General features: G+C 39.3%; 1 protein-coding gene across 1 annotated transcript; it reads right to left on the bottom strand.

The window, feature by feature from the left end:
• Positions 1 to 91,734: 91,734 nt before the first annotated feature.
• FGF9 (fibroblast growth factor 9) lies at positions 91,735 to 133,941 on the bottom strand. Its single transcript, XM_032220117.1, has 3 exons — positions 133,637 to 133,941; positions 116,090 to 116,193; positions 91,735 to 93,118 (listed from the first exon to the last, which is right to left on the bottom strand). Exons 1-3 carry the CDS (start codon positions 133,911 to 133,913, stop codon positions 92,873 to 92,875), a joined length of 627 nt encoding a protein of 208 aa, XP_032076008.1. The 5' UTR covers positions 133,914 to 133,941; the 3' UTR covers positions 91,735 to 92,872.
• Positions 133,942 to 144,179: the final 10,238 nt, after the last annotated feature.

Here is a 144,179-nt window from a genome sequence, read left to right as displayed (position 1 = left end):
TGCCAGAGAGGAGTGGATTTGTCTTAGGATATGCAAGCTTGCCAATTCATTTTTATGCCAACGTTCCTGGCACCGCTGACCAAAGAAGCAAATTACCCCATCCACCAAGGGGAAGTTGTCCATCTAGAAGATTCTTTGCCAAGTTCTTCTCCAGTAATGTTGTACTGCAAACTAGAGCATACAAAACTTTTGCCAGACCAATTCTCGAATATAGTTTGTCTGCCTGGAATCCACATGGTATATCGGACATTAATACAATCGAGCGAGTCCAGAGGTATTTCACGAGAAGAGTACTCCACTCCTCTGCTCACAATAGAATCCCTTATGCCACTAGGCTGGGAAATTTTGGGCTTGAAGAACCTAGATCTACGTCAATTAAGGTCTGACCTAAGCATAGTACACAAAATTGTCTGCTACAATGTCCTACCTGTCAATGACTACTTCAGCTTCAACCGCAATAATACACAGACAAACAAGAGATACAAACTCAAGATAAACTGTTCCAAACTTGATTGCAGAAAATATGACTGGTGGCAACAGAGTGGTCAATGCCTGGAATGCACTACCTAACTCCATTGTTACATCCTCAAGCCCCCATAACTTCAACTTTAAACTGTCTACTGTGAACCTCACCCCATTCCTAAGAGGTCTGTAAGGGGGTGTACTTAAGCACACCAGTGTGCCTACCATCTCTGTCCTATTGTCCCTATTTATTTGTACCCATTTCTTGTGTTCATGTCCATGTTTATACGTATACCTGTTACCTCGTACATGTTTGACAAACTAAATAACTAAATAGAAATAAATAAATAAGCTTTCCCAAAATCTTCTTGACTAGCCTACTTTTCCTTTACACACATAGACACACATGAGCCTCAGACCAGTGGTGGGTTTCAGGCGGTATGCCCCAGTACTGGAATGGTACCTGGGAGCAGCAGGCACCATTCCAGTACAGTGCTTCGGAGGGAATGTTCCTTAGCTATATTTGACCCAACCGGGCCATTTGCGCATGAGCATGCAGCATACAGCGCCTGTGCAACGCTCCACCGAGCAGTTGCGACGGGATCCGGAACCCACCACTGCTTCAGACCTTTGTTGTTGCCTGTTATTCTGCATTATTGGTCTGAGACCCTCAGTCCTGCTTGTTACTGAACTGCATTGCTGCAACACCTTTCTTACCCGAATTCTGTTTCAGTTAAGTACCTAGAATCAGTCTCTGTCTGTGCAATAATATGCGTTCATCCCATTCTCTATGCTTTTTATGACAATAAGATGCAAGTTCAAGATCTTGTAGGGTCTCATCCTGCAGAGATGTTTACCCCCTTGGGGAAGGGAGGCTCCTTATTTTCCAAACAGATCCCCCTGCCATGCATGAAGCAGTTGTGGTATAAGCACTGCACTAAAACTGTTTCCCTTGCGGCACAAATCCCAGGGTTTGCCTATTGGGAAACTGCTGTATCCAGCAGGATGAAAGTTTATTTTTAGCACTGATTGTCTAGAATTATGGGCTGCACTGCAGCTTTTCACTCAGAAGCACTGGTGGGGAGGAAAACTGACGATGCCCTTGTAATCGAGTCTTCGTTAATGGGATTCTCTTTCAGCGATGTGAATGGCAATCATTGCTTTCAAATCTCTGTTTCTTGCCACCCTATGTGTGGCTTGTGTAACAAGTTTAACAGTAATTTCAACACTTTTCCTCTTGGAAGAAAATGCTGAAATAGATCAACAATGCCCCCTCTTAATGAAAAGCTGTGCAAAAATAAAAGCAACATTAATCAGCAACATTGATTAATGTTAAAAGCAACATTCTAAAATCAATTGATTCAGACCGCAATGCAAAGGATTTTCTATTATATTTTGTAAGAGACTCCCCCCAAAAATACACTCTCTCCATTAGAAGAAACATAATCTCAACTATGTTATTACCTTAACAACTGTAGTGATTCACTTAACAACTGTGGAAAGGTTGTAAAATGGGGCAAAACTCACTTAACAACTGTCTTGTTTAGCAACAGAAAATTTGGGGTCAATTGTTTTCATCAATCAAGGACCACCTGTACCTGTAAAGATGTCATCAGCACTGGCTCAGTATTCTAGGGTAAATTTGTCCTTGTAAGGTTTAGCTTCATTGCTGATATTTCTATTCTAAGCAGCCCAAGGTGATTGGGCTAATAAAATGGCAACAGTCCAATTTCAAATACTGGATCAGTGTGCACAACCATATCCCACATGCCTTGAGATCTCTTTGTGAGATGTTCAGAAATTGATGGAATTGCTTCCTGCTATTTTGAAGACAGTAAGTGCAACACTTGGGAGAAACAACTCCCCAAACACAAAGACACCAACCAGTTTTCTCCAAAACTTCCCTCACTTGATGTGATCCCACCCTTTAGCAAGCTTGTTGTTGTTGTTAGTTGCAAAGTCATGTCCAACCCATCACGACCCCCCATGGACAACGTTCCTCCAGGCTTTCGTGTCCTCTACCATACTCTGGAGTCCATTAAGCTCACACCTATTGCCTTGATGACTCCATCATTCTCTGCTGCCCCTTTCTTCTTTTGCCCTCAGTCTTTCCCAGCATTAGGGCTTCTCCAATGAGTCCTTCCTTCTCATTAGGTGGCCAAAGTATTTGAGTTTCATCTTCAGGATCTGACTTTCTCAAGAGCAGTCAGGGCTGTTCTCCTCTAGGACTGACAGGTTGGATCACCTTGCAGTCCAAGGAACTCTACGTCCCATCAAAGATTGGTCTGTTCTTCCATCTGCAGTACCAATGGTAAGCAGAGTGGAGAACATTGTAAGAATATTTTAATTATTATTCTTTGCACTTGTTTTAAATCCCCTGGACCAGCTCAAGAGAAAGAAAGCCAGCATCTGGATGGCCAAGGTATCTCAGGACTTCTTTCCTGTTGTTCCATAGCAATGAAAAGCAGATTTCACAAGAGACAAATGCCACTTCCTTGTAAATTGTCAACCTTTTCCCTTCAAAAAAGAGGTGGGGGGAAAGTGAGAAGTCACCTGGGGCATATAATCATGAAAATGCATACAGTTTCTCCTCACAAAGGAGTTTTTCCAGCTTTGCCTCCTGAAGCAAGCAACCAGCTATCCTAGCAGAAGAGATTCAAGGAGATTTTCTTATTCAAGTGACATGTTGTATTTCACATGTAATCATTGGTTTCCCCATGAAAACAGATTAACACCAACTCAGATACTGGGGGAATGTATCTAACTCTGATTAGTCATTTGAACAAATTCAAAATAATGCATGGCTGAATTTGCACATCATGCTACAGCACAAATTTTAGCCAATGCTTGTTAAATAAACCATGGAATTTACAAATTGCAATCGTTGGCTTCATAACACACATTAAATTGAGACCAAACACACCATGTCATGATTTAGCACAATGTGCAGACTTAACAGTTGGGTGATAATTACTGACATAGCCTAAATTGTGGTATTTCTAGACAACAAATCAGATGGCGACCCATTTAATGAATACAATGACTTATGACTCCAATTCTGGGGTCAATTACAGCTGTAAGTTAACGACTACCTGTACTGCTTTGGTTGCTCCAAAGTTTTTGGGCTTAACCCTGAGCAAAGTGAGAGTTTTCTTTTTGCATAGGACTTGTCTTCCTTTCATTAAATACTTCAGTAGTAGAAAGTAGTGGCTCAGTGGCTAAGACGCTGAGCTTGTTGATCAGAAAGGTTGGCAGTTTGGTGGATCGAATCCCTAGCACTGCATAATGGAGTGAGCTCTCGTTACTTGTCCCAGCTTCTGCCAACCTAGCAGTTCGAAAGCATGTAAAAATGCAAATAGAAAAAATAGGAACCACCTTTGGTGGGAAGGTAACAGCGTTCCGTGCACCTTTGGCATTTAGTCATACTGGCCACATGACCACAGAGAGATCTTTGGGCATCGTTGGTTCTTCGGCTTTGAAATGGAGATGAGCACCGCACAACGACTAGCATGCATGTGTGAGGGGAACCTTTACCTTAGTGGAAAGTAGAATGGAGTGGAGCATTTTCTAGAATTGTTCTTGGAATGTAAGCTTACAAGTAGAATGTAATTTCTTTGTTAATTCTAAATCTATCAATAATGCAGGCTGGAACCACTGAACTCTGCATGAACAAAGCATTTTTAATTTTACTGCTATATTCTTCAGTATTATCGGTCCTTAAGTGGCTTCAGTGCTCCAGAAATTCAAACAAGGGTCCTTTCCATGAAAATCTGGAGTTGTCAAGGAATAAGCTTGGCACCTTTGTATTTTGAACTTGGGGTGGCAGGTCATTATATTTAAAAGGACAAGTTACAAGTTTTAAAAGTGCACTGGGTATATTTTATGCTTATGTCTTCTATTGACTGGCAGCCATGTATCACTAGGAGACTAGAAATTTTACTATGGATGTTTTTGCATTTCACAGTAAGAAATTGTTTAATTGTGGCATGCTTCATAATTAGCCAAATTCTCACGCATTAAACATAAACCGTGGTTTACAAGCCACGGTGCCTGAATCACACTAAATTTGAAACAAAATATAATTGAGTGTGATATGTGAATTCTAGCATAGTTGTTTCTTTTAAAGAAATCTTTGATGCTTATGATCCACTAGGCAGCTTAGCTAGAAGGCTCTGTCAGAAGCTATTATTCTACAAGAGTTTGCAGTGTCTGCTGGGGAGATATGTGTCAAAAAGCAAAATGGTGCTTGTGGCTGTGTGATCAAAACCCCACTCCTTTTGTATGTGTTTTGCATGTGGATTTTGTGCCTAACTCACCTCTGGAAAGCTCAGCAAATGACAGCGCAAAAGCTAAATATACCTTTCATCCACTTCCAGCCCTAAACATCTTCATAAGGAATGGATACCAAAAATATGATGGGACTTCTGCCTTCAGGGATCTAAGGCTTAGTGTCACAAGTCATGGGGTGACATTTGTTTGCCTGCACATTTTATTTAGCACTATTTATATAACAGTACCAAGGGATCTTTTAAAGTTCTCTTTAAAAGCTAGGCAGCATTAGCAGTCTCTCAAGTTGTTATCAAACAACTGGGACAAACCTTGTATCTTGGACAAAAAAAAATGGAATCAAACCTTCCCCCCTCTGACCACAGAGAATAAGAGCCAGTTGTACTGGATATTATCATTTTATTCAGGAGAAGATAACAAAAGGTTTGGAAGAGGAAGGTACAGGAAGGCATAAACAAGAACAGGGGTGAAATCTATTTTTTTGCCACCAGTTCTGTGGGCGTTGGCTTGGTGGTTGTGGTCATGTGACTGAGTGGGCATGGCCAATGCATTTTTAAAGCATTTTTTCCTGCCGGTTCAGCTGAATAGGCAGGCGGAAAAATGCTTAAAGTGGGGAGGGAAGCTTTCGACGATTGTGCAAATCAGCTGTGATCTGTGCGATCATTGGAAGCTTACCCCACTTTTTTAAAGCATTTTTTCCCTCATCTTTGCCTGAACTGGAAGGAAAAAAAATGCTTTTAAAAGCTTCTGATGATCGCGCAGCTGAGCTGTGAGGAAGCTTTTTTTTTACTACCAGTTCGCAGAAACAATGACAATTGTCCTTACCAGAAGTCCAGTTCCCCCCACATCAGAGTCTCCTCCTAGTGCGGTGTCCTTTTTCCTCTACCTGTCCTAACGAAACTGTATCAGTTGTGGCGCCGAACCGCAACAGGGAGCCGCAGCAGAGAGATGAAAGAGCCACATGCAGCTCCAGATCCCAGGTACTGATCCTTGGTCTAGCTGTCCCTTTGGCCTAGAAGTCCCATCGATGGAGCTCCCATAAAGACAAGGAATCTCTTTCTTGGCTCAAAATACAAAAACACGGTGAGAAGATAACGCCTGCTTGGCTGTTGAATCTAGTTATCAAACTTTTCTTGCATGAATTAAAGTGAAAATTTACTTAGGTATCTGGGTTCGATTGGCATATGGTGGCTTCTCCCAATTCTTATGACCTCCAGAAATTTGGGTTTCAACTGCCTGTTGGTAAGGGATTGTGAATGTAAGAGTCCTATTCCTTTGGAGAACATGACCTTGCAGAAGCTAGTAATTTACTACAATTCTACGTTTTCTTGACTGGAAGCTGCTGTTGCATATAATTTATTAATTCCCTGGTAGTCCCTTGTTGCCAGCTATATGTGGCTGAGATCTCTTCTACTTATTACAATGAATTATTGGCTAAATTGTTATATTTGAGACTCTTATTCATGTTATTGGTCCTGGGTATTTTCATTGTATAGTAGTTTTCCATCCATTTATTTTTTGATACGTACTCTAGCTGCAAAGAGGTTTTAGTTGTTGAAATATTCATAAGGGTTCTTTTTTAACACTATTATACTTAAATTATCTCTTCTGTGACCTTTTTCAAGTTGAAGGCATTGGTGGGAATTTCACTAGATAATACTGACTATATTATGAACATAAATAGCAAAGCAGATTAGATTCATCTCACTCAATTAAAATTCCCACACCCTTTCCCTCAGGACCAGTCCCAAACAAGTCTTACAATGCTTTTGAAAGAAGCTCAGATTGTGTGCAAGCCTGCAGTTGAAAAGTGTTCTATCACATCCTAGCAATTGGGATGCATGTACTAAAATAGCTCTCATTCTCGCCATGTTGACTGAACCTGACCAACAAAGCATTCAGAAGAGGCTCATACCTGGATTATAGCCTTTGTAGATCCTGGGCGCTCTTAATAATCATATTAATCATAGCCCATATTCAATATAATATACTTAAAATTATACATTGGGAAGAGACTAAATACTTTTATACAGCCTTCAGAGTTTTGGTGACTGTGTATAATGTGCGTCTTGGGCCTACAACGACTCTCTGCAAGGAGAGACAAGTGATGGAAACCATCAACAAGACATTGTGATGTTAAAACATAGGTCCTTGCGTCAGACATTAGACCCAAGTAAAGGTACGATCACAATTGTGCCCAAATTTCTTTTGTTACGTGAAACATTTGTTAAATGAGTTTTGCTCCATTTTACGACCTTTCTTGCCACAGCTGGTATGTGAATCCTTGTAATTGATAAGTTAGTAACCCGGTTGTTAAATGAAGCTGGCTTCCCCACTGACTTTGCTAGTCAGAAGGTCCCCAAAGGGAATCACATGACCCTTGGGAGATAGTGACGGTCATAAATAGGAACCAGTGGCCAAGCTTCTGATTTTGATCACATGATCTTGGGATGTTTGTAAAGGTCCTAACAGTGAAAAAGGGTCATGTCACATTTTTCATTGCTGTGTAACTTTGAACAGTCACTTAGCAAACTGTTGTAAGTCGAGGGCCACCTATACACAAGGAGAGGATTTCCATCATGGCATCTCAGCACAAATGTCATTATTTTGCTGTAATCACAGTTTGCTGTTTTGCCTATGGTCCCCATTGGATAATCCATCTTAGCCAGGAACTTATGCCAATTCCCAACCTCTTTTTGTGGCCCCTAGAATTTTCTCAACTAAAAGTCAGGGAACCCACATTTTAACATTTAACAGATTAAACAGAGTTGGAAGGGACCTTGTAAGGTCATCTAGTCCAATCCCCCCCACCAAGCAGGAGACCCTACACTATTTCTGACAAATGACAGCCCAGTCTCTTCTTGAAAGCTTCCAGTGATGAAGTTCCACAACTTCTGAAGGTAAACTGTTCCATTGGTTGATTAATATCACTGTCACAAAATTTCTCCTTATTTCTAGGTTGAACCTCTCCTTGATCAGTTTCCATCCATTATTCCTTGCCTAGCCTTTGGGTGCTTTGGAAAATAGCTTGATCCCTTCCTCTCTGTGGCAGCCCTTCAAATATTGAAACACTGCTATCAGTCTCCCCTGGTCCTTCTCGTCTACTAGACTAGCCATGCCCAGTTCCTGTAACCATTCTTCATATGTTTTAGCCTTCAGTCCCCTAATCATCCTGGTTGCTCTTCTCTGCATTTTTTCTAAAGTCTCAACATCTTTTTTATAGTGTGGTGTCCAAAACTGGATCCATTATTCTAGTGTGGTCTTAACTAAGGCTTTAAGAGTGGTATTAGATCAAGGCCTCCCTTGGTCTTGATTGTATCCCTCTGTTAATGCAACTTAGGATCACAACTTTGTTTCTTGCCATTTTTTGAAAAAAAATGGAGAAAATTGTTAGAAAAGATTTAACATAAAGTTAATTTTAAAAAAAACTGTCTCTCCCCAAAGCAAGAAAAACATTGAAAATTCTCCTTATCTCAGCCCCCAGGATGCCCACCTACCCCCATCTCTGAAAAGCCATTTTGCAATTCCTTGCATTTTGTATTACTGTTTCTCACTGACTGTAGAACAAGCTCCACTGAGAAGTTAAATCAATTTCCATTTGTGATTTAGAATGTGGTTTGCAGAGATCCTATTGGAACACTTGGACCCACCTCTGTAAAGTTGCAGGATTTATCACCAGCTTCTTATACTATGTCCAGAATAGAGAATACGTTCAGAAGTAAGAACAGCTTGGCAGCCTGTAGATGTTGTTGAACTAAACACCCAAAATCCCCTGCCAGCATGGCAGCAGTGAGAGCATCAACGTGTTTCTGATTGCGTGTCCCCTTTTCAAATAAACACAATTCAGTTTTGCAATTGTTTGTTTCAATATTATGAATGCCTGGGTATAAGCTTTTAGCAAAATTGTGTTTTCACCTTGGGATGACTTTTTTGTTGTTGTTTTAAGAAAGTTCAAAGGAAAAGTAGAGACACTGGTCTTGTTCTGTAGGGATTGCTGTGTAAGCTACTCATGTGAATTTGCATTTATTGAAAATATCAGCGTTATCTGCAACACATTCGTTTTCCTTTTCTTACCAGCAAAACTGTGAACAACTGAAAAATAGAAATTACAAGGTATGCTACCTTATTTTGACAGTAATTATAGTTAGAACAGCTGCAAAAACCACTGAAAGAAAATGAGTCAGGTTCATAATTTGCCAACACGACTTGAAAAAACTGTATTATGCCTGTGACAATTTTCAGATCTCTTGAAAAGTGTGAGAGAGAAAGTTTGAGCTTAACAGAAAGCAGAAAAAGAAGTAAAAGGAGATACCCATTTTGGTGTTTAGAACCTCTGGGCTTTTGGTGCTGTTTGCACTACAAATTCTAGATTTCCCTAATCTCCCATGGAATTCTCCAGATCCTTTTTAGAGGTATTTGAAGAATTGTTCTCCTGATAGCCAACCTATTTTAAATACATAGGCAGCAGCAATCATGTTCAAAGCCACAGTCACTATTTTCTAGCATGGGTCTTTGATAACAAAGGAATTTTTTTTTAAAAAAAGCTCCACTATAAAGCTACCAGATTGCAAGTCATCAGAAAGGTTGATGCAATGTATGTGGTCTTAATGGAGGCAATAGAACTGTCTTACAATCACTGGTGGGTGTCAGGTGGTACACCTTGGTATGGGCATACCGTAGCCTGCCCAGAGCACCAAATACCGTTCCTGTACGGTGCTCCGGAGGACCCACCCACCTGCCCGAGCTCCTTACCGGTGTTTTAAGTCTTCAGCGCTTCCGCGAATGCGCACATGCATACAGCGCCTGCGTGACGCTCTGCTGAGCAGCTGTAGCATTGCGGAGGTGCTAAGATGCATGCACACTGTGTGCGCATGTGCACGCATGCTGCGTGCATCCATGTGGACGCCACTGGGCCCGTTCCAACCATACCGGGTTGAAACGGGATCCGGAACCCACCACTGCTTACAATCGATATGAATTCAATCCAGAATTGAATTCACACCAGAATTGACAAATTAACAGTTGTGAAATGTCTGTTGAATCTTACATTCTAATCTAACAGTGTGCATTGTTTCCTTCTCACCTTCTAATTTCCATATGCACAACCTTATACATAAAACTAAAGACAACACGATTCTGTTCACATCATATTATTGATGGTCCTTAAAGTACTTGAAAACTCTTTTATCATTAAAAAAATTAAAATTTTATTCCTATTTTTGTTCTTTAAATTAGTATTTGTATACTTAATATATTACATTAATAGTAAGTAATAAAAACTCTTTAATTTCTAAATGTCTTGTCAAGTCGAGTAGAAGACATATCTACTCCAACCTTGTAATTTCTGGATGTACTGTACTATTACAAATTCTACTGATATTTCCATCAAGAAATGAAACTTTTAACTCTAGAGAGCATCCCATGGGTACCTTTGAATGGCCAATGGATTTCACAACTATCGTATTTTCAGAGTATAAGATGCACCTTTTTCCTCAGAAAAGAGGCTGAAATTCTAGGTGTGTCTTATACATTGAATACAGCATTTTTGGCCTCCCAAACCCTGCCCTCTTCACCAAAATGGCTGGGCATAGCTTTTAGGAGGTTTTTAGAGAGCTCCTGGGGGCTGGGGAGGGCAGAATGAGCAAAAACAAGCCATTTTTTGCTCAATTGGGGGGGGGGGCAGGGGCACTCTACAAGCCTTCCTAAAGGCTATTCTGCCCTTTTTTAAAATGGTCCCATTTTCCACGAAAAAACAGACCGTTTGGGGAGGTTTGCAGAGTGCAAAAACTTTTTTTTTCCATTTGCCTCTTCAAAACCTTGGTGCGTCTTATACTCCGAAAATAAGGTAGTTGACTTGTATTTGATACTTATTACCTTCCATGAAATATTATAATCCTATCACTTTGCTAGCATAAATAGCAAGGCTAATAAATCTATTCATGGTCCCCCCAAAACCTAGCCATATTTTCTTCCAGGAAACTCCATTTCATTGCTTTTCCATTTTCCCTATAGTTTCCTGAATTTGCTCATTCCTCATAGAAAATTTGGGGAGGAGATTTGTTCCTTCAATTTCTATCCCTTGAAAATTGTTCTGTTTCTGTTACTTAGGGTTTCCTGGAGTGTTCCAGAAACAATTGATCAGTGGAACCGCTTGCCTCCAGAAGTGTGAATGCCCCAACACTGGAAGTCTTTAAGAAGATGTTGGTTAGCCATTTGTCTGAAATGGTGTAGGGTTTCCTGCCTAGGCAAGGGGTTGGACTAGAAGACCTGCTTCCAACTCTGCTATTGTATTGTTCCAATGTTTCCCTTTTGTTTCTCAGCAGCCATACTCTGACCACAATCCCTGTCTGCATTCAGAGGGAGCTAGGTGAGCAATGCTATTTTTTTTAACCCATATGTGCGAGAAAACGTGATCAAATAAGGCTAGCAACTCTACTAAAACCCAACGGCACTGTTTCTAGCTGGCTTGTGAAATAAGTATAATCTCATATGAGTCATGTGGACATATGGGGCATTCAAGAACAAAAAAATCCAGAACAATATGCACAGTTCCCTTAATTACTGTATAACTCAGCCTTCGTACTTTCTCTCTGTCGTGTATTTAGTCTGACAAAGGGGCACAACACTGAGGGAAAAAAACCATGTTTATTGCAGCATTTATTGGGCGTCTGTTCTACAAGAAGAAAGACCCTCAACTATGGAAAAGTAGTTGTTTTATAGAAGTTGAAGGCTACAAGGTGAAAATCAGTTGGGCCAATTTGGGGAAGCTAAACAGGTCCTTGTGTATCTGGGATAAGGCCTGTTTTTTAAGGAAGATGGCCCTTCAGGAGCACAACAAAGTCCATTGTTAAAGGATATGGAATGTGAGGTCATCCGCTGATGGAGGATGGAAAGTTAGGGTTTCTCTGGGTTGCAATATTTGTATTTGTATGTATTAGTTTGTCAAAGATGTACCAGGTAGCAGGTATAAATATAAACATGGATATAAACAAAAGAAATGAATACAAATAGATGGGGACAGTAGGACAGAGATGTTAGGCATGTTAGTGTGCTTATGCATGCCACCTATAGGAATAGGGTGAAGTCCATGGTAGTGAAATTTAAGGTTGAAGCTGTGATGGTTTGAGGATGAAACACCGGAGTCAGGTACAGCATTCTAGGCGTTGATCTGTTGCTGAAGTCATATTTTCTGCAATCGAGTTTGGAGGGGTTTACCTTGAATTTGTGTGGCAGACAATTTTGTGTACTGTGCTTAGATCATACTGCAGGCAGCTCAGTTCCAGATTGTCCAAGCCCAAAATTTCACATCTGGTGGCATAGGGAATTCTATTGTGAGTAGAGAATTGAGTGTATTACTGTGGTTGAAGCTGAAGTAGTCATTGACAGGTAGGATTTTGTAGCAGACAATATTGTGTACCATGCTTAGGTCAGACCTTAATCGGTGTAGTTCTAGGTTCTTCAAGCCCAAAATTCCAAGCCTAGTGGCATAAGGGATTCTATTGTGAGTAGTGAGTACTCTTCTCGTGAAGTACCTCTGGACCCGCTCAATTGTATTAATGTCCAATGTAGGGTGTGCATTCCAGGCAGACAAGCTGTATTGGAGAATTGGTCTGGCAAAGGTTTTGTATGCCCTAGTTAGCAATACAATGTTACCGGAGAAGAAGCTTCGCAAAATTAGGTTAACAACTCTTAATGCCTTTTTTGGCAATGCTGTTACAGTGAGCTCAGGGGCTTAGATCATTTGAGATGAATACTCCTTTGTCCTTGACAGAGTGAGGGTCATCTACGAAGTCGGTATGCAATATGCAAGGAGCCTTTATCTGGGGGCAGGGAGGGTCAATTTGGGGCTGATACGATTAAGCAAAGACATGAACTGAGTTTGACTCTGATCATATCTAAAAACAAAGAGGAAATGGGTGCAGTCTCCATTTTGTTCTCCATTTTGTTTTCTAGATTTGTTTTCTCTGTATTCTTTCCAACGGGCTCAAAATCCCACAGCTTGCCTGTATTTATAACCCCGCTAAGGAGCCACATACAAAACCTATTCATGTCTATTTTTTTCAAATGTCTAAGGCTGCCTTTTTGTACAATGAGTTTGGGTGGTGTACACAGTGAGAATAAAAAATGTTTTGCTTTGTATTTAATCTTAGTCCAATTTTTCATTGTGCTGCAAATTGTATTTAATAGTTGAAGGAAAAGGGATTTGCAGATATCTTAGTGAATGTATCCATTCTGCTCTCTTTTATTAACAAGTGATGCAGCATTAATACTAAAATAAAAGGAGCTAGAAATTAAACACTTTTTAAAAAAAGATGAGACAATCTGATTGAATTGTTCAAAAACCCTCTTCCTTTGCCACTTAATTAATAAAACTTTAATTCAAATGTGGATAAATATCAGCAATTCTTGTTTAAATGAATTTATTCTTCTACCAATGTATAAACTTTGTCAGACTCCAAATTTAAGCAGAATACACACATCTTTGATGCTCAATTAACACTCTAAAATGCCATTAACTAACCTATGGATTTTACACACACACCTATATATATGAATTTTTACATACCACAACCAGCTTTGAATATTGTATATAAGCTTGATTCCTCAGTGGGCACATCTTTTGTGTATATGGGATATATTTCTTATCTCTATAAAGCCATGATGGTGAACTTATGGCATGCGGTGGCATGCAAAGCCCTCTCTGTGGGCACGAGCAGTCGCCAGGTGCTCTTCTGGTTTCCGGTGCATGCATGCAGCTGGTCCTCGCAGGTGCCGGATCGCCACAAACCTGAAGACCAACTGGCCAGCGCTATGCAGTGCCTGAAACCCAAAGACCAGGGCGTGCATGTGCATCAGGGCGTGCATGTGCATCAGCCCAATGGTCTTCAGGTTTCCAGTTTCAGTTTGGGCACTCAATGCCAAAAAGGTTTGTCATCACTGCTATAAAGCAATGTCTATTTCAAGTCAATAAAACTTCTATCTACTGAATATCCATTGAATGGAATATTCCATACAATGGGGGGGAGGGGGGAATGGTAGTATTCTCAAAATTGGACCCAGTTGGTATGAACATACATTGCCGAGAACCACACTAAGTAAACTGACTTTGAAAGTGATTGATTGAATATATTATGTTGTGGAGAAAGAGATGCAGTATTCCCATCGTATCAAATACAATGAATCTTATGCTTCCATAGACTCTGTTCAGTACAACAAAGAGTCGGTATAGTCTTAGGTTTCTTATTCATTTTAAAGTAAAAGTATCAATTCCCATGCATACAGATTGGCCTTCTCAGTGTTTGAATGGGAAATCTGAATACTAAATTTCTGGAGAGTCATGTCCCTAACCCTAAACATGCTCACTCAAAAGAAAGACTTTTCAGTTTCAGTTTCAGTTTCCAGTGGGTTCAGTTTCTCATTGGATGCTAAGCACTGCAACTTAAATGATCTTTAGTACAGAAATTGATTAAGCAATAGTAAGTAAAATCCCTGTTCTTCTCACCCTTAGAAAGAAATCCAGTATATAAAAACACTTGCTTAAGTAAATTGTCTACAATTGTTTCCATCTCAGCCAATCTCCAGTAGCATTGAGAAACCAGATTTAATTGACACTGAACTAGGGGTGAAATCAAGCAGGTTCTGACAGGTTCTGGAGAACCGTAGCAGAAATTTAGAGTAGTTCCGAGAACCGGTAGCGGAAATTTTGAGTAGTTCAGAGAACCGGCAAATGCCACCTCTGGCTGGCCCCAGAGGGGGGCGGGGGTGGGAATGGAGATTTTGCAATATCCTTCCCCTGCCACGTCCATCAAGCTACACCCACCAAGCCACGCCACGCCCATCAAGCCATGCCCACAGAACCAGTAGTAAGAAAAATTTGAATTTCACCACTGCACTGAACTTGTGACCATGTATGAAATATAACCGAGGGGAAAATAGGCTGTGTGCAATAAGCTCCTTCTCTCTTTTATTAATTTGTCTTCCTTTGAACGAATTAAATTTATTTGCTAGGATCAGGTGAGGAAAAACGGAGAGCAACATGATCAAGTTGCAGCAGTTGCAGCAGAAGATGGAGAGAAGAAGCCATTAAATTAATCTTTTCGTGGTACAACATTGATTTGAAGCCTGCGGTTGATAGAAAGAACATGAGCAAAAGGGGACAGCAGACTAATCTGTTCTTTCCTTAAAACTCTATTCCCCCAGCAAAGTATTGGCCCAAATTCCCCATACACTTGAAGTGCTTTAATGTTCATGTGTCTGGGATGGAGACAATTTTCACTTAAGAATGTCAGTAGCCAGAAATCAATATTTATATACTAGTCTTTAATGTGAGGTTTTTCTGGTGATGTGATAGAATGTTATCTGGATTCCCAGAAGAAAGGGAGTGCATTCCGGAGGAAAGTGACAACCCAGTGTAGATAATTTGTGTGAGAGAATGAGGATAAAGACAGCTCCTCCCTAACAGAGTCCAGAATGATGTTATGGCCCAAGTAATTGGGCAAGATTTCTACCAATAGATCAGAAAAAAATATAGAATTCTGCTTAGAAGAATTGCAACATCTCTTTTTAGTTTTTGAAATCTAATGATTAATAAACTATGATGTTTATTAGTTGTTACATTATGCTAATAAATACAGCATTTTTTTTTAAGTAATCTTATTTATAGGCATATGAAATTAAGCTACATGGGAGCAGAAGTGCCTGTTTGGGAGGGAGGGAGGGAAGGAGGAGGAAGAGAGAAGAAATGGGAATGCGAAAAGTCAGAATGGTCCATAAATTCTTAGATCATTGTTTGTCAAGCTCCAGCATGCTGGCTGGAGGATTCTGGGAGTTGAAGTCCCCACATCTTAAAGTTGCAAGTTTGAAAAACTCTGGTCTGATTCAGACCGTCTAAATAATCTATGAAGTCTATAATTAAAATAGAATCACAAATAGATCCAGATTGCCAACAGTGGACAATTGGTAACTCATTTATTACAGTGCTTTTATCCTGGGAAATGGATTACACTTCCTTTAATAAGCTTGGCGACGTAGGCATATATTGCCAGGGTAGAGATGAAAGATGGATAGATGGATGGCCCCAAGTCTGTTGTCCTTTAGAAGAACCATGAAGACCTTACTCTTACACAGGCCTTTTATGCAATAGAGTTACAGTTTCATGTTTTACTGTAATTACTTTGCTGGTTTGGGGCCACTCAAAGTCACTGAGAGTCAGGTGACACACAAATTTACTTAATTATTTATTAAAATTATTCCTTGGCATGTTCTCTTTTCCCAGAGAAAAATGAAGCTGTACTGATTTTATTTTCACAGATCTGGGCTGGAGAAAAGTCCAACTTGGGGGAGAAAAGGGGAGAGAGGCATTAAGAGGAGAGCATTTTACCAGCTTGGTCCTAAAAACTGCAATCCCTGCCCCCTCTCCCTAGCACTTAGTCAGCAAACAGAGTTTCAGAAATACGCATTGGCAGAGTTGAAATGTCATTCCATCCTAAGAAAATGATAAATTGCAAGGTGTAACAGAGAGGGCAGGGCAAAAGCTCTGCATAGAGATCTGAACTAAATTTCACCCAATTTCATTGTATTTATTTTGTACAATGACAATAAAGGCTACACTATAGCCAGTCAAGATGATTTATTGTATATTCGAAAGCTCAGTTTTTCTTCTGACAGCATCGGGAACAAAGGCACACGACCGAAAAAGGAAGGAAAGAAAAGCATTAGCATTGTAAAATATTTCTAGGGAAAGTGGGGGTGGGGTGGGGAAAACAGTGTTGCTCCCTAAGGGAAAACTTGTTTTATTTTTAGCTCTGTGTTAAGAAAGTGCTACCGCAGTCACCTAACGCATTGATAACTTCCCTGGCTGCTAACATGAGTGCTGTGAGAGAATATATCAATTATATGCAAAAGTACTCATGCTTTGTTTAAGAGGGGGAGAAAAGTATATTCTAGTCCTATGCAGGTTTTTTTTTAAGTGGTTTCGAAGACTCAACTCATAAGAATCCCCAAACAATTAAGCAACTGGACAGTGAACCACAGAGTTACTGGTCTAAATCTTTTAACTGCACTTGGTCTCCATTTAGTGTTGTTGTTTTTTAAATGTGCATAAAAATGCACAAACTCTGGAAAACAAAAGCAGAATGCCAAGGATGAAATTAGTGAGAAGGAAAATGTAGTTGACAGTATAGCCTAAGAAACAGAAAAAACAAACCAACAGGGGAAAAGTTTAACCTGTTTCTGCCAATCCAGTAATTTCTTCATTGCTAACAAAATGATGCCTATATGCATGAATGTCAACAGAAGAAGCTTACAGAAATCAAATTGACTATCTTGTTGGCATAAGAAAGAAGAAGAGCTCAGGTATAATATCAAAGACATGCCCAGGAGTTGATTATGGAAAAGATCACATACGCTTCATGCACAAAATTCAAGGCAAGCTAAAATAGAAGAAAAGTCAATCAGTTTCCATGATAATGTCTTCATCAAGAAGCCAAAATAATGGCTTCATCAAGAAGCCAAATCCAAGTAAAGCAAAAATCTCAAGATTTCGATTTCGATTTTATTGTATTTCTATGCTGCCCTATTCCCAGAGGGACTCAGGGCAGCTCACAAACCAAGTGAGGGGAGGGGAGAATAAAGAAAGACAACGGACAACACAACACCACAATTTTAAAAACAATCAACAGCCACACCATTCGAGCGGGGACAGGAACTCATCAGCCCCAGGCCAGTCGGAACAGCCAGGTTTTTAAGGCTTTGCGGAAAGCTTGGAGGGTGGTGAGGGTCCGAATCTCCACGAGGAGCTCATTCCAGAGGGCCAGAGTAGCCACAGAGAAAGCCCTCCTCCGGGTGGTGGCCAATCGGCATTGGCCAGTAGATGGAATTCGGAGGAGGCCTGATCTGTGGGATCTAATCGGTCTGTTGGAGGTAATTGGCAGCAGGCAGTCTCTCAGAAAGAATCTCATTATTTTCACCTTAGGAGTTATTCTCTATTTACAAGAACCTTAATACTAAAGGGTGAAGTTAGATCAGCACTTCAGTAATTACCAAATTGAAAAGCCACAGGAATTGATCTATCTGCAGAAACTTGGCAAGCAACAGAAAGACGATCAGTTACAATTCTAATCATCTATACCAGCAAAATTATAGGGAATGTCCAAGTGGTCAAGACATTGGGAGAGATCAATTGACATACCAATATCAAAGAAAAGAGTTTAATAGGGTATGCAGACTATTGTGTGATATCTTTGATTCACATGATAGCAAAATCATGCTTAAGGTCATCCAATGCAGATTAAAGCCCAAATTTCAGTCTGGTTTATTAAAAGGCTGAGGAATAATAGATATTGTTGCTAATGGACTGTGAATAATTAAGAAATCCGAAGACCTTCAGGAAAGTATATACTTCATTAACTATGAAAAGGTTTTTGACTGTATCAAGAGTTTAAGTTTGGAATGTTCATAGAAAACTGGAAATCCCAGAGTATCTCCCACTCATCATATGTGAAATCTATACACAGATCAGGAACCACAACTTAGACAAATGGAGAAACAGGCTAGAATCAGCATAGAACCATGTCAACAAAGGAATGAGACAAGGTGGTATACTTGGTCATTATTTATTCAACCTATATGCTAAATATACTGTATACTGAAGGAGGCTGGATTGGAAAAGATGGGTATGCTTTCTCCAACGAACCTGATGGCAAGAAAAAAAAAGTGGATGGAAGCTTAAAAAAAACAGATCCAACCTACTAAGAAGAACTTTTCCAATTTATCAGTGGAACAGCTTGCCTGTTGTGGGTGCTCCATCATTGGAGGTTTTAAAGAAGAGATTGGCCAGACTTTTGTCTGGAATGTTGTAGGATCTCCTGCTTAAGTAAGGGTTGAACTAGAACAGAGGTCTCCAACCTTGGCAACTTTAAGACTTGTGGACTTCAACTCCCAGAGTTCCTCAGCCAAAGCTGAGCTGAGGAACTCTGGGAGTTGAAGTCCACAAGTCTTAAAGTTGCTAAGGTTGGGGACCCCTCAACTAGAAGAGCTCTAAGGTCCCTCCCAACTCTGGTATTCTGTATATCAATAATCTATGCTATGCTGATCATACTACTTTAATAACTGATTTGCAAGATTTAATAATAAAAAAATAAAGAGATGCAATAAAATAAAAGGGATTGCAATGAAATATAAAAACCAAACTAATGGCATCCAATTCAGCAAACAGCCCTAGAATTGATAATGAAGGTACTGAAATGTCTTTATCAGAGGTGGGTTCCTACCAGTTCACACCTATTCGGTAGAACCGGTTCGTCAAATGTACCGAACCGGTTAGAAGAGGTTCCACCAGTGGACCCGGAAAGCAGGCCACACCTACAGAAGAGGTTCCAAAAATTTTTGAAACCCACCACTGGTCTTTATGCATCCCTTGGCTACAAATACAGGTAGTCCTCGACTTACCAGAGTTCCTTTATTGTTTAAAGAAACAACGACGCTGAAAAAAAATGACTTATATCCATTTTTCACAGTTGCAACCTTTGTAGCATTCCCATGATCACATGATCAAAATTCAGATGCTTGGCAACTGGTTCATATTTATAACATTTTCTGTGTTCCCAGGTCATGTGATCACCTTTTGACCTTCTGATGAGCAAAGTCAATGGGGAAGGACAGATTCACTTAACAACTAACTTACCAACTGCAATGAGTCACTTAACAACTGAGTCAAGAAAGCTCTTCAAATGGGGCGAAACTCAACAAATGTCTCACTTAACAACAGAACTGTTGGTCTCCATTGTGGTCGTGCGTTGAGGACTACCCAATAGAAAATCTGGCTATGTATGTGTGATCTATCCTAATAAGGATTAAATTGCACGTGTTGTGCATTTCTTAGAAAAGACTCTGCTGTAGAGAAAGATTGAAGGCAAAAAGAAAGGGACAGCAGAGGATGAGGTGATTGGTGTCATTAATGCAGTGAGCATAGGTTTGGGCAAGCTCTGGGACATGGGTCTCCAACCTTGGCAACGTTAAGCCCAGCGGACTTCAGCTCCTAGAATTCCCTAGCCAGCTGGCTGGGGAATTCTGGGAGCTGAAGTCCACCGGGCTTAATGTTGCCAAGGTTAGACACCCCTGCTCTGGGAGACAGCAGAGGACAAGGGGGGCTGGCATACCGTGGTCCATGGGGCCACAGGGCATGGGGCATAACTTGACAACTGAACAACAAAATATTGCATTTCAGATGAAAGCGTTAGCCTGACATGCATAATGAAAACCTCATATTTAATTTGACTACGACATACAAAAGTGCTTTCTAGGCTATGATAATGACTAAACTAAAAATAGCTTGTCAAAAAAAGGGAGGGAGAACTATTTCTTTTTATAATAAGCATAATGCATAAATGAATAGTCTTTTTTTTCCAGTCAAGGGCCATCTTTAATATGCGTGATGTCATGATCTGAAGGTCCAAAGTAGGTGGAGCCCTCTGTGAAAAGTAGGTGGAGCTAATGTGGACATAACTGCATTAATCTCTATCCCATTTTTCATTTCTTTTTTTCTTTGTATGGCTCTGAAGCACAGGAAAGAGTTACGTATTACGGAATACTTTGTTTTTCACTCTTATCCTTCCCTTTCCCTTATCTCCACCAGAAGATGAACTTTGCAAACAATTTCTTTGCCCACGCCTGCCTTTTAGTCATAAAAAGCATGCTACACTTTTTGATCACTGTACTAATTTCCTTTCCGGTCTTCTCCGGTAAAATCACACTTTGCTAATAATTAAAACTTCAAATCACCTTTGCTAGCAAAAAGGTTTGTTTGTTCCATTTTTTTTTCTCCTTATATTTGACTTTCTGCTTCCCATTTTCTTGCTTTCCACTTTTTCTTGACAAACAATTTCTGCGACTTGGATTAGGATCCATGAATTCCAGGTGAAAATTGGAAATGAAATTGGACTTTAAAGAAACAGGATAGTATAGATGCCCTTCAATTTTTTTTAAGTTTTTTTTTTTTTCGCTTACATACAATTCTAGGTATACATTTCACATAGTTATTATTATTCTTTACATTTGTCTTCTTGTACATTTATTATTCCATTTAAAAAGTTATAATATACATATTGGGTTGCTTTGTTTACCATCCCATCCGCCTATTTTAATACCACCTTATTTTTCCTTTCTTTTCTCCCTCCCTCTCTCCCTTCTCTACTTTCTTCCTTCCCCTCTCCTCTCCTTTCCCTTCCTTCATGCCTTAACTCTTCCCCTACTCTTCTCTTCCCCTATGCTACCATCTCTCCTTCTCTTTCTCTCCCTTCCACAGTCCTTCCTTGACCTCTTTCTTCCTTCCTCTTCCCTCCATCTCCTCTCCTCCTCTATCTTCCTTTTTTATCGTTGTGGTGGATGTCTCTTTCAGTTCTCAGTTTATGTGTGATGGTATTTCTGCCAAACCAAATATAATAATATCATTTCTTATTCCCTTTCCTTACTGATCTATCCTATGTTTTATCTTCATATCTCACTCTTGAATATATACTTGTATATTAATACTTTCTTTTCTGTTTCCCCCCAGATGCCCTTCAATTTTGATATTCATACAGTGGTATGCAATGATTGGAGGAGGTGTTTTGCAGAGCATGCTTATGTTGACATGCTCTGCAAAACACCTCCTCTAATAGCAATAGCACTTAGTCTTATATACCGCTTCACAGTGCTTTTTGCATCCCTCTCTAAGCAGTTGACAATAAGCATATTGCCCCCAACAATCTGGGTCCTCATGATACCCACCTTGGAAGGATGGAAGGTTGAGTCAACCTCGAGCATGGTGAGATTTGATCTGTCAAATTGCAAGCAGCTAGCAGTCAGCAGTCAGCAGAAGTAGCCTGCAGTACTGCACTCTAACCACTGCACCACTGCAGCTTGCTAATGCATTGCACAGCACTAACCCTCACAGCAATGCAGTTTTTCCACCGGCAGGAGCTACTTCCCTGGTGCTCTCCACAACCTCTGCAGGATTAATGTAATTTAGACAATGCAAAGCAGGTAACACATTCTCTCCATATTACATTTACGTAACAATATGTCTATGGAGATTCTCAGCCATTCAGATCATGGTGGTCCTAAACGTGCTTTTTCAAAAGGCAAAGGGACTTTGTTTTTCCTTGAAGACGTTTCACTCCTCATCCCAGAAGCTTCTTTAGTTCTGATTGAATGGTGGAGGATGGAAGGATTTATATTCCTTGCAATTATCTGGTTGTTAGCAGTCTTTTGTTAGCACCATTTCTGAAAGAGGGCTAACCATCAGATGGCTGCAAGGAATCTAAATTCTTCCATCCTCCACCATTCAGTCAGAACTGAAGAAGTTTCTTGGATTAGAAGGGAAATGTCTTCAAGGTGGAAAAAAAAATCCAGTTGCAAAAGCACCTTTGTATAATACCATTATAAAATAGCTCAATATTGCCTCTACTAGAGCAATCTGATGCTAATCACGGTGACACCCAGATAACAAAATATATTTGTGATGGAAGCCAGTGTTCTTTTATACTTGTGATACCACAACACTTACCAGTATGCAAGAGTGCTGTTGGTCATTTCTCCACTCTCTTGCCTTCTTCCTATGGAGGCCTATGGACAGGACATCCGCTGAAAGCAGAGATTTTAAAAAAAAGACAACGTGGAAGATTGCAACTGCATATCAACTCCTCTCCCCACATCTTTACAAACACACACAAACACACACAAACACACATGTTGTTTTAGTTTGCAGATTGGCTTAGGGAGCAAAGACTTTGAACATTGGATTTAAAAGCAAGCTAGACAAATCTCTTCCTCGTTTTTTTAGTTGCTGGAGAAGCCGCCTCATAATCCAGGGTAAAGCAAAGCAATACAGATATGACGCAGAGCACTTATTTTCCACTCCTGATGGTCAATAAAGTGGGTTTATGTCACATACATTCTCTCAAAGATCTGGACATAAGGCTTGGCTGCAATTCCCTCAGGGGCTTCACATTGCAGGGGACAGGGTGGGGGGGGTGGCATTATCAGTGCATTTTGGGTAGTGTGCAGACTTTCTCCAGAGCTCAGTCTGAGAGAGATCAACAATCTTATGAGCCTTTCCCATTTTCAAAGTCCTCAAAATCCTTCTTACCTTTAAAAAAATGTTCAGTGGAAAGTCAGGATAGCAAGTTCAGAAATATTTTTTCTTTTTTTATTCCCCTCGCTTAGGACTAGGTTATCTAAACAAGCAGATGCAATATATAAGTACGCCCAGCAGTAAATTCTTAAAAGAAAGCAACTTTCTGCCCTCAGCCAAGGCTTATACAAATAAACATTTATGTTTGCTATATATATATGTTTTCTGAGGTTTTCTGCGGGTGTTAGTATGTAGGTCCTTTGGTTATTCGGGTTTTCTCCCGTGTAAAATAAAGTAAAGCCACTTTAAACCCCTCCAATCCTTACATGAAGCACAAACCCCCAACCAATCAGAACACACCTCCACCCATTCAGAACACAGCCAAGCTCCCACTGGCGTTAAAAGGAAAAAACAGCTGAGATCTCACATTGCTCCTGGAAGCACGAAGCCGAGCAAACAAGCCTGAAGATGACGAATGAGACTTTGTCGAAACGTCGCCAAGACACTTCCAATTGTACACGGGAGAAAACCCGAATAACCATATATATACATATACATATACATATACATATACATATACATATACATATACATATACATATACATATACATATACATATACATATACATATACATATACATATACATATACATATACATATACATATACATATACATCATATACATATACATCATATACATATACATATACATATACATATACATATACATATATATATACATATACATGAGATTCAGTGTGATAGGGAAAAACTCCAAAGAGGTCTTTAAAAAGCCAAGCATTTTTGCATTAGGTTTGGGCCCCAGGAGAAGTTTACAAAACAGCTAAAGCCATGTCTTCATTTTCACTATTACCATGTGCAGAGGCTGTGAGTTTTAAAAACATCTGAGTGAATCCAGGAAGAGGGAAGAGGCAGAGGGGCTGGAAGAGTGTGTGCATGGCAGAAGCTGTGAGTTTTAAAAACGTCTGATTGAATCCAGGAAGAGGAAGAGGCAGAGGGGCTGGAAGTGTGTGTGGTGTAAGGTGGTCAGTAATGTTGAAGACCAGCAAGGACAGCCATATTTCCTCTGTAAGTAGCTATTTTATTGTTTTGTGTACTTATTTTATTCTTATTTAAGTAGTAAGTGTACAAAATAATAATTTCCTTTTTTTACATCTTCTTTTTGTAGGTCATTCTTTGGGGCAAAGAATTCAGTGACATCGACTTGGCCACTCCCACCCAGTCACATGACTGCCAAGCTACTCCCACCCAGTGACATAACTGCCAAGCCACTCCCACCCAGTCATATGACCACCAAGCCACTCCCACAAAACAGGCCAGACCTACAAATTCTAAAAAAAATTGAAACCCACCACTGGAACCCACCTCTGCTGCACTTACCTTGCATCCAAAAAGCCAGCCAGGGGTGGATTTGGAGGTTCTCCAAACCAGCCATAACGTAGCTACAGCTTCTCTGGAACCTGGGCGAACCCATAGCAGCCCCCTGGGTATATCTATTTTGAATTATAAATCAATGTCAAGTTGCCATTCTTCGTTTTCTTATTTCTGATTCTGGGAAGTCGTTCCTTCCAGAATTGTACATTCTTTTCAGATATTCTCTTCTTGCTCAACTTGATTTGTAATAGCAGATATTATTTCTTTCTTTTCAGTTTTTGGTATATTTGTGAAGAGTAAACAACTTTTCTTTCCAGTAGCTGTTCAGCTGGTGCCCTGATTACTCAGCCAACAGTTCTGAATCCCTGTAGCCCATTTGTCACCAGTTGTCCAGGAATTCCAACACAAATACAATACAGTTAGAGTAGTCCTTGTTGACTTGAGCAACAACTCTGGGTTTCTGAAAATTATGTCTCACCATATTGTTTATAGAAGAGACGCTCTTTTTCTGGCTCATCTAATGTGACCTGTCCCGTATGGTTGAGCCTCTGCCATAGCTCTCATCCTCCTCAGAGGTTATTGCAAGTCCCACAACCACATCAAGGTACTGCCTCACTGGGGCACTATTATTATTAATTATATGCATCCAACTCCCTCTGACTCTGGCAGTTGGCCCAATCTATAAAAAGCTTGGATTGGATAAGTATCAGGTTTTGCAAGTAAAATTAATACTAATATTTTCTTTGAAATAAGTTGATTATATTTGTATCATTATTATATGAAATATACTATGTATACAGTTAATATTATATATGTACTTGCTCTACTATATACTTTTTTCCATTACTAAAATGTTTATTCCTTGCAAATTTTGCACATTTTCTTGCACCAAAGCCACCATAGAATTCACATAGGCAGGATAGAAATTCACTATGACAGTTACTGTATATACTCAAGTATAAGCCTAGTTTTTCAGCCCACTTTTTGGGCTGAAAAAAGCCGACTCGGCTTATACTCGAGTCAGTGAAAAATTTGCCCGAAATGGAGGAGAAAAAGGGGCGGGGCCATGCCGCTGGGTGAGGCTCGTGAATGGCCCGGCGCCCCTGTGAGTTTCCCCTCCCTCTGTGTCAGTTTGCCATGCAGCGCGCACCCGCACCATCCCCCCTCCTCACGTTCTAATGTAATGCAGGGCTGTCTTATGATTCCCCTTCCTCCCCCTCCTGCCGCTCTGCAACGATGTCCCACCTCCTCCTTGTTATGGCAAGCAGCCACATAGCTATGTCCCACCTCCTCTGGTACAGTGATCCAATGATAGGAATCACTGTGCCGTGTGTCATAGGAGGCGGGACATCGCTCCCGCGGCTGCACGGACATCATCATCACAGCGGGACATCAGCATCATGAGGTGAGTGAAGTATTTCATTGAATACACCGCTAGTTTACTGTTTTTCTTTGAAATAAATATTCAAAACATTATTGGTATCTATTTTTATTTTGAAATTTACCGGTAGCTGCTGCATTTCCCACCCTAGGCTTATACTCGAGTCAATAACTTTTCCAGTTTTTTTTGTGGTAAAATTAGGTGCCTCGGCTTATATTCGGGTCGGCCTATACTCGAGTATATACGGTACGTGGAGACGCAGATCAAAAGCCAATGAGTAGCATGAACTATTATGGGATTATCCACTACCTCTATTTATCCCATTGAAAACATCCATTAACAGGTCCCTTTTTCAAAAACAAAAGTCACATTCTATTTCATAACACAAACACAGATCCACTTTGAAAGAATAGGTAAGAATGAAATATTTTTAATCTGAATTTATTGTACTAATAATTATAAATTGCAAGCAGATATACATTAGAGAGTCTAATGCTATTTTTTTTAGACGGGCTTGAAAAGATGATACCCAGAAGGAGCACTTTTGTTGCTAGAAGATGCAAAAAGTGATGTACCTCTTAATTAATTATTAATTTGCATATTACAATTCTACCCCAAGGCCCCTTTCCTCCTCCAACATGCAGATAACCTGTAAATTAAGACCGCATATGACATATTGTATTGTAGAATAGCATAAAAAACAGATATGTTATTAATTATTGCTATAATTAAGATTTATAAATGCTATAAATGGAATCATTCTAATCTTAAAGGACTAATCTGTAACTAATTTACCTGTTAGTCTTGTAGTGTCATATATATGATACTAGCTGATAACCCAGCATTGCCCGAGTATTTATTTTATAGAGGGGAAATGTCCAGATCAAATGTAATTTTAATGTTGGATTTTCCCCCTTACCAGAGGGAGCCCTCTTGTGGAGTACTGTGAAGCCGTTACCATGGCAACTCCACTGAGCTGTACAGTAGAAGCCATTTTACAGCAGTGTAGTAGAAGCCATTTTTAAGGCACAACAGGCTGTATCTTAACAGAACACACAACCCCAAGGGGTTTAGGAGTGTCTTACGCCCCACATATTTGTTTCCACGAGTAAGTCATCTGTGTACCAAGTTTGGTTGAATTGCTCGAGGCGTTCCAGCATTTTGCTGGAACATACATACCTATATATATATATATATATATATATATATATATATTATATATATATATATATATATATATATATATATATATATGTGTGTGTGTCTGTGTGGTGTGTGTGTGTGTGTGTGTGTGTGTGTGTGTCTGTGTGTGTGTCTGTGTGTCTGTGTGTCTGTGTGTCTGTGTGTCTGTGTGTGTGTGTCTGTGTGTGTGTCTGTGTGTGTGTCTGTGTGTGTGTGTGTGTGGTGTGTGGACAGACAGACAGACAGACAGACAGATAGATGTAGAGAGAAAGACTTACTTTCTTCCCCACCACTTGAATTAAGAGAGGGCACTTCAGTTCATATTTGAACTGTGGAAGGTCATCGAAGGAAAAGAGGTCAGAATCAAGATTACTTAAGAGGTCATTCAAGACATATATGTGACTGCAGTTTTTGAATAAACCACAGTTGTTTGTTTTCCCAGCTAAAATTAGTTAGAGCTATCAGTAAAATGGCCTTGTATACCTGCAAGAGAATGTGTTGGGCTGCCCACGCTACCCACATGGAGCCAGATCATAAGTTCAACTAGCAATTTGGAATAATTTCAACATTTGCCCTCATTCTCTTCTCAAGAGATCACTCGAGTAATTGAAGCTACTTGGGGGGGGGTCATAGCAGCCCATCATAACTTCAGCTTCTGTCATATATCACATTAACGTTGGTTAACTAGTGTAATCCACAGATATTTACAATATGCATTTTCTCAGTTGGGGCAGAAAAGCAGGAAGAAACATCTCTTCTTATCCATATGATATATGTAAACAATGACAATCAATAATATGCACTATATCTGGTAAATTAATGAATTCATTTGACACATTCGATTCAATGTGGCTAGAAGTAGTGATCCAGTACAGACTTTTCAAACACTATATCCTCAGATGAATTAGACTTCTCATAACCAATATCAGGGGTGAAACACCCAAAATTCACAATTACCATTATACATATCTATGGACTAAAATTAAGCCTGTGATACATGGAGAAGCAGTTGGGAGGAGGGATTCTGACTCAGAATAAGAGATTGCGTAACCCTGAGCTGAAAGGAGTGAGGAGGGAAAAGGTTCGAGATTAGTTACACCCTAGAATCTCTCAGGATGTATCTATTAGGGTTGAGAGTTATAGTTTTAGTCTGGCAAGATTCTGTCCATTAGGCAGAGGCACATAAAAGACTAGACTTGATTGGATTTCACTTGTTGTCTTTGGATGGGGCCGACAAAGCCCTTTCAAATGCTATTTCAGTGGAATGAAGCCTGTTATGTCACTTCCTCAGTTGAAATCATTTTATAATATTTTAATCAAGAATTTTGAAAAAACCCTTAAAATACTAGCAAAGATACTAGCATTTTTTAGAAACATTCAGAAACTATTAATTCTTTGCATTTTTTTTTTAAAAAAGTAGCAGATTTTTGTCAGCAACTTGCCTAAGCCTTTTTTACACATACTTTACAAATCAATTTTGGCATATAATTCACTTACATGTACTCTAATGTGTGCTTATTGAAGACAGAGTGAACATTTTAATATATAACAACATAAGGATGCCTTCCCAGATCATAAACATGGATGTAACAAAATCTTAAGTATCTATCAGAATGCATTTGTAAGTACAAAAATAAACTTTTTTCATATACTGCAGAGGAATTATGAATCAGAACACTGTCATAATATGTTCACATTGCTATGAAATCATTCATTAGATTGTTCTAATTTCACGGGTGTCAACTCAATTTCATTGAGGGGCCGCATCAGAGTTGTGTTTGACCTTAGGCATGGCCAGGGTGGTGTGGCCAGGAGTGAGCGTGGCAGCTTGTGTCACACGTGCCCCTCCCCCTAGCTCCATTTTGACTGGCAGAGGGCTGCAGGAGGCCATCGCAGCTGAAAGCCTCCTGAGCTCCATTTTGACTGGCAGAGGCACCACGGGCCAGTCCCTTGCTGTCTGTGGCCCCAAGGACCAGATCTAAGCATCCTGTGGGCCAGATTCGGCCTACAAGCCTTGAGTTTGACACCCCTGTTCTATTTGATCTATTACAGTGATGGCTAACCTTTTAATAAAGTTGTGCCAAAAATATGTGCCCACTTATCTGTACATGCGCACACAACACCCCCACCTGCACATGTGTGTGTGATCCCCCCAGAGGTAGGTTCCTGCCAGTTCTAACCTCTTCTATAAAAGAGGTTCCACAAATCTATAGTGCCATTTAGAACCGTTCCAGCTCCATCCCCCCCGCCCGTCCACACATCATCAAGATGAAGAACGAGAGGAGGAATGCACGTGCAACCCCCCTCCCCATGGGGTGGAGTTTTCACCCTTCCCAGGCTCCAGAGGCTTTCTGCAAAAACAGCCTCCCCCAGTCCTTCAGAGGGAGGTTAGCATGTTGGGCCTGTTTTTTGCTGTCCCAGGCTCCAGAGGTTTTCCTGAAGCCTGGGAGACTTAATACGGTCTCTCCTGGCCCTCCGGGAGACCAAAATTCAGCTAGCCGGTGTGTGCATGCGCACCAGAATTGAGGGCTGCCCATGCCAGCAAATATGGCTCCACGTACCACCTGTGGCACGCATGCCATATGTTTGCCATCACTGATCTATTACTTAGAAAGATTAAAACAGTTCAGTATTACTATTAATAGGGACAGTCATTTACTGTACACTGCATAATGAAGCAACGTTTGTTAATATAATTTATTTGGTATCACTTTCCTAACAAAGAATCACCTCAAATATAAGCAGATCAGTCTCCTGGGGGGAAAAAATCATTCTCCTCATTTGCACCAGATCTTGACAAGTAAGTTGAGAATATCACCCCAAGCAATAAAGCAACACATGCCCTTTTTGTACATGTATATGTACTTTTCATGTGTAAAAATAAAAAAAATGAGATTAAATTAAATTTAACAAGAGTACTGAATGAGGTAGTGTAGCATCTTGGTTAAAATGTTGAACTTGGGACGATGAGCTGAACTCAAATTATTGTGTGGCCAGAGATCTTCTTTGGGCCAATTGATTTATTTAAGCATACTGTCCTACACATCTCAAACAGTTATTATGGGATTAAAATGATGAAAGACCACCTTGCTCGCTTGAGTTCTTAGAGACAATGTGAGAAATAACTGCAATAAATAGAAAGAAAAAATAAACGTTCATCTTGTCTTTTGGAATTGAAATGTAGTGTGTAAAATCCATTCTCTCCCACATAGCAATAGCACTTAGATTTATATACCACTCCATATACTACACTTTCTGAGCAGTTTACAGAATCAGCATATTGCCCTCAACAATCTGGGTCCTCATTTTACCAACCTCAGAAAGATGGAAGGCTGAGTCAGCCTGGAGTCCATCAGGGTCAAATCCCAGACTGTGGGCAGACTTAGCCTACAATACTACATTCTAACCACTTTGCCACCAGAGCTCTGAATAATATATTATGTATATAATACACATTATTTTTTTTAAAAAAACATACATATTTTTCCTATCTGTCAAAGGTAGAACATGTTACCTTGTAAACTTAATAGCCAAATATACTATAATAGCCAAATGTTTGTACAAATAACAAGCATTTTAAATATACCCTTATGCAAATAACCTACATCATTTCAGAAGGAAAAGGACTGAGGCTGTGGAGTTCAAATAAAATACTCAGAAATTGTATTCTGCTTTGTTTTAATTGCACTGCATTTTTTCTCCATTTCACTTTGTCAGTTCAATTCGCCCCAACCAGAGGTGGGTTCCTACCAGTTTGGATTGGTTTCGGTCGAGTAGGGAGCAACTTGGCCTGCCATGCCCCCGAACTGGTTCTCTTGGCGACACCATCTTGTTTTTTGCTTCTGCGCATGTGCAAAGCAATTTTAGAATTGAGCATGCGTGCCAGTGGTGGGATTAACCCAGTTCGCACCTATTCGGGAGATCCAGTTGGTAACTTTTTAAGCAGTTCGGAGAACCGGTTGTTGGAAGAAATATTTTGTTTTTTCCCACTTTACAGGGCTAATCCTGTAAGGAAGGCAGGAAGGAAACATTCTGGTGTTGATTATAGCCTAATCTTTATTGCCCTGCTTACAGAAACTGCCTCTTTGGTTAACCCTTATTACCATTGTAACAACTAAGGCGAAGTACCATCGACCTGAGTGACATTGACTTGGCCACGCCCACATGATCACATGACCACCGAGCCCCACCTACCCAGCTGGACATTAGGGCAGAGAACTGGTTGGTAAATTATTTGAACCCCACCACTGATACATGCATAGCATGCATCAAGCATGCACACATCCCTGAGCAAACCGGCAGTAGTAGCAAGTCTCTGTTAAATTTATTATGTTGTCAAAAGCTAGATTACTCCCCTTGCTATTTTTTTAATGACAAGTTGTATAACCTTTTTTAATAGAGCAACCTTTTTTTTCCAATGCTATCAATGTTCCAAAATGGACCTGTGGTTTATTCACTTCAAACCACTTCAAAAAAGTTCCATTTCACCTGAAAAACCCAAATCATGCTAAATTAGCTAGCTCTATTTTTGGTAAACATTACTTGCTTGAATATCCATTGCCAATTGAACAAGGCCATGTCGGATTAAATAGACAAGAGAGTGAAATGTAGTTTTGTATGCATTTCCTTTTTTATTCATGAGGGGTAAAAAAGGGACTACCAAACCTGTTGTGAAGATTACATTTCTTGACTTTTTAAATGTGAGAACCCAGACCTTTCCAAATGCCTGTTTCATAACCATATTCCCCTATCTTACTCCCTATTTGGGGAGTAAGAAATAAACAGGGTGGGGGTCGTCTTTGTAAGAGCACCCTAGCCTTACCTAAAACTTTTTTTTTGTTAAAAGCCATCTTACATTGATCTTTGACACTGAAGCTTTCTGTTGTATTTTAGTTTCTGTCTCCTTTAGACTAAAAATAGAATATTAAGAAATGAATTTGACAGAAGGACTGATGTTGAACTCCATGCCTGCTAGAAAAGTTGACAGAAGGTCAACTCAAAATAGACAGCAGCAGTGGTGGGATTCAAATTTTTTACCACTGGTTCTGTAGCCGTGGCTTGGTGGGCATAGCTTCCCCTGACAGGGGAAGGATATCTCTATTCCCTCCCCACTCCAGGGGAAGGATACTATAAAATCCCCATTTCCTCCCAATCAGCTGGGACTCAGGAGGCAGAAAATACATGGGGGCGGGGCCAATCAGAGGTGGTATTTAGAGGTTCTCCGAACTACTCAAAATTTCGGCTAATCTGAGCCTAAACTGATCAGAACCTGCTGAATACCACCACTGGACAGCAGCCATGTCAAGTGGAATTTGTATATTTGTATACACAGAGACGGGGGGAGGGAGGCAGACCATATAAGGATATGAGATATTTTTTGCTTCAAGTCAACGGTTGTATTACAGGCTCTTACCAAAACCTGAAGCTTTAATCTTTGAGGTGGTCTCTTGAGTCTAGAAGTTTCAGGTCCTTAAACAAGTCCTTCTATGTTAACCTGTATATTTGTTTCTTTAAGTGGCCACTTGATCTCAAAAATCCCCCTACATGTAAAGTAGGTGTGGAACTATTTATAAATCAAGGCTGGTTCTGAAGTTTTCATAAGGTGGTTTATATTGCATATTTGAAATCTGGAGGTGTTTCAGGAATGCATCGTAATAACCACCTTCCATAAACTATCGCTCAGGAAACAGCCACGATAACAGGGGCTGTCAAATCTCACTTTAAACAAGTTACCTCTTACTCCTGATCTCCTAAATTTCTGGAATAGTTTTCTATCTGAGAGCAAAACCCATGCAATGTTTTGAAGTCTTATCAGCTGCATGTTCAGAAGCATTAACCTTATGTTCACATCCCCAGTCCTCTGCTTGCAAAGATGCTTTTTTGCTGTATCAAATGATAGAGTACCTGGTACATTGCAAGAGTGCTGTCGGTGGGTGCTTCCTCCTCCTCCTTTTATCATTTGAGCCTTAAAAACAGCTTATAAAAAGTTCTTCAGCACGATTTGCTTAAAACAAAACCAGTTGCAATTTTACTCTTGCATTATTGCTTCTTGCTATTTACTTCAGTTAGGAAAACTGCATTTTCTTGAATGAATGGCTTGTTTCTCAGATAATCCACTTTAAAAATGGAAAGTCTGCCATAGATTTCTTGAAAATGAGAATACAGGCAGGTACATCTTGTCAATCTTTTAACTCTTTAAGTTCCAATTTGCATATTTACTAAATACAGAAAAATGTAAATTCTGCATACCCCAGAAGCTGAACTATGTATTCTGCCTACAGTGGTCTAAGATGGAAAACATATTCTTTTTTTTTTTTGCGACCTTCTTTTTTTTTTTCAAATCATGATTTTTATTTTCCATTTTCATAACATATAATCACATGTATACTATTACATAGACAATATCATGTTGTAAGAGAAGACAGTATACATGTGCAATCATATTACTTTAAAATCTAACACCCCTCATCAATATACTTCCCCCCCTCCCGCCCTCCCCCCCGAGCCCCCACAACTACCCCCCCGACTTACCTGAACCCGTACACGGTATAGATATTTAACAAACACAGTCTAAGATATATTGAGAAAAAAAGAATAAGAAATTAATAACATCTTTGCATTGAACTTAGCTCCTCCTTGCTAAACTAACTTTAAACAATTTAAATCATTCCTGATCTTAAGCATAGGCTATCTGGAATTTCTTAGTCCCATATTTATTTTGTATATAATCGATCCATTTTTTCCAGTCTCGTTTATATCTCTCATTTGAGTGGTCTTTAAGATATGCAGATATTTTAGCCATCTTGGCAAAATTTGTGACTTTCAATGTCCATTCTTGGATTGTAGGCAAGTCTTCCTTCTTCCAGTATTGCGCCACCAACAGTCTTGCTGCCGTTATTAAATGCAAAATCAAGTTAACTTCTACCGCTGTGCAGTCAGTAATTATACCTAACAAAAATAACTGAGGAGTAAACTTTATCCTTTTTTTAAGAATATTTTGTATAATCCACCATATTTTTATCCAAAATGCCTTAACCGTTTGGCAAGTCCACCATATATGGAAGTATGCAGCATCAAGAGAACCACATCTCCAACATTTGGGTTGTAAATTCGGATACATAGAGGCCAACTTTTTAGGGTCTAAATGCCATCTATAGAACATCTTGTAAAAAATTTCTCTCAGGTTTTGGGCTTGTGTAAATTTCACATTTCTTACCCAAATTCTTTCGGAAAAAACATATTCTTACATGATCTGACTCCCTATATAAGTGCTCTGACTTAGAATTATACAACACCAAAGATATGACAAGCTGGGGACACTTGCCCAAAGGCAATGAAGGTAATTCCTTGCTAGCTCTTTCCTTCCTGCACTTTTGGCTTCATGGTTACTGCAACCAGGCCATCCAGTCAAGAAATTCAAAATGGATAGCAACTAAGCTATTGACTGTTGCATTAACAGAGTTTGTATATCTACACTGAAAAATCTATGATGGTTGTGCTGTGGTCCGCCAGAGGCCAGCAGAGCTGGCAGCAGATTCAGACAGTGAGGAGTTTGGGAGGAACATGGGCCAGTCCTGGAGTCTGGGGAAGGCTCTGATGACGGCTCTGCATTGGAAGCAGAGATGGGGCCAGGACCATCTGACAGTTATCGATTGCCTTTGAAATCAGACATCAGTGAGGCAGACAAACAGCTGGAGCCTGTTCCCAGTGTGCGCATGAGCAGAGTTGCCAGACGAAGGGAACAGCTAAAGGACAGGAGTCGACTGGGAGTAAGGACACAGGTGGACAGTGAATGGGCCCCTCCCACAGAGAATAAAAGAGGAGCGAAGGAGGAGTGGAATTTGCAGGAGACAATTAGTTCAGTTAATTGGTTTGTGACTCTCTGAGACTCCTTGTCAAGTTTTGAAGATATCTGCCTGGCAGCTCTCCAAGCCAAATAAGGTCTGTGACTGTAAATTCACCCTTGAAAGACTTTGCTCCTAGAAAAATGAAATATCCTAGGAAATATTGAAATGGCAGAATATTATATTTCCCTGGATATGAAAAGGAAGAAACATGTTTTAAAGAGAGAATAGCTCCCTGCAGCTCCCTGCCCGCAACCACTTTCTCAATGGGCCATTAAGAAGGCCAAGAAGGCTTTACATAATAAAGAGTTCTCCCCTTCAGCTCCAGGGAGATGAGATTAAGGCATGATAATATTGGCCTTTTACCCAACTCGCCACATGGCATCTGAGAACTCAACCAAACCTAGATTAAAAACACAGCCTAGAGAGTTGCCCCTGCATGGCCCCATGGGAGTCTGGCAACCAATCAGAATACAAGCTCAAGATCAAAGGTGAGAGAGGGCATAAAACCAGGGACTCAGCATCTCAGCCGGCCCTTCTCTTCTTCTCCCCAACACTGAAGCATGTGATCACCTTTTCTGTTCAGGACTCAAGCCATGCGGTCCTGTCCACCATTAAAACCATCTTTCCAAGCAGCCTCCATGTCTCCAGTGTCTTCTTCCCCACTTGGAGCCAAACCAAGAAGGACATTTCTTTCAACAAGTGGGGTGGAGAGGGAATGGGGATTTTGCAGTATCCTTCCCCTGCCACATCCACAAAGCCACGCCCACAAAGCTGAACCCACAAAGCCATGCCTTGCCCACAAAGCCACGCTCACAAAACCAGTAGTAAAAAATTTGAATCCCACCACTGATTCCAATGCAAGCAAACAACTGAGATACATAAAAGCATATAGATATTGCATCATTGAAAGAAAACTGGAAAATAGGTTCTGAGGACTCTATAAAGAAATGTTCAGAAGAGGAAATAAAATATCTTATAAAATTATGCAGTATTTCAAAATTGATAGAGTAGTTTTCTTTTGATGGCTTAAGCTGAAATTCTTGAAGGTATCCCAAGAACCATAGGAAGCATCATACCCAGATGTGGGTTGATCCCGGTTCGGCCCAGATCGGGCGAATCAATAGTAGTGGCAGCGGGAGGCTTTTCCCACCCGCCCAGACCTTCTGCGCGTGCTCAGAGAACTGGTAGTAAAAAAAATTGGAAACCCAGCACTGATCAGACCTCTTCCTTTTTGATCAGGGAGAAGATCTTACTTTGGAAATCCAGAATTAGAAAACTCCACCTGGTGCAATGACAATTTCCAAGACCAATTCTATCCATCAGGAAAAATAAAAGACCAGAAAGAGAGATTAAATACAGGCCAGGGAATTAAATACAGTGGTGCCCTAGGCTACTAAGAGCATGAAATGTATTTATAGACTCATTGTGAAATAGGCATACATCTCACATAATGACTGCGGGTGGTTTCAGTGGATAAATCTGTACCAGCCGTCAAAGGCATGGGATGAATCACTTTTTAGTACTTGCAGGGGAAGGGAAATTCTGCTTGTAAAAACAAAAGATAATAATAATAATAATAATAATAATAATAATAATAATAATAATAATGAGATTGTAAAACAGCAGATAACAGCAACAGCTAGAAAAATTGAAAGATATGAGGCACGAATCATCCAATATAAACAAAATCAACAATTTCGATCAGACCAACGGCATTTTTATCAAAGTCTTAATGTGAATGGTGACACCAAAAGTGAAAAACCAGAAAAGCAGGCCACAGTTGAATTCTGGAAAGAATTGTGGGAAAATGCAAAGGATTACAACAAGAAAGCAAAGTGGATACATGACTTTGAGAAAAGCATTGGCAACAAACAAATGCAAGCATTAGAAATAACAACTGAGATGGTCAAAAATCGAGTTAAAAAGGTAAAGAATTGGACATCACCTGGAAAGGACCAATTACATGGTTTCTGGCTCAAATATCTGACCAGTTTACATGCAATATTGGCCAGGCAACTGAATGAAATTTTACAAAAGGGCCAAATTGATGAATGGTTGACAACTGGAAAAATATACTTGATTCAGAAAGATGCAACTAAAGGAACAACAACTGAAAACTACAGACCAATAACATGCTTGCCAACAACCTTCAAATTACTCACAGGCATTATTGCAGATAACACGATGGATTATTTGGAAACAAACAACATCTTGCCAGTAGAGCAAAAAGGCAACAAAAGAAGGAGCAGGGGCACAAAAGATCAGCTCCTAATTGATAAAATGATATTAGAAAATTGTAAGAACAGAAAAACGAACTTGAATATGGTCTAGATTGATTACAGAAAGGCATTTGACTCACTGCCACATAGTTGGATCATAAAATGCTTAGAAACAACTGGCATCAGCAAAAATATTACATCCTTTACTGAAAAGGCGATGAAACAATGGAGAACTGAGTTGGCAGTAGGGAATGAGATCTACGGAATGGTTAATATCAAGCGAGGAATTTTCCAGGGTCATTCACTTTCATCTCTTCTCTTCATCATCGCAATGATCCCACTATCAGTAATCTTTAAAAAAATGAAATTAGGCTACCAAACAGCCAAAGAAGCTGAAAAAATTTCGCATTTACTGTATATGGATGATTTGAAACTCTATGGAAAGTCAGAAATAGAAATCCAATCATTGACAAACACAGTCCGAGTATTCAGCACCGATATTTCAATGCAGTTTGGCATGGAAAAGTGCGCCACTGTATCCATAAAAAGAGGCAAAATCACTGCATGTGAGGGAATTGAAATGCCCAATGGCCAATTAATTAAATGCAAAGAAAATGAAGCCTACAAATACTTAGGCATTCTGCAGTTGGATAACATCAAGCATGGAGAAGTAAAAACTATTGTCAGGCGAGAGTACACCAACAGAGTTATGAAAATTTTGAAATCTAAATTGAATGGTGGAAATACAATCAAGGCCATAAATACCTGGGCAATACCAGTTATAAGATACACAGCTGGTATAGTTAACTGGACACAAGCTGATTTGGACCTTTTGGACTGAAAAACCAGGAAACTAATGACAATGCACTACAGTTTACATCCACGTGGTGATACTGATAGACTGTACCTGCCCCGAAAATCAGGTGGCAGAGGATTATTACAAGTGAAGCAACCAGTTGAAGAAGAAAAACATGCACTGGCTGATTATTTAAAAGAAAGTCAAGAACATCTATTAATCGAAGTAAAGAACAAAAATCTACTGAAGGCCCAACAGACGAAACAAGAATACAGAAAAGATGTGATAAAATCAAGAATGGAGAGTTGGCAGAACAAAGCACTGCATGGCCAATTTCTGGAAAAAATAAAAGATAAAGTGGACAGTGAACAAACTTGGTTATGGTTAACAACAGGTACATTAAAGAAAGAAACAGAGTCACTAATCCTGGCTGCGCAAGAACAAGCTATCCGCACAAATGCCATTAAGGCCAAAATCGAAAAATCCTCTGATGATGCCAAATGCAGACTTTGCAAAGAAGCTGATGAAACTGTTGATCACATACTCAGCTGCTGTAAAAAAATCACGCAGACTGATTATAAATTGCGGCACAATTCAGTAGCACAAATGATCCATTGGAATTTGTGCAAAAATTATAATATTAAAACAGCAACAAACTGGTGGGAACATCAGCCTGAAAAAGTTACCGAAAATCAGATGGTCAAGATCTTGTGGGATTTCCGTATACAAACTGACAAAATACTGGCGCATAATACACCAGACATCACACTGGTTGAGAAAAATAAGATCACAATCATAGACATCGCAATACCAGGTGATAGCAGGGTTGTCGAGAAGGAACATGAAAAAATCGCAAGATACCAGGACTTAAAAGTCGAAATTCAACGACTATGGCACAAACCAGCAGTGGTAATTCCAGTGGTAATTGGCACACTGGGTGCTATTCCAAAAACACTGGAATTACATTTGAAACAGTTAAAAATTGACAAAATCACCCTCAGTCAAATGCAAAAAGCCGCACTGCTTGGATCTGCACGCATATTACGAAAATACGTTACGACGTCCTAGGCCCCTGGGTGGGGCCCGACTAGTATCCAATGCCAAATCCGGCGAAACAACTGGCCGCTGTGATACAATTGTATAATAATAATAATAATAATAATAATAATAATAATAATAATAATCAGATGCTAGTAACTTAAAGAACATGCATGAGCAACGGCTTAAAAACAACAAAATCATAGATCGGCTAATCAGAAGATATAGATTGGATACAAGAAACATCAATGAAGCTGTAGAGATTGTAAAACAGCAGATAACAGCAACAGCTAGAAAAATTGAAAGATATGAGGCACGAATCATCCAATATAAACAAAATCAGCAATTTCGATCAGACCAACGGCGTTTTTATCAAAGTCTTAATGTGAATGGTGACACCAAAAGTGAAAAACCAGAAAAGCAGGCCACAGTTGAATTCTGGAAAGAATTGTGGGAAAATGCAAAGGACTACAACAAGGAAGCAAAGTGGATACATGACTTTGAGAAAAGCATTGGCAACAAACAAATGCAAGTATTAGAAATAACAACTGAGATGATCAAAAATCGAGTTAAAAAGGTAAAGAATTGGACATCACCTGGAAAGGACCAATTACATGGTTTCTGGCTCAAATATCTGACCAGTTTACATGCAATATTGGCCAGGCAACTGAATGAAATTTTACAAAAGGGCCAAATTGATGAATGGTTGACAACTGGAAAAACATACTTGATTCAGAAAGATCCAACTAAAGGAACAACACCTGAAAACTATAGACCAATAACATGCTTACCAACAACCTTCAAATTACTCACAGGCATTATTGCAGATAACATGATGGATTATTTGGAAACAAACAACATCTTGCCAGTAGAGCAAAAAGGCAACAAAAGAAGGAGCAGGGGCACAAAAGATCAGCTTCTAATTGATAAAATGATATTAGAAAATTGTAAGAACAGAAAAACGAACTTGAATATGGTCTGGATTGATTACAAAAAGGCATTTGACTCACTGCCACATAGTTGGATCATAAAATGCTTAGAAACAACTGGCATTAGCAAAAATATTACATCCTTTACTGAAAAGGCAATGAAACAATGGAGAACTGAGTTGGCAGTAGGGAATGAGAGCTACGGAATGGTTAATATCAAGCGAGGAATTTTCCAGGGTGATTCACTTTCACCTCTTCTCTTCATCATCGCAATGATCCCACTATCAGTAATCTTAAAAAAAATGAAATTAGGCTACCAAACAGCCAAAAAAGCTGAAAAAATTTCGCATTTACTATATATGGATGATTTGAAACTCTATGGAAAGTCAGAAATAGAAATCCAATCATTGACAAATACAGTCCGAGTATTCAGCACCGATATTTCAATGCAGTTTGGCATGGAAAAATGCGCCACTGTATCCATAAAAAGGGGCAAAATCACTGCATGTGAGGGAATTGAAATGCCCAATGGCCAACTAATTAAATGCAAAGAAAATGAAGCCTACAAATACTTAGGCATTCTGCAGTTGGATAACATCAAGCATGGAGAAGTAAAAACTATTGTCAGGCGAGAGTACACCAACAGAGTTAGGAAAATTTTGAAATCTAAATTGAATGGTGGAAATACAATCAAGGCCATAAATACCTGGGCAATACCAGTTATAAGATACACAGCTGGCATAGTTAACTGGACACAAGCTGATTTGGACCTTTTGGACCGAAAAACCAGGAAACTAATGACAATGCACTACAGTTTACATCCACGTGGTGATACTGATAGACTGTACCTGCCCCGAAAATCAGGTGGCAGAGGATTATTACAAGTGAAGCAACCAGTTGAAGAAGAAAAACATGCACTGGCTGATTATTTAAAAGAAAGTCAAGAACATCTATTAATCGAAGTAAAGAACAAAAATCTACTGAAGGCCCAACAGACGAAACAAGAATACAGAAAAGATGTGATAAAATCAAGAATGGAGAGTTGGCAGAACAAAGCACTGCATGGCCAATTTCTGGAAAAAATAAAAGATAAAGTGGACAGTGAACAAACTTGGTTATGGTTAACAACAGGTACATTAAACAAAGAAACAGAGTCACTAATCCTGGCTGCGCAAGAACAAGCTATCCGCACAAATGCCATTAAGGCCAAAATCGAAAAATCCTCTGATGATGCCAAATGCAGACTTTGCAAAGAAGCTGATGAAACTGTTGATCACATACTCAGCTGCTGTAAAAAAATCACGCAGACTGATTATAAATTGCGGCACAATTCAGTAGCACAAATGATCCATTGGAATTTGTGCAAAAATTATAATATTAAAACAGCAACAAACTGGTGGGAACATCAGCCTGAAAAAGTCACCGAAAATCAGATGGTCAAGATCTTGTGGGATTTCCGTATACAAACTGACAAAATACTGGCGCATAATACACCAGACATCACACTGGTTGAGAAAAATAAGATCACAATCATAGACATCGCAATACCAGGTGATAGCAGGGTTGCCGAGAAGGAACATGAAAAAATCGCAAGATACCAGGACTTAAAAGTCGAAATTCAACGACTATGGCACAAACCAGCAGTGGTAATTCCAGTGGTAATTGGCACACTGGGTGCTATTCCAAAAACACTGGAATTACATTTGAAACAGTTAAAAATTGACAAAATCACCCTCAGTCAAATGCAAAAAGCCGCACTGCTTGGATCTGCACGCATATTACGAAAATACGTTACGACGTCCTAGGCCCCTGGGTGGGGCCCGACTAGTATCCAATGCCAAATCCGGCGAAACAACTGGCCGCTGTGATACAATTGTATAATAATAATAATAATAATAATAATAATAATAATAATAATAATAATAATAATAATCAGATGCTAGTAACTTAAAGAACATGCATGAGCAACGGCTTAAAAACAACAAAATCATAGATCGGCTAATCAGAAGATATAGATTGGATACAAGAAACATCAATGAAGCTGTAGAGATTGTAAAACAGCAGATAACAGCAACAGCTAGAAAAATTGAAAGATATGAGGCACGAATCATCCAATATAAACAAAATCAGCAATTTCGATCAGACCAACGGCGTTTTTATCAAAGTCTTAATGTGAATGGTGACACCAAAAGTGAAAAACCAGAAAAGCAGGCCACAGTTGAATTCTGGAAAGAATTGTGGGAAAATGCAAAGGACTACAACAAGGAAGCAAAGTGGATACATGACTTTGAGAAAAGCATTGGCAACAAACAAATGCAAGTATTAGAAATAACAACTGAGATGATCAAAAATCGAGTTAAAAAGGTAAAGAATTGGACATCACCTGGAAAGGACCAATTACATGGTTTCTGGCTCAAATATCTGACCAGTTTACATGCAATATTGGCCAGGCAACTGAATGAAATTTTACAAAAGGGCCAAATTGATGAATGGTTGACAACTGGAAAAACATACTTGATTCAGAAAGATCCAACTAAAGGAACAACACCTGAAAACTATAGACCAATAACATGCTTACCAACAACCTTCAAATTACTCACAGGCATTATTGCAGATAACATGATGGATTATTTGGAAACAAACAACATCTTGCCAGTAGAGCAAAAAGGCAACAAAAGAAGGAGCAGGGGCACAAAAGATCAGCTTCTAATTGATAAAATGATATTAGAAAATTGTAAGAACAGAAAAACGAACTTGAATATGGTCTGGATTGATTACAAAAAGGCATTTGACTCACTGCCACATAGTTGGATCATAAAATGCTTAGAAACAACTGGCATTAGCAAAAATATTACATCCTTTACTGAAAAGGCAATGAAACAATGGAGAACTGAGTTGGCAGTAGGGAATGAGAGCTACGGAATGGTTAATATCAAGCGAGGAATTTTCCAGGGTGATTCACTTTCACCTCTTCTCTTCATCATCGCAATGATCCCACTATCAGTAATCTTAAAAAAAATGAAATTAGGCTACCAAACAGCCAAAAAAGCTGAAAAAATTTCGCATTTACTATATATGGATGATTTGAAACTCTATGGAAAGTCAGAAATAGAAATCCAATCATTGACAAATACAGTCCGAGTATTCAGCACCGATATTTCAATGCAGTTTGGCATGGAAAAATGCGCCACTGTATCCATAAAAAGGGGCAAAATCACTGCATGTGAGGGAATTGAAATGCCCAATGGCCAACTAATTAAATGCAAAGAAAATGAAGCCTACAAATACTTAGGCATTCTGCAGTTGGATAACATCAAGCATGGAGAAGTAAAAACTATTGTCAGGCGAGAGTACACCAACAGAGTTAGGAAAATTTTGAAATCTAAATTGAATGGTGGAAATACAATCAAGGCCATAAATACCTGGGCAATACCAGTTATAAGATACACAGCTGGCATAGTTAACTGGACACAAGCTGATTTGGACCTTTTGGACCGAAAAACCAGGAAACTAATGACAATGCACTACAGTTTACATCCACGTGGTGATACTGATAGACTGTACCTGCCCCGAAAATCAGGTGGCAGAGGATTATTACAAGTGAAGCAAACAGTTGAAGAAGAAAAACATGCACTGGCTGATTATTTAAAAGAAAGTCAAGAATATCTATTAATCAAAGTAAAGAACAAAAATCTACTGAAGGCCCAACAGACAAAACAAGAATACAGAAAAGATGTGATAAAATCAAGAATGGAGAGTTGGCAGAACAAAGCACTGCATGGTCAATTTCTGGAAAAAATAAAAGATAAAGTGGACAGTGAACAAACTTGGTTATGGTTAACAACAGGTACATTAAAGAAAGAAACAGAGTCACTACTCCTGGCTGCGCAAGAACAAGCTATCCGCACAAATGCCATTAAGGCCAAAATCGAAAAATCCTCTGATGATGCCAAATGCAGACTTTGCAAAGAAGCTGATGAAACTGTTGATCACATACTCAGCTGCTGTAAAAAAATCGCGCAGACTGATTATAAATTGCGGCACAATTCAGTAGCACAAATGATCCATTGGAATTTGTGCAAAAATTATAATATTAAAACAGCAACAAACTGGTGGGAACATCAGCCTGAAAAAGTCACCGAAAATCAGATGGTCAAGATCTTGTGGGATTTCCGTATACAAACTGACAAAATACTGGCGCATAATACACCAGACATCACACTGGTTGAGAAAAATAAGGTCACAATCATAGACATCGCAATACCAGGTGATAGCAGGGTCGCCGAGAAGGAACATGAAAAAATCACAAGATACCAGGACTTAAAAATCGAAATTCAACGACTATGGCACAAACCAGCAGTGGTAATTCCAGTGGTAATTGGCACACTGGGTGCTATTCCAAAAGCACTGGAATTACATTTGAAACAGTTAAAAATTGACAAAATCACCCTCAGTCAAATGCAAAAAGCCGCACTGCTTGGATCTGCACGCATATTACGAAAATACGTTACGACGTCCTAGGCCCCTGGGTGGAGCCCGACTAGTAACCAATGCCAAATCCGGCGAAACAACTGGCCGCTGTGATACAATTGTACAACAACAATAATAATAATAATAATCAGGTTGGCATCTGGTCCCATAAAAAAAAACCCGCCAACCCATACAATATGGTGAAAAAAACGAATAAGAATTCCATACCGCATCGGTCGTCGCGCGGGTTAACAAGGGCCGCGGCGGATGTTGGGGTCCCTGGACATCCGTCGACAAGTGGGCTACAAGTGGACCAGCCAACAAAACGACAAAAATATAGTGCAGATGAAAACCGTGCCATAATGGCCTGTTACTACAACTCAGACCATGAAAAAAGAGGATATTTAAAGCGAATGTATGAATTATGGAAACAACAATATCCAGATTCAAATGTTAGTGAACAACGACTAGCAGATCAAAGGCGATTTATTATACGGAATAAAGTGTTTAGTGAAGTTGAACATAAGGAAATTCAGGCAAATTGCAAAACCCAAAAAACAATATCACAAGCGGAAATAACTGATATTCAAGACACAACTAAAGACACTATAGTAGAACTCCCAGAAGAAGCTCTCAGGGAGGAAATAACATCACCACCACTAGAACCAGTTATCACTGAACCAACTGATGAACTAACTCAAAAACAAAAAGAATTGAAGGATAAGATCATGGAGCATTTTCTGCTTAATGAGGAAAGGCAACGTTTACCATCACTAAAAACTGTGCCTAAGAAAATTTTGGCCCCTATCATGAAAATGGTTAATGCAGTGTTTTCAACAATTGAACCGGGATCCATCTTGGAAACAAACCAGTTAATGTACAGCGCAGCTGTAATAGTCACTAACGAACTAGGCATTAAAATTAAAGTACCTAGTCACACAACAGAAAAAGCATCAAAGCCAAAGTGGAAAATCCGTCTAGAACAAAAAATCAAAAAATTAAGGGCAGATGCTAGTAACTTAAAGAACATGCATGAGCAACGGCTTAAAAACAACAAAATCATAGATCGGCTAATCAGAAGATATAGATTGGATACAAGAAACATCAATGAAGCTGTAGAGATTGTAAAACAGCAGATAACAGCAACAGTTAGAAAAATTGAAAGATATGAGGCACGAATCATCCAATATAAACAAAATCAGCAATTTCGATCAGACCAACGGCGTTTTTATCAAAGTCTTAATGTGAATGGTGACACCAAAAGTGAAAAACCAGAAAAGCAGGCCACAGTTGAATTCTGGAAAGAATTGTGGGAAAATGCAAAGGACTACAACAAGGAAGCAAAGTGGATACATGACTTTGAGAAAAGCATTGGCAACAAACAAATGCAAGTATTAGAAATAACAACTGAGATGATCAAAAATCGAGTTAAAAAGGTAAAGAATTGGACATCACCTGGAAAGGACCAATTACATGGTTTCTGGCTCAAATATCTGACCAGTTTACATGCAATATTGGCCAGGCAACTGAATGAAATTTTACAAAAGGGCCAAATTGATGAATGGTTGACAACTGGAAAAACATACTTGATTCAGAAAGATCCAACTAAAGGAACAACACCTGAAAACTATAGACCAATAACATGCTTACCAACAACCTTCAAATTACTCACAGGCATTATTGCAGATAACATGATGGATTATTTGGAAACAAACAACATCTTGCCAGTAGAGCAAAAAGGCAACAAAAGAAGGAGCAGGGGCACAAAAGATCAGCTTCTAATTGATAAAATGATATTAGAAAATTGTAAGAACAGAAAAACGAACTTGAATATGGTCTGGATTGATTACAAAAAGGCATTTGACTCACTGCCACATAGTTGGATCATAAAATGCTTAGAAACAACTGGCATTAGCAAAAATATTACATCCTTTACTGAAAAGGCAATGAAACAATGGAGAACTGAGTTGGCAGTAGGGAATGAGAGCTACGGAATGGTTAATATCAAGCGAGGAATTTTCCAGGGTGATTCACTTTCACCTCTTCTCTTCATCATCGCAATGATCCCACTATCAGTAATCTTAAAAAAAATGAAATTAGGCTACCAAACAGCCAAAAAAGCTGAAAAAATTTCGCATTTACTATATATGGATGATTTGAAACTCTATGGAAAGTCAGAAATAGAAATCCAATCATTGACAAATACAGTCCGAGTATTCAGCACCGATATTTCAATGCAGTTTGGCATGGAAAAATGCGCCACTGTATCCATAAAAAGGGGCAAAATCACTGCATGTGAGGGAATTGAAATGCCCAATGGCCAACTAATTAAATGCAAAGAAAATGAAGCCTACAAATACTTAGGCATTCTGCAGTTGGATAACATCAAGCATGGAGAAGTAAAAACTATTGTCAGGCGAGAGTACACCAACAGAGTTAGGAAAATTTTGAAATCTAAATTGAATGGTGGAAATACAATCAAGGCCATAAATACCTGGGCAATACCAGTTATAAGATACACAGCTGGCATAGTTAACTGGACACAAGCTGATTTGGACCTTTTGGACCGAAAAACCAGGAAACTAATGACAATACACTACAGTTTACATCCACGTGGTGATACTGATAGACTGTACCTGCCCCGAAAATCAGGTGGCAGAGGATTATTACAAGTGAAGCAAACAGTTGAAGAAGAAAAACATGCACTGGCTGATTATTTAAAAGACACTCAAGAACATCTATTAATCGAGGTAAAGAACAAAAATCTACTGAAGGCCCAACAGACAAAACAAGAATACAGAAAAGATGTGATAAAATCAAGAATGGAGAGTTGGCAGAACAAAGCACTGCATGGTCAATTTCTGGAAAAAATAAAAGATAAAGTGGACAGTGAACAAACTTGGTTATGGTTAAAAACAGGTACATTAAAGAAAGAAACAGAGTCACTAATCCTGGCTGCGCAAGAACAAGCTATCCGCACAAATGCCATTAAGGCCAAAATCGAAAAATCCTCTGATGATGCCAAATGCAGACTTTGCAAAGAAGCTGATGAAACTGTTGATCACATACTCAGCTGCTGTAAAAAAATCACGCAGACTGATTATAAATTGCGGCACAATTCAGTAGCACAAATGATCCATTGGAATTTGTGCAAAAATTATAATATTAAAACAGCAACAAACTGGTGGGAACATCAGCCTGAAAAAGTCACCGAAAATCAGATGGTCAAGATCTTGTGGGATTTCCGTATACAAACTGACAAAATACTGGCGCATAATACACCAGACATCACACTGGTTGAGAAAAATAAGGTCACAATCATAGACATCGCAATACCAGGTGATAGCAGGGTCGCCGAGAAGGAACATGAAAAAATCACAAGATACCAGGACTTAAAAATCGAAATTCAACGACTATGGCACAAACCAGCAGTGGTAATTCCAGTGGTAATTGGCACACTGGGTGCTATTCCAAAAGCACTGGAATTACATTTAAAACAGTTAAAAATTGACAAAATCACCATCAGTCAAATGCAAAAAGCCGCACTGCTTGGAACTGCACGCATATTACGAAAATACGTTATGACGTCCTAGGCCCCTGGGTGGGGCCCGACTAGTAACCAATGCCAAATCCGGCGAAACAACTGGCCGCTGTGATACAATTGTACAATAATAATGAGATTATTTTCTATGTTTCGTGAAACAGAATTTCCTGATCCAGAAGAGAATAACAGAGGAAAGTCATGACTTTCCTCTGAAAGTCAGACATTTAAATAATTGGAAAGATAATATGGCTTCATCAATTTTATCATTAGCAATTTCCTCTGTCTAAGGAAAACTACAGAAGGCAAACAGAGATGTCTCATGAATTTGTGAGAGCAACTGACTAAACACTGTAACTGTACATTTGTGACACACCATATGGTATTTGTTTTGCAACATTCATACTGAGCAGTAACCTCAGCTCTCTGAACAGCTTACGATAAAAAATCAAGATGATAAAAATCTCTATATTAACAACAGCGTAAACCAAGGTGAAAAGAATATAAATAAATTAGGATTTGCACAGGAGGAAAAAAAACTAGTCAATTATTTCTAAGGCTAACAGCCTGCGGGGAAGTCTTCTTTTGGTACCAAAAGCATCATTATATGGTGCACAAGTAAATCCCACTGGAGAGAACATTTCATAACTAGGAACTACCTCTGGGAAGATTATTTTGCAGTGCTAGCCAGCCAAGACCTGATTTAAAAATCCAGGCATACCTATAGGGGAAGACAATGTCTTTGCTTGTTTCAGCTGATTCCTTATTATATAGAATAGAATAGAATAGAATAGCAGAGTTGGAAGGGACCTTGGGGATCTTCTAGTCCAACCCCCTGCATAGGCAGGAAACCTACACCACTTCAGACAAATGGTTATCCAACATCTTCTTTAAAACTTCCAGTGTTGGAGCATTCACAACTGTCAGGAAATTTCTCCTTAGTTCTAAGTTGCTTCTCTCCTTGATTAGTTTCTACCCATTGCTTTTTTTCCCTACCCTCAGTGCTTTGGAGAATAGCTTGACGCTTTCTTCTTGGTGGCAGCCCCTGAGATATTGGAATGCTGCTATCATGTCTCCCCTAGTCCTTCTTTTCATTAAACTAGACATTTAGGATTTATAGACCAAATAAGTGCACTTCAGGTGGATCTGGAAGCAAGTTTATTTAAGAGCAGTGGTGGAGCAATGATTAGAATGCAGTATTGCAGCCTAACTCTGCTCACTGCCAGGAGTTCGATCCTGACCAGCTCAAAGTTGACTCAGCCTTCCATCCTTCTAAACTTGGTAAAATGAGGATCCAGATTGTTGGAGACAATATACACTATGAAGCAATATATATCTTTAATTGCTACTGTATTATTTGTTTGCTTGTTTGTTTAATTTTTATGCCATCATCTCCCCTACAAGGTGATTTAAGTTTAACATAAAATAAACCAAAGCTATTCAAGAAAAAAATGGATCAGTACAGACTCCAGAGAGCTGATTGCAATAATCATAATATATAATAGTTAGCCATATGAAAATATTTCACTACATATTCCATTGTTGTGTGGTCAATTAAATATCCCGCTGCATTCAGTTGTGCTTACTCCTGATCTATTTCCAATTAATCCTAAATTTAATCCCACCCATTTTTAGTTCATATGGAAATTAAAGGAAATGGTATGAAAATTTACTTTTATATTTTCATATTCGTCTTCAAAACATACACACAGTAGAACTTCTGGTCACAACTATAATTCATTCCATAACATTGCTCACAAACCGATTTGGTCGTGACCAAATTTTGGAAGTTTAGTGCTTACAAAAAAAATGGTGTGGAAAAGGAAATCGGCTGAGGTGGGGGGGGGGGAATGGTGAATTTTTTGGTCAGAATCCAATTTGGTTGTGGTCAGAAGCATTTGTGACCAGAGGTTCTACTGCATTTTGTAATTATTGGGGCGGGGGGGTAGAGAACTCTTTCAAAAACAATTTAGAGACATATACAATCTGCAAGAAAATTGTTTTGGTCTGCATGTTAATTTAGAAAGTTCTATTTCATCAATTCATTTAAAAGATGCAGGCCAAATGAAATTCTGCCAATTTTTATTCTAGAAAAATGGATCCCTGTCTCTACTGGAGAGGTGGTATTCAGCAGATTCTGACCAGTTTTGGAGAATCAGTAGAAGAAATTTTGAGTAGTTTGGAGAACCACTAAATACCACCTCTGACTGGCCCTGCCCCCATCTATTCTCTGCCTCCCAAGTCCTAGCTGATCGGGAGGGAATGAGGATTTTGCAGTATCCTTCCCCTGCCACACCCACCAAACCATGCCCACTAAGTCACGCCCACAGAACCACTAATAAAAGTTTGAATCCCACCACTACTCTACCGGTATTAATATTTCCCACTGTTCAGAAAGTCACACCAAGAATGAGCAATTTGTGACTTCATTCATTTAGTCATCTTTGTTATGATTATTATTCATATTCATTTATGCAGCTTTCGGTATGGACTTACAACCTCGAAACAATTCGCCAGTCCTGCTTTACAGAACAACCTGATAAGGAAAGATAGGAATTCCTTTCCCCAAGGAATTTACAATCAATATTTCAGCAGTGGAGGAGATAAAGGAACAAGGGAGGGAGTGGTAAGGGTCATAAACCACAGAGTTAGAGACGGAATGAGAGAAAATATAGCTTCAAGTCCTTCGCTGATGTTTCGGTTGGAAAGAAAGAGGACTAAGGAGCTAATCCAAATGGATACAGAAGCTGTAAGGCAAGGTGCTAAGTGGTAGAACAATGGCTTAAGTGAGACTTAATGTAGAAGGATATCCATGACTAGACCCACGTCATGCAACTTATTTATAATATGTCATCCAAAGCAAACTTCATGTCCTACTGACTCACCCTTGTGGGATCCAGGATTTAGAGGTGAAACTAAAGCTGGTTGTTGTCTTTCACTTAGAATTGCATCATATCTGGTAAGCAGCAACTGAAGTGTTCCAAATTATAGTAGTCCAAATAGTTGCCCACTGATATCCGCTCCTTCAGTATTGTAAGACATAGGGGCAAAGCAGCCTACTTCATTCTTTGGGAATCCCCAACTTTGGAGAGTCCAATTAATCAAGTAACATCCTCCTAGCCTTACTTTGTTTTCCTTTTGATTTGATTTTTTTTTGGGGGGGGGGGATAATTTTTCTGATGCTAAAGCTAAAGGAATGGACAAAAGAAATTTACACTAGCTGGGGTGGTTAGCATATATTAGAAGGTAATGTGGTGGGAACGTCTAATGTCCGGGAAAATATTGGACCTTATGGTCCAGAGGTGGGTTCCTACCAGTTCGCACCTATTCGGTAGAACCGGTTCGTCAAATCTACCGAACTGGTTAGAAGAGGTTCCACCAGTGGACCCGGAAAGCAGGCCACACCTACAGAAGAGGTTCCAAAAATTTTTGAAACCCACCACTGGTCCTTGGATATGATTAATCTAGACTATCATGATCATATTTATAAAACTCAGTGCCTCTGTGAAAGGTAAGGATGACTACTGCATTTGTGGTGCAATCAGAACATTGCGTGTGTTGAAGTTGTTTTAATGCAAACCAAAGATGCCTTTTAAAAAACAAGTTTACATCATATTCTTACGCATGCCAGTGCTGTGTGTGAGGTAATTTAAGGTGGTTCTGACAAGTGTCGTCGGCATCTTCATATCCGGTCACATGGGCAGCAAGCCACTCCCATCTGGTAGTGGCTTGCCGCCCATGTGGCATCTGGTAACGGTCACATGGGTGGCAAGCCACTCCCACAAAGGAGGCCACACCCACAGAGTAGGTTCGAACAATTTTTGAAACCCACCACTGTTATGGTCCCAAGGATTTATGTGGGAGCTAAGAGATGCATGCAGGATTGAATTTGTCTCTAATCAGATAAACAAGGGACACAGTGGCTCAGTGGCTAAGACGCTGCGGTTGTTGATCAGAAGGTTGGCATTTCAGTGATTTGGATCCCAAGCACCACGTAACGAGATGAGCTCCCGTTACTTGTCCCAGCTTCTGCCAACCTAGCAGTTCAAAAGCACGTAAAAGATGCAAGTAGAAAAATAGGGACCACTTTGATGGGAAGGTAGCAGCGCTCCGTGCGCCTTCAGCATTGAGTCATGCTGGCCACATGACCATGGAAAATGTCTTCGGACAGCGCTGGCTCTTCGGCTTAGAAACAGAGATGAGCACCGCCCCTAGAGCCCGAAACGACTAGCACACATGTGCGGGGAAACCTTTACCTTTAATCAGACAAACACACCCTTTTGTCTTTGTAGAAAGGAATTCAATCAATCATATGGTCCCTGGTGGAATGATACCAGCATGGCTTCTATCATGCTAACCGATAATGTGGTTTCAATTTTATCTTAGCAAGATGCATGAATGCACGGTGGGAGTGTGGTTTGTAAACCGTAGTTTATAGCTTAGTTTGAAATGTGAATGAGGCCACTATGGCTTGTTCAACAAGCTATATTTAAACAAACCAGTTTTATGTGATAAACTCAGCCAGTGTGCATTTTTGGAGACAAAGAAAGGAATGTCTGTATATGCTCTGAAAGAATCTATCTTAATTCAATAAAATATATTGCTTATATTAATTTGGAAGTGCTGTATTAATTACCAAATCAGAATATATGAAACACGTGGATCTCCCTCATAGATCATAGATTTCAACTTAATAAGAGGGGATATATTTATTCTTGAGTAATTCTGCCCTGCCATCTTGCCTTAAAAGTTCTCAGATCTTTGATAATATATCACTGAAGCTGCAAGAATAAATTGGAGAAAGATTTCTGAACTGTAAACAAAGAGATTAAAATCTCTAATCTGAAGGAAAACATAAGCATTTTTTATCCAAGACACAAATCCATTTCTTTTGTCTGCCTTATTTTTCCTTTTCATTTTCTGACATATCTAACCAACTATTCTCTGTTTAGAAGAAAGAGGTGGGGTGAGGGAAATATGTTTTCTTTAGTTCCTGCATCCTGCATTTAAATTACAGTGATGAATTTTGTTGTAACATCCACAAACATCTGCATGCATAGTAGTTTGACACTAAAAAAAGATGGGAAACTACATTTGAAGCTAACACAAGTTACTATCATTAGAAGGAATGCAATTATTTCTAATATCATTTTCAGCAAATTCCTCAAGAATCAGATCCAGTACATCTTACAATATAAACATAATAGAAGCATATTCTTGTAAAAAATTAGGCAGTCTGCAACACTTGTTCACTCTATATGCCCTAGTTTTGAATGTCATAATAGGGCAAGTTAGTGATACCCTTTTTGACCAGAAGGTGATGCCAGGGAGCAAGTTGAAAGAGCTACTGCTAATGGTGGATTTGGTCTCCTAAATACTACAGGTAGTCTTTAATGGAGCCTGCCCATAACGGTTGCAACTTGTGATGGCCATAAAACAACTTTTTGTGCTGGTTGTTAAGTGAAAATCAAGGACATTAAGAAAACCAATGGTTTGTTATGGGCCAGTATTGCCAAAAATGCTGGTCTTTCACAAAACTGTTGTAAAATGCAGTCATGGGACTGCAGGATACTGCAATGGCCATAAACGTTGGCTAGCTGCTGAGAGCCTGAAATGTGGTCATGTGACCGGGGAGGGGGGGACATGAGAACTTTGAAACCAGGTTGTAAGTATTCTGCTACAGGTCGACCATAACTTCAAACCAGAGGTGGGTTCCAGCAGTCACTACTGCCAGTTTGCTCATGGCGGCACACACACATGCTTGATAGGCACTGCGCGGGCATGTTCAGTGCAATAAAAATTGCTCTGTGCATGTGCAAAAGCAAAAAATAAAATTATGGTGCCATAGGCACTGCCCGGAGAACCAGTTCAGGGGCATGGCAGGCCTCAGTCGTTTCTGGTTCCAGTGACCCACGCCGCCAAACCAATACCCGTTCGGCCAAAATGGTCCAAACCGTTAGGAACCCACCACTGCTTCAGTCTCTAAACGACTGATCATAAGTCGAGAACTACCTGTCCTGTATTTACATACCTACCCAACCACAGACCTACATAACTACAATAAATTGATTTCCTAATGAGGAAAGTAAAAAAGAGTTCTGAGTTTTGCTACCTTTCCTGATGAGAAAAATGTTGGTATATGGAGCCTATCATGAGAGAATAGAGTAGAGTAGAGTAGAGTAGAGTAGAGTAGAGTAGAGTAGAGTAGAGTAGAGTAGAGTAGAGTAGAGTAGAGTAGAAGAGAAGAGAAGAGAAGAGAAGAGAAGAGAAGAGAAGAACAGAATTGGAAGGGACTTTGGAAGTCTTCTAGTCCAATCCTCTGCTTAGGCAGGAAACCCTACACCACTTCAGACAAATGGTTATCCAACATCTTCTTCAAAACTGTCAGAGTTGGAGAATTCACAACTTATGGAGGCAAGTTGTTCCACTGATTAATTGTTAAAAAGAAATATCATGTGATCATTAGGTAAAGATCTAACTTACTGGAGGAGCTCTAAAGTTAGGAAAGGTAGAAGGAAAGGAATGAGGATTATCTTTTCCATCCATCACAAATTGATGGATTCAGTTCCAGTGGCGACAAGTGCATGAAACCTTAAAGACTGACTTAGGGACAGGTTATGATATAGATCATCTATCTGTGATTGTTAAGAGTTAGCATTGACTTGATGGCACAATTGCCACATAATCAAGCAATAGCAATAGCACTTAGACTTATATACGCTTCACAGTGTTTTACAGCCCTCTCTAAGTGGTTTACAGAGTCAACATGTTGCCCCCAACAATCTGGGTCCTCATTTTACCAACCTTGGAATGATGGAAGGTTGAGTCAACTTTGAGCCAGTCAGAATCGAACTCATGTTTGTTTGTTTGGAATGTTTATTATAATTTATAGGCCGCCCTTTTCCCTGAGGGGACTCAGGGCGGCTTACAAAACACGGGAAAGGGGGTACAAAGACAAAAGACATAAGACAATACATAATATTAAAAATAGAGCACAACATTCATTCATCATTCGGGAGGGGACAAACTAAGATTTTTCATCCCCAGGCCTGACGGGCTAGCCAGTTCTTGAGGGCTGTGCGGAAGGCCTGGGCGGTGGTGAGGGTGCGAATCTCCACGGGGAGATTGTTCCATAGCGTCGGAGCTGCAACTGAGAAGGCTCTCCTCCGAGTAGTCGCCAGTCGGCACTGACTGGCGGATGGGATTCGGAGGAGGCCTACCCTGTGCGATCTGATGGGACGCAGGGAGGTAATTGGCAGAAGGCGGTCTCTCAAATAGCCAGATCCACTACCATGGAGCGCTTTGTGAGTGGTAAGTAGGACCTTGAAGTGACAGTGAGTAGTGAATTAGCCTGCAATACTGCATTCTAACCACTGTCCAGACTAATTCAGCTCACTCCAGGAGTTCAATTAAATCAAATATAGGCAGAAACCTTCAAGGCCTGGCCTGGGCAAGGTAACCACACAGCCATTGATTTGGAAAAGTGGGGTATAAAAACCTGGGATTCAAACTGTGCAGTTCACATATATAGAGGGCAAGATTCTTGACAGAGAAATTCTGCTTCTCCCACATTCTTGATTATAATTGGATAATATCAAACAGGTTTAATTTCAATACCATATCTGAGTAAGAAACTTTAATTCCTTGTCTGTTTTAATGGAAGGAGCCTAGTCATTTATAGTCGAGTGAGAATTTAGTCAATGATCCATTTGTTTATTTTATTGGATATTTGTGATATTTTCAAGAGTCTTCTCAAAGTTTGTGGTCTACACAGAACAATGTATGATGCTTCTTTAAGATGCTTGAGGGGGGGTATCTAAAGTGACATCAAATCTCTCAGTGCCCCCTCATTCTCAGTTTCAGAGCTATCCAGAATCAACCTTAAGGCAGAATAATTCATGCAAACCCAGAATAACCATGTTGGACAATGAACTTTCATTTATTTGTTATCTTTGTTCACCTCTCAGAGTTCTTTCTCAGAGATGGGAAGCCATATCAATTTATTAAATAAATAAATAGTCAGGATTGGGGTTTATGTGTCATTAGAATCAAGGGAGAGGAGAAAGAGAATCACCACACAATAGCACTAACAGCAAGAATAATTTTATTTTCTCAGCCAATGGTAGCTTTTTACACACATTTTAAAAACTCTTTTAACTATATTTTGTTATAATTTATCTGTATAACATAAATATAACATTGCTGCTATTATTTCTACACCCTTTTATTCACTCTATAGTTTGGGTCAAAATGGCCACACTCAAAATGGGTGGTTTGGAGGCATTCTGCTTTATGCTGGACCTCGAACGAATCCAGTAAGAATTTCAACATAATCTAGTATGTAGTTTGAATAGAGGGGGGGAAATAAATGGACCAGGAGGGGTTGGTTTAGTCCCATCCCCAGGGGGGAGCCAGTGGTGGGATTCAAATTTTTTACTACTGGTTCTGTGGGCGTGGCTTGGTGGTCATGGTGTGGCTTGGAGGGCGTGGCAGGGGAAGGATACTGTAAAATCTCCATTCCTTCCCCACTCCAGGGGACTGCAAAATTCCAATTTCCTTCCGAGTACTCAGGAGGCAGAGAATAGATGGGGTATTTACCAATTCTCCAAACTACTCAAAATTTCCACTACCTGTTCTCCAGAACTGGTCAGAACCTGCTGAATACCACCTCTGAGGAGGAACCCTTCAGTGTTAATTCAGTGGCAATCAATTGGGTTTTATAATACACAACAAAGCCTTTCCTCTATGACCCACCTAATTGTGTAGTGTAAGTAAATCAGGCTGTTCTTAATATTTTTCCTCTCTCTCTGAGGAATTTGTAGCATGCATTAGGGAAACAGCAGTTATTTTGTACCCAAGTTAGAAATTACATCCAATGTTTTTTTTTTTTGTTTTAAAACGTGTCAAATAAATATTCCTAAACATCTAAAAATATTTTTCTGAGGAGCAGGAAAAAAAGAATCCCCCTTTTCTCCATTCTCTGTTAAATTCTGACAGTGATCTAACAATAAATAATAAAAAAGCCCACTCAAATATGATTTACAAGAGTAAGCTCACACTGCTGGGCTTTGGACTTCTTTAAGAAAGGTGTGAGCCCAAATGAAAGCGACTTTAAATACAGGAGTTGCCATGGTGATTATCTATGTTTAGAGAGCAGTGGAGAGTAAAGTTATGTGTAAGTAATCGCACCAAGAACCCATTAAACAAGCTTTTTTTCTTCTTTTGTAGATCTGAACAAGAGTGTGTCATGGTTTCCTTTCCTCTTTACAGCATTCTCCTGAGAGCTGATAATCACTCTTCTCAAAGAACCCATATTCCAAATGGGCAACAGACATTCAGAATTTGGCAGGGAGCTGAGGACTGATGGAGGCCAAGCACTGTCCTAGGCTAGTGATGGCTAACCTTTTTCTAAAGGTGTGCCAAAATTGTACGCGCACTAACGTGTACACACACATGCCCACCCACCTTCGCATGTGAGCGCGACACCACCACCACCACCACCACCTCCGCTCATTCCCAAACTTCTGGTTGACCTGTTAGTAAGGTGACCAACTTTTTTACGATGAAAAGGAGGACAAATAAATTGGGGGGAAAATATCATAAATAAAAGAAATATTTTATTCATTGCAACAATAATACACTATAATATGATATATGCATAATAAAAACATTTGTAACATTTTATATTGTAATTATGCTTACATGCCTGTTAATTATTATTCAAATGAGTACTTTTCCATTGAATTAATATTTTTTGTCAATGTATCATCTTCTAACAATATATTGGATATATCTGATCAAGAAATATCCTTCATATTGAATTTTACGGCAAGTGCTGCAGCTAGAGTATCAACATTCAATCTCAATTTCTCACTTGTCCAAAAATCATTGGCAATTGAAAAAACTCTTTCAACTGCTGCATTAGTTCCAGGGCAGCACAACATAAATTGATTTTCACATGGAATATGTTCATTTTTGAAATGGCTGAAAATATCCACCCATCTTTTATCAGTTTCAACGTGTTGATTTTCCCATTGTATTAATTTTTCAGAATTTAAATATACATTCAGTCTTCTAATTTCTTCAAATAGACAATTGTCATCTATTTTAATGTCTGGCATTTCTTTAGATAAAAACTCAACACAAGATTCAATATCTGTCCAATATACTTGCGATAAAGTCAAGAAACACCATTGAAAACTGTTATTTCTTGTGATGTTTGTTTCAGATCATTCTTCGATATATTGAAAACATATTTGGTAAAAATTCTGCACTTCTTTGATAAACTTTTCTGTTATGCCCGGATTTGATTCCTCTAAGTCTGACAATTTTCTTTTTATAATTAAAGGAAGAAATTTATCTTCAAATCGAGATTTATATTGAAGGATAAAGTCATTCAAAATAAGACTAACTTCTGTAGCTGAAATGTGTTCACCTTCAATCTTTTGAATCGTTTTGTGAAAAATAGATGCTTGATTATGTACAAAATAGATTAATATCTCAGATATTTCATTATTGAAAAACGATTCCAGGATTTTAGGACATTTGTCTAAACTTAAAAAATATGAATGGAGAGGTTCAAATAATTGTAGAACACGCTCTACGGCAGGTGTTAGAGCAAGCCATCTAACTTTTGAATATCCTAAAAGTTTTTTGTATTCAACATTCGCTTCTTCACAAAATTGTTTTAAAGTAGCCACACAAACGTTAAAACGACTAAAATACAAATAGATTGTAGTTATTATTACTTCTACATCAATTGACATGGCACATGACGCCGTGTTGATTGCATTTGACAAAATATGTGCATTACAACCTATTCCTAGTATTTTCTTTTGGAGTAAATTTTGTAATTTTACATACACATTATTCACCTCTTTGCATCTTCGCCCACCAAAATTTGTGTTTGTATTATCAGCTGTTAGTGCAACAACTTTGGATTTCAAATTGTTTTCATTTATTACTCTGTATAGATGGTTTGACAAAATTTCAGCAGTTTCACCCTCAATGGATTCTAAATTTAAAATTTTTACTTGAATCCCCTTGGTAACATTAAAATATCTTACTAGTATTGGATACAATTTGGTTTCATTATGATTTGATGCATCAGATAAAACCGTTAGAAATGCTGCAATTTTCAAGTCTGCTGTAAGTATTATATCACAGTAATTTTTAAATACTGATTTAATAATAGCCTCGCATTTTGTCCTGGCGCATGAAAATGTAGCATTGTGAAACTTTTTCAATAATTTAGTTGTACAATCCATACTATGAAAACTTTGTGAATTATGGTATGAAATTCAAATGTTCCCTCCATTGCAGCTAACTATTTTTCATCTTCAGAATAATTTCAAGTTTTAAAAAAACCTGTTACTTTACGACTGGAAGCTGATGCATCTAATGATTGCTTATGTTTGTTGGTGGACAAGTGTTTCATTATAGCTGCTCTGCCCCCAACTGCAATACAAAATTCTCCTCTGCAAATATTGCAGAAAACAATGGCATCTTTCTTTGATATGAGGAATGGAAATTCCTTTTTCAATTGATCGTTGAAATGGCATTTCCTCTTTTTTGATTTTTCCATCCCTTAAATGAAATTTAAAATTAAAAATAAAATATAAAGCTACACGAACAATGCAAGCACATTAGGAATAAATAAAATTAATTATTACAACTGAAACTTTAATAACATAAGTGAATAAACTTCACTAAAATTTAAATTTAAATTATTTTACACTTCTGTTGACAATAGGGTTGCATAAACTTGTAAATAAAATTATACATATTTGGAAATTATTAAATAGATAATGAATTAATAAAATGTGAATTGTACTTACCTCTGTATAATTGAATATTCACTGAGAAAGAAATAATTACCGTGAGTCATTCAATTGCTGACATGCTGTAAGTCTACTGCATGCGTATGTGCCATGTCGTGTTTCGGTAAGAAGTAAACAAAGCCATTTGCATGGAGCGGGCTCTCTCAAGGTCTCCCATGCAGAGCGCATGCGTCTCATAATCGCGTCTTATGCCGCACTATACCGAGCCTTGACAAATCGTCATGTCAAATACAAATACGTCACATAACGTGCAACAGATTAGTCTTCAAATATTGAAAAGGAGGACATGTAGGAGGACACTTTTTGAGGGAGGACAGAACTTACAAAAGAAGGACTGTCCTCCCTAAAGGAGGACGATTGGTCACCTTACTGTTAGGCCTGTTTTTCACCTTCCTCAGCTCACCAAGGCTCCGGAGGCTTTCCTGAAGCCTAGGGAGGGCGAAAAACGGCCCAACGGCCCAACCGGAAGTTCAGGAACATACTTCCAGTTGGCCCATTGGGCCTGTTTTTCACCTTCCCCAGGCTCCGGAGGCTTTCCTGAAGCATGAGGAGGGTGAAAACAGCCTCCCCCTGCCCTCCAGAAGGCTGAAAATCAGCTGGCCGGTGTGCGCATGCACGCCAGGGCTGAGGGCTGCCATTCCGGCAAATATGGTTATGTGTGGCATGAGTGACATAGGTTCGCCATCATGGTTCTAGGCATAGCATGTATTACCAAGTTATTCAAGGATCACTGCCAATGCTACCATATTCCTACAGGATAAGCATGTGAGAGGATTATTTTTAGCAATTGATTGATTATGTGCCATCAAATTGTTTTTTACACTTAATGACCTCACAGTTAGATTTTTTTTTTTTACTTTTAGCAATACTGGGGGAGAAAGAGAGGAGGTGCTGAAAGCAGAGGAAGATGCCAGTGAAACAGGAGTGACAAAAATGTCACCTTTTTACAAATATTTTAACAACTAGCTCAGCCTCCATATTTCTCTGCAACAGCTACATTTGGAACAAGACTGAATGATGATGTTGTGAGTCCCCAGAATTTATATGGAATAAGCTGGGAGACATTGTTCCGCATAAGAAAGCAATCTGTACCTCAGGAATAGGGTAATCCTCTAAAACAGTGTTTCTCAAACTTCGGAAACTTTAAGATGTGGAGACATCAAGTTGCTGGGGCTTTCCCAGCCAACTTGGTGGCTGGAGAATGCTGGGAGTCCACACATATGTTAAAGTTGTTAACAGTGAGAAACACCGCTGTCAAAGTTTCCAAACTACAATGTCCAATATATTTTGCTATCATCAAGTGATCGTTCATTATTTGGGGGCCCATTTTCCCAACCATGTTAGAATTCCTCACCTCAGTTTCTGTAAAAGGAAGATATGTCCCTAACTTGTCTTTATTAATAAATACCCTGAGGGTTTTTTCTTCAAATTTTATTAAAATTCCCAAAAAAGTATAAAATACAAAAAAGGGGGGAAGGGTTAGAGAAATGGAGGGTTGTTTTTTTCTATCCCTTTCTCTTTTTCCTCTAACTGCTTTTCTTTGTATTTTATAAATTCCCCGTATTTTAAAATAAATTGAAAGTTCACTATTTGCCCCCAGTCTTTGAAGAGTTTCCACATTAAATGGCTTGGTTTCTGGCATCATACAAATTTAATATTGGTTTCTTTCTGTAATATAAATTATTTTCTACATTTGTTTTATGTTAACTGTTTTAACAATTTTATATTGATATAACCTAGGGTAACCTAATAAATCATATTTCTATTCCCACTGAAGTAATACAGAAGCACACATTGAAAGTGGGCCATTTTTCATATTTATTGCATCTATTTAGGAGCACATGTTAGATTTGTATTAGATGAATTAGGGTGAGCCTTCACTAATGTTTTAGCAGAGATAGATTTTGCATTGAAATCTTGAAGGTTAGATTTGGTTTAATGTCTTAATGTCATGGTGGGCGATGGTGTTAAAAGGAATGAAGGAATTCATAAAAGATTGGTATCATGGCTTCAACATAAACAACAATGAGTTAATTGGTACAAAAAGGAGCTACAGTGTTTCCCCAAAATAAGACAAGGACTTATTTTCTTTTGACCCCTGAAATAAGGGCTTGGCCTTATTTTGGGGGAGTTATTATTTTTGGTGTGTAGGAGGTGGGGAGCATGGTCACCTCATGGCTGCTTCTGTGTTGCAATTTTTTCAAGGAGAGCTTATTTTCAGGGGAGAGCTTATTTTAGCCCATGCGCTCAAAAGCCCGATTGGGCTTATTATCCAGGAAGGTCTTATTTTGGGGGGAAACAGGGTAGTTTATGGCACAAATAGATGAAGAGGAGAATCAAGTTCCAGATGTCAAGATCAAGACTCAGTGAAATTACTGTAGCCTGAACATCTAAAACCAAGAACCGGAGAATACATGCTGAGCAATTCATCTGACAAATAATTCAATTATCAGGCAGAGAAGCTTCTGAGAATCACCACAGTGCTCCTTCATGACAGGTTGTCTCTTAAAGAATTTATACACCTTTGACAGCATATGGAGCCTAAAATAAATGTGATTGCCTGAATCTCTGGGTTTTGAAGGAGAGAGAGAGAGAGAGAGACAGAGACAGAGACAGAGATTGTACAGATAGAAATAGAGATATATGACAGTTTTGGTGGAAATGTAGTTTCTTCACTGACAGTTTCTTTATTATTTATTATTTTAAATTCATTTTAAATCATCCACTCAAATTTGATTATAAGATGGTCTTATATATTAACAGTTATAGCTATGTTTTAAATAAATTCATTTAACTTCTCCCAGGCTCCACAATTCCTGCTACTCTAACTTCTTAACACTATAAGGACTAAGGATTTTAATTTTTCAATGCAGTCTAAAGATCTGAATTTAAGATATGGAACTGCTCAATATGGAAGAGAAAGGAATTCAGGAAGGTTAAGATAATGAGCTGTCAATTTAGATTTTGATCACAGTGGCATATTTTCAATAATAATAACTTTGAATTGAATGAAACCTTTTGCTCAATCTACAATAATCATCACACGCAACCTTGCGCATAGGAACATTTAAACATCTAGTTAACATTTTTATCATACTAGATAGCAGCACCAATCTTGGCTGATCTTAAAAAGGTCCAGTCTGTTTAGTATTTGGAGGAAAGAAGGGAATCCCAGTATGGTAGGTTAGAAGTTGGGGGGGGGGGGGAATCCCAGAAGCTATTTTTTTATTGATTACATTTAGAAATTACCAATATCCCTCACAGAGTGAGTCTAGGCAGCAACAGACAAACCACTTATATATGGTTGCCAAAAAAAAGTAACATGGTCAAATATACAGTAAACAGCTTGGTGCTCACTAAACTTGTTTGCGTGCAGACATTTCATTAGGTAGCCTCTGCTGATGTTACCTAGTTGGATAATGAAACATCTCCAAGCAAACAACCACGCTCAGAGGGCACCAAGCACTCCGCAGTTTAACTATGACCTAAATATTGTCTTCTAATGTACTGGTATATTCTGGCAACTGGATGCCAAACTTGACTGAAGAGGAACTTTATCTTAAATTCAATTTTCTGAAATACTTATTTATTATGTTTTTCTGTTTAGCTTATTGACCAGGACTTATACATAAAAGAAAGCTATCTTTAACCCTAGAGATGAAGGATGGACTCAAACTAGAAGTAGAGCTAGAACTTCTTTTCAGGACAAAACGGTTGGAAAAATAAACTTATTACTACCTACTACCTATTCTAAAAGAAATAGATATATAATATAATATAAACTTTGATTTATTTTCAATATCTGGAGAACTGTAACACATGAAAAAGTTGGTACCATTACCACTGAGCATTGTTTTGAAATGTTAGAAGTAGGTAGTCACAAAGTCATGACTTATCCTAGTCTTTCTAAGAATGACTGGTTGAATTTTGCTTTGTTCAGCCTTCACTGCCACTTAGGTTGCCAAGAGAAAATATGTAAGATGCAATGTATGCATGGGTAATTTATGGGAGTAGTATAGATTAACAATTCTGAGTGAAAGATAGGCTAAGAGGCAAGGGGCTCAGAATAGGTTCCAGATGCCACAATTGCTCTTCACTTCTGGCAAAATGTAATGGTTCCAAAACTTTGAAATTATTTTTCACATTCTCTTCTAAGGATCTGGACACTTTTACTACATCTGGAATATGTATGCAAAAATAAGTAAATTTTTAATACCTTATATGAAAAGAAAATCATAATCTGTGATGAAGAACATCTAAGCATTTTTTAAGCCTGCCAAAGTACTAAATAATGTCAATTTGATATGGAAAAGCAATATTTTTAATGCATTTGTTGCAAGACTACCCCAGTAACTGCAACCTAACAGGTTATTGTATGCTGAAATCATGTATATATTTGACCTTAAAATGTTTTATCACTTCCTGCAAATCATGGAAGCAATAAGTTATATTGTAATGACGGGTGACTTCTTGGTCTGATGTCAGGCGGCTACAAATGTATGATAATGAATCCGGAGCACTTAAAATGTTCTGAAACTTCATTAAGCTTTCCAGTTTTACTCCAGCAATAACCCAACCATAATACAATACATTAAGTGGAAACATGTTTTATTGATTTCCAACAGAATCCACTTGCTAGTCATCCAAAGGGACCAATAGATACAATCCTAAACTCTTGTATATAATTGCATGTTACCTTACACAATTTTTGTTGGGGACTATTCTAGGGAAATGCATCTTTTTTAATAGTGCATCAGAACACTTTTGTTCCAGTTCAAAACCTCCTTCAGTTTATGTTTAATTGGACTTACTTGTTGGATCCCGCCCAAAAAAAGCTGGGATGGAAAGCTGGATCATGTATTCACAAGTTCAACCTTCTTCCTTGTTTTCCATGCTTACAACTTTTTCACAGTAATGGAGAAGTAGTGTCTGAGACTCCATAACCACTGGAGTTTTTAAAACCAGCTTTTTCCCAATATTGTATATTGCATGAAATAGGAATTAAAAATGGGATTATATATGTATTCTATATTTTCCCAATCTTCTGAAAACAGTATTGAAACAAATAATCCATTCCACTTTTTCTAATTAACACCTTCCTGAAGTATTGATTTAACCAAACACAAAATGAATATTTCCCTAAGATGTGCCTATTTTGCCTGCACATTTTGGCTTATGAAGCAGTTCTTAAGCATGTGAGTTATTTGCAAATTCAAAATTTCTGCCATTGATAACTTGCTAATTATGGACACACACGTACACTCTGCATGTTCCAATAGATGATAGAACAAACTCTCCATCATACTGCAGCAATAAAGCAAAACTAAAACAAAAATATATCTTCAAGATACCATTTGCAGTTATTTACTATTGACACTCCCTACATGTACTCTTATAGAGAACAATTCCTAATGTGATTTTTTTAAAGAATTCTGGGCAATATGCTAGACAAAACATTTTAATTTTTGCCTCAGCATTAACAGGCAAGCACTTACATAATCATTTAAATTTAATATAAAATACTAGGTCAAACTCAAAGAAATAATCAGCTATCCATGTCCCCAGAGTAATAAACCCCAACTAGATTGCTAAGAGTTTTCATTTGGAGTTAATGCAATAAAAATGATTAAAAGTATATTCACTTTAAGGATGGTTGTTGCTGTTTTTATTTCCATCACACCTTATCTATTCCTTCCTTAGCCCGTGCCAGTTTTTCCTGCCTCGATCTTTTAATCTTTTTTTCAAAGTGCTACGATTACTTTAACAGACTGTGGCTGAGAAGGTGATATGCTAAAATGTTTTTCTACAGTGTATGATTTTACTTTTTTATAATACTCACATATATGTATATATGGTTCAGTGGTGGATTCCTGGGCCCTGGCATCCTCCACATGAATGCGCGTAGCGCGCACATGCATCCTACTCGCCAGCAACGCCTCCACAAGCCTCCGTGATGTTCCAGCTGCTCGGCAGAGCATTGCACAGGCGCTGTACATGCCATGCGCGGAAGCGCTGAAGAGTTTAAAGACAGGTAAGGACAATGGGCAGGTGGGCCCTCTGGAGCACCAGATCGGAATGGTACCCGGTGCTTCTGCAGGCACCAGTATGCCCGTACCAGGGCGTACCACCTGCAACCCACCCCTGATATGGTTCATGAACACTTCTGAAAAGTAATCGCATAACAGAGTATGGCATCCAATGGTAAGAGACAAAGGCCTTATGTTTCTCATCTTTACATTTATGGTGCGATTCACCCTTACCAAACAGGTGTTAGGGATCAACCTGAGTCTTCAGATTCAGAAACTGAACTGAGGAACTTGACCAATAAAATCTCACTTCAGTCTTTGCCAGGAGAATGATCTGAAGAACATTCAGCTATGGTTCTTCACAGCTGAACAACCACAGCTATGAGCTAAATTTTCTAACCCAGAAACTGAGCTACTCAAATTAAGAATCGCAGAGCAAATAAAGTCAAACCATCTATTCAAAAGAAAGAAATGTGATTTAGCAAGCAGTTAAATTAGCAGAAAGAGTTATAGTTAGAAACCTGCACGATGACTGGCTTTTTTTTGGCTATCAATGTCCTACTGCCTGCTAACCCCCTTCCAACTCTGTTATTCTGTTATTCCAACCATCCATCTGCTTGGGATTCCCTGGAGGACTTTTGGATTGAATCCTGACTACTTATGGATTATTTTTGAACTAGTGTTCCGTCTCCCTGGATTATCTGAAAAATAAGCTTTTGTGTTTTCATTCCCTAAAAAATTTGTACCGCAATATGTTTCTGGTACTAGAGTTAAGAATTTAGGACTGTAATAAATACCTTGAGTTGTAACAGAAGCTGATTCTGCGTGTATAATTGGCATTCATGTATGAACTTCAACTCCCAGAACTTCAGCAACAGCAAGAATGGTGATATTGAAGGTTAAAATTGCTGCATTTGGAGTGCACCCAGATTGGGGTAACTGGGTAAACAATAAGTTAACCTACTACATTACCAACGATTTCCTATTTTTCTCTCCATTCTAGAGCCATCTGACACTTTTGACTCCATAGATCTGCCCTTAATAGACATTATCTTACTGTTGACTTTATCTTCAGGGAGGTAATTACAAAGCTGCTAAAATTATAGCAGCAGCCATGACTGCATAATTCCTCAAGATGGCAGATCACCCTTAACTGTGGGAAGGAGTATAATATTGAACCTGTGGAAGCAACATGGCCAAGGAGTAACCTTTGAGGCTGTTTTGTCAGGACACATGACAAGAAAGTACTGTTCCTTATACATCTGGTGCCGGGCTTTGTGAAGTTCAGGGGCACCTTCTCACAGGTCCCAAAGACAAAGCCATGTTTTCCACCCAAAAAAATATTTTGTAGATAGTCACACTTCATGGATGGCTGATACTAAAGTTCATAGAAGTCTTGTTTCATTATTTTAAGGGCATATAATGAACCATGTTGGATCAGATCAGCCTAGCATTTTGTATCCACAATTGCTTACTGGATGCCTATTGGAAATCTATAAGTAAGGCATGTGGATGTATTTTTTCCATGTATGACTACATGCTTCATATATTTTCAGACCAGCTACAGCAGGGGTGTCAAACTCGCAGTGTCACGGAGGTGTCACGTGATGTATTGGGACTTTTTTCCCCTTCACTAAACTGGGTGGGGGCGGGGCCAGCATGTGGCGTGTCCAGGCTGTGGGCCGCGAGTTTGACACCTCTGAGCTACATGAACCAACAAGCCAAACCATGTACCGAACCAACCTATGTTATTCACCTTGCCTTCAGCAGCCTGTATTCTCTTGAAGAACCTCTATGTGTCAATATTTTTATCTACTAATCAGGCAATTTTCTTCAGCACATATGCTAATTCTTTTCAACTGAACAATTAAAAAAAATTATATAGATAAAGTAGTTATGTATATAGTGTTTCTGGAAATTTCACAATTCAATATTAGGTTTATGGTTTAGGTTTATTATATTTATATGCCGCCCTTCTCCCAAGGACTCAGGGCGGCGTACAACATTAAAAGACAGGTAAGGACAATGGGCGGGCAGGTGGGCCCTCTGGAGCACCAGATCGGAACGGTACCCGGTGCTCCAGGCAGGCACCAGTATGCCTGTACCAGGGCGTACCGCCTGCAACCCACCCCTGATATGGTTCATGAACACTTCTGAAAAGTAATGTACTATAACAGAGTATGGCATCCAATGGTAAGAGACAAAGGCCTTATGTTTCTCGTCTTTACATTTATGGTGCGATTCACCCTTACCAAACAGGTGTTAGGGATCAACCTGAGTCTTCAGATTCAGAAACTGAACTGTATGCTAACTGTATGCTAACATTAAATGAGCTGCGGTGGCGCAGTGGTTAAATGCAGCACTGCAGGTTACTTCAGCTGACTGCAGTTCTGCAGTTCGGCTGTTCAAATCTCACCGGCTCAGGGTTGACTCAGCCTTCCATCCTTCCGAGGTGGGTAAAATGAGGACCCGGATTGTTGTTGGGGGCAATATGCTGACTCTGTAAACCGCTTAGAGAGGGCTGAAAGCCCTATGAAGTGGTATATAAGTCTAACTGCTATTGCTATTGCTATTGCTATTGCTATTGCTATTGCTATTGCTAACACATATGCTAATTCTTTTCAACTGAACAATTTTTTAAAAATTATATAGATAAAGTAGTTATGTATATAGTGTTTCTGGAAATTTCACAATTCAATATTAGGTTTATGGTTTAGGTTTATTAGATTTATATGCCGCCCTTCTCCCAAGGACTCAGGGCGGCGTACAACATTAAAAGAAACACATAATACAAAAGTTTAAAAAAAATTAATAGAATATCCCAAACAAACCCAATTAGAATTAACAATAACATTTTTTTAAAAAAAATCGAATTAAAGTTAGATTGCCAAAGGCACTGTACTAATATTTTGCCTTTCTCGTTGCTTCTTTTTTTTCGACTCTGGCATATAATAGTGGAAAAGAGCCAATTACCTAAGCATTAATTTTTTCAGTAATGCTTACATTAAGTGTCTGTCTACTCACACTGTAATTACATCTATTATGCCAACAAATACCTACATACAGGTCTTTGCGAACCAGGTGTACCTAATGTGTAGTTGCTTTATCTCCCAGGAAAGATACACAGATGTACAGAGGAATTTGACAGGCTTTGAAGTGATTACTTAAAACATTTCAGTAAAACCAAACGTACCCTTCAGTTCCTCAGTTCACATCATTCCATTTAGCAATAAACATCTGCTGCTATCATTTTAAATATCAAATAGCTATGGGAAAGTCACTTTTACTGTTTTTGATAATTCCCATCATTACAGTAACTTCAGAAACCAGTTTTTAAGCTCTGTGGTGTTCTTCACTCAAGATTTGCCCAGTTCAATTCTTAACATCAAAATAGTTATAAATATTAAAATGGCTTCTTGATATTATCTTCATGTCAGATATTTCCCTCTTAAAAACTGAGTTTGAATCTAAGTAGGGGAGTTTGCCTAGTTGTGTGACATGCAATATATAGGGAAGAAATTCTTGTTTAAATTTTCAATTCAGTTCCTAACTACCGGTACTTACAGATTGTAAATCACTACAAAAGATAAATTTGTAGCATTTTCAAGAATTAAGAGATTTTTACGTTATTACTAATCTGATGGATAGAAGACAAGTGCTCAGAATCATCTTTGATAACTGGATCATTGTCCCTTTATTTGCATATAATTCTGTTTTAAATAATAGCTGAATATGCTTTGCTATGCAATAGTGCATTGTGGTAAGTTGGGCAGCAAATAAATTTAATTAATTAATTAAATCTTTTCCTCAGAAATCCACAGTCAGATAGTTTTTTTTCCACAATACTCCTTTCTAGCCCCTTCTATTCCCCAGAAATATGTACATTATCTGCTTTTTAATCACACACAATCTCTATTGGCTTTTGGGTGGATAGAAGGCAGTGTTGTATTTTCGAACATATTTTGTATTTCCATCCCATTTTGATGGAACCAGAATAAAATGATGTGGTGGTTTTTTTAAGATCAAAGTCATGAAAGCAATGGAACACAAACCACTTTTACTTATCTGTGCTTCCTTTCTTTTCTTTACATGGGCAAGAAATGTCAAATTCCTCCCTCCTTTCTTAGATGCCCACTTTGTCCCACTATTTTACTATTTCTGTCTTGCACTAAACCAGTAACCAGAAATGAAGCCATAACAATTATGATAGCCCAGTCCTTCAGGGAGATGTCTACAATGTGAGAGAGAACGTGACTGTCCAGAGATTGAAAGGGAAGATGTTAGACCATATCACATATCCTAAAATGGCCAGTGAGCTCTATTCTGATCCCACCCATTACTAGTCATCTGATTCTGCTTCCAATGTAATGATGGCAAAGAACAACATATTTTACATACCTTGCAGCTGCCACCAGCTCTATTACCTTAAGATGAAAAATGTTAATTTATTATTTCATTGGTTGATTTAATCTACGTGGCTCCCCATCTCACATAGTGATTCTGGTCACTTACCACCATGTGAAACCCAATACAAGATAAATGAGAGTATTAAAAAAACATATATTGGCAACTAAGGACAAAACCCAATTAACAATAAATTAACCCCTTACGGGGTCCCATTTATCTTCCTGATCCTAATGCCCCAAAACACATCCAAGTTTTGATTTTGTTTTTAAAAAGAATCATTGGGAGTTGGGCAGCATACATATTTAATGAATAAATAAGAGGGCACAAAAGAAAACAGATGTTGTCCATTAAATACATGTGAAGAAAAAGTCTTGGATTAGTTATGAGTTACTGTAAATTAAATGACACTTATTTGACTATTGTCACAAAAAATAGCAGGAGGTTGGACTTCTCAAGATATTTTGAGGCAAGGTAAATTTTCTGTGCCCGCTTATTATCTATAGCTATGATAAATGTTTTTGATTTCTCATTCAAATAAAAATTAGTTCTGCACCCAGTCCACTATTAATTTAAATTCATATAAAGCGATCGCTTGCCATGTATAGTGCTTCATTGATATTTTATTTCTAAACACCAGAGTTGCTTTTTTAAAAATGTTAAACTATATCTAATGAGGAATGCCATGAGGTGGAATTACCATTGGCTGACTCCAGCTAAATTCCTAAAACTGCACAATTAATCCAATATGCATGAAGCCAGAGTATTTATTCCAACTTGTAAAATTCCTTTAAGTGGTATAAAAGTTATGTTTGAGCAAATTGGGGATTTTGCATCTCTTTGATGTCAAAGTTTACATCTTAATTAAAAACAGGAAAACTCTGTGTTGAGAGTCTTTCATATGTTGTGGAACTGGATATGTTATGCATGTCATGTGGTCCTTATTAAATGAATTTAGTTGCTTCCTATCCTAGGCTTGACTTTACTCTGAGAACTTCATAACACATGTCATTCCAAATTTTGCACCGATGTGGCTGCCTTCCCACTTGGATATATAATAGATGGCAGACCGCTGCTGAATCTTCCAGATGAAAGTTAATCCAAATGAACTCTCCTGTAGTAAGAGATTCATATCTATGGTTGTCAAGTCTACAGCAGTGCTTCTTAAAATGTAGCTGCAGGTGAGGTCACATATTTATATGGCAAGGGACACAAACTGGCTCCCTCACAGTAATATTTCATATTAAATCCAGACTAATGCTTTACAGTTGCTCTATCGCAATCTCAATCAGCTTTGGAAGAGATAACTAAAAACAAAACACATGTATGCACGTGCGAACAAAAAGATAACTACTCACTTAAATGTAGTAGTAAAGGGTAGTAGAATGTTGGGTTACAATCAGCAAAATTCAAATTCAGAATTGCAATTAGCTGTAAGGCTTGCAGGTGGACTTTGGCCAATCAGTATCATTATTGCTATGTGTGCATTCATAACTACACATGTTAAAGTAATTTGATGAGATGCTGTTCAAGAGCCTTGGTGGCACAGTGGTTAGAATGCAGTACTGCAGGCTATTTCTGCTGACTGCTGGCTGCCAGAAATTTGGCAGTTTGAATCTCATCTGCTCAAGGTTGACTCAGCCTTCCATCCTTCCGAGATGGGTGAAATGAGGACCCAGATTGTTGGGGGAAATAGGCTGACTCTGTAAACTGCTTAGAAAGGGCTGTAAAGCACTGTGAAGTGGTATATAAGTCTAAGTGCTATTGCTATTTGATTAAATAAATGTCAACTCTTAATCTATATTACTATATGAAGTTGTTATAAGATTGTGATGATAAAATAGGGAGTGGCAAACCATGTAATTTTGATAGGAAAGCATGTTATAAAGTCAGTAATTACCCAACAAAATAAATACTGAGAACCATTAGTCAAAAGGTAGCCAGCAACTGATAGTGGCTTGCTGAGCCAATTGCGTGGAATATAAATAGGAAGTTTAAATTATAAATTATAGCTTTTATTAGTTAGGCTGGTGCCTGACAGGCTAAGATAGTGGGGGGTCCTTAGTGCTCTCTGAGCTTAGTTGTTTAGATAGATAGATAGATAGATAGATAGATAGATAGATAGATAGATAGATAGATAGATAGATAGATAGATAGATAGATAATTTTTTGAATAAAGACAAATTGTAGAAAGTGTGTCAATTGGTTCGTGCATCCCCTCCACAGTCATCACCTCTGATTCATATCAAATTATATATTTTACATCACACACACACACACACACACATTATATATATATATATATATATATATATATCATATCCTTCATATGACTATAGTTGTTTTAACATCCCTTTATAACAAACATTCCAAAATTTAAAACAAAACCACACATTGGCATTCCCTTATCTATTTTCAATATCATCCAAGGTTGGTTGTTTTCTTGTAGACATTTTATTACCAAACTAAGTAACTTCATCAGTGGTCTCATAGAGTGACGTTTGCTCTCGTTTTATATACTGGTGGCTTGCCCTGTCAGTATTGGTGAGCATGGTGTTGGTGGTTCTTTGGGCTGTTGCTTACTGCAAGCTTGTTTGTCGAAATAGGTAATTCCTTTATTGGAGTATTGTTTTCTTGGTCTAATGCTAATCTTGCTGTTAATCTCTGCTCACCTAGGTGTTGATTGCTGGTGAATAAGTGTTTTGGTCTTTTTGTTCCCTTTTTGATTACCTCTTTTGAATAGTATGTAATGATATTGTTCATCACTTTGTGCCTGTTTATGGCTGATTTGTCTGAATGTTAGGTTTCCAGAAATTCTCTAGTGTTTTTTTAGATTTAATTTGGTCTAGGATGCTCACAGTTTCCCAGTTGAAACTAAGCTAAAGTCTGCCCATGTGTTGTGAAATTAAGGAGTTTTCACCATGTCTTCTTACTGCTAACTGGTGTTCATGAATGCGCTTTGCTAATCGTCTATCTGTTTGTCTATATACAGTGGCTGTTACAATCCTTAGACTGTAGGTTGAAGATGGGGCTGCTGGGTCATTTACTTAGGCTATTTTGAAGGAATTTAGTGGGTTTATGTGCTACAGTGATAGTTGGTAGTTTCTGGGATGTTTTTGAAGTATGGCAGACTAGGATGAATTTCAGCTATATTGTAATGTTATATTCATTTAACCCATAGGTGCTGTAGGAAGTTAGCACCCACCCCTCTCCTAGGAGAATAAAATATTCTAGGAATTATTAAAAAGGCAGAATATTATATTTCCCTAATTGAGAAATGGAGAAACATGTCTTTTTTGGGCAGGAAGCAGACTCATTCTTAATAGCTCCCACCCTCCTCAATAGCCCAAAGCAGATGTCAGCACTTAAGAGATAAAGAGATAGCTAGGTCTATTCATAAGCACATGTCCTGACCCAAGATCCAACAAACGTGAGACTAGCCTTAGATCAGTGGTGGGATACAACGGGTATGCCCTGGTACAGGCGTACCGGTGCCTGCTGGGAGCACCAGGTACCGTTCCGGTACGGTGCTCCCCATGGCCCACCCGCCCGCCTGCACTCCTTACCTGTATTTGAGCTGTTCGGGGTTTCCAAGCATGGAGCATATGGCGCCGTGTGATGCTCCACTGAGCAGTTGGAACATCGCGGAGGCATCACAGAGTGTCGCGGGTGGTAAGTACACATGCGCATGCTCATGTACTGGACACCCAGCCTCGTTGCACCGTACCAGTTGCACCGGGATCCGGAACTCACTACTGCCTTAAATGGACATTTCTTCCAACACTGTCAAAAATTGAGGTGGAGTAGGAAAATGAAAGAAGGACTTAAAAGAGAATTTGATAACTAGACAGATTATTTGGGTATTAAAGTTTCTTGACCATGTGGAATGGGAAAAAGGAATAATTACCCTTAAGATTAGTTGTTCTGTTTGCTTCACCTAACTAAAACAAATGAACAGGATATTGGTACCAATACCCCCTGTGGGGAGGTAAATGAGTAATGAATGTCATGTCTCTGTTTTGGGAGATTGTGTGTGAGGTCTACGTGACACAGGAAGGCCAGGTACTTTGGGATGATCAATAAGTTGTCTAAGAGTATAAAAGACTGTAAACAACTGCCCTTCGGGGTTCAGATTTTGCTTGACCAATCGCTACTGAAACTTTACGCAAATAAACCTCTCCCTCTGACAAAGAGCTGGTCTTGTCTCATTTTCTGCTACAGACTCACTGGAGAAGAGCCTCATGCTGGGAAAGATTGAGAGCAAAAGAAGAACGGGACAACAGAGCAGTAGGTGTGAGCTTAAATGAACTCCAGAGGATGGTAGAGGACAGGAGGGCCTGGATGAATGTTGTCCATGGGGTCGCAATGAGTCAGTAATGACTTCACACCTGACAACAGGAAAATGAAAGGCAACTTGTACATCTTGGGAGCTGCATGGGGATAGGACAAAGCAAATGTGGGCAAGTCCAAAATGAAAACCATATATTTTTGTCTTAAACCCAATCCATTTTCTTCATAAACAGACTTCTCTTACATATCTCTATCACCTAATCCTTTCACTAAAGTTAAGTTTAACTCACCAATGAGAGCTAAGGCCAGAGATTAGTCTTTTAGAAAATTCTGTAATTCTGCTTTAAATCTTGAAGGCAGTTGTTTTTAAGGGTCGAAAAGAGCACCTCTCTGGTCACATTGCTCTTCTTTTCAGAGCACTTGCATGTGGCTTTTTTTTAAATAGGCCTCCCTTGTTAATTGCAGTAGCAGCTGAACTTTATTCTGTGCATCAGCCGAAACAGAAGCTACTGGTCTCAACCTGCTTGGTTTGAATAATGATATTTTTGCATTGCATTGTCACTAAGTGCCATGCAAAGAACAGGAATAAACCAAGTCATCTGAACTTCTTCTACATCTCATCTGTTACAAAGGTATTGTATTTGTATTTATTAGTTTGTCAAACATGTACAAGATAGCAGGTATAAATATAAACATGGATTTGAATAAAAGAAATGAATACAAATAGATGGGGACAGTAGGACAGGTTGTGCAAAATCTTTTAGGACAGAATAGAAGATAAACTCATTTCCAGGGGGCGACAATTAAGTTCATAATCTCTGGTCTCATCGTTATTGTATGAGGAGAGGCCACATTAACATTGACAATGTGTAATTGGCTTATGTCCCACACTGAAGGAAGTATACCTCTTGTTCTCGCCTCCTAATTTTTCCTGCAATAAGAAATCCGTGAGATAATGTGGGCTGAAAGAAAGTGGTCACCCAATAAGCTGGCCTGGTTGAGGGCAGTGGTGGGTTTCAAAAATTATTCGAACCCACTCTGTGGGTGTGGCCTCCTTTGTGGGAGTGGCTTGCCACCCATGTGACCGGATATGAAGATGCCGATGACACTTGTCAGAACCACCTTAAATTACCTCACACACAGCACTGGCATGCAGAAGAATATGATGTAAACTTGTTTTCTAAAAGGCATCTTTGGTTTGCGTTAAAACAACTTCAACACACGCAATGTTCTGATTGCACCACAAACGCAGTAGTCATCTTTACCTTTCACAGAGGCACTGAGTTTTATAAATATAACCATGATAGTGTAGAATAATCATATCCAAGGACCAGTGGTGGGTTTCAAAAAATTTTGGAACCTCTTCTGTAGGTGTAGCCTGCTTTCCGGGTCCACTGGTGGAACCTCTTCTAACCGGTTCGGTAGATTTGACGAACCGGTTCTACCAAATCAGGGGTGGGTTTCAACCGGTTCGCGGCAGTCCCTGCGATCCGGTTGGTCGCCGAACCCGGAAGTAAGTAACTTCCGGGAATGGCGAAGGCCCCCCCCGCGCCCGCGCGCGCCCGCTCCTTACCCGGTTTTGCCGAATTCTGCGCTTCCACGCATGCGCAGGACGCATACAGCGCCTGCGCGATCCTCCAGGAGCAGCTGGAGCATCGCACAGGCGCTAGTACCGGTTGGAACGGGGCGAGAAACCCACCCCTGTACCAAATAGGTGCAAACTGGTAGGAACCCACTCTGGTTGAGGGTGAAATAAAGTCAGGCTCTTTCTTCACCAAGACCTTAACCACTACATCACACAGTTCTTACTAGAAGGTAACATATTTTTTTCAAGGAAAACCCATTGTTGTGAGCTTCTGAAACTCAAGAGAAATTGCAGGATGAAGTTGTAATGTCTTCTGCCACAAATTAATTAAATTAGACACAGCCTGGATACACAAATTGGTAACCAGTGATTAGTGCATCACCAATTAGATATGGCATTTTAGAAGTACATTGGGCTACAACTGTAGAGTTGGCTATATTTCAAAAGGGCTATGCCTTTTTTTTTGCTCCTGCTATCAAAAAACGGCTGCTTTCATTAAAGAAAGGATATGACATTCAGTTCAGCAATCTCTTCTTGACATCAGTTGGAAATTACTTGACAGATTGACAGTTCTCTCATTTTCTCCTAATCCCTTCAGCCAACCATAAGGCATACAAGCTGTGAGGGGAAACTCCTCCTTCTCCTTCACCACATTTTGAAATCTTTATTTTTACAATGCCTAGCTGCACCAAGAAGCTATTCTTGGTCTTTTAATATATTATACATTGACACATCAATTTCAACACATTAATTTTGACCCATCAAGATTCAATCCATGACTTTATTGCAAAGAAACAACGTGATGCCTAAGGATGCTTGTTCTTTCCACAGCAATGCCTTTTAGAAAAGTGATTTAAAAATTTTAAAAAGTGATTATTTACAGCAGTTCTCTTTATAGTGTTCTTCTCTTGAGCATACTCATGGTTTTATCTGAAGGTTATTTTTGGTGAAACAATCTTACTTCCTCAACTACCATATAATAAATGCTTATTTTTGTACATTCTCTTGCAATTATATCCCTGGTCATTCTGGTTCAAAATAATTATTAGAGAATGTTATTCTGATTCTGTTTTAGGGATGGTTTCCGGCAGGCACTACTGCCAGTTTGCTCGTGTGCGTGCTTTGCGCGTGCATGCGCAGTGCAATTAAAATCATTCTGCGCATGTGCAGAACTTAAAAACAAGATGGCGGCACCCGGGGAACCGGTTTGGGGACATGGCAATCCTGGGTTGCTGCCAGTTCCAGCAACCCAGGCTGCCAAACCACTACCGGTTCAACCGAACCCATCCGAACTGGTAGGAACCCACCACTGTTCTTTTTCATTTATGAATTGGAATTGGACACTTTTTATAAGGCACCTGATTTGTTTCTAACCTTGCAGCTTACCATTATGAAAGTAGCAGCATTTGAGTCCCTTGACAGATACCCCAAATGTTCCCCAACTTCAGTGCCCATTTTCTTTGCCCCCAAGTTCAATTTACAATGCTTCCAAAAGTGATCAGAAGAAAAAAAGCAGCAGCTGTTTCTTCTTGCTCCATTTATTCATTCATGCTTTTTTCCTTTAGGCCAATGACCTAGAAAAAGGAGAGTGGAAATACAAGGGAAATGCTCCCTAATAATACCAGTCCTTGACTTCTAACTTTGATGCAAGCGTATCTCCAAATAAATTGCTATGATCTTCTTCCTTTTCTGTGGGAGGTTCCCATCCTCCTGATTTGTATACATAGAAGCTCCTGGGCTATTCTTCTCTCTCTCCCTCCCTCCCTCTCTCTCTCTCTCCACCTTTGCTCAAGTGATCTACTTGCTTTGTGTTCAAGCCCTTGCATGTTTACCCAATCACATTTCTGACACTTTATTTTTTTAAAAAAGAGAAAAAGAGAGAAAACAGGTTTGTGCACTTGAAAAAAAAATTCCAAGGGGCAAAGGAAGTAACTATTTGATTTAGCACTTTGTGGATTTATCCCTGACTTGTCTGAATTTTTCCTAAAAGGGATGACTTTGAATAGGGGTAGAGGTTTTTTTTCCCTTTCTAGATGAGCAACACCTCCCTGCCTCATGAGTTTTCATCTATGACTGTCTAAAGTTGTTCAGCTGCAAACTTTACTGATTCATAAGCCTGCAAATAATACATAGCACTGGTCCTATCAATAGTATTGGAACACTGGACGCTGAGAAAGAATAAGTGGGAGAAAAATAAACATTTTTGAATAGTGTATTTCAAAATAGTTGATAATTTGGCTGTCATGGACTTCAAGAAGTGCCTGTCAATCAATGTAGAGATATAGTGATATAAAGAAATAGATACAGGCAATGAAGAAGATATACAATATCCCCAGAAGTGGGCTGCCCTGAAAGAACTTCAACCTAAGACTAAACACATGTCAAAATATTAAGCATTTAGCTATGCAGTCACCAGGAGCCAAACATAACTTCACAACATCTAGGATAAGTAACTTACTTTTGAAGGACAAAACACTGCCACTTAAATCTAGTTATAAATATATCTAGATGACCTATTCTCCATAGAGGAAAGCTCTTCATTATCAGCAGCACTGCAATTGAATTGTAACTTGCAGTGATTGCAACAACTAACTGTGTCCTGAAAGTAATATTTCTCCCTTACTTTGAAATAAAAAAACAATGGGTTGAGTTTTTCAGTTAACCACAATAACTTGCCTAGCTGCCAATAGAAACTAGTTTCTATAACATACAGACTTTACCCTTTGTGTGTAATTATCACAGCCATCATGCTTAAAGAGAATGAACATAATGGATGTTATGATCTTTTTGGTGATAGTACCTCAGTCTCAGAGTTCTGGCCTCTTGATTTATCAAGAGTTTGAGTTTATCAAGATATCATCACCTAGCCATTATGTTTTTAAAAACCATTTATTAACAGTAGATGTTGTTAAGATCAATCTTGGGTGCAGTCTCATGATATTTAGAACAATTGTGTATTTAGTTACTCTAAGGTTCGGTAGTTACTATAAGTTCATGAATAGGAGCTCCAATTCCCTTTTAGATTCTATTTGGCTTTAGTGTAGCCACCAGTTGTTATTTTTCTCCTTTAAAATAAAAAGAGCAAATCACATGACATTCAGTTCAAACGTTTTGTACAGCAGCGCTAAAGTTAGCACAAAAATATGTTGGCTTCCCTTTGGCTACGAAGCTGAACAGGGATTCTGCCCACTTAAAGAAGACGGTGGAATGTGGGATGCCATCTTTGGTACCAAGCAGAAGAATAGGTCATTTTAGAATCATTTGCTGCAGAAGGACTTCCTTGGCCTGGCAGTAGCTGAAAAGTACCACCTTTGAAGTAGACCAAGAATAGATGACAGAAATTCCCTTTGCTTGAGCAGGTCAAGGACAATATGTGTTCATTTCCCCAACAAAGGAATTATATGGTGTGCCTATATTTGCATTAGGTCAAAGGATATGCAAATGAGCTGTAACTCTTCCATAATTGATATACTTTTCCTTGCATTTTAAGCACATCTAAACAAGGCTTTTTCATATCATATTTGCCAACTTCAGCTCATGCGGAGAGTTGCTTTTTCTTGCTTTACAGAGCATCCCATCCATTCACTCCACCTAACTTTTCATCTCTTATATCTATCCATTTTTCAGGTCTTGATTAAGCTTTTTGTGGAGTCACAATGGCTGATGCTTCTTCCATCCATCGTTTTTCTCTCACTGGAATGGTTTGTCATTGTGCTTTTAATGTCTCAGTTTTTTAAAGGTATTTTCATCTATCTTGGACTCACTTTCCCACTAGATGCTACTCCATAGAATTTTGTTTAGCATGGTACAGAGTTTATTAAAACTTGTCTTTTTTAAAAGTAAAAAAATATATAACTGCATCAGTTTTAGTTTCCCTGAAAAGATACCATTTAACTAAAACATTTATTTTAACTGAAGATTTTCACATTAACTCACATGTATCAATTTGCTTTTTTCTGTGCAAAACATTAATGGTAATGCAGGCAATTATGAACAAGGCTTCTTTTTGTCAAGATTTTCAATTTTGCCTCTCTTTTTTTTTTGCAATTGGATCTGTGCTTACGGTCATCTCCAACCTGTCACTGCAAACCTTCCATTTTGTATTCTTGATCTTGAGATGAGCGTGACATGTCTTAGTTTGCCTTTCTTATGCAATGAATTGATGGTGTAGCAGATAAGTCTAGGACAAGATTGCTTTTGTGTTGTCAGGTCTGTTTTTGTGTATTGGGGTGGAACAAGCAGAAGTCATGCTCCTTTTTGCCCAGTAGACAGATGTGCACAATCCTTCTGAACCAATCTAAAATACCATTCTCAATCTTCTATGTATTAAAATGGCTGTGTGTGTTTGTGTGTGTTCCAGCATAACTCTGGAACACCTTGAGCAATTTCAACCAAACTTGGTACACAGGTGACTAACTCTCTGGAAACAAATACTATGGGAGTAAGACACCCCTAACACCTCTCGAGGTGGGTGTTCTGTTAAGATACAGCCTGTTGTGCCTAAAATGGCTTCTACCATACTGCCATAAAAGTGCTTCTACTGTACAGCGCAGTGGAATTGCCATGGTAATGGTTTCACAGTACTCCACAGGGGGGCTCCTTCTGGTAAGGGGAGAAATCCAATATTAGAAATTACGTTTGTTCCGGGATTATTTTTTAGGGCAAATGTATGGATTAGGATAAATAAATACCCAGGCGATGCTGGGTTATCAGCTAGTGCTAAATAAATGTATGGAGTTACTTAAGCAACTAGTTGCAATAATTAGGATGGGCGACAGGCACGTTTTCTATTACTTAGTGACTTTGGTCTTTGAATCTGCCTGTGAGCTCTAGTTACAATCTGGCTTACCCCACATTAACTCTAGTAGATACTCCTGCAGTTACCTAAATTGCATATCCAGTAAAATAGAAAAAATATCCACAGAGCTGCCCAAAATAGGAGACAGGAGAAGGTCTGAACCAAGGAGAATAACAAAGTAAAAGTTGTGCAATATCCAGGGTTTTATTTGCATCACTTAGGATGTAAAGTCAAATAATGTTTGTCCTATGTATTCAAAGCCCAGTGCTTCCCTGCCCCTCCCAAGGGCCTTCTATCAGCATTAAAAAAAATGCACTGGAAATGGTCCACTTATCTGGACCCAGGATGTCTCCATTGCAAGAAAACATGTGCACATCCACTAGCAACTAACAATTATTTTGCTCTTCAAAAATAACAGTGGTTCCTACTATTAGGTCAAATTCAACAACATCAGAAATAAACCAAATATATTATGACATAATAACGCTTCCAGCTTAGCAATTTACTTAGAGTAACTCAGTCTACATTAAAAAGAGAGAGAATGTTTTGAAGTAGATCTGAAAATGGCTCTTTTTTATTTTCAACTCTGTGTACAACATTATGCTTCACTGAATCTGTTTTGGAGTCAGCAGACAGGCACAGTTGTTAGCATAAAAATGTGAAATCCTCTCCACTGCAAACTGACAGATGTTACTGCAAGATTTTCTTGCACTTTTGCTGACTCATTGCAGCACTGGTTTTTTTTAAAAAAAAAGAATGTGCATAAAAAAGCAATTAGCACGTTAGATAAAATTCAAGATCTGCCAAAATGACTTGTGAATCAGCTTTTTTAATGCATACATTTACATATTTATAATACAGAGAATCAGATCTCCATTAATTCTATACTGTCATCTCTATAGCCCCACATCATCCTTGCTAAGGAAAAGAAAGAAGCTAAGGGTTAGCTGAAATAATAGCAAGAAGACCCATTTAATGTGGTCACAGTGACTAATGCTGACATATAGCCTTCATGTCCACAAGAGCGTGGACATTTAATGGGCCAGGAATTAAACGTGCCAAGAATTAAAGGGCAAAAAAGCAAAGTGCCAGGTTGACTCAAATAATGGCCTTCCTGGAGTAATTTGAGTAGCCTATTTTCTGTAATCACTGTTGATCAGTATCTTTGGGTAGAGGCTAAGAGCTTCCAGTATAAAACTCTTTGTTTAGAACTCTTAAATGTTGAAACAATTTCTACTGTTTGTGGCAGGTTGATTTCAACATTCTGCCTTTTGAAGTGTCTTTCACTATTATTTATTTGACCTTTGCTGTAACTTTGTTGATGATTTCCTGCCAAACTACTGGACTTGCAATTGATAAGGAGCAGTACTTTTCCCTATTAATTTTACTATAAGTGCCTTGTTAGTTTTGACCCTGAATTGTCAGCCTACTGGTTCTGCCCTGCCATGGGAGCCCACAACAGGCCAATCCTGCCTCTAGTTTGATTAATTTCTTGCGTATCAAAGGTTACATAAAACAATAATTGAAATTGTATACTATTTACGCTTCTAGGTTTAGCTGTAACAACTGATATTCTTGACAAAGTATTGAGGCATGGCAAGCTTTCTTCTCCATCCATAAAAGGATACTTTCTGTTTGTTTATGTTGGATAAATTGTAGAACTGATTTCATCAATACAGGTATAGTACATTAAACCTGCAGTTCTGAAAATTCTCAGCCGTTGTTTGATCAAACTATAGGTACACTGTTCAGTGTTTTTTTAATGTGAAAAAAGTGAGATTACACCAGTGGCACATAACAGTAGTAATAGCACTTAGACTTAATATACTGATCCATAATGCTTTATACACTCTCTGAGCATTTTACAAATGTCAGCATATTGTCCCCAATAATCTGGGTCCTCATTTTAATGACCTCAGAAGGACAGAAGGCTGAATCAACCTTGTGCTGGTCAGCATGAAACTCCTGGCTATGGGCAAAGTTAGCCTGCAATGCTGCATTCTAACCACTGCACTACCACATCTCACATAAAGACTTCACTCTGTTCCCTATGAACATACAGACTTTATACATGAAAAATCTTCTTCTTCTTGGATAGCCAACTATGTGAACATAGCTATGCACAATTACTGTTATTCATACATGTATATAGGAGTATATTACAGTATATTGCATATAATATGGCACTTTATGGTATTATTATTACATTACAGAATATAAATGTATGGCTTTAGATGTGGCCATTCCTTTCCTCTGTGTATGTTCAGAAAATTGTGAAATCTGTCTATCCACGGTAGATCTCATCCATTTATCCATGCAGCCAAGGGTTAAATGAAACATAATGCCTCCTGTGTTATAAGTCACGATACTCTGATATGCATTACTGATGTGCTAAAAGGTCTGGCATATTATTTAGTATCTGGGTTTTTATTTTTTCAGTTGTTGACAAGTTGCTCTGAGAATAAGTTTTATTATTTGTGAAATGAAAGCCTGCAGAGAGAACTTATCAGTGCAAGGCTTTATGATTTTTGACTGCTGAAGACATCTCCAGAATTTTAATTCATTGCGAAATGCAGATTATTTATGGTAATGACTGTTGACATGACTGGGGCAAAATAAAAAATAAAAATCAGGAACTAGGAAGAGCTGATTCATGCGATCAAGAATGAAGTGGATGGCCTGTGACAGCAACTACCGGTAGTGATTTTTACGTGAGAAAAGTTGATCTGATTAAGGACAATTGCAGAATTACTCAAAGGGGAATTACTCAATTACTCAAAAGGGAATAGAGCCAAGGTGGCGCAGTGGTTAAATGCAGCACTGCAAGCTACTGCTAGATCAGCAGTTCAGCGGTTCAAATCCCACCGGCTCAGGGTTGACTCAGCCTTCCATCCTTCCGAGGTGGGTAAAATGAGGACCCAGATTGTTGGGGGCAATATGCTGACTCTCTGTAAACTGCTTAGAGAGGGCTGAAAGCCCTATGAAGCGGTATATATAAGTCTACTGCTATTTCAAGTCTCACATTTTCTAGAATGTATGGATCACATTACCAATTTTTTTTCAATATCAGGAGAATTGTACAAGATGGGCTTCTTACATGCTGATGGCGTTGATGACAGCTTTAAGTATCAAAATATGACAGGAATTGTTATCATGCTATAAGAAGCTGAGGAATTTCTTCATACCATTGTAAAGGCAGTGAAATATTGGTTCAGCATTATGACCCAAAAATGTATGTAAGTCTATGGGATATCATCACCAAGTTTTAACTCGGGGAGGATTCAAAACTGTACTTTGGCAGGAAAAATCATGTTTACTGTTTTCTGGGATCAAGATAGTGGTGTTTACATGGACTTCCTTGAATTTGGCACCACTGTCAACTCTGGATGCTATATTGCAACACTCCAAACTTGAAACAATGATTAAGTTCAGGAGTACTAGAAGAAAAATAAGCCTCCTTAGGGCATAAAGAGATGGGGGGAACTCTAGGGGGCTCTACAAATTAATTCCTTGAAAAAAGTACTAAGTAGGTTAGGGAAAAATCTTATTGGAAAACTACTTGTCTTCTTTACTTCTGGTAGCTAATTTAAATAGATAGATAAATTAGTTTAACAGCCTCTGAAAAGGAGACTAGAAACTTAAACAGGGCCAGACCTGAGTAATGTTTTAGGTAACTAGGGACTTACTGGGATCCACCTAACCTGCTAGAAACAGCAGGACTTAGGTTTCTGTCCCTGCCATGCTATTAGACTTAAACAGAATTTACTGGTTTAAGTACTATGTTGACGAAGATCAATAATGACATCTACAGTTTCACCTACCTAGAAAAAGCAATGCAGCTGACTTTTTCTCATGTTTAAGAGATGTACTATGATATAATAATGCTCCAATGCTGTAGTTCTTAAGATCTGAATTGCCTTAAATAGCAATTGGATGATTTTTATGGAATTCTCATGATGTTTAATATTATTATGCTACTGTCCCTCAATAATTTTATAACTGCAAATTTGGTGCTTTTGTATGAATGGGACAGAAGTGGGAGGAGAAATTTACTACAGTCAATGACTATTTAAAAATGGGTTTTTGTGAAATCCAAAACAAAGGCAGCTCTGAATAAAATGTTGTTACAGAATATGTTTGAATGTTTGTTTGAATGTTTATTAACATTTATAGGCCGCCCTTTTCCCTGAGGGGACTCAGGGCGGCTCACATAAAATCAGGAAGGGGAAATACAAACAATGACGTAGACACATATGAGTAAAAATAATAAGCAACATTCATTCATCATTCGGGAGGGGCGGCTATCTTTGTCCCCAGGCCTGACGGGCTAGCCAGTTCTTAAGGGCTGTGCGGAAGGCCTGGACGGTGGTGAGGGTATGAATCTCCACGGGGAGCTCGTTCCAAAGGGTCGGAGCTACCACTGAAAAGGCCCTCCTCCTTGTAGTTGCCAGCCGGCACTGGCTGGCCGATGGAATTCGGAGGAGGCCCAATCTATGAGATCTAATTGGTCGCAGGGAGGTAATTGGCAGAAGGCGGTCTCTCAAGTACGCAGATCCACTACCATGCAGGGCTTTATGGGTGACTAGTAGGACCTTGAAGCGCATCCGGAGATCGACAGGTAGCCAGCGCAGCTCGCGGAGGATAGGTGTTATGTGGGTGAACCGAGGTGCACCCACAATCACTCGCGCGGCCGCGTTCTGGACTAGCTGAAGTCGCCGGATGCTCTTCAAGGGCAGCCCCATGTAGAGCACATTGCAGTATTCCAGCCTAGAGGTCACAAGGGCCCGAGTGACTGTTGTGAGAGCCTCCCGATTCAGGTAGGGTCGCAACTGGCGCACCAGGCGAACCTGGGCAAATGCCCCCCTGGTCACAGCCATCAGGTGGTGGTCAAAAGATAGCTGTGGATCCAGGAGGACTCCCAAGTTGCGAACCCTCTCTGAGGGGTGTAAAATTTGACCCCCCAGCCTGAGTGATGGAATATTGGTCGAATCTTTGGGAGGGAAGCACAACAGCCACTCGGTCTTTTCTGGGTTGAGTACAAGCTTGTTAGCCCTCATCCAGTCCATAACGGCCTCAAGGCCTCGGTTCATCACGTCTGCCGCTTCATTGAGTTGGCACGGGGCGGACAGATACAACTGGGTATCGTCCGCATATTGATGGTATCTTATCCCGTGCCTGCGGATGATCTCTCCCAGCGGTTTCATGTAGATGTTGAATAGTAGGGGGGATAAGACCGAACCCTGAGGCACCCCATATGTTAGGGGCCTAGGGGTCGATCTCTGCCCCCCCACTAACACCGACTGCGACCTGTCCGAGAGGTAGGAGGAGAACCACCGCAACACGGTGCCTCCCACTCCCACCTCCCGCAGTCGTCGCAGAAGGATACCATGGTCGATGGTATCGAAAGCCGCTGAGAGGTCAAGGAGAACCAGGATGGAGGGATGTCCTCCATCTCTGGCTCTCCAAAGATCATCGGTCAATGCGACCAAAGCGGTTTCTGTGCTGTAACCGGGTCTGAAGCCTGACTGGAAGGGGTCGAGATAGCGACATCTTCCAATAGATGTTTTCTATTGATAGAAAACAATATTTTTTTGAATATTGTTCAAAAAAACTTTTGTTAGCTTTCATGAGTGAATTAAAGTCAAACCTTTCTATCTTGTAAACTGAGATTCATTGGTGTTCTATATGCAAGAATTTATCTTGAAAGTAGGGAGATAAATCAAGGAGATTTTGGTCCTAAACAACTGAAAAGGTGAATCTCTAGAACACTGGGTTAAGTGCTATTATCCATAATTATAATGGTGGTAAAGTAAATGTGAATGTAAAATCTGTCTATCTTATCAAAAAGAGAGCTTTGGATGCAGGACACAATTTTACCCTTTAGATAAAGGTTGTGTTGAATACAAAAGCAGATCTCAATCTAGCAGTTGAAATGAGAACAGGAATATGCATCCTTAAAACAAAAATACCAAAAAAAGGGGGATGAAGTAAGAAGCGAATTCATCTGTTCTAAAAATATCATATAGATTCTTTGCTTAAATGGCAGGTTGAAGAATTTACTATGTCAGTTAGCTTTGTCTGTGTTCTGCAGAAATGGTCCAAATATTTTTGCCATAAGGCTGATTTGTTAATGGGAAATGGGAGAATCTCACTGATTTCCATGAGAATAGATTAGTCCTTTAATATCTGATAAATAACATATAGAAACCAAAGTTAGGCATCGTCAGTAGCTCCATGGATTCCAAAGTATATCTGAAGAACACAAAATTGCCTCACAAAATTGAAGGGGTTTCACATGACCCATTGACAGGCAATTCTGAGAGTACTGATGGCCAACTGTAAATCCCCACAATAAATCTTTTAAATAAAGTGCTAATCCTTTTTGTCTTCATAGGTTCATGTAATCAGGTAACATTAATGGGTTTAGCATTTTTGTCTGTGTGAATGATTAAAAAGGCCCCGTGTTATGTGTTTACTTGTATATAGAACTAAATATCAACAATAAAGGTTTCTTCATATTACAAATGTCTCTCTAAAATCAGAAGGTTATAGTAAAATCATCAAGATACTGACTGTGGTGGTGTGACTAAAGTTTCCTCTTTATACACAATATATCCCTGGCTAGAAACAAGGAGACTGATGCCTAAGGAGATTCTCAGTCACTCGGGTCATGGTTGTCCCAACGTTGCTTTTTCAAAAGCCCAACTGCAAGGAATATAAATCCTTCCATTCTCCACCATTTAGTCAGAAAAGAAGTTTATTGGATGAGAAGCAAGGTCTTCAAGGAAAAACAAAGAAAATCCAGTTGCCTTTTGAAAAAGCACATTTGGGACAGGAGAAGGTGAATTCTATTCCTGACTTGGGCAGAAAGACAGTAGGATGAACTTCCAGCCCTAGGAAAGAGACTATGGCAAACTACTTCTGAAATTTAGCCAAAAAAAATTGCTGGGGCCTACTCTGAGCAGTTGTGATGGAATTTGGCCAGACTTCCGGGGCGAAAGGATTCCAGAGGAGCAAAAGATGAAGAGTTAAAATCAGCATATGTGTTTAATGGCGGAAATAGTCTATAGGCAAAGAACCATAAAAGAAACTGCTTAGAAAAACCTCATCATCTCTTTGTTTTTGGAGTTTGATGGGCAGTAAAAAGGAGCCAACACTAACTTTAGACACCCCCCCCCCAAATCACACCATTTTATTTATTTTTCTGCTATATTGGAGAACCCTCTCTAATAGGGTTTCACTTTCTTTGCCCTTTTCAAATGCAGAAGTGCTATATGTAGCCTCCTCAAGCCCTCTTTGGAATAAGGCATCATCTGTAAGGCCACACAATTAATATAAAAACAAATACCTATACATCAAGGGTCAGTAAAGGGTGTAACCCTTGATATAGTATTTAATTGCTGATGCCTTATGGGGAGAAAAATAAAATTTATCTTAAGCCCTATTTTGGAATTATTGAATTCTGCTCAGAGGAATGAATGGATAAGAGTGATACGTGAAAAACAGTGTTTTGTTGAGTAGAAATTGTTAGCCATTGGTTTTATTTGTTTTCCATATGGTACACAAAGCTCTGAAGTCTGCTTCTATGAGTCGAAATATCCATGTCCAAGAAAGTATCTATGATAATTCCGTATCTCTAAATATTCAAATATCCAACACAACACTATGGGTTATTTGAATATATTGGTTATAGTTTATTGTATCAACTGCCACAAAGTCATAACATTTTTTTCTTGCTTATTTTTAGTCCTTTCTTTAAAAAATACAAAAAAATAAATTAAAACACATTAAGTAATATTAATGATCTGTCTGTGATCAACCCCTCCCCCCCCCAGCAAATTCCACATTAAGGCTAAAAATATGGACTTATTTATTCTGGTCAGTTGTGGCAAAGCTGACCTTTGCTTATGGGTGTCCTTAATATTTTTGTGGACATAGTGCAAATCTGGATGCTTATTGCTCCTTGAATCCATCTTTATGCAACTACACAGGTAGGTAGACATACATACATACACACATACCTATATCTATCATACATATAGATAGATATACATATACATACTTTTATCCATATAGATATACATGTGTACATCTTTCTGCTACTAGATGTTGAACATGCTGTCCTTTATCCCACTTCCTTGTAAGATTATCAATTTATCGTCCAAATTTTAAGGATACCGTTGAAAAGTAATTTATATTTAAAGTCATCTTAAAAACTCTTTTATCATTTTTCCAGTGAAAGTGGTCTGACCATTAAAACAAGAGGTCTGTACAACTTGTGAACCATCAAGTTGAATACAGACCAGCATTAAGGCTTATCAGGTGCTTGATTTGCCACCTATGTCTGCAGTCTCTGGCAGCCAATTTTATAAAGCTGTAGATGGATTTGCTCATGCGCTGTGAGTGAGCTTTAATCTTGTTACTTAATACTGCATTGCATGTGCCTACTTTATAGATAAAGATGCAACTGATTCATTATTTCAATGTGAAGCAAGGATTTAAAAAGATAACTGACAAGGGGTGATAAAAAAGTTATTACAAAATAGAATAAACCTCTTAAATAATTGGCTCTGAACAAAATTAATTGTTCAATCCTGGTCGTACTTATTAAAGAATAAGTCTTGCTAGATTTCAAAGGGTTCCGTATTCAAGATACCACTCGAGCTATATTGTTTATAGGTTTAATTGTTCTGTAATTATGTTTGGTGTTTCTTGGAGTCAATCTTGGTGTCAGTTTGAAAGGATTGATCCTAGTCTAATTTTCTTAGCAATTCAGACTGAATTCAGAAAGTCTTACATTTGGTTATAATATGAACTGAAAATAGATTGATAATATCTTTTTCATGTTGATGTCATGGAGAGCTCTCATTGATCCTAATACAATGAACATTTTTGTGCTAAACCAGCACAATGACTAATGTACATATTATGACATTCAGCAATGTCTTGGGAAAGGGTGGAGGCAGTTTCAAAAAAGGCAAGATGGCATCAAGGCATTACAAGAGACACATGCAAATTCAGATATACATGAAGGAGCAGAGTTTCTACTGTGCTGTCATGACCTCATCTTGATTATTTGATGACCTTCGCCCTTGTGGGTGCTGCTTATGGCGTTCACAAGCTGATAATTATATGGGACAGCTCTCCAACAAACTACATGAATAGCTGCATCTTATCACAGCTAGAAATTACCCAAGACTAGGTGTTGTAGATTAGCTAACACTACGGATACATTTGTCACAAGCTTATTCCTAAAATAATAGTCCCATATTTGTTTTCCATCTCCCATAGTATGTAATGTCTGTGTCTTCATAACTTCAGCCTTGTGCCATTGATTATTTTAGAAATGGCAGGAAGATGTTTAACTCACTGACTCCAAGGGTAGAGATGGTTTAATGCATCAGCAGAACAAGTAGGAGATAAGAAATTGTTCTGACCTAAAACTGATTGTATGAATTCACTGCATTTTCTTGTCATCTTTTTTTCCCAAAGGGCAACCATATAACCAATTAAAAGTATATTTAATTCACTTTGAATATATTAACCATTTTTTCAGTATATTCGTAAGCACATACATCAGGATTCCCAATTCCCAATTGATTGCTACTTCAGACCTGAAACTGCTTGTTGTTTGAGAAGACCTTCTTGTGGAAAGTCAAGGTATAAATATATGGTTCTGAGATTGCTTCAATAGCAATAGAAATAGCACTTAGACTTATATACTGCTTCACAGTGCTTTACAGCACTCTCTGAGCAGTTTACAATCTCAGCATATTGCATCCAACAATCTGGGTCCTCGTTTTACCAACCTCGGAAGGATGGAAGGCTCTGAGTCAACCTTGAGCCCCAGCAGGATTGAACTCTAGACTGTGGTCAGAATTAGCCTGCAATATTGCATTCAAACCACTGCACTACAAGGGCTCCTAGCAGCTTCCAGTAGAAGGATTGTCCTGGTTGAGATGAATTTTGAGTTCACAATGAACAACTCTTTACTTTCTAGGAAATTGTTTTTGCATTGCAGCACAATCAATGCATATGCTAATATTCTCTTACAATTCCTTTAGGCTTGGCTATAATGCAAAGCACACATTTCTTATGTATACTACTTTTGCATCTAATTCTACTCCATAATTTTTGACCATGTTTCATTAAATATCAATCAGTTATGCAGCTGAAAAGTATATAATAATGATTTGTTTCCCAACTCCTGGTTTGATTGCAAAAAAAAAAAGACTCAAAAAAAAAGTAGGATTCTGGTATATGACAAAGTATAATGAACACAGGCCAGGTCTTCTTGTAACTCAGCAACAATATTAATTTTAGACTGAGGTTTGCTGTCCCCAAATAAGACATTTTTTTTTACTTCTTGGGGCCTTTCTGCATATTACACATTCTGTGTGTTATTTACTAATCTTTATTGCATGGGATGGTGTTATGTGCAAATCCTGCTACAGAGAACAAAAGAGCACTCCATTTTACATAGAATCCAGGCTATAACCAGAATCATGTTGAGCTGACTGTATTACTGTAGTCTAAACTCTCTACATTTCCTCTGCCAACTTTCATTGAAATGGTATGTACATGTAAGTGCATGAACTGCAGTCATTGTCAAGGTTTATGCGGCCTCTGTTGATCTTAGGGCTTTATGACAAAGCCTCTCCTCTATGGGTAAGCCCAAATTATAGCTACTAACAAAAGGTATGCTTGCACTCATTATGTTACACAATCCTCACTGATACACATTATGCAGTGCAGCCAGCACAATATGCTTTAAGAACATTTGAAACATAATTTAAGTATAGTACTTTCACCCACATTGTAATTCTCAATAGAAATGTACTCTTGTCATCTGCAAGAGTCCTATACGTATTATGATAGACCACAATGAAAGCATTTTTCCCATCAAAGATAATAACCCCCATGGAACTTGTGTAATTTCAGAGTAGATAATCAAGTGCACAATTAAACAAGTTTACAAGAGTGAGAGCCGTGTCTCTGGCCTTTGTTACTACTTGTGTGAGAGAAGCTTAATTGGTACAAAAATATCCTAATAGACATTAGAATGTTTCTGATATTCTGCTTAAGTTTTTTTTTTAAAAAAACCCATACATATTTATGATGTAGCTTTGGTATTATCTGCAGTAGGTTTAACAAGTAGAATATATCATATAGCAACCCTTCTTTTCTTGTGTTTTATATTCCACAATTGGGAAGTTTGTAGATTTAAGTTTGATAAGTTACTTATCAAAGAGGAAATACTACAGACACAGAATTAAAGTTTTGAAGACCCAGTTTTATCTTTAATCCTCAGTAAGAGAGGGAGAGGAAAGGGGGAGATTTTAAGCTATGAAACAAGCAGTCAGAAGAGTAAGCACTCAAGAGTCATGAGTGGTGTGCATAATTTTACAATAATATGGGCACAAAAAATATTGTTGCCTTTAGTACATTAGGATCCCTAGATTCCTCTTTGCCTCCATGCATCTTTATGTTTGACTTGTATGAATGTAATCACACGGTCGTAGCTGTTTGCTGTTGAAATGTTTTCCAGAGCCTATACTATAGCTTCCAATCTACCTATCTGGCCTGTACAGATGTCATTAAAAATAAACTCTATATAATAAATAAATATATAAAATAAATAAAATGTTGCCTTTGGATTTCTATAAATAAATTTAACTTTTTTTAAAAAAAAATCCTGTATTACTAAGAGGTCTTGAAATTCATTAGGGGGTGACTCTCAACTGAGCAGTCAAACTGAAAGTAAGTCTCTTTTTTCCTGTGTGGATTTTAGACAGACCATACCCTCCATGCCTTTGCTTTTGAAAAAAAAATGCAGCGTACACTTGAGCAGGCCACCAGCCAAAATTCTTCATGAGTCAAAGTATGGCAGCTATGCTGATCTAGGATGAAGTATACAACAGACCAAAAAAATTAAAAGCGTGTCTATTTCCCAGCATGCATCAGGCCTTTCCCACCTTCCTTCGTTCTTCAGCTTCTGCTTTCACTCTCAAACATTCTCACTCTTTCTTTCTTTCTCACTCAATAAATCAAGCGATGGGCATAGGCTCTCTTCCAGAAGACAAACCTTTTAAGTGCAGAACACCATCAGCAAGTTTCATCCAAGCCTCCATCATATATTATGCATGCGACATAGTTTGGCAACAGTGGAGCTGATGTGATGACACAGCTAATCAATTAAGAACCCACCGCATGAAACCTTTATAGTGGTTGTTGGTTTTTAAGGGCTCAAGTGAAGGAAATGTCTTTGTCAACTTTGGCTTAAAATATCCTTATATAGTTCAGGGACTTTCTCAGGGTCCACTGGCCTAGGTAAAAAATGCGTGAATTTCTGATGCCGTTTAGTCCTGGTCCCTTCTCTGGGAGTTCCATCTCTATTTAATGCGACATAATATCGTCTTCCAGTGTCCACATGCTTATATAGGTTTGATGAGTATGTGTTATACCAATTCTCTTCAAACTGCTCTCTGAAAAAACACTCCTGGGTTAATTTATCCTGTAAATATAAGAGAGAGAAAAAGTCATGAATGGATTATTTTCCCACAAGGGTGTTGCATTTGGAACAAAGGTGAATAATATTTTTATTTTCCCCTTTATTATTTTTAACTCAAAATGATGAACACACTCAATACTCCTTTCTCTTCCTATTTTCCCCCTAACAACAACCTTGTGAAGTTCAGTTAGGCTGAGAGTAACTAAATATCTTATTATTAAATATCTTATTCCTCCTATTGGTTTCTAATTCATTTCTTTCTTAAGCATCTGAATCTTTGACCAGTTCATAGCTCTACATTATTACTATACTTTTTCTCAGCCTACTGGCTTTCAAATCTATTGGATTACAACATTTCTCATTCAGCAATCTCCCAGGGAAAATTACATCTAAAAGCCATCTTAGTAGGAAGACTAAAATATTAGGATAATTAACTGGATCTTCCATTAATTTCTAAATCCTAAACATTTAAAAATCAAACCATCTTTTGCTTTAAAAAAATAGGATTGTGCCATTTGATGCTACAATTATAAAGACATATATTTAAAAAATGCTTAGAATGTATTTGTGCCAGTGTTGTCCGAAGGTATTTCCAGGGTCATGTGGCCAACATGGCTATACACTGAGAAGTATGCAACACTGTTACTTTTCCACCAATATGGTATCCATTTATCTACTCGCATTTGCATGCTTTTGAACTGCTAGGTAGGCAGGAGCTGGGGCAAGTAACAGGAGTTCACCCATTGCACAGCACTTTGGTCTTGAACCCAGGCTATTAGCTTTCCAGCTGACAACTCAGTATCCTTAACTGCTGAGTCACCACTTCCTTCGGAATGAAGTAGTAGCATAATATTATGATGCAATACTGTAACAGGGTGGGTTTCTCTGTTTACACATAGCATATAATCTAGTAGTTTGTAAAATAGCAAATTGTAGGGCACTTAAACCAACACATTTATTGAGATATACTCTTTAAGAGGGGGTAAATACCTTCAAGATTCAGCTTCAGCCGCAATAATACTCGGGCAAACAATCGATACAAACTCAAGGTAAACTGCTCCAAACTCGATTGCAGAAAATACGACTTCAGCAACAGAGTGGTCAATGCCTGGAATGCTCTACCTGCCTCCATTGTTACATCCTCAAACCCCCATAACTTTAACCTTAAACTGTCTTCCATGGACCTCACCCCATTCCTAAGAGGTCTGTAAGAGGACGTGCATATGTGCACCAGCGTGCCTACCCTCCCTGTCCTACTGCCCCCCATTTATTCGTACCCATTTCCTGTGTTCATGTCCATGTTTATACTTATACATGTTATCTCGTACATGTTTGAAAAACTAAATAAATAAATAAAGATTCTTGCTCCCTAAAGTTGGCTTAAAATAGACATTTTAAAAATCCATTGAATGACAATGAAAGAATAAGACACGTTTACTTTCATTAAGTTTTAGCTCTTAAGAACAACATATAGCAACTAAAAGAAACCTTTTACTATAAAGGAATTAAGAATGTAATGGGAAGAAAGGTTAATGAAGTGAAAAGAAGAAAAGAAAATTAAAGTTACTCTTTAGCTCAAATGCTAATAATATGCTCCACAGATAATGGTTTGCCAGATGACACCTTCTCTAACACTACACTGGCTGCATGCAAAGAAAAACTTTTTAAAATAAAACTCAGTTGCCCAATATCACAGGATTTGATCTACTATTTTTAATTTTAAAAAATTAGCAATGCTGAAGCAGATATGATTGTTTCCCTGGAGTAAGCATCTCTTTCTTATTTATTTACAGCATTACTATACTACATCTATACTAAATATCAAGTGGTTTCCAATATATTTCTACAACACAATTATAATCCAGATATTTTCTTTTCAGGTCATTTATAGCAACTGTATAGCTTTCAAGGTAATCTCCGATAGTTGTAGTTATTTCAGTATCTATGTATACTCATTCAAGCGGCTCAAGAAACCTTTGCTTTGAAATTTTGAATAAAGGAAAATGTAGAAATTTTATACATAAAATGATGAATAAAAATGTTTATATTGCATTGCAGATGGTGAACATATGGGCTTATCTGAAAGGGAAACATCCACTTACATTTCACATAATGAATTCAAGAGCTGTTAGGCAGTGATAGTTACAAGCTGAATATATTTATTGAGAAGGACTACATCATACCCACCACACATAGAGATTATGTATCAAGAGGACTAGAGATTTCAGTACTACAACCAAGTAGAAGATAGAATTCTTCTCACATCCTGCATATGAATTTCCTGAAGGTTACTCATTGAAGGGAATTTTATTGCATGGTATTTGGTATAATTATTCTTATTATGGTCTTAAACTGCCCTTTCAGTGGTGGGAAACGACTTTCAAAGACCCAATGAAAGACAAATGTTCTCAATTCCAGATATGACCTTATGGTGCACACAAAACTTTTCACACTCTGATTTTTATCGTGCTCTTAAGTTTAAAGTAGGGTTTTTTAGGGATGATTTTCTATCCCATGTCTTTTCTTCACTTTTCCCCTTTCCTAGCAAGCTTGGCTGATCTTGAAAGAAACAAAGGACAGGTAGGCCTGGTTATTACTTGGATTGAAAACCACAAGGAAATCACAGAGCTATAGGCTCAATTGGAAAATTAAAAAAAATGACAAAGGGCATGGTAAAAGCTCTTCCACATTGTAAAAAAACAAACCAACACCCCTTCATTGTGATATCTTTGTAATCACCATTAGCTGAGTTTGAGCTTAGGATGTTTTACCTTTATGTTAAATTTACAAATACTGTAAATAATTTTCCACTGTTCTTGCAATTTTAATTATCAAAGTAGTTGTTCATATAATCACCTAACCATTGTAACCCTCACCATGGATTTCTCAAAACAGCCTTAATATCATATGCTATAAACAAACATACATATTAATCAGTATGGAGGGGAAAGATCCTTACAAAGCCTTAGATAGATAAGCACTTTACCCATTACGTTTACTTCAATGCAAAAATTTTAATAAAGAAAAAGAACCAACTCTGATGTTTCAACCTCATTGTGTAACATCAATTTTACTGAATTCTACAATAGGTAAGAGTTGAATGTGTTCTAATAGCCTCCCACAGCTTATCTAAGAAGAAGAATGCAAGCAGCTTTGTAATCAATCTCTTCTTTTTATTTGCTGAATAGTCTTTAAATACAGCACTTGTTGTCTTAACATTTCTTTGAACAATTTTTAAAATTACTTTGAGTTCTTTCAATTGTAAATCCAGATGCTGTATAGAAGTCAAATGAGAAACTGGCAAGAAACTTAATGTTTTTTTAATTCTTATTTTCTTCAGGCAAATTAGATCATATAGAGTTACACTGCAGAATGCTTTCTGATATTAAAAAAGAAGCATGATATTAAATGCCTCTCAGTCTATTCTTGAGTTATTCATTTTTCCATACATATGTGATGCCATGATTTGAAAATAAGTTGCATCTGTAAGATAATTTATTTGTTCTTCTGGAAAACTTAAATTAATTATAAACACCACCACAGGATAGCAGCAGGCTTCCATTTTCAAAATAGAATTGTGATTAGTCCTACAAAGAATTAAAACAGAATACACAACAGGATGGTCTATGATAAGACATAGCATCATATGAATAGGTTAGTTCATGATTATCCAATCTTTTGACTTGCCTGGGCCACATGAAGTAACAAGAATTGTCTTGGACTGCATATAAAATATATAGTAGTTACTGTATATAGATAACAAACTTCCTTTATTTTTTATTTTTAATATGAAACCACATTACCAGCTGTCCAGGGTTGCATATGGTCCACAGGTTGGACATGCCTAGGTTATTTTAGATATATCATAATAAATATGGGATATAACCAACAAAAGTGTGTACAGTAAAGGCTATGGTTTTTCCAGTTAAAATGTATGGCTGCTAAAGTTGGACCATAAGAAAGGCTGAGCATCAAAGAATTGAGGGCTTTGAACTATGGTGCTGGAGAAGACTCTTGCGAGTCCCTTGGACTGCAAAGTGACCAAAACTATCAGTCTTAGAGGAGATCAACCCTGACTGCTCTTTAGAAGGCCAGATCTTGAAGATGAACTCAAATACTTTGGCCGCCTGATGAGAATGAAGGATTCACTGGAGAAGAGCCTAATGCTGAGAAAGATGGAGGGCAAAAGAAGAAGGGGACGTCAGAGAATGAAGTGGCTGGATGGATTCACTGAAGAAGTTGGTGTGAGCTTAAATGAACTCCAGAGATGGTAGAGGACAGGAAGGCCTGGAGGAACGCTGTCCACGGGGTCGCAATGGGTCAGACACAACTTCGCAACTAACAACAACATAACCATAATAATGGTTTACAAAATTAAAGCTTAAGAAAAAAATAGCTTTGAATTCCATGTTTTGCTTTCCATCTTTTTAACATTTTGGCAGTTCTCAATGAGCAAAATGATATTGAGCTGGCCACGTCCACCCCGGCCATGCTCCCCCTGCCCCCCCCCCCCGAGCTCAAACACAACCCCGATGTGGGCCTCAATGAAATCGAGTTTGACACTTCTGTCCTAGAAGGAGGATAGCCAGGCCAAGGTCCATTTGCATCTGAACAAAGGGATATCTGCAGGAATGGTGAATTGATGGCTTCAACTGTGCAGCTATGGAGGCTAATTTGACTTTTCTGATCCTCCTATATATCCTCCCCTTCCTCCATAAGAGCACATTTGTGGGAATCTCAAAAATCCCCTTCCAGCTGCTGAAATCTGGCATAACCATTTTGCACTCTTTGTTATTACAGGTGGGCCAATCACAATTGTCTGATTCCAAAGTCTGCTCTAGTGTATCTTCTCCATGCCCTTTTCTTGGCTACTTCAGTTGCTGCCAGCCAGGAGATACAAGCTGGATTCCCTGGGTATTTATTGATAGCGCTCTGCAATCAGGAACATGGATCACTTATGATCAATTTATCTCCCCTTTTCTTTTCTTTAGAGAGAGCCTTGGTAAGTCTGATGACTAATTAGAGAAGTGAACTCACCTCACTCCATATTAAGAATCATGCCATTAGGAAGACATGCTGAGTGGAAGCAGATATGAAGCCAGGAGTCACATGATCACAACTCAGGTGCTTGGCAATCAGCTCACGGTTACAACCTGTGAGAGGTCACATGACCATAATTTGCCAGTAGTTCCCCCCCCCAAAAAAAAACCTGGCAAAAAAAATCATTAGGGAAGCTGGATTTGCTTAACAAGCTTGTGATTCACTTAATGACCACCATGAAAACTGTTGTAAAATCAGGTTTGACTCACTTTACCACCACAATGACTTATGACAGAAATTATGACCCCAATTGTGGCTGTAAGATCAGGACTACCTGTATCACCAAGGCAGATCTCCCCCATCTTAGACGTGTGCCTTGCGTTTTTCTCCCTGATACAAAACTTTACATTTCTATTGTTAAATTCCATCCTGTTCATATCAGTAGATGAATGAAGCTTATCTAGGCCTTTAGATTCCCGCCCCCCTCAAAAGTATTAACTCTCTTTTCCAGCTCTGTGTCATCTGCAAATAACTCTGTCAGCGTCCTGTCATATCTGTGTAGTCACTAGAATATTAAAATAACCTACTTTTAAGGTCACATATTTACTGAATCACGCAGAATGATTCAGCAAATCTTTTGAAAAAGGTGTGTAAAGAGAAACTAGCTACTATAGACACGGCAGAACTGCAGATTTTACAGGTTGCAGTTATAGAACTTTAGAATAATTTCATAATCTAACAACTATTTTAATATTTCAATGTATTTATTTGTAATATATCTATCTAGTCTTTCCCACTTGTTGGACTATTCATGTCAAGGCCAAGTTACACTGAAGTTGAACAATTTCAAAAACACAGTAAAATTTGAATAATACAGAGACTTAAACTTCTCTGAGATATAGCATGCATTTTTTTTCAACATGGCCATGAAAGATTGTAAGTAAAGAAGAGAGGGCTATCTTCTAACTCTAGTATTAACCAGGGAAGGCATTTTATCTTCTTCCCATCAACTCTGTCTCAGCTACTGAGAAGGATAAGACCTACCCAGCTATACAATGTAGAGAAGATTTGTATAGCATTATATTGCTAGATTTACTAAATAAGGATAGAATTTCCTATTAAAGAGAAATGTTTGCAATTTCTCATATTGCTATATAATTCATACTAAAAATGCTATTATTTTTAATCACTGTATATTAACTTAATTTCAATAGTGTGAAGTTCTAGATCAGTGGTAGTCAACCTGGTCCCTACCGCCCACTAGTGGGCGTTCCAGCTTTCATGGTGGGCGGTAGGGGTTTGCTATAACTCTGCTTTACAAATTTTATAAAGTAAAGTTCCTTCCCTACGTCATAAATCACCATTAATATGGAACCGGTGGGCAGTTAGAAAATTTTACTACTAACAGAGATACAAAAGTTGGCAGTAGGTAAAAAATGGTTGACTACCCCTGTTCTAAATTGACAAGATACTATACTAGACGCGGTGGCTCAGTGGCTAAGACGCTAAGCTTGTCGATCAGAAAGATTGGCATAATTCAACAGCCCCAGGCCTGCCGGAACAGCCCTGTCTTGGTCACTTTACGGAAGGCCGGAAGGGTAGTAGGGGTCCGGATCTCAATGGGGAGATCGTTCCAGAGGGCCGGAGCAGCTACAGAGAAGGCCCTCCCCCAGGGGGTTGCCAGCCGACATTGACCGGCTGATGGAATCCGGAGGAGGCCTAGTCTGTGCGATCTAATAGGTCTGTGGGAGGTAATTGGTAGGAGGCGGTCTCTCAGGTAGCCAGGTCCGTTGCCATGTAGGGCTTTAAAAGTAACGACTAGCACTTTGAAGCGTGTCCAGAGACCAATGGGAAGCCAGTGCAGCTCGCGGAGGATAGGTGTAACGTGGGTGTACCTAGGTGCACCCACAATCGCTCGCGCAGCTGGAAACAGGCTGTAATGGTATCTGGGAGATTGGGGTGAAGAGATCATGTTTAGATATGGTTAGATAGCCTAGAGTGGAGAAAGAGAAAGAGGTTCAGAAGGGACCCTTCCTAGTTTGTTGAGTTATAAAGGAGACAACAGGATAAATGTATTTTCAGACAAGCAACATTATGCATCTTATTATAGATTTACAATAAAGTGGAATTAGCTTATTTGATCATATATTTAAATAGATTTAGAATAGAATAACAGAGTTGGAAGGGACCTTGGAGGTCTTCTAGTCCAACCCCGCTGCTCAGGCAAGAAACCCTACACCACTTCAGACAAATGGTTATCCAACATCTTCTTAAAAACTTCCAGTGTTGGGTCAGTCACAACTTCTGGAGGCAAGTTGTTCCACTGATTAATTGTTCTGTCAGGAAATTTCTCCTTAGCTCTAAGTGCTTCTCTCCTTGATTAGTTTCCACCCATTGCTTCTTCTCCTGCCTTCAGGTGCTTTGGAGAATAGCTTGACTCCCTCTTCTTTGTGGCAGCCCCTGAGATATTGGAACACTGCTATCATGTCACTCCTAGTCCTTCTTTTCATTAAACTAGACATGCCCAGTTCCTGCAAACGTTCTTCATATGTTTTAGCCTCCAGACATATTCTCTGTCTGGTCTATCTGGTAAGGCTTAATAAGGCAGGCAGTGAAGCCAATACTGGTAGCTCACAATTGGGACTGGATCTCAGCTGCTGATTGAAGCAATCGTTAAGTGAGGTGGCCACGTGACGTCTCTTCTCAGTACTCCTGGTGGTGATCATTTAAGTGATCTAAGCAGAGTCCTAGGTAAGGAAAGTGGGATCCTCATAGGGGCTGGGGAAGAATTTAGGAGGCTACATTCAGGAGCTGAAAACCTCCATGCTGAAATCCAAGCAGGATTTTCAGCCGAGTGAAGAAAACTCATTTGGATCCAGCACCAGGCCTACTTGCCTGAGGCACCCCACACACCTTACATTACTGTCTTACCACCTCTTCAACCTCTATCTTATTTCAGCTCCTTCTTGGTCTGAGTTGGCTGGAAGCCAACATAATTCCAGACCATCATTAGACAGACCATCGTAGCTTGAAGAATATCGGCACAGGAAGAGATAATATAGTCCTTAAAATTACATGTGATGGTATCTTTTCATCTGCATCTCATTACAAATTATCTTTTCAAATCAGTTTCGTGCAGAGAGCATTACAATCGTTGGCCTGAGACAAAACGTTTCCTTCTTCAAATACATGGCAGTACGGAAAAGTCTTTTAAGATTTGTGACTTGTTTAAGGCTTCTTGAAATTTAATGCTGGTTAATCTAGTAACTGTCAACAATTAATTTTCAGAATCGACTTACCCCAAGAAAAAATCCATAACTATTTAGTAATTTATGCACAGGAGCTAAGCAGAAATGCGGATAGATAACACAGGCTAGCAACGTTGGTAGCTTCATATCCTCTACCAATTTTAATCTTGGCCAGTAAATCAAGACTGTAAACCTAATTTTAGATATCATCAAACAGAAAGTCATCTCCAATTTAAGAATGACTGTTGATGCATTGCCTGGAAGCAAAAATAAGATTCTGGGAAAGATATTTGAACTGTTTTTACAGTTGAGATTTCCCACAGCTATATTTAAAATAGCTACTTCTTCAAATAAGGTACTCTTTACTATCTAATGATGCTGCATTGGTTTTGACCCATAGCACCTCCTTCTGGGGTGCAGATTCTCTTAAAGACTTTTAAGACCTTGGTACAAAGAAAAAGCAAGTAAAAGATCCATGTGTAAAGTTCTAGTTTTTCTTCCATGCATCTCCCATATTTAAACAGACAATATATCAAGAACTCTTGCAGACCCCGCCAGGCTTTCAGTTTTCCACTTCCTGTCAAGTCAGTTTAAAACTCACCCAAGATTGATCTGAATTGTCTTCATTATTTGCAGCTTTATTCTTATATTAAAATGGTTTAGACATCATCATATCTCTACATTTTTGAGTCTGGAGTTCATAGAGAACACATCCTTATAGTCTTGTTCATTTGTTTTCCTCCCATCCTTGATTCAGCAGGAAAGTACATCTGTATATGAAAAGGGACTGCCTCGCAGCCTACATCAGGAGTCCCCAAACTACGACCCACGGGCCAGGTACGGCCCACCAAAGTCATTAATCCGGCCAGGACGGGACCACAAGGCTACCCTGCCTACATCACGCCCGCTATCCGCCGCCATCAACCCGCCTTCTGGAGGCCGAGACATGTAGACCTCTGGGAGCCAAAAGCACAATTTTGCCTCCCCAGCCTCCAGAGAGAGGGGGGGAGAGAAACACACACACACACACACAAACAGAAGTCCCTCATACATACCCCAAGGCAGCCACCCTGCTTCACTAGCTTGCTTTCCACCCCCAGGAGCATAACAAATTAAAGTTTAATTTGTGTGTATTGTTTGGACTGCTAAATAGGCCACAACCACCCATTCACATGACCACTTAGCAACACCCACCCAGCTTGTCCGGTCCACCAAGAGTCTGAGGGACCATGAATTGGCCCCCTGTTTAAAACGTTTGAGGACCTCTAGCCTACTTTATCAATAATCAGGCCATTTAATGTTGATACTGACACACAATTTAAGTCAGGGTGGTTTTAGGGCAGTGACTGGTAAGTTGCTTACTATGTTTAATCCATCATCCATTAGCGATAGGCAGGAAAAGTAGCCACCAACTGATGAGCATGGCTCATCATACTTTTCTGCCTTATTTACCTTGTAAAATCATTTTAAAGCAAAATCCCCTCATCATCCAATCTTCAGGTATGCAGGGACTACAATGGCTATGACTGATACAGAATTCCCAGCATTTCTAACACCAGGGAGGAAAATGCTATTTTTAACCCATAATTATAATGAGCTGGAGTTGCTTTCTGCGAGTTTTAGTTTAACAATCATCTCTATTCATGCAACAACATGAAAAAGCCAATATCCATAGAATTAAAAACCAGGCTGGGAACAATTAGCTGCTTTATTTCTCAGTTCAGGAATAACTAAATTTAAAGACACCAATGCTTTGCTGCATGTCTCTTTCACATGCATATTCATCTTCTGTACAGTTAATTTCAACTTGGATGCATTTTATGTCAATTATTTAATAATTTGTATGCATTCAATTTTCAACTGAACTGGTGAGTGAAGATATCAGAGAATAGGCCATCTTGCTAGAAATTACATTACACTTTCCTGAGCCCAGAAATTTTTAGCAAAAATTTGAACAGCAACATATATTGCAATTACTGCACTATTTCTCAAAGCTAAAATGGCAGATAGGAGAAAGTGTCTTTTTTTTTTGTTGAGATCAGTGGCCACACACACACACACACACACCTGATCCCACCCTGTAATTCCTCATTAAACAGCCTTCAGGATTTTCTCAAAGTCCAAAGCAAGCACTTCATCCATTATTTACTGAATCAAATAGAAAATCCTATTTAATAATCATATGAAATGCAAGAAAAATATGAGAAAGTTGGGGAAAGTCAATCCAATAAAAATAAATCTAATGCTATTCTAATTTCTGTCAAATCCTTGTTGAGAAAGTTAAGTTCTGGTTCTGTTTATACCCTCCACCATCAAGGTTCTCTCTGACTGTCATAATGTTGGTATTTGAGAATGGTCAGGTTTGTAACTTGTAAACAAAACTAAGTCAAGCAGATTTATTTTTAGAGTCTTTGTCCCATAAATTATATATGAGTGGAGTTACCAATGATGTGGATAGCATGGGTTATTCCAATCCCTACCATGCTTGGTGGATATGTGAAGGGCAATTCATCTAAGGAATCCTTAAGTTAGTGGCAAAAGAGTGATCTGAACAGGAGATGGCCTTTGCACAGATCAGTTTCTCAGCAACTGTATTGTTGTTATTGTTGTTAGTTGCGAAGTCATGTCCAACCCATCGTGACCCAATGGACAATGTTCCTGTCCTCTACCATCCTCTGGAGTCCATTTAAGCTCACGTCTACTGCTTTGGTGACTCCATCCAGCCACCTCATTCTGTCGTCCCCTTCTTCTTTTGCCTTCAGTCTTTCCCAGCGTTAGGCTCTTCTCCAGTGAGTCCTTCTCATTAGTGGCCAAAGAATTAGAGTTTCATCATCAGGCTCTGGCCTTCTAAAGAGCAGTCAGGGTTGATCTCTTTTAGGACTGATCAGTTTGATTGCCTTGCAGTCCAAGGGACTCGCAGGAGTCTTCCCCAGCACCATAATTGAAAGCCCTCAATTCTAAGGCGCTCAACCTTTCTTATGGTCCAACTTTCACAGCCATACATTGCAACTGGGAAAACCATAGCCTTGACTATACATACTTTTGTTGGCAGGGTGATGTCTCTGCTTTTTCAGAATGCTGTCTAGATTTGCTGTAACTAGATTTGCAACTGTATTACAGCACAATAAAAACGTTGCAAATATCTTATTAGACACCCATGACAGAATTTATACCTATTGCCAAATTAAGCTAAAATGTTTTATTATAGGAACCCATGTAGGAGTCCACTCTCCTTCTCTAATATAATAGGTCATATATTTTCATTTCTATTTTTGAATTGCAATTATTTGTTGCATCAAAACCGTCCTTAGCTATAATTTCAGAGGTTGAAGTTTAGCCAGCTCTAGACCACTGAACATTGTCATCCTGCATAATATTCTGGTTTGAGGCCAGTATTTTTCCTCTTTTATAAACATGCCAATAATCTGCAGTCATCTGAGGTCCTGTTGTATGTCTTGCCTATTAAAAATACAACACTGCTGAAGATACACAAAATGCAGCTCAGCTGTATTGTGTGTCCACCAGCCTTGGCCTTAATTGCTTTGAATGGTACATCACTTTTAAATCTGTCTGAGCATTATAGTACAACTAAAATATAGGAATATAGTATTCTTGCTTGAAAATATAAGAAGTTAGGCAAGAGGTATTTTCAAGATCGTTTATTTTTCATTTTTAACTCTATACCTGGCTATACTGGCTGGAGATTTTGAAATAAAATATTCCTCTCATAAGTTTTATGAATACTAGATATTAGTTTTCATGCAATTCAAGGTCAGGATTCAGCAGTCACCTGCATTTTGTGTAGTTCATATATATACTGCATATTATCACATACAATATTACTCTACATAGCAAAAGAGGATTCAAAAAGAATGTTATATTAAAATGGAGAACAGTGGATGGCGAAATTATTCTTACTTATAAATAATTGAATTTCTTCTCCAGTGTTCTACATGTTAAGCAGTGGAAGAAAAGCCTGCCTCCTGGAGTAATAGATGCTCCTTTCGTGGAGGCTTTCAAGCAAAGGTTGGATAATCCTTTACATGGAATGATCTGAGCATTCCTGCCTGCTCATTCACAAGAATACAGACTCAGTGCATGATGGGCTTTAAAAAGTCCAGGGTGTTTTTGACTTTAATATTGTCAATATCAACAAGGACAAAATTGAGATACTTAGATATCTTTTTTATGTCTGGCCTTTGGGGCATAAAAGACTCCAGGGGTCCTTAGTGCTATCTGAGCTTGTTTGTTTTCTTGCAGACATTTAATTACCCAAACTAGGTAACATCATAAGTGCTAATAAGGAATGTGGATTGCTGTCAGTTTATATAAGGTATTCTAGTGGCTTGTCCTTTCAGTGTTGGTGGGGGTTCTTAAGAGATTCTTTGGTTGAGCTGTTTACTGTTAGATTCTTTGGTAATTTCTTGATTGGGGTATTGTTTTCCCTAATAACAGAACACTGAATAATAAAGTTGGTCTGATGCTAATTTTGGAGTTAATCTATGCTGATCTAGGTGCTGATTGTTGGTGAAGAGGTCCTTGGGTCTTTTTGTTCCCATTTTGGCTGCTTGGTTGTCTCTTTTGCATAGTCTATAAATGTTGCTAATGACTAGGTGTTTATTGGTGGCTAATTTGTCAAGAGTACCAGGCTTCTAGAAATTTCCTGGCTTTTTTGGACTTGGCTTGGTCTAGGATGGTCACAATTTCCCAATTGAAACTATGATTAAGTCTGTCTATATGTTGTGAAATTAAATAGTTGGTATTCGTGGATGAGTTCTGCTAGTCTTCTGCCTGTTTGTCCTACATAGTGATTGTTGAAGACATTACATTTTATGTTGTGGATTACTCCTATTTCTAGGGCTGGCTGTGTCTTTTGGTTCCTTTAGGATGATTCGAAGGGCTTTAGTTGGTTTGTGTGGTGGGCTGATTCTATGTGGTTGCAGTTGGTGTTGGTGGTTTCTGAGATATTTGTGATAAAAGTGTCAAGAATATCAAGATACGGTGTCTTGAAAGAGACTTCAATACTACAAAATATGAAGTTCTTGCAAGTCCCAGTTTTTCCTTCCTTCCTTCCCTTTTATAACCAATGAGTCAAAGAGGAGGTAGTCCAAGTCTCTTCCTAGTATTTTTTCTAAAAACTCCAGAACAAATGCACACACACATACACATACACACATATACACACACACTCCTCACTCAGCAGCTCCCCAAGATTACTAGAATAGTTCTGCAATGCAGAAGTGGAAGAACTGGGCACCTCCCTCTGTTAGAAAACATTTCCTCCCCTCAGCTACATACTCATCTGCTCTAGGGAGTATATCTTGCTGACAACAAGAGCCTGCATCCTGAGATTCACAGTCATTTTGTAGCATTGGCAAATCATGGGGATTTAGTTGGAAGGGACCTCAGAGATCTTCTAGTCTAACCCCCTGCTCAAGCAGGAGACCCTATATCATTTCAGAAAAATGGTTGTCCAATTTGTTTTTGAAAGCCTTCAGTGATGGATCACCCACAACTTCTTGGACTGCAAGGCAATCAAACCGATCAGTCCTAAAAGAGATCAACCTTGACTGCTCTTTAGAAGGCCAGATTCTGATGATGAAACTCTAGTTCTTTGGCCACTAATGAGAAGGAAAGACTCACTGAAGAAGAGCCTAACTTCTTGGTTAATTGTTCTCGTCATTAGGAAATTTCTCTTTAGTTCTAGGTTGCTTCTCTCCTTAGTTAGTTACCAACCATTGTTTCTTATCTTGCTTTTTGGTGTTTTGGAAAATAGTTTGACCCCCCTTTTCTTTGTACGTCTTTTGTCTTCGTAGGGATGAAGGTTTCCTGGGAATTGTAGATGAAATTGGTCTATAAGCATAGGCATGAATGTCTGTCATGTTCTTCTATGATCTCTCCAATTCTGGATGGCTCTCCAGTGAAACAGATATTCCAATTATTTTCCTTGCCACTGGAACACAGAATAGTTTCCACTTCATATACCTCTTTTGTACCCATCAAAATGGGAAAGTTTTCTTACAGATTAAGTTGTGTACAATGGAATATGGGCTGAACTTTCATCTATTCAGGCAACTGCAGATAAACTACGAACTATTAGGAAAGGACCAATACAATTTTTGAGGGTCATACTAAAGACAAAAACTTAGTTGAAAGCCAGGTCAAATCCCCTCTACATTTTTGGTACCTTCTTGCCTGTGCATGTCTGTAGTTTGGTTGGGTAAAATCTTTGCCAAAACCAGCCTTTACTTTAAGAAAAGCTCTGATGTAGAATGCATGAAGTGTGAAGAAATGCAGATGTTGGGGTTCTGGACAATAAAATATAGAAGTACAATCTATAAGTTGCATGTGTAAACTATATGGTACTAAAATACAGAAGTGCAAACAATAAGGTATTAAGTTGTTGTAAACAAATTCCGCAGTGTGGTCCAATTGTCTATTAAACAAGAGACCTAGCACCATGTTGTTCCTGAATCTGCTTCTAATGTTCGGTTTGACCATTAAAGGTTTAATGTCAAAAAGATTATGACAAATGGATTTTAATGTCTAATAACTGGAAGAGGGCCTTTTAAAAGTTTGAGGTAAATTGAGATCCACAATTTGAGATCACGATTGACTGGTTTCTGTACCTAAAAACATGTTCCCCCAAAATTGGGCTTTTTTCTAAGCTGATGGGACACCTTGCAAGAAATGAAATGAGCCATTTTTGTAAACAAATCTACAACCCCAAGAATGCCAGTATAATCTTGCAAGAAGTGGGGGGCGGGGCGGGCAGTAAAACCCACTGAAGTGTAATCTCAGGTCATAAACAGGAACCCAGAGGGAGAAGCAAGTCAATGGGTTTTCCATGAATAGACTTTGCTCAGCATCAAACATGACAAGATGAAATGTAATATCTGTCATCACTCTCACACTTGACCATGAGAACTATCTGAGCACTCAATGCAGTTTTAAACACATCCCAATGTCCAGCAGTTCTACTATCATGATTGTGTTACAAATCTTTCTCTCCTTAAAAAAGGTGGAATATATAAATGGTTATTGTGAAATACCACCCTTTCAGATATGTAAGGTGAAAAACCATCTTGCAGGGCTCCCTGGATATTATCCATCCAAGACTTGGGGTAAGCATCCTGTTGTTGCTGCACTTTCATTTGATCTGGGAGATCAACATTCTGCCTCTCTGCCCCAATCTTTCAGGAAGGTCTAACTCCTGGGCAATGGCAAAGTTACAGCAGGGGGAGATTATCATATCCTGGTTTATGTGAAAAGACATTTAATAGCCTGTTCTGTGAGTCAGGGAAAATAAGATACAGGAATTGAACTGGGAGAAAAACTGTGCCCACCTGATCTTCCAAGTTCTATAGGTAAATGGTAAAGGTTCCCCTCACACATATGTGCTAGTCATTCCCAACTCTATGGGGCAGTGCCCATCTTGGTTTCAAAGCCGAAGAGCTAGCGCTGTCCAAAGATGTCTCCGTGGTCATGTGGCCAGCATGATTAAACGCTGAAGGAGCATGGAATGCTGTTACCTTCCCACCAAAGGTGGTTCCTATTTTTCTACTTACATTTTTCATGCTTTCGAACTGCTAGGTTGGCAGAAGCTGGGACAAGTAACCAGAGCTCACTCCATTACACAATGTTAGGGATTCAAACTAACAAACTGCCGACCTTTCTGATCCACAAGCTCAGCGTCTTAGCCACTGAGCAACCACTCAGCGGCTAAGTTCTACTTTTTGCAGAACTCCCAAATTCACATGGTCTGTGCATACTTGTATTAGGTGATTTGCCCTTCTAGGAAGTGTCTCCATTGCTGGAATGCTGCAATGCTGTATTAGCCATTAAGCAGACTTAAGCACATGGTTAAGGAACCTGGCCCAAAGCGGGCACCACAAAATTGAGAAAGGAAAAAAAAAACAATGAAGATTTTGTACAGTTATGTACAAAGGAGGGGCATCAAGATTTGTTAGTGCTTAGGGCACCAATGAGTCTTAATCCAGCACTGGAATACTGCCTTCATATTATTGTATTCAGCTAATAGAAGCAATTTAAAATAAAATGCATATGACAAGAGATCCATCCTGCCCTCGTTCTGTGCCTGAAGAACTACTTCAGCCACTATTTCTAAAGCATTAGCTCACATCATGAATTGGAAAGTGATGTTTGGACATCAGAGTAGGAGCTGTAATGAGAAAAGATCTTTCTATTTCTGAAATGCTGTTTGCTTCTGAATAGACCATATGGATGTATGTCCTGTCTTTAGTAGATGCAGTCTGCAAATTTATGAACTTTTAGAAAAACCATAAAAGGTATGGATCCTTCACATTTTGAGGTGTAATTGCTGTGAAAGTATGGCTTGTAGTTCTAAAGGATTCAGCAGAAATCCTGTAACTGAAATCATCCATACGTTGGAGATCAAACACACATTTCTCCAATGTAGCAAAAAGCTTGTTTGTGGAGTCTGTTAAAAATCCTTCTAGCAAGGGTTGTGTGTCAGGGTCTTCCCCCCCCCCAAAAAAAAAATCAGTATGTCATCCAACATATTTGCCCAAAATATCAAAAACCTGTAATTCATAAATCTGAATCATGAATCATAAAATTCTACTTTACTGAAAAGGGCTATAGCAACAGACTCTTACAAGACTGATTATATTGTTCCATCGCTCCCTCTTATACCCCTCGGAATCAGGGAGCAGCCAGTCTTTTCCTAATATTTTCTCTTTTCTCAAAGCTCAGGGCAAGCTTCTGCACATTTTCTTTTTGCAATGGTTTCTGAATCTTTTTCCCCAAGGTCATCTCCATGGCTCCCTACATTTTACACGACTTTAGTAACCACATTCTCTGAGTGTCTGTAGGTCTTTAAACGTCTAGCATGGCTGTCACCCTGGAAGAGGGAATTTATAACAATTAAACTATTTCAGCACAGGCTGTATTTGCTAATGGATACATGTGTCATTTGGCAAGTGTCAGTACTGCAGTGTCAGCATCCAGCCACACTTCTACAGCTTTGGCATATACAGCCCCCAGCTTTTTAACCCTGTACCAGTATGGTACTTGAAATAAGCAATTATCTTGAGCACTATTTGTTGGCATATGCTTCAAGAACCCAGGAGTATAGGAAAATATACAGCGACTCCAGACCATAAATAGACTATCTGTGCCACTATAGGCAGCTGTTAAAATGTAGGTATTAATTATGCCAGTGTCAACAAGACCCTAAAGGATCATGAATATTAGATGATACATTTCATTGAAACTAATGGAATTACACTACAGCCACTTTTCATCGCATTGCAGTTTAGCAATAAAGTCCATCTTCTGTTGACAGCATTTCAAGTCAATTCTTGGGGGACAATGCCCCAAGCATTTTTCCTATGCAAGCCCCACAGTGGAAATGGGAATTTCCACAGCATATGGCCCAAACATACCATTGCCAAGTATTTCATTAAGCTTTGTGTACATTTCAGATTCAACAACAACAAAAAGTTTATCTATTTCAACATGGCATTAAAATGTCCATAGGTACCTATTGCAAAATTAACCGAGGAAGGAAAGATGCCCACTCAGATTCAAAACCGGTTACTTACCAAACCAATTTCATTAGTAAAATAAACCAGTTTCAAGCATTTGGTTTTGATACATTTAAAGATTTGTTTTACACTGCAGTAGCTAATAAGTAACATTGTCTTTTTTAATTTGAGTGCTTGTTTCTACACAAACTTGATTTCAGAACTAAAATACTTCAGACGCCCAATAGTTGTTTTCAATCTTGTTACACAATTAGCAAATGATATGGCTAATTTACATATTTTTCATAGGTTATATTGTAAGCCAATTTCTAATATGAAACCATGAATATATAACATAAGTACAGTTGCATTTCTCAGTGTCATTGTTTTGTCTTAGAAGGACTCTTGGGACTCGGCTGCAAGTTACCCACAGTTGTTTCAAAAGGAGATGGGCAGCAAATAAATTTAATAAATAAATAATGCTGTAATAGAACCTCAGTTTGGTAATTTTTCCGTAGATCTTTTTTTTCCTTTTTAAAAAGAAAGCTAAATATATCTATCTTTAAGCTTTTTTTCCCCTGTAAATTCTTAAAATTCTCCCTTAAATCATCAAATATTTGGAAGGGATATATGGTTTTACAAAAAGAGGAATGGAGATCTGGCCCTATTTAACATTTCTTCCATTTAAGGTGAAGTAAAGGTTCCCCTTTATATATTTATATATATATGCTAGTCGTTCCCGACTCTAGGGGGTGGTACTCATCTCCGTTTCAAAGCCGAAGAGCCAGCGCTGTTCGAAGATGTCTCCGTGGTCATGTGGCAGGCATGATTAAATGCCAAAGGTGCATGGAATGCTGTTATCTTCCCACCAAGGATGTCTCTATTTTTCTACTTGCATTTTTATGTGCTTTCAAACTGCTAGATTGGCAGAAGCTTGGACAAATAATGGGAGCAGCGCTAGGGATTCGAACTGCCAAACTGCCAATTGTTCTGATCAACAAGCTCAGCATCTTAGCCTCTGAGCCACCACGTCCTATTTACTTACATTTTATTTATAAAATAAATAAATTAATTCTTCCATTTACTTACATTTTATTCCCCTCATTCAAATTACAGCATTATTTAAAAGCCAGAACAACTGCAGAGTTCTCTTTTGATTGTTTCACATTCTGAAAGGTTCCAGAAATTCAGATATATTGATAAAATTTGCAAATACAGAACTTAATGGGGGTATACCATTATATGAAGAAATGTATAACTTGGCTCTTACAAATTTATTGCCTTTTATTTATACATGTAAATGTTTTGAGAATTGAATTCTACTCATTTGAATGAGTCTAGGTTAGGAAAGGCCAAATTAAATTGAGGGAGAAATACAGCTAATCCTCCACTTAGGACCACAATTGAGCCCAAAATATCTGTGGTTAAATGAGACATTTGGTAAGTCAGTTTAGCTCCATTTCACGACCTTTCTTCCCATGGTTGTTAAGTGAGTCACTGCAGTTGATATGTCAACTTAGTTGTTAAGTGAATCTGGCTTCCCCATTGACGCTGCTTGTCACAATGTCACAGAAGGGAATCACATGACACTGCAACCATCATAAATATGAAGCAGTTGCCAAGTATCCGAATTTTGATCACATGATCATGGGGATGCTGTACAGGGCGTAATTCTGAAAAACTGTCATAAGTCACTTTTTCCAGTGCCATTGTAACTTTGAACAGTCACTAAATGAATTGTTGTAAGTCGCAGACTACCTGTAGAGAGACTGAGAGTGGTCTTCAATTGATTTAGTTCTCCTCAATTGACTGAATACTACAGTACTACTTTTGATAACACAATTACATAACTTCATGCCAGCACAAAGCAGTTTTTCCTCTGACTGCCCGCCTGTACTAATTCCTATTCAAAAAGGAATGAGGCAAACGTGCATTCTAGCCCTACATTTTCCATTTTAACTCCACGAGCCAAACTTTAACAATGAACTACATCACACTAAACTGGCAGTCCTTCTTTATACTAATGACACAATATCTTATCCACAACACAAGTAAAATTAAGGCAGAGAATCTAAGCCCTGGGCCCCATAATGTAGACATTACAACTTAATAATCAGCATTCCAAGACAAAAATCAGTGATCATTATTCAAAAGTAGGATAGGCACAATTACTACCATATTTTTGGAGTATAAGATTTACCGGAGTATAAGACGCACCAAGATTTTGAAGAGGTAATTTTTTTCTAAAGTTTTTGCACTCTGCAGATCTACCAAACCCTCTGCATGCCTCATTTTTTGTGGGTCCGTTTTTTGCCAAAAAAAGAGCACGCATAGCCTTTAGGAGGCTTATAGAGTGCGCCAGAGGACTGGGGGGGGGGGAAATGAGCACAAACGGCCCATTTTTTGCCCTCCCCAACCCTCAGGAGCACTTTGCAGGCCTCCCAAACCCTCTGCACTTCCATTTTTGTGAAGGGGGTGGGGTTTTGGGAGGCCAAAAATGCTGTATTCAGTCTATAAGATGCACCCAGATTTTCACCCTCTTTTTGAGGGAAAAGGTGTGTCTTATACTCTGAAAAATACGGTATTTGAAAATGACATCTACATAGAACAAATCAAGGCCTTAAGTATCGGGGACCATTTTTAAAATCTCCTTCTATTTGGACGAAAACAAATAAGTACTTTCACTAGTCCATAAGATTGCTAACCGTTTTATTTTTACTAGTAGAAAAGAAAGTGTCACATGCCTGTTGCCATAATCATTTAAAATGGTAAGGGGACTAGACCTCAGATTTCCTCCGATATGGGTTTCAGTTATCATGGGGGGGGGAAAACCTGAATCAGACCTCATGTCTTTTAGCCCAATTTTTGGTTTCAACTAGACATGAGAGCACAAATGTGGAGCTGAAACAATATATCTTTCATACTGGTCTCCTTGTGTAACTGGAACACAATCTATGCTATTACACAGTTTGTCTATGGAAGACTTACAATTCAGCCAGCTACTTTTCCAATGTCCCTTCCATGCCGCATCAATTTCTCCCAACTTACATTTGGTTCCCTGCCACCTATACTAGTGTTCTATAATTGCGTTTCCCTATTTGAGAAGCATTGTTCTAAGAGCATGATCAATTTATGATTTTGCCCATTGTGGGAAATTGCACTTTATGTCCTGCTCTTTTTACACGGCCTGCTGCATACATTTCATAACTCTCTAACTGCTTAATTGCTTTGGTAGGATGGGGGAAAAGTTCTTTTACAAGCCCATAGATCTTAAGAAATATCATGGCACATAGCTACATTCTGGGGCTAATAGCTTGCACTCGTCATGTTTATGTGAGTGAGAGAGGGGAGGAGAAGGGGGTATCCACACCAGTAGTAAGTAATTTGCTTCAGCATTCTGCTTTTTTCCCCTTCCCATTGTGCCTTTCTGATATGTAATATGCACTGACAGTTCATCTTCAACTATAAATATTTACTAACTTTCTAAAGCTGAGGAAGAAAAAGATACAAGATACTGGGACCCGTTTTTCTGAATAAAAGAGCATTCCCCCAAGGATCATTTATTATGGCTGTATGCCAGCGACATCACTTGCTTTCCCTGGTTAGGAAACTTGAAAGGAGGGCAGATAACAAAATTATTAAGCAACTGCTTATGTAAGGCTTTTGAAGTTAAGATTATGCTCCTAAGGGGTTTCTGGAGATGGAGTTTCTATCTACTGCAGGGGTGTCAAACCCCTGCCCATGGGGTGCATAGATCTAGACCCTGGAAACATTGAGGGACCAGCCTATGGTGCCTCTGTGAGCAAAAGCAGCACTCAGGACGGCTGCAGTTGGCCCTCCCGAGCTCCATTTTCGCTAGCAGAGCATTGCAGGAGGCCGTTGCCCCCCAAAACGTAGGTCAGGAGCCCATTTCTGCTGGCAGAGCACTTGGGCCACCACAGACAACTCTGATACAAGTGATGTCAAGCTGGCCACGCTCACGCTGGCCACGTTCCCCCCCCCCGAGGTCAAACACAACCCTGATGTCGCCCTCAATGAAATCAAGTTTGACACCCCTGATCTACTGTGTCCACCAAATGCAACATGCTCCAGTATAGCTGTCAGATGCCATTCAACCTATAATGGTTCCATAGAGACTGGAATGACTTAGAATTTCTAAATATTCTGCTACATCAAATCCTACCACTGTTTATTTATATGCCATATGAAAACTTTGCCAACAGCACAAGAATTATACATCTATTGTATTCCTCGGCTGTTCTTGGAAAAGCAAGCAAGGTCTGGTTTTCCTGATGTATCAATCATTAGCAAATCTCAGGATTATAGGCAATGTTGAGAAATTGGAAAAACAGCTCAGAAGAAAATGGAATACATATCCTTATTTTTGAAAATTACAGGAATGTTTTCAGATTTGATTTATAGAAGTTTTAATCTACATCTAAGAAAGATAGCTGCTCTGTGATGCTATCCAAGTGATACGCCAATACCACTGTAGATGAGATAACACAAACAGCAGCTCTTGACAGCGCAAATAGAATCTGATTATTATATTTATCAATTACAAAGAGCAATAGTTACTAGTAAGATCTTATTTATTAATGTATCTATTACATTTATATACCCCATTTCCTCCAGAGTTCAAAGCAGCCTAAATTTTATTCATACAGAATTATCACAACAGAAATATTTAGTAATAGAAAGAACCAAAGTTAACTAATACATTTTATGCCTCAACAAAGATTTAAACCAAAATTCAATTATTCCTTTAAAGGTGCAGTTATATAATTCAGTTGTCCCATCCCAATGCCTAGTTTTACATCATCATCACCATCATTTTAGGTAGTACCTGAATTGTTAAATTTCCAGTCTTAGATTGTGCATTTAACTGTAGATTACCTACACATAAAGCAGATTAATAGTGCTCAAAAATTAAATCCTAAGCACAGAAGAAATACATACAAAATGTGCACCTTTCTTTAAATGAAATCAAAGATTCACCAAAATTAATTTAAATAAAATTGGAAAAATAAGCATTGATAGATTTGGGTATCTTCTTAATGATGTTACATAATTGCTGATGATATGGTTGAGTAATATATTTTAAAAGAATCCCATTAGACACAAAAATAATCAAAATTTACTAGATAAAGACATATTTTTAACTGTAAAATACTTACCGAGCCATATAATTCTCCTTTTTCATTCATTCCCAAATAAAGTCCACTGTCTACCCCTCGAATGCTGACCAAGCCGACTGCTATACTGATAAATTCCAGGATACCTGCAAAATATATAAAGCAAGCGTATTAACATAGCTTTCATTCTCCTGTTTTAATAGACTTGTGTTGACTTTTAATTGACTCAGACGTATTGTTAAAATTGCAGCTGTTTTTCTGCCAAAAAGAATAATGTCAACACATTTATTAGAGTTTAGCAGTTATTAGAGCTTCAGGTAGTTCTAATGCAGAGCTGTCAAACTCCTGGCCCACAGGTTGGATGCTTCATGCGCTGGCCATGCCCATGTCCAGTTGAATGAAGTGGGGGAAAGTCCTGATATGTCATGTGACGCTGCCATGACAATGTGAGTTTGACACCTCTGTTCTAATGCATAAGGCAAACAGGATACCTGCGCCCAGGATACCTGCGAGACCACCTATTGCCAACAGTAGCATCCCACCGTCCAGCGCGATCCCACAGAATTAACCTCCTCAAGAGTGCCGTCGGCCAGACAGTGTCGGCTAGCGACCCCCAAGGGGAGAGCCTTCTCTGTGGGAGCGCCTTCCCTCTGGAATGAGCTGCCCTCAGAGCTTCACGGAATCCCCGACCTCCGGTCCTTCCGACGCGCCCTAAAAAGTTGGCTTTTCCAGCAAGCCGGCCTGGCCTGAATAAAATAAAATATAGGATTAATTTGGTTGTTAATTTTAATTTAATTTTTAAATGTTCATTGTAAATATCAACTGGGGTTTTTTTGGATACTTTATTTAATGTCCCTTTTAATTTTTGTAATATGAGTTTTCTTTTATGTTGTACGCCGCCCTGAGTCCTTGGGAGAAGGGCGGCATATAAATCCAATAAACCTAAACCAAACAGTGTTGAGCTTTTCCTCAAATTATTGCAGAAGAAGAACAAATCATTGTACAAGAATAAAGACAAGGGGCTTTAACACCTACAACTGTTAATTGATCAGGTATTTGTAATCTGACATGTTACCCGCATCTGTATAGCCAACCCATCTTCCCCTCCCCTCCCCCACTTTATCCCAATTTAAATTCTTCATCAATCTAGCCATCCTATCCATCTGATGAAAGTGAGCTTAGGTCCGTTAATAAAATCCGTTAATCAGAAAGGAGGCTACCTGACTTGTCCTTATTATGCAACTCAGGCTTCAAATGAACGTCAAACCAAAAGATGAGGCCTTCAAAAAAAGTAACTTGTTCAAAGATATTTTTATAAGTCCTTCTAATGAAGTGCCTCAGCAGATGCAATGACTCAGCTGACTGTTCCCATGCCAGAACCTACAGATTGGTTGGAAAGAACACTTGAGGGCTACTTTAAAGGGCAAAAGCAGGACAATATTTATGTGACAGCTATGAAAGATTATTCAGAATCTGGCTAAACACATTGCAGAATTTAACCCAAAATGTCTAAGCAAAACATTTCCTGAGCATCAATTTTTAATATGACTGAAATGTTGAAAACTTCAAAAAAATTCGTTAAAGCAAAGGTACAGACTTAAAATGTACATGAGAATAGGCAAGGGTTGAGTGGAAAGAGAAAGGAGAGAGAATTTTAATGGATGGGAATAAAGTCATAATCTCTACTAATGTATAAGGAAAATATGACTATTAGAAAAGCACACATTAAATTTTGTAAAATAATAATACCTGCACATCTTTCATAAAAAGTTATTGCGGGATTCAATAACCTATCTCAGCATCATCAATCCAGCAACAAGGGAAAAAATTGGCAGGTAAAAGTTCTGTAACTTGTCATATAAAGTTCTATGGAACTATTATTGAGCTTTGCTATATATATTATTCATTACTACAAAGGCATCCAATTTACAACTAGGATAATAGTGGCCTACTGGAATCCAGGCATTTAAAATTACTAGAATAACAGTTTTATCAAATAATAAACAAACTAAAATAATCAATAGAACAATCCATGCAAAATTATGCAAAAAAATATGCAAAAAAGCAAGGATAGGGAAATTGGCCAGATAAAAATGCAGTCAGCTTGTTCTGAATGTCCAAGTGAAGTTCTAATGCTAGGTCTTGACTTTAATGACAATATCTATGAGACCAATTGTGTTTTTTGCATAATTTTGCATGGATTGTTCTGAACAGCAGCCAACCATCAAAGATAGCAGGGAGAGCTAAGAAGGGAAGCAGGACAGAGAACCCCAGCTCTCTTTCTGATGCTTCAAAATAGAACTGTTGATTAAGCTATTTTTGAACTATTCCAGGAAAACTATTCCCTTTGAATATACTCATTAAAACAATTTACAGAATGAGTTTGAACAATGATTAAACTTGCTAGTTTAGCCATCTGTCAAAATTTACCTCTTGCCCAACCTATCCTAATAGAATTACAGAATATCACCAATTGGTGATATTGGGTGGAATAGAAAGAAAATGAAACCAAGAGAATTCTCGCCCTCAACCACACCATGTCTTGTATAGCAAAAGCACTTAGCCTTATATACCGCTTCACAGTGCTTTTACCGGCCTCTCTAAGCAGTTTACAGAGTCAGCCTATTGCCCACAACGATCTGGGTCCTCGTTTTACCCACCTCAGAAGGATGGAAGGTTTAATCAACCTTGAGCCTGGTGAGATTCAATCTGCCAAATTGCAGGCAGCCAGCTGTCAGAACGATTGCACTCTAACCACTGCACCACTGCGGCTCTTTATAGAGAATTATGGTATATAGATAGCATTGTTTGCTAAGCTAGAGACAGGGTGGATTTGATTTAAATCAAGTTGATTTAAATCACTAGTAAAAAAGCTTCATTTAAATGAACTCGATTTAAATCATAATTTTTAAAGAGCAACCATCCTGCAGCGACTCCTCCTCTGACCCGCTGTTGAGTCACCAACTATTGCAATATTGCAGAATATACAGCCTCATGCTACATAACTAAGGTCCATTTCATGCTGAATAAACTAAATTATTAATGTATCTTTAAAAGGAAACTATCTTTAGATAAATTTTTATTCCCAAAGCATTTTATTAAAATAAATTTGATAAAAATTAAAAAAAAATCCGATTTAAATTTTTAAAAAATCTGTTTTTTTAAAGTCATTGGTTTTTATCCACCCTGGCTAGGGACCACCAATGGGATAGCGAATGTTATACTGTATAAATTTCTGTTGGCATGAGTATAGCACTAAAGTGCTAGATAGCACTTTAATTTGAAGAATAGCCCTGAATTACTGATCTGTAATACATACAATCTGTGTATCAGAATGTAAAGATATTTATTTATAAATCATCATGCCAGCTGCATATGGCCACTTCCTGTTGGATATAATGCAACGTTCTTTCAAAGCTGCATTCAACTGTTTTCATTCTGCTGTTGAATGTATGCAGCTTACTGCAATTCTCCTTGAGACTTTTAAAAGGTAGGTGACCAAACCTATTTTTCATCAGCAAAAAGTATTTACAAAACATGCTAAGCTGTGATCTGTTTAATCATCATTTATTATGACCAGAATAGCTGGGTTCATATGATATGCTGGGCCATTTATAAGCATAACTGGTAGATCTTTAAAATCAGGAAGTCTACGTAGCTCTACCCAGAATTGGAAGCAAAATTTAATCCAAGCTTTTCTTCAATCCAAAATCTGCAACTGAGGTCTGAATTAAGGCTTCCTTGAAATAAAACTGTTGTGTATCTGTTCTACTCTCTACAACAGCAGAACTAAACATTTGCAATGCAATCTATCCCACTGTAATTTACTTTATTGTTAAATCCCATAGAAGGATGCTCCTCCAAGCAGTTCTTCTAATACTGGATTAAAGATGACATCACCCTTAGTATTTAAGTCTCCCTCAAATCCTGCTGTGCCGCCTTATAGGTAGTACTTGATTTATGACCTCAATTGGAACTGGAACTTTTCCATTACTAAGTAATGCAGTAAATACTTTGTGATATTCTGATACCAGCACACAATCCTAGGTATCTTAGAATTCCCTCTAGCACTGATGGAATTAACATGTTATTAACAGAATAATAAACCTATAACTACTATTTATATGCAATTCACTAAACCACTATAGTTTTAAAATTACAATTGCATCCATAAAAGTACTGCTTTGTTTATATTAAATACCTATGATCTTTACCATCTGTTGGCAAGGTAGTACCTATCAATAGAAGTGATGACTTCACAGCTTGATGTCAAAGAATCTGAAAGAATGCCTCTCCTTATATGTGTCTACCTGTACCTTAAGGTCATCTTCAGCCATCCCAGACCATTATCTCATCCCAGCTCGTAACTGAAGCTACTTAAAACCATTTTTACCTATCCCAGGTCTGAAATTGTGTTTTCTCTGTTCTTACTACACAATGAATACAATCTAGAACTCTTACATCAACCTATATGGTTAAGAGGTTGGGATTTCCCAGTCTCAATGGTTGCTTTAGGCTGTTTTGGGTATGACTCTTCTCTCCAATCACTGGACACTGGCTTCCAAGGCTATTTTGTTTTTGGCTGCATAGCACAGTTGTTTTCAGAAGACATCTGCCACCTAATGCTTAACCAGCACCTTCCAAAGTATTTGCCAAATCATAATGTAATAAGTTTCCTTATTACATGGGTTTAATGGGGTTTTTTTTGGGGGGGGGGGGGTGTTTTGGAGAACATGTGAGTTCAATGCTGCACAAGTTAATTCAAACAGGAAATAAATGAGCTCTGCTATTCAAAGTTGACTCACTTCCATCCTTCCGAGGTGGATAAAATGAGGACTCAGATTGTTGGGGGCAATATGCTGACTCTGTAAGCCGCTTAGAGAGGGCTGTAAATCACTGTAAAGTGGTATATAAGTCTAAGTGTTATTGCTATCTATAAAGTTCTGGTTCTATCCTCAAGAGAGATATTATAGGTTTTCTGATGTTTCTGCTGACAATGGCCATATCATCTGTGGTTTTGAGGGGGTGGATGAGAAGCAGCTACACTTTGTGACATTTCGGTTATTCCACATTAGAACTAGCTAAGGATGAAACTCTTATACTGCTGGCTGCTCCCTCCTGTTTCACATTGAGCCAAAGTATCACATTAGCATGTGAGCCAAGTTCTTCTAACATGGGTCCATAGCATTCTTTTGAAAGAATGCTAGAGCATCTTCAGAAAAAGTTTTACTTCCAGTACACTAGCAAAGAGGAAAATCTATACCAGGGGTATTACGGCCTGCGGGCTGGATGCATCACGTCTAGCCCCTGCCCAGTTTAGCTTAAGTCCCGATATGTCATATGATTCTACCATGACACGGGTTTGACACCCCTAGTCTATAACTGAGCAGAACCTTCAGGAAAACTCCTTTCCTACTTCACCCTGTTGCTCTCCTCCATGACTGCAATCTTGTCAGTTGAGCTGTTTTGAGAAATGGTTTTAGCATTTTTCCAGAAGATGCTTAGACCCACATTCAGAATTAGCATGCCTAAGAGATAACAGATGAGAGGCACCTCTATACCTATGATGTATTAAATGATAAATTTGAGTTAATCCAGCTGGTTCAAATAATTTAGCCATACTCACCCATTCCCACAAGAGACATTAATGAAGTTAATTAGTGGTTGGTTTTCCTACTAGTAGGTAAGTGCGTGACCCGACAATTGCGCGATAGACATATGCGCACTGACAAAATAGTGCCGATTAAAACGCGATGTCAAAATCGTGACAACAAATTTGCGACAACAAAAGCGCAACGACAAAAGCACGATGACAAGCACAATAAAATCTAAAAATTTTAGGGTTAGGGTTATAATGTATGTATATGCGTCCCACTATGTAGTTTGTTGATGACGCAATTTTGTCGGCGCACATTTGTCAGCGCGCTTTTGTCGAAAATCAATTAGCGGTTTTGTCGGCGCGCATTTGTCTGTCGCGGTTTTGCCAGTGAACCGGTAAGTGATGTTTGATGGGTTGAAAAACATGCCAGGGGATTTATCATTTGCTTTTCTTACTTTTTCCACATTGAAAACAAACTACCATTCCTTGAGCATCTTTATTGAGAGAATAAGGATTAGCAATGGGATCAGCAACATTTATGGCAAAAGATTTTTAAAAATTTGTTTTAGATTAAGAGTTTTCAATGGATCATGGCACACTACAGTTAACCAACTATGATTAATTTCAAACAAGTCGATTTCATACTGAATGTGGAACCTATCTTCCCTACCCATAATTATAATTAATCACAGTTTAAGATTTAGGTTAAAGAAAATGGAGACAAGGTAGAAATTATAGGGCTATTGTTCAACTTAGTAGTATTAAACTAAGCATGACTTATTCAAAAGGAAAAAAAAACTCAAGACAAAGTAAAACAGAACTCAAGGCCAAAAGTATTAGTCTCAGAAGTGGGCTAAGTTTCACATGCATGTTTCTTAGCATGTAAAACTATTTCACTGCACTCTTCAAAGAATGGCTGAAAATTCCAAGGAGAATTTTAAGTACCAAGAAGAAATTTCAGACACAGAAATATAATGAGGTAACATTCAGTACATCAAGAAGTAGGACATGGCAATGACAGATATCCAGGGCAAAAACTGTGACATTGTACTTTCTGTAACAGAGCCTGACAATGCTTAAACCACTAAATTATGAACATCAGAATTTTTACAAATGTTGGCTTGGAAGACATATGCTGGATACTTTTATCAACTTAATGGGGGAGGGGGGGGGATCTGTAAAATACCAAGTCATAAATCATTCTTTAAAAACCAACACAAGGCAAAATGGGCAGCAAAGAAATCTAATTAAAAAAAACCTGACAAGCACATACCATGCTAAGCCAATAACCAAACAAACCCCATTATGGTTTGCTACATAGCTGAACCCCTAAAAGAGGTGATACTTTCATACCAAACTGTTTTCAACTTGCACTAACCTCCAAAGCAGTGTGAACTGCTGCAGCCTGAAAAAGTAGGGAACTCACCAAATCATTCTAATCTGACCTGTATTCCCTGCAACTGACCAACAAGGAATTGCAAAAGCACAATTTGACAGCAAACCCCTATTTTAGTTGCTGCAGGTATTAGAGAAGGTAGAAATTAAATCCCTCTCCCCAACTCCACACAAAAAAGAAATCAAGACAAATTGTGTACACATGATGGGAAACAATATCCTGAAAAGGGGAGGATATAACCAACACTACATTGTTTTTAACAGTATCTGAAGGTATTTTTTAACTTAAGATTTATAATTAGACTCCCTTTGATCCATTCATTTTGCCTCACTTGTTCAAAAGCAATACTTGCATCAGCTGGATGCACCCACAGAACTAATGAAAACGTCCAGTTTCAAGGGAATTAATATATCAGAGCACTAGGATTGTGTAGGTTTGAGGGTCATCTTAATGATACAGTTATCACCTTCTATCTGTTGAACTGAAAATATCCTGCCCGTTGCAATTGTCTCATCAGATTCTCTAAAACAGCTGGCATTCTAGTTGAATTGTAGAATATGCAGTTGCTGCATTTCATCTGCAGTCTTTCTGAAAATCTGAACTGTGTTACAGCTGCAGCTTTTCCTGGTCTTTGCACAGATCTGACTGCTGCATCATCACCAATGTGAGCTGGAGTCACAAGCTATGCATGGAAGGTCACAGACTGCAGAAGGATGAAAGAAACATGTATGTTTTTGCTTTGTTTTTTTAATTTCCTGTCCTTCCATCTATTTAGGATTAATTATCTTCCATTCAGAAATTGTTTTTGCCTGGAGAAGAATGTAAAGAAAACTCCCTGAAGGTAATGGGAAATATATTTGCCAAATGCCTTCCCATTTCAAAGTGTTGGCTCTGCTTCCAGAAGAGCATAAATAATAAAAGTTAACAGGCATCTTTTATTTAAGGAATCTATAACTCTACAGAAAAGGGAAAATCCACACACCTGCCAAATGTTTCATTTTTTTAACTGCCCATCATTAAAACAGGCAGGTGTGTATGTGACAGGAAGGCTTATATTTTGCAGGAACCTCTTAAGAATCAAGACATGTGATTTAATTTCCATCTCATTTTTTCCTTCTACAAATGCAGGGCAACATATGTAGTAGTGCTTACTGTTTTATACATTTATTGTGAGCAGTTAGGAAAGAATTTGTAATACAAAGGGAATACCCTATTTCTTCAGTTTGACATAGTCTGTTGATAAATTTCACGGATGCCAAATACAGTTATGTGAGATAAAATCTTATGTCACTTCCTTGCGGTCTTTGCAAATTGTACAGGTAGTCCTCAACTTAATGACCACAACTGAGCCCAACATTTCTGTTGCTAACCAAAACACTTGAGTTTTCACCTTTTCTGCCAATTAGGCAAATCACTAGTTGTTAAGTGAACCTGGCTTCCCTGGATGACTTTGCTTGTCAGAAGATGGCTTGGAAGATTACAAATTGTGATCACATGATCCCAGGACAGTGCAACTGTCATAACTATATGCCAGTTGCCAAGTGCCTGAATTTTGATCATGGGGATGCTACAATGGTCATAAGTATGAAAACTGGTCATAAGTCACTCGTTTCAGTGCTGTTATAATTTTGAACAGCCAGTAAATGAATGGTTGTTAAATCCAGGACTAACTGTACTTGGAAAATTAAAAATGGTAGTTTGCCATAACTCACAGCTTAGTTTGTATCTCTGCACACTTGCCAGGGGAAAAAAAACAAAAGTTAACTTAAATAGTAGAAAGTATTTGAGGGACTTAAATAGGCAAGACAAAGCAATTGCAAGAGCTTCCTTTAGGTAAGTAGAACAGTTGTCAGTAGCCAGGACATTATGGTAGTCATTTTGGGTAACAGATAAACTATCCCCTATGCCAGCTATTTGAGAGATCCAAAAATGCCAAAACGACTATTGACAGCCTACCACTCAAGTACAGAAAAGACGTCAGAATGAAACAAGTTATTTGAAGCTCTGATTCCAATGATTTGCTCAGATCAAGAATCTAAATTAAAGCACTCTTGATAGATGATTGCTCAACCTTCACCTGGATATATTCAGTAAATGGGAGCTCACTACTCCTCTAGTTACTTGATTTTACTTTTGATCTGAGAGTTAGTTTGGTTCAGAGATTAAGGCTAGAAACTGGGAAATTGAGTTCTAGTCCCACATTAGGCATGAAGTCAACTGGATGACCATGAGCCATGAACTTTAAACCAGGGCTGTCAAACTCCTGGGCCCACGTGCTGGCCACGCCCACACGCAGTTTAGCGAAGGGGGGGAGTCCCGATATGTCACATGGAGGCATGATTTTGACACCCCTGCTCTAAACCCTGAAAGGAGGCAATGGCAAAGCACTTTTGAAAAATCTTGGAAAGAAAACTGCAGGGACTGCATTTGCCTGGAGTCAACGCTAATTCGAAGGTGTGCACATGTATATGCCCTTTGAATTGCTCATTACAAGGAAAATAACTTCTGATATTCAGCTGCAACCTGCTCTTCTCAAATGCATTATTCCATATCCTGTCCTAAGTCATGGGAAACTTCTAGGCAATATCTTTTCAACTACCATATTTTTTGGAGTATAAGACGCACCAGAGTATAAGACACACCAAGATTTTGAAGAGGCAAATTTAAAAATAAGTATTTGCACTCTGCAGACCTCCCAAAAATGACCTGTTTTTTGTAGGAGGCTTATAGAGTACTCCTGGGGGCTAGAGGGGGACAAATGAGCAAAAAATGGCCCTCCCCAGCCCTCAGGAGCACTTTGGAAGCCTCCTATAGGCTATGCCTCCTATAGCCTCCTATAGGCCATTTTTGCAAAGATGGTGGGTTTTCGGGAGGCCAAAAATGTTGTATTCAGTGTAGAAGACGCGCCCAAATTTTCACCCTCTTGAGGGGAAAAGGTGCGTCTTATACTCCGAAAAATACAATATTTACCACCTGCTCCCATATGCTCTTACTATAGCCTCTTCTCAGGACTAAACATACCCTGTTCCTTCCACCTGTCTTCAGAGAACTTAATTCCTAGACTCCTAATTCTCCCTGTTGTCTAAACCACTTTTATAATAGGGTAAGCAGAATGCAGAATAAACTGGAACGTTATTTTGTGTAATTTAGAAGCCATAGTTCTGCACCTTAAAACTGTATTTGTCTTTTTGGCAGTCACATCACATCGACTTACATTTAGTTCTCAATAAGCTATTATTCCTATTTCACCAGAATCATTACCAAGCCAGAACACCCCTATCTTATACATGCAGATTTCATTTATTTTTCTTAAGATCATTTTGCATTTCTCTCTGCTAAGTTTCATTCCATTCAACCAGCTTTTATTTAATATTTCAAGTTTATCAGCAGATGTTATGTCAGTCTCTACTAACTTACATTCTGTACTGCCAGAAAAACACAACTCTGACAAAACTGAGTTATGCCACTGATCAGCATTTCTTCTCAGGAGACACCAATCTTGACAGCTAACATGCCTATCCAATCAATCCACCTGACAGTTCATGGGCAAAAAATCTATACCACTTAATAAAGCCACATTCATAGGTATTATTCCCAAATTCTGTCAGAAGTCAAACTTTCCCAATAGGTCCTGCATAATCTAACACACTGTCAAATCTAGAAATGAAACAGTCCTGGAATGGGGCAGTGGGGTGGAGATGGAACAATCTAACAGTTAGCTATTTAATGGTCATACCTAATTAAATGCCAAAGTACTCCAACCAACTTTTCAAAAGACTGCTAATTACAATGTCAGAAGATATAGTCAAATATTTTGTTATAACCAAGATAAATTATGTCTAAGGCATTCCAACAGTCTATTTATTCAGGAAGTTTTAAGGTTTGCCTGAGTGAGGAACCAACTGAAAATTCCAGGGATATTAATTAGACCATGTTGAAAAAATATCTTTGAAGAAGTAAATGATAAGCCACGTCCCCAAATCCTTGCAAGGATACAGTCACATCACCTCCTACAGTTCTATTCCATTTTGAAGGCTTCTTTTCCCCCCTCAAGATTCTTGAAGGTATAGATACTTCTAACATAACTTCTCCTCCCTTTCTATTGTTTCTGTTCTTTTCAATAAATTGCATCCTCAGCTGCTAAATTCCTGTTTGGAGAGTCAGTCAGATATCCTTTACATGTTTGATTAAACACTTCAGATATGAAGCATAGTTTAATGGATCATCTGGACTTCCATTAAACTATGGAAGTTGGGACTTAACTGGGAAATTGTCTTAATAAATGAATAGATGGTCCCAAGCATTCTGTATTGCTTAGCTTGCCCCACAGGTTGGATTTACACAATGTACTAAAATGTAAATTTGAATTAAACACATTTCCTAAGGTCACGTTAGATTTGACCGATTACAGACCATCAAGACGTTACTTAGTGACTACAGATATATTTTCTTCATGATGATCTCTCCCTGACTTGCTCCTTCAGCTTTTCCAACATTGAGCTCATCACCCCAATAACTAAGTCTATTGACCTTACTGCTGATGGTCCTATTCTTTTCTTCTATCTTTTTCACCATTAAACCCTTCTCCAGAGCTCACATAAGAAAGATTCTTTGCTCAAATGATAACTGTATTATGTTCTGGCTCACCTAGCATGTTAAGAGAATCCCCCAGCTTCCATACAAAACCACATGCTGTCCAACTCTACCTTAGCATGCTGTACAAAAGCCAACTACAGAACCATAATGTTGGATACACTTACACCAAGTAACCCTTGTTCAATGCATAATCTGCCCAGGCTACTCAGTACTCTCTTTCCCTGGTAAATGAGCATCACAGTCTCCATTGAAATCTTTCCAATTGTGTAAAGGGCAGCTTCCCAACCAGATGTTCCAATGTCAAACAACTTTTGCCTACACCGCGTTACCCCACAAAAGTCCTGAACATTTTTGCCATCATTACATTTTCTAATCCTGCTTTCTGAACAGCAGAAAACAAGGCAATCTCCTTCTGAAGGGGCAAAGCCCTGGATACTTCAAACCATCTTTTGTACAAGCCCATTAGGGGCAGGGAATAAACAAGGAAGGCAGATACACACACCTAACCCTCCGTTTACAAGGGAGCACGCACTAAAACAAGCCTGGCGGCTGAATTTTAGTTTTGGCTCTGCGGCTGCACGGTGGAAGGAAAAGAAAGGGCCAGAAAAGACAAAAATAGCTCCCGAAGCAGCAAGCTCTGTTTAGCAGCCGCAGGCAGCGAAGGAAATAAAAGCGGGCCGTGAGGCGAGGTCAGTCCTCCGAGGGAAGAGGCTCGCGCGTCCCTCTCTCTCTCCAGTCCTCCGGCACCACCTTGCTCTTCAAAGGCCTCAAACCGGGGAGAGCAGCGGCAAGCCTGGGCAGAAAGGGAAAAGGGCTCCCTCCCTTCCTCCCCATACTGTCCCCAAAAGTGTTACTGCGGGTCCACTTCTCCATTTCTCTGCAACTGGATTCCCTAGTACAGTCTGGGTGGGTGGGTGAGGGGAAGCAAACACCTGCAGCAGTTGGGTTTTTACGCCCCCGCGGGACGGATTGCAAAAAAAAAAAAAAAAGAGGGGGGGTGAAAGCCGTTTGGAGCCGTGAGAACAAGGCTCCCCCATCTCTGCGCTGCACAATTCCAGACGCCAGTTGGGGGTCGTCCAAGAGTTAGAGCTTTCCTTTCCTTGCCACACCCCACACCCCTGTCGGCCTTCCCCGGATCCCTGTGGCCCAGCTCCCTAGTTTTCGTGGGCGCACTGCAGATTTGCCAGGCGGTTGAAGGACCTCGCCGTGCGGACGTTCGCACTTCACGGAGATGTGCGGCCCCCCCGCTCCTACTCGGGACGGCGCTTGGGCATCAACCTTGCACCAAGGTTTTTCCCTACGTCAGAACTGGCCCTTGCCAACCTTATCCGGGAGGCGCGAACCCGGTCCTGTCACGCAGCTGCCGGGTTCTCCCTTCTGCCCGCTATTGCGTAGACGAGCTCCCTGGATAGAGCGCGCGGCTCCCAATGGCGCGCGCGTTCTGTCTCGGTTCCGCGGCCTTTTAATTACTCGGCCTCAATTTATTGGACAACTAAAACCGTGGATGGTTACTTTGCGGTTTAGTCCATTTTCTTTCTCCTGCTTTTGCCAGCAGTTAACTGCGGGAAGGGGAGGGGCAGTATTCAATTTATTAGATTAGATTAAAGAGAAAACCACGAGGGATGCGTGTAGTAGTGGAGAGTAAGGCCAACGCAATAGGCATCCCTTTCCACCACACTTCTAGCGATCATGGTGGCCAAATTTTGAGAGACTGCGATACTTTGTATAGTGACAGATTGAAAAAAAAACCGGCCTTGGTCAACTCCAAAAGACTAAAACATGTTGCAGGAAAGGTGTAAATTTTACAGCAAGATAAAACTGGCACATAGGGTTTTTGTGTTTTTTTACATCGCTGAACACATTTACTAATGTGAGGAGGGTGTAAACACCACAATGAATCTATATGATTCTTTGGCATGATGAATGAATCTATATGATTCTTTGGCATGATGCTACAATGGACTTTAAATCAAATGCAAAAATCTTTATTTCTTGGCTAGTAGCCACTAATAGCCTGATTTTTTTCAGTACCGATCTGGTGGTAGTCTAAATGAACAGGTAAATAATCTGAAAACTATATACAATCATTCAGAGATAAGACTGCAGAACAGCCTGTCCAGACCCAGTGTTTTCTAAATATGCTGGAAATTTGGAATTGGCATATCTGGAAGGCACTGGGGAAGTGTTTTTCAGAAGCTATTATCAATATATTAGTTGTGCTACTAACTGCAGTTCCCAAACATACTAGAATAGTATTCTTCTGGATTGAGAATAGAAATCTCCTGTCAGCTATATCTTATTTGAGGCGAAGAATGGATCCAAGTATAAATTAGGGATGGGATTACACCCTCCATTTTTATGGTAATGAATTCCTGTTTCAATCTTAATAAAAAGGCAAGCTTTTTTAAAAAGCATATTCTACAGCTTTTATATAACTGCATGACTGCCCTGGTCTCTGTACAATCTAGAAACCAAACTAGGTATAAAAGAAGTCAAGATATATAAAACTTGGTATCTTGCCAGGGATATTCAGGGAGGCTCAGTCCTAGGTTTCCCCCCCTCTAAAAGATATAATGTATTCCACAGGTGGTTTTTATTCTTTTGTTGGAGTCACCTGTGCTCTGCAGGTGCCATTCCAGGAATCTGAATTGTGCAGGCAGTTTTTCTTTCTTTCATGTTTATAGCTTTATTAATCTAGTTCATCTACAATCAGGATTCCTTTACAACAGCTGGACATACTGTAAGTCAGCTTCCAGGCTGCAGAGTTTCAGAAATAGCACCTGTGGGTTTGCTTCACATAGTATGCATGCTGAAAATATGGCCTATATCAACTCAGGAAGTTGGATTTATTCAGTTAATGATGGAGCAACAAGTTATATGTAAATAGCTACTGAATTCAGTGGAATCTGTCCTAAATGGGTGGTCATGGGGTTTGCAACCTTATAATTTTCACTGTATGATTTGCTGTGATGAAGCAAAACCCCATATTTATTACTTATTACTAATAGACATTGACCACACTGCCATTTTCTATACATTTTGGACTTTTGCAGCCACAATTACCCAGTGCAAAGTTACTGAATCTGAATTCTAATACTAATTCTAAGGATGTTTTCTACTGGTATTAGAGGGGGGTGGTGTTGTCAAAAAATTAAAGGTGGTGTTCATACCTATATGCTGCAATCTAAGCACCACCTTTTTTCAGGATGCTTTGTGATAAACATTTAAAAGAGAAGGAAGGGGTTGGATCGCATGGTGGTAGATGCTCTTTGACTTTTTTTGACAACTCTGCAAACATCCTGCTAGAAAAGAGGACATCACCACATCTAGCCCTATAACTTTACATAATCTTCCAGATTTTTCTTGTGCACCACTGCAAAGTTATTCTTTTCAAGTGAAAACAGCTGGATTTTTGTTACATTAAAAGAAGAAAAACAAAAGCAAACCCCAGTATTTCTGATTTATAAAACAGAATATTAGCTGGCATAATTTCCCAATTCTGTGTAATAAATGGTCCCCTAATTAAATTTCCCTTGAGTCAAATTCCCACTCTACCTGGACAGCTCATAGTGTTTCCCTGATAACAATGCAAAAGCCCACTGTTTTCTTAGCCATTTGATCTGCTCTCCTGGGATTTTCTGGATGCTTCCCATCCTCTTACTACTACTACATCCTACAACTGCTACTTAACTCTCACTTTTCTTAGACTGCCACCCTTCAAAAGGAGTAAAGGTCTTCCCCACTTTTAAGAGCCCCTAGTTGTAGCAGGTAAGGTGGATAGCCATTTAAATTAAAGGATCTTGAATTTAACTGCAAATGATGCATTGCTCTGAACCGCTGGCATAGCCAGTGCCCCTTGGGATTTCTTTCTTTTCCTTTTCCTTTTTTTAAAGATCTGTCCTTCTGTAAAGGGGGCTATTTAATTCAGGGCCACCTCAAGCGAGTGGAAAGGAGTGGTGGTGATAGGGGAAGCGGCGGAGTTTAGGACCCCGCGGCATTGTCTTCGAGCTGCTGCTGCTGTTGCCGCCGCGCAAATGCGCGAGGAAGCAGCAGCTTCAGCTCGGCCACCGTACACCTGCTACCGGCTGAGCCCGCGGACTGGTGCTGAGCGTCAGAAGACCCGATTGCAGCCTTTTAACATGCCACCGCTTCCGATCTTCGCACACGAAAATTGTACCGTAAAGCCTCCAGTCCGGTCTTTGAGCGCGCGCATGCATGCATTCTATATGCATCTCATACATTATATACATACAGCCACGCTCACACCCTGCACCAGATCTCCACCGCTGCATGATAAGGGCCACGCAAAAAAAAAAAAAAAAAAGCCATTCCGGAGCAAAAGGGGCATGCGGAGGGAGGACGGAGCGGGCTCCAAACCCAATTCCTGCTAAATCGCCCAACTTTCTCCCCTCCAGGAATTGCTACCGCCTCTTAAGATGCCTTTCAATGTCGCACGCACGCCCCGGCGTTTTATTAAGGGAAAGGGGTTCCTGGGAGCTCCGCAAGTCTGATTCTCTTCGTAAACCGCGTTGGGGTAGAGGGAGGGGGGGCGAAAAGCGGGTGTATGTCCTCAAGAGCTAAGGAAACCCAATTCAGGCAAGAATAAAAAGGAGGTGGGGTGGCTTAACAAGACCTAGTTCGTTTTCCCCCTTCGAAGGACACCCTTTCGTTACAGAACTGCGGCATTTCCCAATGGCTCTCGAAAGCAATAAAAGATACGAAATGGAGATATATATATATCAGGACCGCGGGAAGGGAAACCACCACTGAACTGTTTTATCTTTTTATGATCTGGGCCAAGTGCAGTCAGGTGGATTTCCAGTCAAGTCCTTCCCAACAGCACTCGGCTCTCCGAAGTGGGATTGCTTCATTCTCTCCAGTCTCCAAAGTTCAGCCTGTACAATTAAAATCATGAGCCGCCACTTAAACCCTGCGATATCAATCAAAACGCGCGGACGGTGCCTTTTGAATGCGTGGCACAGCGTCCTCCCTGGCACAAGAGATAGGAATTATAGCTCCCATCATTCCCAAATCACGCTATTGGGGGGGTGGGGGGGAGAGACACACACAAAGGCATTTGCGATTCCAGTGCGGCTAGTTGGGGAAGGCTGAATTGGCCGGCTGTCTATGCTGAGTCACAGAAAATTTCCTGAGAGAGGGCTTTAAAAAAAACCCAAACTTTAAGCGAAGTCTGTGTGCAGCTGCTAACCAGCGCGGGTCTTTCATTTGACGCTGGAATATATCTAAGCATGCGGACATTACCCCATGCAACAGAAACGCGAAGATAGGCGAAGGCTTCCTTTCCTTTCGTGCTAGAATTATTTCGGGACCAAAACGTCTTGGTTTATTATGCCGGTACCGACAGACAGAGGGGCTGGCTGTGTGCGGACAACCCTTCTCTCTCTCTCTCTCTCTCAAAAAAAAAAAGGGGGGGTCCCTTCAGCAACGAAGAGCTAGTGCAGGGACGAAAGGCGGCCGAAAACGGCTCTTCCAGACGTTCTGCTGCAGTTTAAGCAGGTGGATAGGAGCAGATAGGAAAAGCGGGTAGGGGAGGGAAGATCGTGTAAACACTTTACAGAATGGTGAAAGTGAAAAAGCCCAATTTTCTCGGCACGTCTGCTTACTTAAGAGTTAATAGAGACGCCTGGGCTGAAGAGCCAGAGAATTCCTGCCAGGATTGGAAACTGTTTCACTGAAAAGCCGGGCTACACCTCTGCGGAGAAGGGACCCTTCCCTCTCGTTATTAACACTTGCATTTACTCCTAAGCGAAAGAGCGGCCCGCATCAATCGCTTTTACCACGCTATACTGCTTTTTTATCCCCCCACCCCACTTGGACACTCGCAGGGATCTGCAAATTCTCACCACAATGCCATCCACCAGCAGCATCCACTCCTTTTCCTCTCCGCCACCCCCCTCCCAGCCGCCCACCTTGCGCAAGGAAGGACTTCTGGCATAGCCCTCCCACGGCCACCAGGGGGTTAACCGCCCATACCTACCAAATCTGCTGTGGTCTTGCCTGGTTCCTTGGATCGTACCATTGGGGAAAATCTCTAAGTGAAATCCAGTCCTGCAATAGAGCTGCCTCCGCCTCAGGATGCCTCTTAAGTGATCCAAGTCCGTTACCGCAGGCCCCCGGGGGAGTCCACCTGCTTCGGACTGCCCTAGGTGGTCGCTTAACAAAACCGGGCTGTCCGCCGGCAAGACGGGCACGTTCCCAAAGGGGCCGGCGTCTTGGACCCCGAGATAGTTCCCAACTTCACCTAAAGGAGCCATCAGGAGCGGAGAGGGTTGGAGGAGGGGGGGAAAGGTAAACGAGGTTTTTTGGGGGGGGGTTGGCAGCAAATTGTAATTGCTAGTGCCCAACCTAAGATTTTTTTTCTTCAATTTTTTTTTAAAAAATGTGTCTCCACTCCGTTCTTCCCCCTTCCACTTGCAGTTACGTTGAGGGAAGGTGGGGAGGGGGGGAAGAGATTTCTGTTTTAATCCATCAGTAATCGCACCGGATTCCAGACTAAAATAAAAAAAAAAGGACACCGGAATAAAGTAGCCCGCTGTTTTGGGTTCAAGGTCAAATCGCCCACTCAGTCTGAAAAAAGCAGCGCGCTCGCTCCGCACCGGGACATAGCTCTCTCAGCCCCCCTCGGGTTGTGGGTCTAGAAGCAGCGGACGAGGTCTATGTTCCCGGGGCTCTTAGCAGGCGGTGAGGTCTTCTGCCCATTCAGCCGTGAAAAGAATCAAAATCCGTAGTTTCTCCATTGGGCTTAGGAGCGGAATGACCATAGCAACTTCGGCGCCTTAGGCGTTACAGAGGGCAGTGGGCAAATACATTATCGATATATGGCATCTCAGATGCCCGGCGGACGCCAGGCCCCCTTTTTTTTATGGGATCTGCTTCCCCAAAGACATGCGCTCTTTTTAGTCTATACCAGACTGCATCTATCAGCATGAATCCTAAAAAGGAGGGGAAAGGAAGGGGGGAGAAGAATAAGGGAGGGACATTCACATTGGCTGGCCGAGGTAAATCCTCCCCCCGAAAGGATAAGGGGATTTCTTAAAAATAATAATATTTTAAAAACTTTTTGGGCGTCCAGATCTATTATCCAGAATCTCTCTCTCTCTCTCTCTACGCGGATGCTCCTCGGTTCAGCCCGGCCGACGTTCCAGCCTCGAACCACCCAGGCAAGAGGGAAGGCAGCTCCGTCCAAGTGCGGGGATCTTTTCTTCGAGTTGCCTCGGAACAGGTGTAGCTTCGGCAGAGCTGGCCGGGCGATGTTGTACTCCAGCCCCGAGCTGCTGCGGCTCTCCCATCCAAGCACGCAGGGAAAAGTGGCGCAGGAAGAGGCATTGGGCTGGGTTTAAGGTAGTCCAGCTTGCGGGCGGCTGAGGGGCTCTCCCAGGTCCTAGCGCTCAACATTACCTGCTGCAATAGACAGCTAACCCCACACCCAGCCTGCTCCAGGCAATTGAATCGCCGCGCTCGCTCGCTCTCTCTCACCAGGACCGGCACACACACACGCTTTTTTTTTTTTTACTGGTCTGCGACACTCCTGGGTCCGTGGGTATGCAGTAGGGCAGAAAACGATGCGGACCAGAAACTTTGAAGCCGCAATTGAGTCAGGAGCTCCCAGAATAGGGAGGGGGGGAGAAGAGGAAGAACGAGAGGGAGGGAGGGAGGGAGGAAGAGCAGCGCGGCCTTAGATCAAAGTAAATCTGGCTGGGATTTATTTATTTATTTTTATTTATTTATTTATTTATTTAGCTAGATAGCTTCCGCGTTTGGTCACGGAATTCGCCGAGTATGTAAAAGGGAGAACCCTCCCCCATCCCCTCCCCAAAAATCAAAGCTTGAGGTTCTGCACTCAGCCGGGCTCCAGTTTTCCCAGGAGGCTAAGAGGTTTTTTTCTTTTTTTAAACCAAAAGCTGGCAGCGTTGAGCTTTAAAACGCGTTTACTTGGGACGAAGTTTGACGGTGGGAGAAACGCGCGCGCTCTACAAACGCGCGCGCTTTTTCCCCCCTTCCCCTCCTCCTTCAAGCGGCAAGTCCGCGTTCACAACTTCCCTGGGAAGCAGTGGCGGATTTAAGGCTCGCGGGTGCCTTAAGCACTGACCAATCTTGATGCCCCCCCCCTCCTTTGTAGAAACTGTAAAAATCTCAACTTTGTGGTGCCCCCTTGGGCCTGGTGCCCTAAGCACGTGCTTAGTCTGCTTAATGGTTCATACACCACTGCTGGAAAGCAACTTCCATGCGCCTCCAGAATCCGTGCGCGGAACAGACCTTTGGGGCTCAAAAAAAAAAAGGAAAGAGAGAGAGAGACCTAACGAGACTCAGACCGGGGGGGGGGCGCTAGGAGGGGTCTGAACTGATCATGCTGCAAAACTTCTGGACGCTTCCTCCTCAGAATCTCCCCCTGAATGTGGAGGGAGCGTCTTTTTCTGAGGGCACTGAGGTGGGTTGTCCTCCTTTTGAGAGTCTTTGCAGTTCTTCTGCCTAACTTTCGGGTCATTTTTCCTAGCAACTTCACCATTCCCCACTCCAGCAGCTCCAGAATTCACGCGGGCGACCATAGCAGGAAAGCCTCGTTGCCCAGGTCGCACCGGCGCGAGGTGAGGTGGCCTGTTCAGTCGCCACGTGCTCGCGGTTTTGTCTCTCTGTGTGTGTGAGTGTGTGTGTGTGTATATGTATATATATGTATATATATGTATGTATGTATGTATATATATATATGTGTGTGTGTATGTGTATATATGTATGTATATGTGTGTGTGTATATATATATAACAAACAAAAAAGGCAACAATAAAAAAATATTGGGTTCTGTCTGGATGGTCTCTTGTGACAAGCCGAAGGACAGAGAATGGAAGTAGTGATTTTCCTCCCACATTTGGGCATACCGGGGGTTGTAAAATATATATAATTTGCCAGGGTGCAAAGTGATTAGGAAACACCGCCAGGAGTTCTTCCCCTGCCCCGGAGGCTGTTATGCTGTTTTCCATGTGGAATCTGAAACCGTGGTGGTTTCGGCTTCGGTTGTGAAGAAGCATCTTCCATCATGTGGTAAGTGCCCCTATCAAAGAACATCAAAAGTTCAGCCACAGGATGGGTTTTTCATTTCAGGGTACAGTTTTCAACAATGTAAAGTAGGAATCAGGCTTTGCTAGGATTCTAGTTTGCAGCCAGCATGGAGTTCTCTAAGCCTTAGCAGAAGGTAAAGGTAAAGGTTCCCCTCGCACATATGTGCTAGTCCTTCCTGACTCTAGAGGGTGGTGCTCATCTCAGTTTCAAAGCCGAAGAGCCAGCGCTGTCCGAAGACATCTCCGTGGTCATGTGGCCAGCATGACTAAATGCCAAAAGCACACGGAAGTCTGTTACCTTCCCACCAAAGGTGGTTCCTATTTTTTCTACTTGCATTTTACATGCTTTCCAACTGCTAGTGGGCAAAAGCTAGGATAAGTAATGGGAGCTCACTCCATTATGCCGCGCTAGGGATTTGAACTGCCAAACTGCTGACCTTTCTGATTGACCTCAGCATCTTAGCCACTGAGCCACCTTCAAGCATTAGCAGAATGCCACCTTTAATTTGATGGCAAGATGGATGTCAGACATTTTTAAGTTGTCTTTTGAAACTAACTTGAAACATATGAAATGTGAGATCCATTGCCTGTATATTTAGTATTTCAGTTCCTCACAAATACCTAATAAAATTGCCATTGCCCTGCACAACTTTGTATATAAGTGTACATCCTCTTAAACTGGGATTACATTTAGCAGCCTGATACAATATGTCTTCTCCATCTAAGTTTTTAAAAGTAGTACATCTTAAGATGCAACAAGAGATGCTAAACTAGGGTATGTTGATTGAATTTCAATGGATTGTATTCATAACCAACTTTAAGGCACAATCTACACAGCACGATGGTTTGTAACCACACAATATGCAAAGCCAACCATATGATGACTTAGAATGAGGTTCAAAACCCATCCGTGATGTTATTGTAAACAGAAATCAGCTAAATAGCTCGCAACATGTTTTGGAGGACTGCAAGATGCAGCAAGATTATGCTGATCTCAAAAAGCTAAGCAAGGACAGGATAGGAAACTATTTGAAAGTTCTAAGACTTTGACTAGACTCCTACTCCTAACTTCTAGTCCTAACTAGACTCCTAATCCTTGATTTCTTAAAAAGTTCTGGAAGAAGCCATTGGCAAATACTGTTAACTATCCTGTTTTTGTCTATAAGAATTCATTTAGTCACAGGAGTGAAACTCAAATGATACCCTCAAACGACGCTATAGGGCTCTGCTTATCAGAACAACTAGACACAAGGACAGTTTTTTTCTGAATGCCATCACTCTCCTAACAAACTAATCCCAACAACACTGTCAAATTATCTACTAAGACTGTATTACTATTATTCTCTCTTCCTTCCTCGTACCTATGTCTTTCCTAGTACCTATCTCTTTCCACTTATGACTCTTTAAATTTATATTGCTTCTTTTATTTCCTAGTATAATCTGATTGCTTATTAGTAACCTATGGCTATCACTAAGTGTTGTATCTTATGATTCTGATGAATGTATTCTATTTTATTTTTCTTTATGTACACTGAGAGCTTATGCACCAAAGATAATTCCTTGTATGCCCAATCACACTTGACCAATAAAGAATTCTATTCTATTCCGTTCTGTGATAGAATCAGAAGTTAATAGTCAAAGGCATCTTGGAGATGACCTGTTTCAACTCCCTAACCAATGCAGAAATCCACAGCTACAACGTCCCCCACCCAGTCTCTCATTTTAAAAAAACTTCTATTAAGGCAAATTCAACACCTCCTAAAAAGCTCATTCATTGTTGAACAGCTGTTATCATTGGGATATTTTTCCTGATATCCAACTAAAAATCTACTTCTTTGCCATTTAAATGAGTTGGCTTTAATGACTTCAGAGTGTTTTGTTTGTATAATTTAGCTAACATTGAGTTTCACATGGGCTTCTTAAAATCATTTTTGTATTCTGATTTGAGCATCATTTGTGAAAATGTCCTGATAGTAGGTTCTCAGTAGAAGCCACACAATATGTCAGCCCAGAAGAAAAATGAGCTTTGGAGATCACACACACACTACACCCCAATGAATTTTTTTAAGGTGACTGTCTGACTTTTAGGTAGAAGTTCCGTCAAATTCTTCATGAAATTCTGTATTCAGTATCTTATTCATATTTTTAATAGAATGCTTTGGAACGACAAGTCTTAAGTTTCCATTATGGTCTATTTCATTTTCAAAGAAATCCAGAAAAATGATTATTTCTTCTTTGTAATCCCATGCTTCAGTATCTCTCTGTTCTGCCTTAACTATGAAAAAAAAAACATGCTCTTTCAAATGAAATATCCTAACCGGAAATTTGAAAGAAGTGACTACATAGGCATCTGTCAAGATACTGCTTCATTTTCCTGCCTGTAGGCAGTGGGTTGAACTGGCGATGCTTCCTGCGGTTATTTCTATGGTTGCCTTCACCTGAACAAAGGCGAGCATCAGGTAATTCTGTAAGAATTAATCAAAATCTCTTTTCTGCTTGTTCCATAAGATGAGCTTGTTTTGCCATCCTGATTCAAGAACTATGTTAAGCAAGGCACTTTGTATTGACTTTCCTTCTTCTTTTTTAATCGCACTGAAGAGATCTAAATCGTTAATGTATCAGACTAAGGAGATGTTTAAAAACCGATAGACATAATTAAAAAACAAACAATACATTATAGAATATCCTGATTTGTTTGACAAGTTAATGCTACAATTACAGTGTCTACTTGGAATGTGCAAAATTCATTGGTCCGAAAAAACTCTGCTTCACTCCAGACCACACTATTCTAGAGGGAGAGGGGGCATTTTGGCAATTTCTAGAAGCAAACTCGTCAAAACAGTAGTAGCTCAAGTTATTATGAAGGGTGGTCTGAACATCACAGGCTTGCTTCATTAAGAATGTTATGCTCACAACCTATCATATGGCATCCCTTTCAGAGTATTTACTTCTGAATCTGACCCCTTTGAATGGCATGGTCCAGAGCATTCCACCTGGAAAGAAAGAGAATATTCTGGAGTTATCTGGAATGATCCATTCTCTGCTCAACATCCATATCCTGCTACTGGTATTTACTTTTCTGAATTAAATCCTACTGAAACCCATAGGAATTATTTTGTCTAAGGGTAGTAATGGATTACAAATCATTCCCTTATCTAAATTGTTACAGGGCTCTTGCAGTTAATAATTTTGCTTTACTATTTTACTGTCCATTGTTGTATAAATTGTTTGATTATGTTAATTGCATACTGTTTTAAGATTTATAAAATAAAATGAGAAAGATTTAATAAATCTATATAAACTACAAACTTTGTTGTCAGGAAAGGGAAAGGAAATTTCCAATGCTCCCTGCCATGTTCTTACAAGGAAACACAATGGGGAAGCCGAAGGAAGTTGGGAATTGTTCCTGCTCCTGCCACACTTTTGGCTGCCCTTGGTCAATCTGTTTCTTTGTTTAGATAAGAAAATATCTCTAAAATGATGACCCAACAGGATACAGGCTGTCTAGTAAATATTAAAACTGTCATTTTCCAGATTATCCCTTGATTTGTATAATTATTCCAGAAGAAGGCTACTTAATTACATCATGAGTACTATTCTAATACAGGTTGGTGCCAGGTATGTTTCTTTTAATGAGGTATTTCAGAGCAAAGGAGAAAAACAGAAAAATGCATTGTCAACTACTTTATGGGCATTAAGTAACAGAAAGAAAGGAATCATCTAACAATCTTAACAATTTTTCTGGCATTAATTTTGCAACCTACTAAATTTGCACAACAGCTTTATAGAAGGCTCTTTCCTATTGATGTGTCCTTGCCCATCCCACAACTTGAATGTTGGCTAGAATACCCTGCATTTATTTTGTGTAGCTCAAGGTAGCACACCTAAGGCTCCTATCTCCTATTTCCCCATAATAACCATATAAGATGGGTTGGGAATTTGCCCAAATGTCTCAATCAGCTTTCATATCTAAGGGAACATTAGAACTATGATCTCCAGCACCTTAAACGCTACATCAAGCTAGGTCCGATTCAATCTGACCTCTTTTGTACATGCAGCGAACATCACAATGCACAGTGGACAAAGCTTGCCATATGACAATGGAATATACTGCATTTCTCCCTCGCCCACCTGCTCCCCATCCCACAGGACACCTCTAGGGAAGTGAAAGTTGAATTTTGAAAAAGCAAGATAGGAACAGCATTCATGTTTTTTTTTTAACTTTGCTGTTGGACAAGATTCCTGAGAATATTATGGACAATCAAGAAAACAAGCGAATGGATCATTGAACAAATCCACCCAGAGTTCTCACTTGAAAAACAAATGATCAAGTTCAAATTATTTACTTCAGACACATCATACAACCCAGCTCTCTAGAGAAGGAGCTAATGCTGAGAAAGTAGAAGGAAAACAATAAAGGGACACGGCAACAGCAAGGTGCATAAACTCAATTACAGTGGTAAATGCACCCTTGGAAGATCTGAAAGATGTTTTTAGGAACAGATGGCTTGGAGAAGATCGATCTATCTATGTGGTCACTAAGAGTGAACAACAAATAGAGCCACATAATGAATCAAAAAGTTGATATGTTGGGATAAAGAACTGCCTGGAAATTGTAGGCCTGCCTATCATCTAAGCCATGAAGCTTAAAAAAACATTCGAAGAAGGCAACGGCACGATACTTCTATAATTCTGCCAAGAAAAATTCATAGTTGCAATCATCGAGGTGTTGGGTGTTGAGCAGCATACAAATTTAATAAGTTAATGAATCTGAAATCTTTTATGTTTTTACTTTTGGATTTGTGCAAGATGCTGAACACTAACTCAATCCCTTGTTCACATTCAACTGAGACGGTTTGCTGGTTTGTAGCTAATTTAATCCTGCCCCTGACACACAGAGAAATGCACCTTATCTGAAATATTAATCGCATACTTTAGTAAGTTTGGCCTGCAAACCTGCTTTTAACATTTGTTAGATCACTATCATGCTTTCATGAACACTATGTTTCCACGAAAAAAGACAGGGTCTTATTTCTTTTGAGCCCCCAAATAAGTGCTTGGCCTTATTTGGGGGAGGTCTTATTATTTTCAGGTGCAGAGGCAGCAAGCGTGGTCGCCTCATGGCTGCTGTTATATTGCAATATTTTTGGGGAGGACTTGTTTAGCGCATATGCTCAAAAGCCAGATTGGGCTTATTATCCGGGGAGGTCTTATTTTCAGGGAAACGGTAGGACATCCAATGTATTTATTAGAAATTTGCCACTTACTCTCACGTGGTGACTCAAGGTGGCTTATAAGGACGTAAAAGCATGATATAAAATAAAAATAATAAAATAATCCCCCCACCCTGGCAACAACATACATTGATACCAGCCATTTAATAGGCTCCGTTTAATCCACTCTGGATTCCCCAGGCCCTCTGCAGAACCACGTCTCCTTATTCCAGAGATTGACTTCCATTCACTGTTTATGCTATACACTTGTACCACATACAAAAGGTCCGCTGAATGGTTCAAGCAATGTTGCAGCTATAAAAGGGCCAGCTAGGGCTAGGGATCTGATTAAACTCAATGGATCTCTGCTCCAAGGATCCTGTAACTCCACCTGGCTTACAGAGAGGTTAAGGGAAAGGATAATCGGGACGGGGTTGGTCAGAGGCTAAGATGCTGAGCTTGTCAATCAGAAAGTTGGCAGTTTGGCGGTTCGAATTCCTAGTTCTGCGTAACAGAGTGAGCTCCTGTTATTTGTCTCAGTTTCTGCCAACCTAGCAGTCGAAAGCATGTAAAATGCAAGTAGAAAAAATAGGGATGGTAACTGTGTTCCGTGCGCCTTCGTATTTAGTCATGCTGGCCACATGACCACGGAGACGTCTTTGACAGCACTAGCTCTTCGGTTTTGAAATGGAGATGAGCACCGCCCCCTAAGTTGGAGTGACCTAGCACATATATGCGATGGGAACCTTTACCTTTAAGGGAGATGAAGTAAGAAATGACTTGCTTAGAGCACCTCTAGGCTCAGGTGAGAAGGAGCAAACCTAATCAGCCACAAATATTAACAAAATGTCAATATTTCTCCACCTTTATTGCACTCACGGATAGGCAACCTGTTTCAGGTAACCAGAGGCCTCATGGGAGGGAGTAGCCCTGGAATTCGGTTAAACGTTCTTAGTGAAATATGGAATTCGTTTATACAAAATGCAGTAGTTTTTTTAAAAAAAAAACACAATACAATAGTTATATAAGTGTGTATGTGTAGATAAAATTTCATAATATGTGTGTGTAATTGATTACTGTTAAAACAAAAAACAACATACTAAGTCAGTGATGGTGAACCTTTTTGGCACCGAGTGCCGAAAAGGGAGCAAATGCGCTGATCTGTGATGCAACCTCTAAGAGGAGCTGCCCAGGGGGCATGTGCGTGCCAAAAAAACAAACTTCTGGTTTCCAGTGCATGCGCAATGCCCAGCTAGTTTTCTGGTTACTGACACACATGCACACGTGATGGTCAGCTGGCCGGCACACATACCGGAAAAGAGAAGACCAGAAACCTGGAAGAGGAATGAGCGATGCCACACATGCCAAGTGACTTGGCTCTGCATGCCACTTCGGGCTTGCATGCCATAGGTTTGCCCTCATGGTATAAGTAAATCTGGCTTCGCCATTGGCTTTGCTTGTCCAAAGGTCACAAACCATATGACCCTGGGATATTCCTATCATCATAAATATGAATCAGGTGCCAAGTATACAGATTTTGATCACACGACCATAGGGATTGCTGTAATAATGGTTATAAGTGTGAAAAACTGGTATAAATCTCCAATATCAACAACCTAGATATCCAACTACTACTTTCTGAGTGCATCCTGAGTAAGGATCAAGGGCCACTCCACACAGGTAGCCCAGGAGATTTCCACTGCTGATGGATTTAAAGCCTCAAAAACCTACAGGATTCCACTCTCCCCATTTAGTTTTGGTGATAGCAAAACAGCTCAACAAAGCAACAAAAGCAGGGGTGTTCAAACTTGGGAACTTTTAAGACTTGTGGACTTCAACTCCCAGAATTCCCCAGCCAGCATCCAATTCTGGGAGTTGAAGTCCACAAGTCTTAAAGTTCCCAAGTTTGGACACCGCTGAACTAAAGCAATTCCATATCATATATCCCATATAAAAACCTCAGTGGATCCAGACAATTAGTTTATTCTCTCTGGTAAAATTCAGTCAAAGTCAAGGCATATCAAAGTCTGTTACTTTTCTCCTTTCTCTGAAATTAAAGTAGTTAACCTTGGCTGGTATTCCCCTATTTTCTTTCCAACACGCAAATCTCAACTACACAGTAATAAAAAATAATATTATCCAGGTGGTTGATTTTTTTTTCAGCTGAAAATTTGAAGACATATGCTACACTGTTTTGCCTCTGGGAGGAAAGACAGCAAAACTAATTTTACCAGCAATGCCAAAATAGCAGGGT

This window comes from Thamnophis elegans, chromosome 6, assembly GCF_009769535.1.
Source record: "Thamnophis elegans isolate rThaEle1 chromosome 6, rThaEle1.pri, whole genome shotgun sequence".
Taxonomy (NCBI): domain Eukaryota; kingdom Metazoa; phylum Chordata; class Lepidosauria; order Squamata; family Colubridae; genus Thamnophis; species Thamnophis elegans.
This window is presented reverse-complemented; position numbering and strand designations above follow the sequence as displayed.

Bases quoted from the DNA above. Each gene is read 5' to 3' on its own strand.
- FGF9 (XM_032220117.1), bottom strand. From the start codon at position 133,913: ATGGCTCCTTTAGGTGAAGTTGGGAACTATCTCGGGGTCCAAGACGCC. The intron at 116,194-133,636 runs GTAGGTATGGGC...TATATTTTGCAG, and splicing joins GCAAGACCACAGCAGATTTG to GTATCCTGGAATTTATCAGT. The intron at 93,119-116,089 runs GTAAGTATTTTA...TTATATTTACAG, and splicing joins AAGGAGAATTATATGGCTCG to GATAAATTAACCCAGGAGTG.